The sequence below is a fragment of the Conger conger genome, chromosome 9, assembly GCF_963514075.1.
Source record: "Conger conger chromosome 9, fConCon1.1, whole genome shotgun sequence".
NCBI lineage: Eukaryota > Metazoa > Chordata > Actinopteri > Anguilliformes > Congridae > Conger > Conger conger.
Genome location: NC_083768.1, coordinates 44718736 through 44840698, shown reverse-complemented (window position 1 = coordinate 44840698; position 121963 = coordinate 44718736). Strand labels below are relative to the sequence as shown.

Here is a 121963-nt window from a genome sequence, read left to right as displayed (position 1 = left end):
GTCATGCCTCCACAAAGGGCTGCTTTATCTGCCTGTTTGCTGTCTGGAAAAATAAAGGAAGCAAAATAAAGAAAGGAACTGTATGTGAAACAACCCAATAGTCCTGTGAGCTCAGGTCACTCTTACTGCTCAATCTTATGACCGATTGACTTGTTTTCATATGTAAAACAAAATGAAAACACTGAAGAGGCTCTGTGTATTTCAGTGGACAGGAAAGTTCACATTCACAAACTTATCTTGAGGAAACTTTAAAACAGAAAAACAAGAAACATGTTTTTCTAGAAGGCAGGTGGCTGTGTGTATGCGTTCCCATACATGCATGCATGTGTGTTTGCGCATGCTTGTGTCCGTGCATGTGAGTGTGTGTACATATTGAACACTTACTCTATTTGCGGGAGAGACCCAGAGCACCGAATCCTATATGAAATATTTATTTTCTCACAAGAGGGAATATGCCAGAATTTCCTCTTCATCCCTTTCTTCATGTGATGTTGATTGTGCACAGAACTGCAAGGTCAAACTGAGGTGGTATTTAATGGAGATGGTGCTATGAAAAGTTAAATGTGGCTTTGCAACTACTTTTAAAAAGACTACACTATTTGCATGCTATAACATAGGAGGGACAACTTAGTAACACGCAGTTAATAATACTTAATAATCATCATACTGTACAATAAACGTACGTACAAGCACATACATACAACCATAGTTAAACACAGAAGTGTATATACATACATACACACAGCATGCCACATGAATGCTATTATATAAAGATACTCTGGTTAAATTTGAACTCAGATTGCCTTTTAAGTGATGTGTATGTGTGTGTATGTGTGTGTGTGTGTGTGTGTGGTGGGACAGAGAGTGTCACACACCGATTAGTAATGCTTTGTTCACGCTTTCAGTGGAACTTCCTGTTCTGCATGACTCCAGGGGCAAGGAAGTATGAAAAAGAGGGACGGAGTGTGCATGAACCATCCCTAAAACCAGACAAAAAAATGGCACTTTAAAACTGACCTCAGATCAGTGAAATCTAGCGCAGAGCTGGGCAGGGTTGGTTAGGTAGGCAGGGAAGCTTTCTTAAGCTCTTAATTAGCAAGTCTCTAAGGGGTATAAAATGCCTTTATTGCTGTGTCTTTGCTTTGCTTAAGTAGGTCATGCATGCTGAAACGCCCACAAATAAGGGTCTCTCTTTGCAGTCACAGAATGCAAACATTTCCTTACAGAAAGGCTTTTCTTCACCACTTCATGTCCTACTATTTTCCCAGAGTGCATTGTGCCTTTGCTCAGTTCATTTATATCAATTAATCAGTGACTAATCTATGACCAGTAAATTTAGGTTCCCAGGGTGTGAAAGGGGAGGACACAGGCTGTGGGTGCAAACTGAGCCCTGTTAACAGTAACAGTGGCTACCTTGGATAAGTTGTTAGCAGACAGTGACCAGACAGCCTTTTGCAGGGACACAGAAGCCTTCACTCCACCAAGGGTCTTTTGGGTTAAGCTCAGGCCGGATTCCCCTGATTACTACTGATTAAAATCCCGCTAACAGCATGCCTGGTGCTCCCAGGCTGTCAGTCCCTGCAGTAAAATCCAGCTTGAAAATTGAGCTGGTTATAAGCTGGTCAACCAGCATGGCCAAGCTGGTCATAATGTTGTTCTAGCTGGGTATGAGCGGGTGAACCAGCTAGTGCCGGTAGCTTGTCTGAGCTAACATAGCTCAAACACTTGAACTGGTCAAACCACATCAAGCTGGTCTGAACTGGTCAACCAGCTGAACAATGTCAAGCTGGGAGCTGGTCTGAACTGGTCAACCAGCTACCAGCTGTTTCAAAACCTAGCTTGAGTTGTTTGAGCAGGGGTGCTCATCAGGGAAGGAAGCAACACCTACGGCTGACAACTGCTCTCTTGTAGGACTGTGTGTCCTACAGAGAGTAGAATACTCATTTTAAAAAGCAGGCTGTTGGGCGGCTGGGTGGTTCAGTAAAAAGCCACTGCCTCAGAGGTGAGGGTTCAGGAGGACCTTACACAGTGGCAGCAGCACCTCTTGCACAGGGGACACAGGTATGGCTTAAGAAGCACTGTCGTTGACACCAAATCGTTATTCTTTTCAATAAATGGACTTTCTAAGAGCTCTTAAAATGGTGGATTATTGCCTCCATTGCTTCTCCCCCCACATGGAATGGATGTGGGCTAAGAGGAGTAAGTGCCAGATTATCTTGACACTCAATGTATTATTTATGGGAATCTGAAGTCAAAAGCAGCGCGTCGAGGTGGGATGTGATAGAGGCGGTCAGGCTGGGCTATTTTTAAACTGACCCAGTAAAATATTTAAAATTGCACACACACACACACACACACACACACACACACACAACTCACATGCACGTCCAAGACCAAAACCTGATCAGAAAATTATTTTGACTCATTCGCCTAAAAACACTCACAGTTTGGGGGAAGGGGGGTTGTAATCTGCCTGTTGTGTTTGTCTAGCCACCTTATTACTCTTTTAGTTTTTAGCGAGAATGTCTCTTGGGTCAGAGGTCAGAGAGACTGTGGGTTTTAGAGATTAGCAATGGAAAACCAAAGGACAATGGAAACCCAAAACACCACCTCAAGCCCAGTGATGAACTACAGGTAGGCTGATTCAAAGCATCTGGCAAAACATCTGGCAGAGGAGATGGTGACCCTACTAGCAAGCATCAAAGCTGAAGGGACAGCAGCCAGTGTTTATCATGGTGTGTGACATTTTCCAGCCCGATGCAGAAGCTTCACGTCCACATCAAATGTTAAGCTTTAAGGGGAGTGCCAAAATGGGGTCATCCTTTTTCCGTGGACAAGCACGGAGGAGTATTCGGCGAAACCCCCCTCTCAAACTCGTTGTGGTACAGTCTGCCCTGCAGTCTAAGGAATGACCGCCTTGGACAATAGTTCATTCCAGCAGCTGTCGGAACCTATGGGCGGTGCGCCGTGGACCGAGCTTCGAGCTGCAGGCTGCGTCTGTGGACTATCCCTCTCTGATTCCTCTGTGGTTTATGAAGTTTTGCTGACGCCACAGCACTGCAGAAACTGGAACCCCCCGGCTTACCGGCAAGAGAGGCACAATTACTAACCAAATCAAATTACCGACTTTCCGTTCATTTTATTTCAGGTGCGCTCCCAGTCCCAATTTAAAGACATCAGTTAATATCGCTTATATTTCCACTCCTATATTTTTTTAAGCCGAGGAAGATTTGGGCTTGAAGTGACTAAATTGTTTTTTTTATGGATCTGCTAAAGGAATGAATACAACTGCAGAGGGAGAACGGATAAGTGCGTGACTGGATGAAAAAAATGGAATGCAAAGATCTGGACACCGGTTTAAGGGAAAATGGCTTGCCCGCGGGCAAATGTAAGTTATTTTATGGAATTTGACGCTCGCCTGATGCGTTTTACCTGTTTATATGAGGTAGCCTTCATGGAACATCGTCGATCCCATCGCTTATGTCGAAATATCTATCCTCGCGTGCTTTCTGTCAGTGCAACGCTGTCAGTCGGTCCCAATACGAAATAACAAGCGGTGATGTTAGTAACAGTCGGCTATTATAGCGTAGGCTTCAAATATGTTTTTATTAATATTTTGATTCGTGTATAGCTTTGTGACAATTACATTTTGATGACACGGTCGTGCTTGTTGAGCAGCGAGCACTTGCATAGCGCTTGGCGCGTTAATATAAATGTAGAATTAAGGAGTATCTGAATATCACATAGGCTACGTATCCATATTTCACCTCCATGGAATGCAGCTGTGCCATATGGCAATAATTCCTACATTGCTTTGCTCGTCTGTGTCGTTACCAGAAACATTTCAAAAATATTATTTTCAACCATATGGTGTTTCATTTTTCCTCATGAGGCTTACAAGCCACGAACAGTTGTTGCATAAACCATTTTTGTCCAGAAGAATATCCTCCCACTGCGTTCTCTTGGATGTCACACACAACAATTGATGCATTGAAAAAGTCCTCCTCTTTTGTTTTTTCCGTTTTTTATTTAAATAAAAAAATGCGTTTATTTTATTTGACAAAATGATTAACCCTCAGCAAACGTCTTAATGCACATTGGTATTTCGTAGCACGCTTTTCTTGGTCAACAGGCGTGAAATATCTCGCGAGGCTGTTGATAATGCCCTTGGAACATCACTACACGGAATATTGAATTTAATGTTTTTATTTAGACTTTACGACCATCAGGACGGCTCAATGCACCTTGTTACCGTCCATATAAAAAAATAATAATAACGCGTGTCCGCTATTACCCATTTACATTTCAACACCAGCGATTATAATAATAATAACGTTGCAGTATCCACGTAAGGATTAATTTCACATGACCACCTGAATTACGTGATCGCTATAGAAGTAGTCAAGTAATCTCCTCTCTGGCCGCTACATCCCTTGTTTTAGAACCTTTCAACCTCATTCACCTTCAGTGTCAAAAAATCATAATAGATTAGGTCCTTATAACCATCCTATTCCCTGAATATAGATTTACCACCTTTTTTTCCTTTCCAACGCATTGGCATATCTAAGCCTGTACCTGATATATATCCTATCTGCAAGAAGTCCTAAAGGAAAACGCAATACATCACGTATGTGATCTTCTGTTTCAGTATTCCTTTGTTGCTGTGAAAAACAGCCTAAGTAGCCCAGTGTGATGAAGCTGTAGTATTCTTCCTATCATTGGCTAAACAAACTGCGATTATTCTCAGGTTCTTGCTGAAAAGGTAAAACTTGGTGTCACCAAATCGGAAATCCTAGAATTCAGCTCCTTCAGGACCCTCTCACATAGTACTCTAAGCTCACTCACTACAATTACTGAATAAAAGCTCAGACAGAATAAGGTAGAACTGCATGTAACTTCTGGGTAAAGTGAAGATTACCCAATCTGAGCAGTCGTCCCCACCTCCCCATTAATAATATGAATCTCTCAAAAAAAAGATATGAAAAGTGCCAAAAAGGGTGCAAAAGCTTGTCACTGTGGTGGTACCTTATCGGGACATAAAATGGGGTACACCCTTTCCATTGGATTAATAAGTAGAGAAAGAAATTTGTTCCTCCACTCTACCCTGGTTTCTGAGTGTGTGCTGATGTATCCAACCATCTCCACCGTATAAATGCTGGAGGCTTATTTTGTCATCATCGTCATCATCATCATCATCATCCTCATCGACTCAAGCTGCTGAAACACTGATTAGTATTTATCTTTCACGAATGCTGAAAGTATTGTATGATTGGCATGCCCGTACTGCAAGAGCCATGTTTCTGGGCCGTGTTTTGATGAGGCAGCTGAGGGTACAGTATGTCCTTGTGAGATCTGTTTGGTGGGCTGGCACTTGGCTTCTCCAGTAGGCTGTGGGAGTTTTCAACAAATTTCTCCTCGGAAGAGAACAGCATCAGTATCTTCAAGGTGGGCAGTAAGCCAAGATCCTCTGACACGTGAATTCTTCCAAGATAACATTTTCTCTGTGTGAAAAAGACTCCAGCTTGTTTTCCGAACTTGGTTACATTTCACAGAGTTTCGCAGTGTCTAAGTCTAAGTGTAAATGGGAATTTCATAACACAAACCTCGCAGGTTAATTACTGCTAATCATGGAGGGAAGCCGTGTGTTATCTTTCATCAGCAAAATCCTTGCTCTGAAACATCGTGCCCTCGCAAATTCACTGCAGGATGCAACACGTGTGTTTTTCATAGACGTGCAGGTCAGCGTGTGATCACTTCACTTTGCTTAACGATGTCGTCTCATCCTTAGAACCTAACTGAAAAGGATTGGAAAGTATTTAGAATGATATTCCCTTTCTTGTAAACAGTTACACTATTCAACAGGGATTTGAGAGAAGTTCTTTGTTGTTTTCTTGGGTTTTATGTCATCTTCTGAACTCATGCGTCTCCTGACAGCAGCTCAGCTTCTTTCTCTTTGTCTGAAGAGGGACGTGGGCTCTGACCTGGTGACCTCTGACCCTCTGACCTCTGAAAAAAAACCTCTCAGTTTTTTTTCTCTTTTCTCAGTATGCCTGAAGAGAAAGATGAATCTCACACTCTCTGTTTGGGCGGGGAATAGAGCTCAGAAAATTGGCACATTATTTCATTATTTTGGATTATTTATATTGCTATAATGCACTTATACCACATTCAATATTTTTATTGAATTTGTACACTCTAAGCTAGGGGACTCTATGAGGAGATACAGGGGAGATAATCGTGTCATTGCTGTAACAAGTTAAATGGATTAAACACATCCTAAATCGTATTGAATATAGATATGGATTGCAATACATTATGATTAAAAAGCTTTGGTTGTGCTATATTTAATCTTGTTTAGTCAATATACTTGCCAGCTTTGACTCTAAGAGATATAGAAGGTCACATTGCAGCTGTGAATAAAGGGTTGTGAAAAATGTGACTCCAAATGCATCCTGCTGTAGCACTAGCACACAGATTGTATATGTGTGCGTGTGTGCGTGGGGGGGGGGGGAATGCCTGGAAGCCTTATACCTTAAAGACAATCCTTGCTCCCTCTCACCCACCCACGCACACACTCACCCACTCACTCGCTCCCTCAGTCATTCACTCACTCAGTCATTGAAAACTTGGAATTGTTTGATGCAGTTTTCCAGTTATGGAAAAGTCGTGGACAATGAGTTCATTGCTTCGATTGACTGGTTTGTCAACTGCTTGGGGCTGTCATAGTAATTTACCTCTGGGTGAATAGGCCCTTCATATGGGACAAAACATTTTTGATTGAAATTCAGGATGTCATAGGGAACAGATACCAACCCTACTTTACTGTACTAAAAATGAATAGATCTACATAAATCCTCTACATACATTACCACTAAGAATTAGTATCCATCAATTCTTGGTTTGGAAGAGCAGGCTAAAAGTAAAACTTCTGCCCATTTGATAATTGCTCACTGGATCAATTTAAATTCATAGTTAATAGTTGCTATTGAGCTAAACTAAAGGGATATGGTACAGATTCCTATTTCAGTCTCAGATCAGTAGCCTTCTTTATTCTTCTTTTCCATTAATCAAGCCGCTATATCATATCCACAATCCCTGTAAATGTTAGGAGCACAGCAACATGCTGTTTTCTGGTTTCATATATTGTGTTCTTTGGGGACGCCTTGGTAGATTGTTGTGCTATCGTTACCCAAATGGGTTAATACCTGTGTGAATGTGGTCATTGGTGTATATTGAATTGGTTGGGTGCATTGGGTAACATACAGTGTTTTACATGGTATTGGGTGAATGTAGTGGTTTGGATGGTATCAGATAAATTGGGTGGTTTTGTTGCTGTTGGTTTCAAATGGCTGTTTTATATGGTATCAGATACATTTGGTAGTGCTGGGCACATTGGGTGCTTTGGATGGCACTGGGTGTTTGTGTGGTATTTGGGGAATTTGGTATTAGGGTGGTATTGGGGGAATTGGGTGTTTGAATGGTACTGGGTGAACTGGCCGTTATGATGGCATTCAGGGATATGGGTGTTAGGATGGCATTGGGGGAATTGGGTGTTAGGATAGCATTGGGGGAATTGGGTGTTTGAATGGTACTGGGTGAACTGGCCGTTATGATGGCATTGGGGGATATGGGTGTTAGGATGGCATTGGGGGAATTGGGTGGCACAGCGTGGTCACAGAGCCCCGTTTAGCAGGAAGCTGTAATAAGAGTGGGTCAGAACAGCCGGCTGTGTGGTTAGAACAGCTGCCCCCCTCCCAACACAGAGCAAATGTGGGCCGCAACACTCCCACCTTCTCTGCATTGCAGGCACAGATGTCTGAACCCCCTCACCCCCCCCCATTCCACCACCGCCCCCGTCCCATTCCCAGCCATCAATAAGACACAGTTACTAATATTAGACAATGTGCCGCATGGCTGAATACCACAGGATAGCTCTTTCAGGGACCACCTCTCCGCCTTCCCTCTCTCTTCATCTCTCTGTCCTCCTTATCCTGTCCTCTATCTGTTTCTCTCTCTCTCTCTCTCTCTCTCCCTCTCTCTTCGTGCAATGTGTGGGTGCTGTCTTTCTTCTGGACCTGGTTCTGTTCCCTGGCGTTTGTGTGGAAGGGCTGGGGGAGTCAGGTTACTGCTGCGCACTGTATAGGTGACGCGTCTCAAAGCTGAGCTGCAGGAGCGTTTGGCCAGCAGACCCAGCCTGTGCAGACCCTGCAGAGCTGCTGCTCAGAGAACCCCTGAGACTCAAAACAGCTGTGTTTCAGGGAATGGCCTCCTGCAGAATGAGCAGCAGTGTATGTGACTGCCTCTCAATACTCACACACACACACACACACACTCTCTCTCTCTCTCTCTCTAACATATACACACATATACACTCTATCTAACACACACACACACACTCTCTCTCTCTAACATACACACTCATATACACTCTAACACACACACACACACTCTCTCTAACACACACACACACATGCATACACTCTCTAACACACACACACTCTCTCTAACATACACCCACACACATACGCACTCTCTTTAACACACACACTCTCTCTAACATACACCCACACACATATGTACTCTCTCACTCACACACACACACATACGCACTCTCACTCACTCACACATATACGCACTCTCTCACACACACATACACACAAACAGGCACACACGCATGCACACAGACACACCCGCACAAATAAGCATGCACACTCACTGTTGTGAGTGTATATTTACCTAAATTAGTGTTTTCCACATTACTTTTTGGAAACCTTGGTGGACCCCAAACCTTCTAGGAGGCTGTGAATGAGCTGGGCTGGTTCTATGGGACAGACACAGGCTGTGAAGTAGGCAGTGTATTGATAAGAGTGATTCGGACGCTCTCACCCTGGCCTTGTGAGAATACTGACCTTCCTCTCTCTCAGGCAGGGCTGCTGTGGGGAACCATGACAACCTAAACCCCATGGACAGTCATATTAACAATGATCATCATGGCAATGGTTATAATGACACTGCAGATGATTATTTAACAATACTGATGATGATGATGATGATGATGGTGATGATGATAATGATGATAGTGATTGTGGGGGTGATCATGATGGTGATTGCGGGGATGATGGTGATAACAGTGATGGTGGTTATGGGGGTGATGATAATGATGATGGTGATGAAGATGACAGCAGTAATGATGTGATGATATGAACATGCATGTTTTTCTCTTCCAGAGCTTCACTCTCCTCCGTTTCCCCCTCCTCCCTCAGCACTGCCGTTCTGCTGCTTTTAGAGCTCGTCTGTGCAGCAGGAAAAACATGTCAATCATTCATGAACCTGAGAGCTTTCCTATGTAGACCTATTTATCGTTTAACCTTCATACCACAAACCCCCCTAACCTAAATAGTATATATCTCTCACTCTCTCTCTCTTCCTCACACTCACTCTCTCTTTTAACCTTCATACCACAAACCCCACTAACCTAAATACTCTCACTTTCTGTTTTGCTGTCATACTCCCACTCTCTTTCTCTCACTCACTCTCTGCTTTAAACTTCATACCACAACCTCCACTAGGCCATTCTATGCCACACAGCACCTCTTGTATTAAGCTCTAGAAAGCTTTGGTACTCAGTGGGTTTTGTTTATACACTGAGTCCAAATATCCTAACTTCATGAATCATTACGTACCTGTAACACTCCTATTATCTGAAAGGGAGTCCGATTGCAGTTATAGTGTAGTGTAGCCACTATTACACTTTTTAAATGGAGTTCAATATATGACTGCTTATATATAAAAATGTTTACCTTTGGACATATGATCCCCCAAAATTGGTCCCTGGTAAAAAAAAGTGCAGGTTTAGGGCCAAATATCTTCAAAATGAAAATAGATACATTCTGAGACCAGATATGAATCTACATACCGAATCAGCCCTACGTACAAATATACAAAGATTATGGGCTTTTCGTTATAGACCTCTGAAAATCACATTTCATGCTATGACACATTTTTCTTTGCAGCGCCTGGCGAACATGAAATGGCTTCATTGGCAAAACGAATGGTATGAAGCTCAAATATTCAGGAATTTTATATCCAAAAGGGGGTTTTGGTGGCATGCAATGGCCCCACTAACCGAAATACAATCTGTACCTCTCTCTCAAACTCTCTTTCTCTTTCTTTGTCTCTCTCTGTAACATTATACCATAAGGCCCCACATCCTCAAAGCAGTTTATCCCTTCCTTAACCTTGAGACCACAGGCCCCACAGTGTCAGTGTCAAGAAAAAAAAGACCATAATCTTACAAGAAGGCCAAATGGTTGGCTTGGCCCATTTAATCTATGACACCGAGGTCATGTGGCGTATGTGGAAGAGCATGAAATTGCTCCTGAGGGTGCTTTCCAGGTTTATTGGTGACTGTCAGCAGCCACAGGATCGCCAGGGCTTCCTCTGGAAGAAGGGAGCTCTGGTTCTGTGAATGTGGGCCTGATGGCATCAGCTTACAGGCCCTTCTCAGATCCCGCTGTGGTCCTCTCAGGAAGTACAAGGAAATAAATGTTTTACAATCGGCTCATTCCAATCACTTATTTTTACCCTTTTTTCTTTTCCTTGCACCTGACCCAGAAATTGATTGAGGTCTGTCATCTTTAAGAACATTCCCCTTAGATGTTCCTTCGACAGAAGTTAGGAACTTTTCAGAAAAGCGTGATGTATAAATGATCGGCCACCTCTCCCCATCTGCCACGTCTGTAACTGACATGGCTTTGAACTGACGTTTGAAGGAGCAAGGACAATTCATTTGCCTGTCTTCACTTCTTTTTCTCACCTCTTTTTCTTGCCTCTCCTAATGGGTGGAGCTAGGAGTAGGAAAAGGAACAAGGAAAGGAAAAAGAGGTCAAAATAAGTCAAAGAACAATGCTTATTGTTCAGTGTACATGTTCTCTTTATGTTTCCCGTTGGTCCTTCATATATTGTGTAGATTTGCAGATGAACTAGAAATCCTGGAAGGCGGAGTGCCTTGGTGCAACAGGCCTTGATAATTGAGGCATCAGTTGCACACCAGTTGCACACCAAGGCCTGCCAAAGCCGAGGTTGGCCGGCACACATGGAGCGGCATAATTGGCTCGCTGCTCCAAGGGTGGGAGGAGGGACTCGGCAGGGGCTGTAGGATCGCTGTATACAGTAGAGCCCTGATTGCACTCGCCTCAGAGTCCCGGTCACAGGAACTTGAGACGATGCGGCTTGTAGAAGTAATATCCTGATCCTCCCAGGCTGCCGAGCAACGGGACCGTTGCGGTGTATCCATAGCAACATGGGTGATGAGAATAGACACAATTGCCTACCAAATTGGGAGAAAATGTGGAAAAATCTGAAACAAAAGAAAAAAGAAAAAAAGAAATTCTGGTCGGCTTGTGGAATGTGTTAAGGCTGAGCTCTTAGCATGTAGCTTAAGAACCATGGGAAGTGGTGTGTGGAAGAAGAAGCATTGGCTATAAATGATGTCACACACCAGCATCATACCAGTGGGTGCCCTAATAAATAGTGAGAGCGAGATGAGAAAATATGGCGTTGTGTTTTACTTCTGTATGATCTCAGTTTTTTCCTATCTATTTTTCCTTCTTCCTCTCTTTCTCGTAGCTTTCCCCTCCACTCCTGAAGCCAGGCCCAGTGAAGAGAAAGATGCATACAGCATTCTGAAAACAGACTCCTCCCCCAACCAGGACTCCTCCTCCACAACAGACTCCTCCCCTACAACAGGCTCAACTATCAAAGCAGACTACTCCTTAAAGCCAGAATTATCCTCAAAACCAGACTCCACTTCCAAACCAGACGCCTCTACCAAACCAGACTCCTCTTGCAAACAAGCCTCTTCTGTGAAAACAGACTCCTCCTCCAAACCAGACTCCACATTAAAGACTGATGGTTCATTGCCCCCCACTAGCAGGAAAGCTGGTCTTCAGAACAAGAAAGGTAGTCACATTTCTTCAATCAGCATTGGGGAAAAACACTGTTTCAAAGTGGCAGTAACAGTATATGAATATAGCATATAAGTAATTACAGTGCGTGTACCTGTGTGCGTGTGTTAACAAGAAGGTTTCAGTGGAAATTCTGAGCCCTTGGTGTTGGGTAGAGTTGGTGTTTCCTTTGTACTCTTTTCCATTTCATCGAGAATTGTCAGGTGAGCCATGAATCCTAACAGTGAAAGGAAAGTCTTCCATCTCTGAGCCTCACAAAGCTGTATGCTGCTCCACTGAATGGTGATGGCAGGGGGCTGTCGTGACGTCTGACCTCTCTCTGTTTAGCAGATGGACCAAAGCTGGAGGAGAGGCTGAAGCTGGCGAAGGAGCGGCGGGAGGAGAGGGCCCGATACCTGGGTAAGCCCGTCTGTGTCTTCCTCGCTGTGCCTCACCTCAGGGTATGATTTATCTGCTCTGAGTTCATAGTAGAACGACACCTGGCCTGAGACTGTAATGTGAATTATGTGGATGACTTTCTTTGTTTTAAGCACCACTCTTCTGAGCCAACCTCTTCATCATTGGTCTTTATTTAAAAGGAATTTATTTCAAGTATTATAACTCTTTGGCTACATGTTTGTTCTGAGAGGAACCATACTTTTTTGTTCCTTGTTTCCAAGCCAACTAAATTCTAAAGCGTCTTTTGACTGCTTTTATGCAAGTCTTTTTTGGGTACATTTAAAAATCCTTTCCACTGTATGCTGTCCTTAAATGCTGTCCTGTATGTCACTCAAACCTCAACTGTAACTTGCCACCAACCTGAGATGGCCAATCAAATGTGGATTCTAGCGCATGTGAAAGTGCTTTGAGGGCACACTTAACTTGTCTTCGTACCGCACTGACACGGAGGGGAGTGGCTTGAATGATTGACAGTCGCTCTGTTTCTTCCTTGCTTCAGAGCAGCGTACCAAACAGCAAGGTAAGACACCCTGTTGGTGTAAATATTGCCCCACAGTGGTGACGATGCTTCACTTCCACAGCTCATGACTGTGCTGTACTCTTATGTTTTTTTTTCTTGCGTATGAAACAATCACCTGCATTTTTTGGGGGGATTTCCATTTTTTATTTATGCACTTCTTGGTTCAGTGAGATTTCTCCCTTCACTCCCTTCCTGCACCTCGATTCTGGTGGGAGAGAGAGCCATATGTCCAGATATTGAGGGATTTGTGATGTCATAAATGTGTAGCCTGTAGCCAGAGTTTTGAGCATGATGTCATGATTGTCAGACCGGCAGTGACATGTCTCGCATGCAGTATCTGTCGTGACACAGAGATGGTGTGGGTACAAAGCTCTCAGAATGTTAATAATTTCATTCAGGGGAACCGAGTTTCATACACTGAAAAATCTTCCACTCATTTAGCAGCTCTGTACTGTGTGCAGATAGGAGTAGTGGGCGGTTTTGTGGTCATTAGTTTACGATTTACTCAGCTGTGCATGAGTGCTGAATGTGATACTCTCTGGTGCCCTCTAGTGATATTGTGAGACATCCCACTTTTGAATCTTGATGTAGGCTGGTGGCACTACAGCAAATATCCACAGGAAAGCAAGCAATGTGGAGTTTATTTTGGGAAAATCCCCACACTGTGACATTCCAGGCAGTCATCTCTATTTGGGCAGCCGCCAGCCGACATTCGTTGTGAAGTCGTGCTACATCTAAGGTTGCAGATTAATGGAAAGGAGGAGCAATCATCTCTGTGCCAGTCCAGATAAATTAGGATCCAACTTGTGCTTTGGGTGAACTGCAGAAATATGCACTGAACGTGTTCATCCAGGTTTTAATTTGCGGTAGGTCATCTGTGTTTTCATCATGTGATCCTGACCCCCCGCCCCCCCCCCCTCCCATGGCCCCCTCCATTGCCCGACTCTGGGTGTTTCTCAGTAAGGGTGTTGGGTGGGAAGGGAGGTCAGTGCGAGGATACTCCTCCAGCCAGAAAGGTCACCACAGGAAGACAGAAATGTGAAGGAACAATGACCCCTGACCTTTGCCCCCCCTCCCCCCAGCGGCGAAGAGGGCGCAGTGGCTGGAGAAGGAGGCGCGCGCTCGGCAGCAGAGGGAGCGGCAGCTGGAGGACCGCAGGAGGAAGCTGGAGGAGCAGAGACTGCGGGCGGAGAAGAGGCGTGCCCTCCTGCAGGAGAAGGAGCGCCAGAAACTGGAGAAGAACAAGGTTGGAGGGGGAGGTGTTTGGGGACCTCAATTATGAGTGACATCCCGAGTGCACTTGTCTGGCTTATCTCTGCTGCCTATGGATATTTAGGGGTTTTTAATGAACACATTTGATTGACAAGAGCTTTGACTGATTTTATCTGAATGGATATCACTTATATGTATGATTGACAATGTGTTTGTGTGCGTGTGTGTGTGCACATCCTTTGTACTGCAGGAGCGATATGACGCAGCAGTCAGAAGATCATCCAAGAAGACATGGGCTGAGATCCGTCAGCTCAGGTGGTCTTGGGCTGGAGGCCTGAACCAGACATCCAGCAGAGAGAGTGAGCACCGCTGGCACTGGAACATCACACCATGATGACAGGACCTCACAGGTCCACACAGGACCGCACAGAACCACACAGGTCCACACAGAAACGTTCAGAACCACACAGGACATCACAGGTTCACACACAGGTGTGGACACAGGAGTTACCTCAAAATATTGAGAATATAGAACTATGCAGAGCCATACAGTATCACATAGAAACCCAGAGATTCACACAGAGCAGAACCCTTCCATCAGGACATCCCCTTATTCTGAGCCGTGACCAGGCCTGCAAAAGGTGGCGAGAGAGATCCGGTAGCGTCTCCGTCTCCGTGGCTATTCTGCCATGCGAGGGTACTGGCTGAGCCTGCAGGTGGTTGCCATGACACCCAGGACTTGGCCAAGTGTCGCACCTGTGGGGCGGAAGGCAAGCCGGACCTGTGAACAGTGTGTCTGTACGTTCTCTCCGGTGCAGGTCGGTGCTCGACCTCGACTGTTGCCTCGCCGAAACGCGTGGATTCGGTTTTTGCCAAGCGTCTGTCCAAGTCCTCAGCCTCGCTCTGGAGCACTCCCAGCGGAAGTAAGCAAGTGTCCAGGTCACATGGTCTCACACAGACCCCACCCCCCCCTGCCTGCCTCCGCCTGACATCACCTGGCCACGCCCTCCTGTGCCCTCACTCTTTTTGCATTGTGATTTTTTTATCTCTCCTCCCACCACCACCTCCACCGCCTGCATTTTGGTCAGTTCTGACATCGATATTTCACATTCTGTTCTGGATATGTCAGTGATAAGTCCTGTCACCTCACATCTCCCTCCTGCACTCTCAGTGTCCAGGGCTGGTGTAACTGTCTGAGCTGGTGGTGTCCATGAGTAACTCATCTGTGATCCACCAAAGTCACTTCCTGTTAGCGACGGAAACCCCAGGTGGATTACGGGTGATCTACAGGGTGTTACATAATGATTTCTGTTAGATTATGGAGAGTAAGAAACAGATCCTCGAAGCTTTGAGCTTAAAAAGAGGGGTACAGAGCCTTGTGACCTGACATGGACTCATGTGGACTGAGGTGGGCAGATTCCAGGTGTGAGAAGGGGGCGGAGCCCACCATCATTAAAGAGGCTCCCGACTGCCCTGTCCTTCACCCCAGAGACTTGGGGCCCGTCTGTCTGTCTGTCTGCACTGCTGATTGGTGCCCTGGTTTTGTGCATCACACTGTCATGGAAACACTGGCCTTCATGCTCCCGGTCAGCCCGCATTGAATGAGGGGAATGTGGCCTGTTTGTGGTGACACGTCTGTCGGCCGAAGCATCGTGGAAGCCCGTCTGTCTCACCAAAATCACCGGCATCGCAGCACACGCTGAGCCCTCCAGGAGCTCAGTCCTCCACTGCATGTGTGGGCGGGGCTGTCGATATACATGTCCAATGACAACTTGAGAGGGTGGGGCTTGAATTCTGGTCAGTAAGTGGTAAAGTAAACCTGCACCGTCAGCTGCACCAAACTCCTGTTACATCTATGAGTGTAAAGTACATCTATGTTTGTTTTCTGAACTGCTCTGATGTTGTGGCTCCACTACTCATGTGAATGAAACCGTGAGGAGTTGTTGTGGTGTGCGGATCTGCAGTCTCTGTGTGTGTGCTATGCCAGGGTGAGAAACATCATGAGTGGATTTTTTAATGGGGTGTTAGACACGGTGAGTGAAGGGGTGATGTTATGTGTGAATGAGTGAGTGCGTGACTAAGTTATGCCTTTGTGAGTGAGTGAGTGTGAGTATTTGTTTGGGGAGAGTAGACTTAATTGAGCTGCTGGATATTGATATGCTGAGTGAGAGGGTGCGTTTGTACTCACATGGTGGTGAGCCAGTGTGTGTGATTATCATTGTGTCGACGGGTGGATACTGTGAGACAGTAGGTGTGGTTTCATGCCGCATGGCTGGGCGGGGTGTATGGTCGACTAACAGCGCCATCCTGTGTCAGCCCGCAGTCTGCAGCTGAGTGCAAGGGAGAGTAAGATCGTGGAGCGGCTGATGACCCCCACCCTCTCCTTCCTGGCCAGGAGCCGGAGCACCATCCTACTGAGCAGCGCCAAGGACTCACGTGAGCGCCTGACCCCACCCTCCCCCTCCCCACCTCAGCTTTGCCTGCTCCAGTTTCCCAGTTCTAGAAACGGCAAACGAGTGTGTGGTATAATCTCACTGTGTGTTCGGCTGTGTGTGACTGTGCCTCCCTCTGCTCCTGACTGCCCCCTGTAGACTCATGCCTGCGCTCACAGTCCGCCAACCCCCTGTCTGCCTGCACCCACACCTGCTCCGGGCACCGGAAGGTGTCCGCCAGCACACCCGACATCACCCAGCGCCAGCGGAGGCTCGACTCCACCCCGGTAAGCCCTGCCCACTATGTTGCAGGGGAGGGGGGCCACCGCACGTACTGTTACCCTTCTTGGCCCGGCTGAATAATGTCCTGCCCTCATCCCTGTTTCTCTAAGGAGGAGAAGAAGAAGAAAAAGAAGAAGAAGGAGAAGAAAGACAAAGAGAGAGAGAATGAAAGAGAGAAGGCCATGGGGAAGGAGAAGGACCAGAAACCGCGACGGCCCCTCAAGCAGAGAGTGGAAACCAGGTACTGTCCCCCACCCTGACACAGAGGCAAACACAAGCAGCTCCTAAATGTCCAGGCAGCTAAATATTTAACATAGTCCTTTCACTGGCTGTAAAAGGATTTTAATCTTAAATTCATGTCCACTATGACTTCAATGTTCTTTCCTATTGTGCTTGTTTGGGTGTTGAGGTGGTCAGGGTGATGCTTGGGTCTTGGGGTGGTCAGGGTGATGTTTGGGTGTTGGGGTGATCATGTTGATGTGGGTTGATGTGGTTTTGGGGTGATCCGGTACATTAGGAGGTTTGAGGATGATTAAATAATGATTAAAGTGTTTCTCCCAGCAGCGCTCCAAGAACTAGAAACCAGCTCACTCCACCAACCAAGACCTCCCAGAACAAGCCCACCTCCCCCAGCCCTGCTGCCTCTTCTGTGGGCCCCAAAACACGCCCCAAGAGGTCCAAAACTCCTGCCAGGGTGCAACTTCAGGCAACCTCCCCAGTTGCTGTGGAGACAGTTGGAGAGTCAGACAAGCCAGTCGGCCCTGAGGACACAAAGAGTAAGTGTGTTCTGTACCACATGCTGTGCTGTCCAGTGTTTCTGAGGATACACTGTTGCCTGGGGCTGGTGTTCAGTCGTTGGTGCTCTGATTTACTGTGGTTACAATCCAATCTGAGTATGTACAAGCTCATCTGTTCACTATGATTGGATGCGTCAATAACAAGGTCGTTCTCTCACTCTCACCCAGTTAGTGCCAAAGTGAGGTAATCTGTTGACGCAGTCAGATTCAAATTGGCACTTGCTTTGTGTTAGTGAGTCCTTGTACAACTCCTTATAGTACATCTATAAGCGCCCTCACATTTTTTACAGTTTACTGACTCCATGTTCTTGCCCCCCTCACTCCCAAAAACAGGCTCCACCAGTGTTCCTCCAAACGTGGTGTCCTCTGCGCCAACCACAGCCCCCTCCCAGTCACCCTCCACCCCCCCTCCCTCCACCCCCTCTACCTCTGAGCCCTCTCCCTCTAGCCCCTCTCTCTGCACCCCTTCTACCTCTGCCCCCTCTACCTCCGTTGCCTCTCCCACCACTCCCGCCCCCTCGCCCTCCACTCCCACCCCCGCTCCCTCTCCGTCCACCCCCGCTCCCTCTCCCTCCACCCCAGCTCCCTCTCCCTCCACCCCAGCTCCCTCTCCCTCCACCCCCTCATCCTCGGGCCCTGCCCCGGCCTCGTCACATACTGGTGGCAAGCCCACAGCCGGCACCACCGACCAGGAACAGGCGGCGCGCAGCCTAGCAGAGAAACGGCGGCAGATTCGTGAGGAGCGGGAGAGAGAGGAGCAGGAGCGGCGTGAGCAGGAGGAGAGAGACCGGTGTGTGTGTGTGTGTGTGTGTGTGTGTGTATGTGTGTATTGCTGAATGAGTGTGTATTTGTGTATATTTGTATATTTGTTTTGTGTTGCTGATCTGAGGGCGCTTGCTCCTCAGGGTTCTGCGTGAGGAGCGGTTGGCGTGGGAGCAGGAGGAGAGGAGGTGCAGGGAAGAGGAGGCCCAGCGTGTGGCAGAGGAGCAGCAGGCCGTGGCACAGCAGCTAGAGGAGGCGGCACAGAAGGAGAGTGACCGCCTTCAGAAAATGGTGAGTGTGGTTCTCACCCAGACTGGGTATTGTAGTTTCCAAAAAGAGTTTGAACTACAATCTCGACTCCATGAGTAAAACTCAGTACTCAGTACCCTATTGCAACAGACCATAATTAATTGCTTTGGACTAACTTAGACTGACTCACAGATGAGGAGTCCCTACAAGATTCCTCACGACTTTAGGATGTAAAAATATGTTCACAAAAATCCATCTCTGCTATGCAGGCCTTGCACAGAAGAAGGCCAGTCTGATATCTGATATCAGGAATGCACACACAAGCAGCTGCACACAGATATTGAATGGCTTACTGTGGGTGCTGATTGTCACCACACAAACATACTGAACATTTTCCACTGTCCAGAGAAACACATTTCAAAAATTGCAATGAAAAATATGAATACAGTCCCAACCTTGGTTGTTATCGCCAGTATTCAGGTTTTATCCGCACACCGAGTCTGTTGTTTAGCTCCATTTACTGGTCTAACTTAAGTGCCCTAAGCTCTTAGTGAGCTGCTCATTCTGCGTGCTTACATACCAAACATGCTTATGGTGTCCAGTAAAGAGTGCGTAATGTTGGCCAATGTTTGTGGGTAATGTAGTTCCTCCTGTGTGCATCAGAAGGAGGAGGAGGCAGCCAGGGCCCGAGAGGAGGCGGAGCGACTGAGACAGGAGAGGAACAAGCACTTCCAGAAGGAGGAAGAGGAGCGCATGGAGAGGAAGAAGGTGCGGATGTGAACTCAGAAGACTGTTTGTGTCCTTCCTAATAGCCAGTCTATAGTCTGCTAATGTTTGGCTTGATGGGGACTGTGTTATTCTTACTGGTGCTACAAAAAAAAATCTAAATTAACTGGTGGTTTGTCTATGGAAGGTACATTTATGGAACACTAACTGGGTCTCCAATAGCACATTTCCTGATCTGGGTGTTGCCTGAAGTCAGGATTGGAGTCAGGAGGTGGCAAGTGACTCTGCTCTTGGTTGAATTACAGCGCCTGGAAGAAATCATGAAGAGAACACGCAAGACTGAGGGAGGGGACAAGGTCAGCACATGTTCTGTTCAGCCGTTATCCCCGGGGACATTACTTCCATCAGACCTGGGTCAAACACGGAATTGTTTTGGATTCAAATACTTTTCTGTGCTCGATTGATCTTGCCTGGTATAACTGAGCCAACCAATGCGTTTTTTTTTTTGTTGTTTTTTTTTTTTTTTTTTTAAGAGTATTTCTTGGGTTCCAATACACCAGGCAAACTCAGCAAAGTGTAGAAATGTATTGAATCCAAAACAATTGCTTAGTTGACCCAGGTCTGACTTCCATTCTCCTCTTCTACTGCAGAATGATTCCTCTCAGCAGAAGGGTTCCCCTGCACCTCAGGTTGATGGTAAAGACGTACAAAGAGACACAGAGAGCAGTGAAAGTAAGTTCAGCTTGGTATGCTCCACCCTCCTGTTCCTTGTCTCAGAGAGCAGTGTTTTATCACTGGATGGCATGTTTTTTTTTTTTTGGATAATAAAATAACGGCATGTGTTTTTATATTCTTTTTGCAGCACCCCCTGATGACAACCAGCATAACCCACATACAACACAGTCTAACAAGGTGGAAGAGACTGTCCAGCCGCAGGGTGGCATGAAAGTAAGGTAAAGAAAGGTTGTTACGTTGGTTAAAACTGCCAACTCAGACAGAAATGTGAAATATAGCCTGACAGACAGCAATATCAGGGAGGGAATTTCATAAGAATTTTGACCTTTTCGTGCCATCTTCTCCCAGCCCTGTGATAAACGGTGTCCAGGCCACCGGCCAGCACAACGGCCTGTCTGACCTGCAGATCATTCAGCTGGCTAATCACAGGGGTGGCAGCGACGAGGGGCGGGACAGGTCAGAGCCGGCCATCCCCAGTGGTCCAATCCAAGCCCTCGAGAGTGGGGAACCCTTCCTGATGACAACAGGCTCTTTGAAGGCCCAGCATGTTGCAGGTGATTTATCAGGGCCCAGCCGGGGAGGTGATGTCATATCTGCTGAGATTATGTTGGAGTTGTGCTCACACAGGGCCCCACCTGTTTATGTTCAAGTTTGTCCTACCAATCCAGACATAGTGCCTGCCTCTAGGAGGGTGGTTTTATGATATTGGTGAAGAATACCATAAGCAATGAACATGAGCAATGGCTAACATTGGTAAAAACAGTGGGTTTTACTTCTCAGCGCAACTCAGTAATCCTGCTTTGAGAAATACTGTAGGTGACCCCCCCCCCCTCCAGATTTAAGGGAGAGCAGCTCACCAGTAGCTAAATAAAACAGGGAAAGTGGTAAGTGGTTAGAAGGGATCTGTACTATGGTCAAATAAGGCAGTCCAGACACACACATACAGGCATGTTAAGGTGATGATACTGTAATGCCTGCTTCTCCATCTTGCTCTTGTATTGGTGAGTAGTTAGTTCTGACATGAATAATCAGTACTAATGTCAGTAATCAGTACATAATTACTCAATGCCGAGTTGAAAAATGTGATCCATTTGCCTCTTTTTCCCAGGAGTCCTGTGAAAGTTCAGATGTTCTGGAAGACGAGCCTTAACCAGCAAAGGAGAGAAGTGGCTCTGTTTGCCTGCACAGCTGAAATACACACCTGTGCCAAATACAGACTGCTCTTAGAAGCCTGAGAATGTGTTCTCTTGGTGAGAATATAACTCTTCAAGAGAAAACGAAAAACAAAAAGGTTCACAGTTCATGGTTTCGTGGTGCATCGCGGTTACATTGTATTTAAATATTTCATTCTGCACCTTAAATGACTGACAGCATAATCCATTGCAGAGAACATCAGACCAGAATATCTATTTGAGAAACTATATGATTTTCAATAATGTTGCATAATTGTTATTATGATTAATATATAATTGTTGTTGTCGTAATTACTGCTAGTTTTTATGAGTTGACAGAAAGCTGTCTTGATTATTTCCGTGAAAGAGAGTTAAGACTGAAATTAGAATAGCTGAATAATATTAGTGACACTTTTTGTGTTCGGCCTGAATGAAGTTGTTGAAGAGTGTGACTGTGGAATAAAACTCTCTTTAAAAGGGATTTCCGTTTGTGTGCTCTTACTGTGCTGCGACACACGAAACTAGTATCTTTCAATTAAAAATCACTACATTATGGATAAGTATTTAGAATTTGAACTTTGGTTCTCGCTCTGGTGTTTTAACGTTACTCCCCCCTTCCTAACACACAGGTCTGGGTCCGGGAATGTTAGCACTGTATTGCTCATATGATTCAGGCGAAATCGGTGAATGCATTAGACTGAGCGACATACATTGTACATTGATTGCTTTGCAAGTTTCTCTGAATAGGACCATTTGCTAAAGGAAGGTAGATGAGATGTCTCAAACGTTGAAATGGGGGGGAAGTATGTATAAAAACTGCTACAATTTCTGCATTGTGAAACCAAAATGTATACAAATACTCTTCAATTAAAGCTGAGAATCTGCACTTTGACCACATATAAATTGTTTGATGACATTAACATTAATCAGAAAAAGCAGAAAAGGGCAAGGTGTGTCCAACTTTTGACTAGTACTATAGCTATTGATTATAGTTTGCATTGAACGATACCAGTTTGGTGTGCTGCTTGTGGGTTAGCTTGGTGCTTTTATAATATTTAGCTAAGCATAAGAGAGCATAATTAAATAAAAACAGTTCAACCTGTTGATTAAGATGACGTCCGTGTACCCCTGCCCCCCCCCAAAAAAAACTAATTGTAAGAAAACAAAAAATAGTCATGAGTTGTGGGAATTACACATTTTATATTGTATTGGCTATATCCTAAGGTCTAAGCTATGGAACATGTAGCCTACAAAGATGTTCTGCATGATTAAAACTAGCTAGTCAACCAACTATAACTAGAACCGACATGTAAACTTGTAAGTTACCTGGTTAGTTTTGGCAGTGCACAGTAACCTACGTATTACTTTTATAAACCAGTGTATTTATGACATAACTACGTTGTTAGCTATCTAATGAATACAAGAAGAAAGGTTGTTAGCTAGTTAGCTAGCTATGTTACTGCACAAACATTTTGCTTTATAAGCTAGTGATGAAGGCAAGCCAAACGGTCTCTTCTGGACTAGCCATTTCATGATGGCGAAACTAAATAAATATATAATTAAACATGACTTACTGTTACATGCTAGATCAGCAACATCGAGTATTGATGGTCCCGGACTGCTAGAGTTAGAGCAGACTGAGACTGAGAAAAGTTATAATGGCACACGCAATACTACATTGTGACCAACGAACAAACGGGTCCAAAGTACAATTACATGTGGTGGGGGACAAATATGATACAGTTCTACTCAGGTCCAGTCCTTGGACAAAATTGATTCATTTCCCCTTTAAGGCAAAGGAGGCGGTAACAAGAACCCGGAAAAAATGGTTTGCTACTGACGTGACATTCCAGCAGCCCTCTTTGAGTTTATCAGATAGCTCTTAGCATGTTGGTGTCGGGTTACTGTTTGGTTAACGCAGCGACAAGAATAGCTTGCTAGCTAGTAAGGTAGCGTCTCCCTCACACGTTTTGTAATTTTTGGTCTTCGGAAATATTTAACGGATTGTACGCGCTCGTACACGTTAGCTACATATAAACCGATGGTATTTACACGCTTCCAGACTATGAAAAAATAGTTTCATTCGGCAGCTATCCTTAAGATTCAGCTAGATATCTTGCAAGATCAATCACTTGAAACAAGCGGAAGCGTGCGTGGAATAGCACTGCCTTCGCCAAACAGGTACGTATTAGCTCCTTGCCTGCTATTTGCATTTATTAATCACAATGCTAGTTAATTGTTCTTGTCCACCATATGTGCTAATCTGCCTTTGCTAAAATAATTTGACTAGCATAAATATAGCTAATCGTTTGAATGCTAATCTGAATGTTTAGCTAACTAGCTACATGGCTAGTAATGCTCATTTAATTGGAGACGCTAATGTTAGTCGTGTTAACAAGCCGTATTTATACCGTATAGCTAGTAACTAACGTTAAATGACTAAGGCCAGTGGGGAAAGGTTTGGATATGCTCGGTTTTGTTTATTTATAATTTTTTTAAATGTATCTAAGTAATATTAAAACCTAGATTTACGTTAGCTTGGCTTGCAATATCTCGTGCGTTGTTTTCAGAAAGGTCAACTGTGGTTAAGGCGGCCTAGAAAACTAGCGTTACGTTACGACACTTAGACTTCTTAAGTGGCATGGCGAGGCTAGGATTTATGTTAAAAGCGTCCCCTTATCTGGTAGCCAGGTTTCTATCTGCAAACATGTTACGCGCCAACTTGTCGAAACTATTTTGCAATGTGCGTTGGAAGGCTAGAGAACACGCAAGTGTGTTCTATTTGCATATTAACGTTGGTCAGCAGGACATGCTCGTGATATGTCGGCCAGTAGATAATATGTTAAGAAGTAGAAGGACCTTTTCATGCATTGTCAAGGCACCAGGTCCACCAATCCTTCCAGCAGCAGTTTATTTTCCCTCCTGTATTTGTACTCCTGTTCAAGTACAAACCGAACTCAACTATGTTTAGCTTCCACCCGGTTCACATAGAGGGACAGGGTTTTATGGCTGACCGACAATGGATTCCGTTGACCCATGTTTTTTGTTTGCGGTGTGCTGGTGATTCAGTAAGGTACGTAATTTCAGTTCAGATCATCATACTCAAAACATCAATGGTTGCGGGACACAAAGTGCATTTTATGTATTGCAGTGGTAATAAAACATGACCGCTTATCCAACCACTGATAACATTTATACAATGAAGTATCCACAATTGTTTGTAGTTTTCTTCAGTTAGTTGCGAATGCTTACTCTGCCTTAAATGCAAATAATTATGGGTCTTTAATCCGTTAAAGGGAAAGGAGAAGAAAATGGCATCTCCAAAATCAAGATTTAGATTACCAGGTTTACTACATGAGATTTATTTATCTTTATTTGTATACCACTTGCTCAGGATTAATCAGATACTGGAGTTTTGTAAATTATAATCTGTCTGTTGATATTTCAAATTGAAATGAGCGAATTGGACTTGGGACCTCCCTGCTGTTGACACTCATTGCAGTCAGCCATAATCTAGTTTTGTGAGCACCTGTGAGCTCTAAGTATATTTCTCACATGGTCACTGAATTCTTCAGTATTTGGTTTCAAGAGCTGTGGGGGACTGTCTCTAGCCTATAAAAAAATCAGCAACTTACAAAGCCAGCAAGTAGCATTTTTTGTAAAATGGTCGTGTAGAATCTCAACAAAAATAGAAACTCAAAAACAAACTGAAGCAAAAAATAATAATTTTATGCTGTGGCATAAATGTAGCCATTATGTTTGATCCACAATCCTTGATCGTGACAACTTGCAGAAGTTTTATAATCAGGCCGCAATAGCCAGGCAGTTTAATAATCTAATTGTGTGTGTCCTGGTTGTGCTCAATGACCATGTATGGACGGGTTGGTGACAAATAGGTGGCTATGTTTTTCCCTGGCAAATACTTGCTGATCCCCAAGGCTGTGGGGTGTGGTTCTCCCCCCCGACCTCCGTAAACATGGACACAAACGTTATTCATTGCATAGTTGAGTGGTACAGGGCAAAGTTCAATCACAGTACTCTTGCAGTCTTCCAAAATCACATTGTTTGCTTGAGATAAGCCACTGTTGGTTTCAGGATACAAAACAATTAGAGATATTTCACGTTAGTGTAACAAGTCATTTTGTGGAGCCGATCCCGTTGTATTTGCATAGCCTGAATGCTTGCAAGTCATAAATCCCCTGTCTCTGCTTGACTGTTGGTGTCATTGCTGTTCGTCCTGGTTGTCGAGACCTCACGGAATGTATTGTTTTAAACCATAAACAACTACGGAGGATGATGGATCGATACAATACAATGATTTGGAAAGTTTTGTTATTTCCACTAAGTGGAATGTATCCTTGCGCATGATCACATGGGCACATGCATTAAAATTATCAAGCTACAGCTTGCTATATTTCAATTCCGTAGCCAAACTAAGAACCGTTCCTCTATTGTTCCCTACAGATCAATATGAGAATGTTTGAAACCGAGACCATAGAAATATAGTAAGCTGTAGCTTGATCATTTTAATGCATGTACCCATGTGATCATGCGCAAGGATACATCACTTAGTTGAAATAACAAAACTTTATCTATTGATCCATCATCCTGCCCATGTGAATGTTACTATGCGCCAGGATGAACTTGCATCGGCTTTCTTTTCCTGGTTTTAGTGTCTAAAATGCCCGCAAAACATTTGCAAAGAGCAGTGGATGTAAGTTCCTAACCCTGCCCCCAGAGCACCCCAGAGCCCAATGGTCAGCTCTCTGTGTTAACATTTAGCAACTTCATCCATAATTATCCAAAAACATACATCAATCAGTTTTTTGTAACTTCCTGTATCTCTACATTCAGCAGTACCGTCTATATCAGCTGATCCACGTGGTATGAAGGTCTGTGATGAATGTTGCCTGATGTGAGAATTAAACATGGCTACTGAGAAGACCCCACTGCTATGATCATGCCAGGAAGACTTACTGGGTGAAACATAGGGTTAACCAGGACGCCTGACATTTCTGTTGTTTCTGGGTCACGTCTCTGCTAACCACATCCTGTTAAGCATCCTTCTACCTTGAAAACTCTGCTGACATTGGCCTTTCAATTCCTGTTCTGAAGTTACTCGCACCCTGCAGACTGGTCCAGTCAATGTCCGTTCATTTCTAGCCACAGGCCTGTGCATCTGTTCTTGGTTAGCGGCTCAGCACTACCTGAGGAATGCCCGATCGGTCAAAGTCAGTTCCTGTAAACCAGTGGTCCTCACTCCTGGTCCTGGAGAGCTGCAGGGTGTGCTGGCTTTTGCTGTTATTCAGCACTTAATCAATCAATTCAAGCAGTTAGAGTTAACACACCTAACCTGGTTTCTTGGGTCTGAATTGGTTGCTGATATGAAAGTGAAAACAAAACCCGCACTCTGCAGCGCTCCGGCACCAGGAGTGAGGCCCACTGCTCTAAACTGTGTGACTGAGTCGAAGCGGTTCGCTGTTGATTAGCCCAGTTCAATGTTTTTTTTCAACATAGTTTTTGTTGTGCCACTCTCTGCAATGTATTGCACTATTTAATAATTAAAGTGCAAATGAGCTTTGGGTTTACTTCACTTTAGAAAGCTGAAGTCTCACTGCATAATTCATCACTAAAGTGGGGGGGGGGGGGGGAGTGGCAGTGATGGCCGTTCTGTTCTGAGCGCTGCTGTGGCTTCAACAGTCGGCGAGCCGCAACGGTTCCCACACGCACGACGGTCAGCCGTACCCGAGAGAGCATACGAGGGAGGTGCACTCCACATCGAGGCTGCCAAGCAGGAGAGCTGTGCCACAAGGGTTTGGGGTGTTATTCCTGCTGGGGGTGTTTACATATTGACGGTGCTCCTCTGTGTGTTTTTTCGACGGGCAGGTCTTAAGTCGCCTCTCACCGCAGAGATGTCCAAGGCCCCAAAATCTCCGTCCCGCTCACGGTCCAGATCGGCTTCCAGATCCCGGTCCCACTCTCGATCGCGATCGCAAAGCCGCTCGAGATCACGCTCCAGAAAACGCCGTTACAGGTACTGCCACAGCTTCTCTCTCTCTCTCTCTAGACATCTCTTGTTCTGTATCTGTGGCTTGCATTGAAGGACCGCATTTTCCCAGTAGTGTTGACTTTCTGTCAATGTTAACTTCTATAACCAAGTCTCTGTTGATGGTCATTTCCCCCGTTGCTCTTTCTCAGCTCCAGGTCTCGCTCCAGGTCCCACAGTCGGGACAGGGACAGGGGTTACCCAAGAGAGTACCAAAACAACCGCGGTTTCCGCGGCTACAACCGAGGATTCCGACGGCCGTACTACTACCGCGGGCGAAACCGCGGCTTTTACCCGCGCGGCCGGTACCAGCGAGGGGGCGGCTACGGCGGCTACAGGCCCAACTACTGGCACCGCGGGCAGGACGACCAGTACGAGCACCACCAGTACAGCCCCAGGAGGGCCCGATCCCGCTCCCGCTCCCGCTCCAGGAGCCGGTCCCGAGGCTCGTCCTCGGCCCGGTCCCGCCGCTCCTACTCCTCCTCCTCCCGCTCGCCCTCGCCGCCCCGGCGCTCCGGCTCGGGAAAGCACGCCGGCAAGGAGGCGAAGGAGGCGAAGGAGGCGCCCAGGGGCGGGCCGAAGGACGGGGGGGACTCGGATAAGCTCTCCGGGAGCTGGCAGGGCCTGACCGACTACAGCACCAGCCCCAAGCAGACCAGTCCCCAGGTGCGCTCGGCCGTCATCGTCGGTCAGGCCACGCCCGCTGCCCCCTACACCGCCACCAAAGCCAAAAACCCCAGCCCGGCCTCTGGCCTCACCGAGGCCCCCTGGAAGAGCACCAGCGCTGCCGCCTCCGGCAGCAACCCCTCCCCCCCATCGGGCTCCGCCCCCTCCGGGTTCGGATTCTTTTCAAAGGAGGGCGTCAAAGCAGGAGACCGGAGCGCCTTGTCTTCAGCATTTCAGAAGTATGTTGGATTTCTTTTTTTAAAACTAGAATTTAGCTAAAAAAAATTCTCGTCTTTTTTTGAAAATTATTTATAATATTTGGTTATAATTATTTCTTTCAATTTGTTTAGTCTGTGCACAGCTTCAAAGGTCCTTGGAAGAATAATATTTCCAAGGGGGAACCATATCCCTCTTAATTAACAAATGCCAAAGCGGGCTCTTTGTGTCTCTGCTGTGAATTAAAGGACGTTGTTTGCTACCATAATTATTTAGGAGATGTCAGAGTGAAAGAAAAAGTAAGTATGCCTGTTTTATTTGAATTATGGTCTGTCATATCTGTTGCCTAAAAGACACTTATATTTGTATCTACTGTATGTAGTTTTCTTAATAACTTCCTTTGAACCAATTATGACATGCCTCCACATTCTGAAAACCCCTGAATGTTGGGGCGGGATCACGTCAGTGATGTGACAGGAAGGACTCTTGGGAGTTGCAGTTGTTTTCAGACAGCAGGGCAAGCTCATTGATTCAATTGGGAGATGCTGCCGTGGGGATAATTAACTCCCTAGACTCATGGGTTACTGAGCTGTCGGGGGGAAAAAAAAAGAGCTGAGCATGTGGAACAGTTCTTCAAAAGACAACCATGTTTGATTTCTCCTGACAGTGCCGTTTTCTCTAAGAGGCACAACGTTAGAGGAGTGTGCTTTGGAGTGAATTTTCCCTTGAGAGTGTATTTGATGAGTTCGTTTTGCCCTCGCGTTGGAGCAGGTTCCTGGTCGAGCAAAAGGAGAAACAACAGGCATCTCAGCTGGAGCAGGAGCTGAAAGTCTCGGGAGAGGAGAGAGGGGGGAACAGCACGACCAAGAGCCTCTTCCCCATCAAGGGCCCTTCCTTCCAGAAGGGGCTCCCGTTCGCGGTCAATGAGGAGAATGAGCAGGGGCCCGGCGCCAAGCCCCATGGGGCCAAACGCAAGAGCAAAGCCTCCCTCTCCGCCCGTGACCTCTACGGCCAGTGGGAGGAGCCAGGGTCCCAGTCCCCGGCCGAGGGGCGGGGCCACAGAGGCGCGGACAGCGAGGAAGACTTGGATGAGGGTCTGGGCCGTCCTACGCCCTCATTGGCCAGGGACAGGGACAGGGACAGGGGCAGAAAAGAGGTCTCGCCCCCTGTCAAGAGTTCCGGGAAGAGGGCGGAGGACTTTGATTTCAGCGTGAACCCAGGAAGGTAACGCTGTAATTTTATTTGTAAACGACGCTGCCTTTCTCCCCCGGTGTGTGGAATTGTTCCGGACTCTTCTCTCCTCCTCCCCGGCAGTTCCGCAGGGCTCGGGGCGAGGGAGCGGCGGACCTCCCGCGAGCGGGCCGATCCCGGCAGGAGGGACGAGGAGTTCCGCTCCATCTTCCAGCACGTCCAGAGCGCCCAGCTGTGCCGCAGCCCTTCGGAGCTGTTCGCCCAGCACATCGTCAGCATCGTGCACCAGATCAAAGGCAGGCCTCCCGTGCGCATGCGTACCCTGGGGTTTCCATGGCAACAGGCAGATTTCCAATACCTCGGGCCCATACGTCTTACCTCCCCTCCTCCTCTCCAGAACATTGTGGCGGCAGTGAAAGTGATTTAGTGCCGTGAAAAGTCAATATCGGTTTATTGCGGCAATAAGAACGAAAGATAGTTATTTTGTATGTACAAACGGCATCTAATGTTCTCTTTTAAGAATATTTGTGAGGTTTTTTCGTGGATCTTTTCCAAATGACTGAGATTTTACGAAGTTTGCTTTTATGGACCCCTTTAAACATGCATTTACATTTTTATCAACATTGAAAATGGATTATAAAGAAGGGAATCCTATTTCCTTCTGTGTGGACAACTCCATTATTCCACATCACAAGCATTTGCACATTATCCAGCATTATATTTCAGCATTATAGTCGTATGTGTTTATGTATGACTGTTTATGTATGACAGTTTACTCTCTCCCCCCTACAGCACAACACTTCCAGTGCTCAGGGCTAACATTAAACGAACGTTTCGCTATGTACCAGCGCAGAGCTGTGGAAGAGGACGTGAAGTCAAAGAAAAGCCCCGAGATTCACAGGTGACCTGCAGGTCCGACACTTAAAGAATAAGCGCTAAATCCTCGAGCTTCACCCATTCCCACCTTGGTCTGTTCTCTCTCTTTTGTCTTCCAGGCGAATCGATATTTCTCCCAGTGCTTTTAAGAAGCACTCTTACCTGTTTGAGGAGTTGGATAACTGCAGAGAAAGCGGCTACAAGGTGACCGAATGCTTTTGAAATGTTTTGGAAAAACGAGCCGAGAGCCGCCCTGTTAGGCTTCCGTCTTTGCGTCTCTCTCTTTTTGAAGGTGTTTAAACCCGAGACAGAAAAGCTACCGTCTGTCCGATCGCTCTTACTGTGCCCTCCACGTGTCGGGTATGATTTTATGTGGGTGCTGATCATCAAACCCCAAAAACAAAACTTGAGGGGGAGGTCAGACATGGAAATGACCTTTGACCCTGTGACAAAGCCTATGAAAGGAACCTAAGCATTGTCATCGTAAGTATTTCCTTCCCATAAATACAAGTCGGCAGAACTAAACTAAAACACACGCAGTAGTACTAACAACTTGGTGGAAAGAAAGATTAGAGCATGCGTTTCCTGTTTTTGTGCCGGGGTTTGGCCTACCTTTTAGTTGCAGCTTTTTTATGTTTAAGTATTGTCTGCAAACTCCACACTGGAGCTGTGGTGTAGCGGTGTCTATGTTTTTGCTTTTCATACACTTATTTTGTGCTCCTCTTGTAAATGTAAACTCATTCAACATTCAGTAGATCAATTTCTCACCTTATGCAGTCAGCATTTTCACTAATGGATGTAAAGTCTACAACATCCCATAGGAGAGGATGTTTGTGTAAAAAAAGAAATAAATTGAGGAGTAGATTTAGATTTCTCCACCAGCAGGAATGCAAGCTTGTTTTTATAGATGAGAAGCTTGAAGCTATATTGAACTGTTCATGACTACCTAAAACTCACTTCCCCAGCAATTGTCTCAACTGTGTAAATGTGTTCGAAACTAAACATTCTCTCCTTGGTGTCGGAGCAAACGAGTACCTACACCTATAATGTCATGCCATACTTTCTAAAAGATAATATTTCTGATGATTAATTGAATCCGAACGGACCTAATATCCAGCCCCGACTAATATCCCGATCCTTTCCACTCAGGATCCACTTAGGAAAACAAAAGATGACCTAGTGGATCTGCAGCTTGAGCACAAGCCGCGGAAAAAACGCTCCAGCAAGGAGCGCGATCACAAATGGGCTGTAGGACGAGAGTCTGGAGACTCCCGGGGATCCAGCCGAGAGAGATCCGCTGAGAAATCCTCCAAACGTCACAAGAAGTCTAAGTACGTGCCTGACTTTCATTAGGCCTGTGTTCCCGCACAGCCGGATACTTTCACCTTTTTTTTGCCCGTCATAAAACACTTCATGCGGGCCAAACCTATTTCCACGTTATTTATATAACAAGGAATGACTGGGATGGAATGTACCTGTGTATATAAAGTAAATGCCTTAAAATATGCATAGCTTTTATGTGTTATTCTGTCAATGGAGTAGATTTACACTGCATATACAGACAGCATATTCTTTTGCATAGCAATTGGTGTGCTCCAAGGCTCCATATTAGGACCTCTACTTTATTCTTATCCAAGTCACCCATCTAAGGGAAAGTGCTGATTGTCTGACAGGGAAACCGGGTCATTCTCCTCTTCCCTTTCAATGTTTAGGAAAAGCAAGAAGAAGCGTGAACGCTCACGGTCATCCTCTGTGGCATCCCCACGCTCCAACAGAGCGGGAGATTATCCCATCGAGGAGCCCCTGGAGGAGGGCTTCAACAAGGCCCCTCTGCGGCACCGGGATCATGGAGGCCCCATGGAGAGAGGGGGATCTCGAGGTGGCTTTGTAAGTTCGCTCGGTAGACATTATCCGTTCTGTTCCATCTCCTGTTTTACCAGCCTGTCTGGCAGAGGCGTCGTCCATTTAATTTCATACACTTTTTTCATTGTCATTGTCCTTCAGTCCAGAAATATGAAAGGACATTTCGAGGCCTTTTCTCAAGCTGTGCTCCCATTCATCTTGAACTGATAATTATGGCCAATGAACTTTAAAATAACTTTTTCAATGGCTAGACTAAAGGCCTGTAACATGGGTCCTGGAAAGCAACAGGCTCTGCTAAAATTTAAGTGGCTAATTACAGTGGTCTCGCCTCACACGGTTCCTTGGGTCTGAATTTGTTGCCGATATTTAGGTGAAGAGAACTGCAGAACCCATGGCTCTGCAGTGGCAGTGCTGCAGGCCTGTGACCTAGATGGAAAGGATTGGTCGACCGTTCATGTTTTTGTTCTGATTTCAGCCGAGAATTGCAGGCAGGGGGTGGAACAAGATCAGTTACCCGGGATACAGCGGTGGTGCAATGGCCCCTGCAGGTGCGCCACAGCGTCCTCCAGAGGAAGAGTGGGACCCAGAGTACACGCCCAAAAGCAACAAGTACTTCCTGGTGGGTGAGGCCTAATGCCACTTTGGTTTTGATGTGGTTGTTGGTTAGAGTATGGAAACGGTACTGAAATGAAGATCTGAACTGACACTCAAGTCAACCAAGTGTCATTTTTGAAATATAGCAATCTTTACTATATTTGATGTCCTAAAATGTAAAAGCACCAGACGGTGAGATTGAGGCCTGTCTGTCCGCCCCTGCAGCATGATGTCAGAGAGGGAGAGAAGTGGCTGGACAGCCGCGGGCGTGGCCGAGGGAGGGGCCCTACTCTGAGTGGCAGGGGCCGATTCGTACCCCGCAGCGGCAGCCCCAAATGGGTCCACGACAAGTTCCAGAACCGAGAGGAGGGGGAGCTGCTGGAGAGCGAGCAGGACCCTGACGAGGGAGACAGGAAGGGGGGCCCGTCCTCCAAGTAGTAGCCCCCCCCCCCCTTTTTATTTTTATTTTACTCTTATTTTCTAGTGTGAAAATGCAGCCTGTGTTCCCCACTCGTCTCTGCGAACTTCTCTTCCTGTCTGCTCAGCCTGTGCTGTTCTCTACCGCCACTTTTAGACTCAAAAGGGATTGAAATCACTGGTCTGAAATTGAGGGCCAATCTTTTTTGTTTTCTATACTTTACATTGACTGTCACGACCCTGTCCTGAGTCCCTTCGCACCTGAAAAATGCACTTGTGCCTGTGAAAATGGATTTCAACCTTTTAGATGGGGCTATATGCATTTGCATTGACGGTCTATCGAAATAATACCATGTTTAATTTTTTTTTTTTTTTGGAATAATCCTGTGGCCAAGCTGTTGAGAGGATGTTCCTCTTCAGTTTACTGAAATTCAGCTTTCTGTATCAGACCTCATCATCATAAGTGCAGTCTCCACATCTGTGTGGCAGTTTTCGCAGACTGGATTTTATGGAGGAGGTTTTGCAGATTCATAGACTGGATTTTTTTGTTTTGTATTTTTTAAAATGAAAGGAAAATTTTTAATGCGAATCAAAAGAATGCAAGAGGTTTTGATGCATTTTGTATAATGTGACGGTTGTGCCTGTTCTTTTTATGAGAATTCACTCAACATTGAAATTAATGGTAAATACAATTGAAGCCTGTAAAAAAAAAAAAAAAAGTAAAAAAAAAAAAAAAAAATCTGTTCTTGGGTAAGTTGATTTGTGTTTTTCCCGTCAATTTGAGCTTTTCTGTTTGAGCTCGAGTTCTCAAATTTGTGTTGGCAGACCCTGAAAGGATTGGCAAAGGTGTGTTCTTCTGAACCGCAGAGGAGGAGGACAGGGATATTCAAGCTTACCCAGAAGGGCCGGTGTAGGTGCAGGCTTTTATTCCAACCAAGCAGTAACACATTCAGTTCTACTAACCAACCATTAGAGTCTTTGCGAAAGGACCTTGGTTAGTAGAATCCGGTGTGTAACTGCTTGTTGTCCCTTTCTGGGTGAGATTGAGTATCCCTGGAGTAGGCGATGAAACTGCAGGTTGGGCTTTCTGCTGATGTGTTCCGTCGAGCACTCGTAGCGCGTGGGATATCCTGTATGATAAGGCAGTGTTGCAGTTGTAGATCCTTCCCCCACATTAAACTTTTCAACCAAAACTGTTGTATTGTTTGTTCTTAAAAGGACTATTCTAGCATTACTATGATTTATGAAAATGCTCAAATGAGGTGGATCAAGTGCAATCTTTCTGGAGGCTCAACAGCTGACGGCTTCTTCAATACCACTGAATTGCTGTGCACGTACAGATCTGGTGATTAGTTTGAACAGGGAGAGTGTTATGTTTCCCAGGGAGTGTTACGGAAGTGCCTCGGGTTCAAATGCAAAATATTCTGTCAAACCATAGACCTAGTCTTATCTGGTTGTCAGTGCTAATGCGGGCCTTTTGACCAAAATGTTTGCAGACAATTTTATGCACCTTGCACTTAAGACACTTTTGCATTATAATGTTGACACTTTTTCATTATAAGATTAAAACACTACCATGTTTGGAAACGTAGTGCTAGGCATAGAACCTGTTACTTTTATTCATCTTGACCACTATGAGAACAAATACTGTAGGCAACAGTGCTCCTGATGTTAAAACTAAGATTCTTACTGTTGAAAGCCTCCATGAGATTAAAGCTATAAATGCAATACAATATTTACAATTGCTCTCAATGCAATAAAAACCTTTAAACAAAAACTCTAAACTTTAAACTCTTGCACATACAGAAAAGTAGGTGTGCATATGCACGGAAATATTTGTTCAATCCATCCATTCAGAAAAAGATACAAAAATATACTCTGCCGTTTTCTCTCAGTACAGTGGAGATCACTTTTTCTTTTTGGCAAACTCCGCCCTGCCACCCTTCCTCTCCCCGCCGAAATTCCGCACGCGGCTAATCACCCTCAGCTGCTCTTGTATAGTGTCCATGATGTTCACGCTGTCCGGAATGTGGACGTATCTGACGTTCCGGCCGGTGATAAAGAGGTCGGCCAGCTTGCTGATCTGCCCTCGCCGGTCCCTGTACACAACCTCCTCCAGACGGATGTTCATAAAGGCATCGACGTTCAACACACGTCCCCGAGCGGTGCTCTCGTCGCGTAGGTCCACGGTGGTCACCTGCCCACGGAGACCCTGCAGAAGGATGACCAGGCTGTTCTCGGCAATCGTGCGCTCGCGGATCGAGTGTGTCACCTCCATAGTTCTACGGGGAATTGGCTTGGTGTAAAGCAGGCTTCAAATGATCAAGCGTTTGTGTGCAATTGGTCTGCCTCTAGACTAGCAAACTACGTTATGAAGGAAATAAGTTTCACAATGTAACGCTTGCTTAATCTCTATGTAAAACGGAAACCATTGCATCTAATATGAGATGGTCTGCTTTAAGATTCGCTTTCAGCTGACAGTTCAGGAACAACAATAGTTTTTAGACGAAGTAAGTCTTTCAATCCTCATCCGAACACATGAGTTTACTAATTTCCTGATGTCTTCGATAGTTTGTCTCACTCCAGTGGGACAACAGCTAGCCAATTAGATCAATTTTGCTTGCTGCTGCAGGAGTGTGGGTCTGCTAGCATCCACATATATAGGCTGCTAGAGATGTCACCGAATGATGACGTAGCGTCTCTTCTATTATACGTCTTTATCGTCGCTTCAGAAGAAATCGGTCAATTCACAAGACAATTATTTTGTTCGTTTCGTGTTTTATTTCTGCATAATCAAAGTAAAAATAATAATATATGAGTGAAAACATTGTGAAACGGACACCACACTGAGTTAATCACAGTGTGCTTGGCTTGCGTTTAAATCTTAGGTAAATCCCTACATCATACAAAACTGCATTACAACAGGAACTGCTAGTCTTTGTTTCACAGATTTAGAAAGCTGTTTCACTTGTAATGCAGTTCTGTGGTCCAGAGGTTGAAACCTGAGGTTTAATCTCAAGCTAAGCATGCTGCAGTAAACCAAAAATGTTTTGCACAGAAATGCACTCAGAAATAAACTTAATGGAGGTGTGCATGATTGAAAAGACATAGCTGATCATTTCCTTACTGTATGTTATTTGAACAATATGAAAACATGAAGATTAATGTAGGCTATATTGCTTCTATAAACCATCTCAGCTGATGGCTGCTAAACTGAAGTGACAAGGGCACTTATAACCTGCAGAAAGGAACTTTCTTTTATCTTTCAAATTAGTTCTGAAAGATAAAAAGAGTTCTGAAAGATAAAACACACGAACACACACACCCCTAACTTTAGATGCTGTGCCTGTCAACCTTATATACACATACATTCCCCAAATATATGCAGTGTATACATGCATTCATACACACATTCATATCATAAAAGTATAAAGTTCATTCAGTACAGTTAATACACACACACACTCATTTCCAAAACTATCTTACAAAGTTGATAAAAGACTGAAAATGGGAAAACCTGAGTAAATGGGGGTGACTTCAACCACGGTAAAGCATTTAGGCAGAGTGTCCTCTTAATCAATCACACAGTATTAGTTACTATAACTCACAAAATCCCTGTAATTTTTAAAGTCATAAATGAGGTTTTTGTCAAAAATAAGCAAATAAATAAATAACTTACTGATATAACAGTGTAGCATCTGAAATATAGTAGACAGAAGGGCATGTCTATATACATTACTGTGAAAAAGTATTTGCCGCCTTCTTGATTTCCTCTTATTGCATATTTGTCACACTGAATGGCTGCAGATCTTTAGACATAATTGAATATTAGCAAAAGGGAGCCTGAGGAAACAAAAAACATTAAAAAAATGCCCAGTGGAAAAAGTAAACTTAATCACTGGTTGCACCACCTTTTGCTGCAATAAGTGCAACCAAACCCTTCCTATAATTCCTAAACCATTCAGTGTGACAAATATACAATGATAATATATATATATAAACCGGGAGGGGGCAAATACTTTTTCACGACACTGTATATATTCACATACATGCATACATACTCATACTATATCGTATTGAATAACATATACATTTATCTATAAGTATGAGGCTGCAGCACAAAGTACAGCATAGCATACTGTGATCAGGTATGTTGCATGGAGACGAGAGACTTGTGAAGCTGTGTGCCATAGGCCTCACAGCCCGTCCATCATGGCTAGAAGCTCCTCCCCCTTACTGCTGGGGGTCCGCGATGGCTCCGCCTCTGCTTGGAACTCCCCCATGATCCGAGTCAGCTCGTTATTGGCCTGCTGGTCCTGAAAATTCAAACCCAAATGAGCAATGGAATTGGAAGATCCACCCATGTTATCTCCAGACTGCGCGAGGCTTCATTTGCCTCATATTGCTACTTGGCCAATGGATGCGAGATGCATCAAGGCATGTCCACTGTCGTCTCATTTCCTGTCGTTCCACTAAGTGGCACCTTCACAGGTGAATGAACATTTTACGAAAAAAAGCAATGCCGTGGAGAAAATCTCATCCATCCTACCTGTATTGCGCAGATATTTATAACTTCATATGATAGGTTCTCAGGTCTAGACAAGAAGGCCTCCCTGTGGAGAAAAATTAGTTAATCAGTTATGCAGCTATAGTAAAGTGCTGTCTTTACTACTAAAGCAACTAAAGTAACTACACTACTAAACCAACTAAAGCCAAAGCACATTTCTTCAGCCTGGCAATCTGAATCTGAAGCAAACCCTCCATTGTGAAGTGAGAGTAGTGTATGTCCCACAGTGAATGCATCTCATACATCCAGAACCAAACTCCTCAAAGGTTGGCAAAAACACAGCAGCTGGAGCTGCAGGCTGAGGAAGGACTCACTCCTCTTCCTCGTCTGTGGTGAAGAGGTTGACCCGGAACCTGAATCCGGGGTCGGCAGGGCTCTGAACGTCCAGTTGGCCCATCAGCCTGGACAGCAGGTTCAGCTCCTCCTTGGCGAGGGGGTTGGGTGCTGCGTTCTTCTGGGGAGGGACAGACACCAAGACCATCACACCCGCTCCTCACCAGACCTGGGTTCAAATAGTATTTCGTTTTGGATTCACATACTGCGCTCTATTGATCTTGCCTGGTGCAACCTCCAAAGAGGAGCAAGGGGTTTACACTTTTGGGATAATTTAATTTGTCCCAATACACCAGGCAAGTAAAATACAGAAAAGTATTTGAATCCAAACCAAATACTACTTGAACCCAATACTACCTGTGCTCCTCACAATAATTTCAGACAAGCTGTCTGGACAGTAGGTTCAGTTCTATTGATGGCACTAGATTTGACAACACCATCCTAGTTTGGAAATCAACTATTCATAACAAAATGTGTGTTCACGCATGAAAGAACATACTCACATATTATAAGCAATACCTCAGAGACCTACAAACCCCCTGTCCTACCTTGGCATGCTTGGCAGAGCCTTTGGACTTTGCAGAGAGGTGCGTCTCAATTGGGCGGCTCACGCTGTACCTGTGTGTGACGTGATGAATGGTGCCATGGATTAACAGATTTAGGATGGATCCTTGGGTAAACCTTAAAGGGCCAGCACACGCAAGGTTCCACCGAAAATGCACAGTTTGGCAAGTTACTGGTCAAAACAATGCGACGCTTTGCCCAAGCACTTCGCCACAGAACACTGGTGTGCTTCGGCGGAAACTGGCGAACTGTATCCAAAATATTGTCAAATCTCAAAACGATTCACATCTCAGCAAAACTAGATGGTTAAATAGTACTCTAGGTAAGTGAAAACATACTTTAATTTTTGGATGAACTGTCCTTTAAGCAGTGACCAATCAGGGGACGCTGCACGTACATGTTTGTGCCCAGCACCGTCACTCTGTCTCCAAAAACGTCAAAGGAGCCCTCGCGTACAGCACTGGAGTAGCTTCCAACGGCCGGAAACTGAATCCGCTTCACCTCCTTCCCCTTTGGGCCAAATATCCTGAGACACGGGTCAGTGGTCAGAGAGGGAAAAATGGGGCCTTTATGCTAAGACAATGCTGACATGAGATTTTCCCAAAGGACCATAATGGTAATGGATGGAAAATGGAACGAGACCTCAGAAATGTTTTCACACCCGTACAGCACATTAACTGTCAAAAAAGTCATGAATGAACCCTACTGTTGGTTGTTAGATTGATCAAATAGGCCCTAGTCCTTATCTTTGTTGTACTATACTTCCCTCTAGGGTCTTTCAGCGGACCTATCCCTGGTCATGGGTATGCACTTTGCACTTTGTTGTCCGTTGCTCTGGATAAGAGTGTCTGCCAAATGCCATTAATGTAATGTAATAGCAAAGTTGGAAAAATGTTCAAAATGGCTACTCTCTATGAAAAAGGTAAGGTAGATGCTACTAAATGTTGACACTGGCCAAATAAAACCATGCCATCAGCCCTACCACAATCAAGTCTGCTCTGACAGATCTGGGACACAGGAATGTTTTAAACCATAATAACCATCTATAAACCATGAATAGTGTAAAACTGTTCAAATCTCTGTTTATCACACTCTGCATAATCACCATATGGTTCAGTTTTCCATTTATAATATGAACAACCTTCTATGCGGAGTAACTGAAAATATCTTATTTTTATGGAGCAGGAGGAAGAGGGATTCTGCTATTTTAGAAAGATTATTTTACAGTTATTTTTATTATAGCACTCATGAAAAGCATAGGGCTGGATACTCCTCTCCATTCATGGATAGGAGCGACACGGCTCAGGCAGTAAGAGCAGTCGTCTGGCAGTTGGGAGGGTTGCCGGTTCGACCCCCCCCCCACCGGGCTGTGTCAAAGTGTTCCTGAGCAAGACACCTAACCCCCAAATGCTCCTGACGAGCTGGTCGGCGCCTTGTATGGCAGCCAATCGCCATCGGTGTGTGAGTGTGTGTACGAATGGGTGAATGAGAAGCATCAATTGTACAGTGCTTTGGATGGATTTACCATTCATCTTGTTACCATGGTGACCGAGAGTACCTGATTAACCCTGGAACCTCTGTCCCAAAGGGAACCGGCCCTGTAATTGGCAAGGCGAAGCGACCATTGGAGTTCTGAACTTTGTCCTTGAGAAAAAGGGACACCTGTGAAAGAACAATTTGAAGTAAAATACCTTCATTTTCAGTTACCGTGTTAAGCGGAAATTCTGATGGCACTTTTTCTTGAGCCAATGCTCTAAAGTGCACACCCACCCTGATGTGCAGGTCCTGAAAGAAGAGGAGCAGCGTTTGTCTGATCAGCTGAAAGTCTCCTGCCGACAGCGGCACGTACATCTGTGGATGAAGCACAAAGATGAATGAATTTAACCCTTTTCATGTTTTTAAAAATGGCAAGTCAGTGTTCTAGAACTCCACTGTGATTGCTCCATCAGCATTAGAATGTTCAGTTATGAATGTTCTAATCACATATTTGTGAGGGTTCGGTCTAATATAGAAAACACCCCCAGAACACCTCCTTGTCTCCTGCAGCTCTGCAAAGACGCTCACATTGCCCTCTATCTTCCAGAATGAACTAAATGCACAGGCTGTGTTTGATAGCCAAGCACAAGACCAGACTTTGGATTATAGGTTTGAACTTTGCACACACCTGTGGTTCCCATGAACATGTTGCTGGCTAATTCCTGAATAGTTTATTTGAAATTTTTGCTGCTGACAGAGCAAAAATGATTGACTTCGTATTTTTACCCTATTGTTACCATTGACCTAACACTGAAAGGGAGGCTGGAACACCTATACTCGAGCCAAACTGAGTGGCGCTAGTGAGCAGTGTCCCTCAACAAGACCAACTAGGCCGCTTGGCAGGAACTCATAACACACCGCACACAGGATCTCTCTGTTCCAAGCCGTGAGCCCCACCTCAATCAGCAGCCGCTGAGTCTCCTCCACCTGGTTGAAGATGCCGGGGACATCTTTCACAAAATTCTTCACCGCGTCCAGATGGTTGAAGGACACCAGCAGCAGGTCTCTAGGCCGTGGGCAGAGTAGGACTTGGTATTTGCATGCCATGATCATCAGATCGTAGAGCTACAAGGTTAAAAAAAAAAAAAAAGCCCAGTGAGGCCGTGCAATGAAACATAGAGAGCCAAGATGGCCGCCGTCCTCTCCTGCGTTCTACATGTTCTACACTCCTGTGACTCCACATAATAATAATTTATTATTTAGCTGACACTTTTATCCAAAGTGACTTACAGTTGATTAGACTAAGCAGGCTAAGCAAACCCCCCCTGTAGCAATACAGGGTTAAGGCCTTGCTCAACAGCTGTGCAGATCCTAGCTTGGCTACACTGGGGCTTGAACCACCAGCCTTCCGGGTCCCAGTCATGCACCATAGCCACAAGGCTACAGGCTGCCCCTACCTTGTCCATGCTGGCATGATTCAGCCTCATGATGGAGGAGTGGGCCAGGCGCTCAAACACTGTCCTCAGGGCCTTGTTTGAGTACACCTTCTGGGGCTTCAGCAGCTCCTCCATAAACGTCTTGTTGAACATGGTGGTGATAATGTCATTCATGACTATGGGAGAGAGGGAGTGGAAAGGAGTCGAGAAGGCGTGAGGGCATGACACAGTGGGAGAACACAGAGGAATGATAATGTTTCCAGCAATACAGAAGTACAGTAATATGAAAAAAGGGAAAGAAAGCTATTAATTTGCTCCATTGGCTACCCAGAGCATCTTCCCCCATGCACACAGGCTATGAACACAAAGCCTTCTGCCTGAAAAAAGTGGCTTACTCCTTTGAAAAATTGGTTCAGAATGTTTCTTCAAAATTCTAGAAAGTCAGTGTTCTAGAACTCCATTGCTTAAAATTTCCAGTCATGATTGTTACATCAGCATAGAATAGAATAGGGTGAGTTTCGTTTTGCTCTACGGTTGTCTAATGTCAAATTGTAAGAGCAAAAGCGGTGGGGATACACTACATCACTACATTCGCCTACATTACAACATTAATCAATTACAATACCTCTTTTCCTGTCCTCCTGAGTCCAATCAGCTACAATGATGCATTTGCAAAAACAATCCATTCATAAAAGACAGTACAAAAACCGATTGATAACAGTAATTATACTCCTAAAAATATTCTACAATGAAGACAGGTCTCAACACGTTAGTTAGCTGTCGAAAAACAGAATAATGCAACAACAACAAAAAAGCCAGCTCAAGCTAGGTTTTGAAACAGCTGTTAGCTGGTTGACCAGCTGATATCCAGCGAGACCAGCTCAATGGTATATTTTACAGCAGGAGAAATAACTTTTGATGAAAGAATAATTTGCTGACTAATGCACCTAGATAATCCACAATAATTTCACGGTTTACAAGGCGCACTTGGTAAAATGTATTAGCAAATCTTCACTGAAACCTTTATTATAAAAACACGAAGTGGGCATGTCAATCAATATCAACAATGTTCCAATAACTTGAATTGCCAATACAAATACAAATAGCTTGCATATTTATGGAGCAACTGAAATGTAACGATAAACGTTAATAACTCATTCGTTGCATTCTCATCCCTGCTGAAAAAATAGCTCAAACTATGTTTTGAAACTGACAGACAAGCTCCAGGACTAGGTTGACCAGCTCATACACAGCTAGACACACTTTATTACCAGCTTGGCCATGCTGGTTGACTAGCTCCTACCCAGCTAGCCCAGTTTATGACCAGCTGACCAGCTCAATTACGTTAGAGATTACATTGCCAGCAAAGTAGCTGCAGCTTGCTGAAGTTTATTTCATATTGTAACTAGCTAGTTAATTTGGGTATCTTGGCTTAATTCTCCGTCCGACACATGAATATAAGGGGGAGGGTGGTAAACCTGTTTCATCACCACCACACGTTGGCAAGTTTAGCAGTGGTGCAGCTACGTAACAGTTAGCTAATCTAGGTACAAATATGGTAATGACGTCACATTAGCAAACTGGTAATAGTTAGCTAGCTATCGTAGCTACCTTTTTTGGCTTTATCGATTGGTATATTCTGGGCTTGAAGGCGTTGATCCAGGATATAGAGCATTTCTCCGCCGAGATTAATAAAAAGCAGTGGTAGCGTCCTCAACGACATCTTCACGGTCTATGTTTGCAACTTAACTATTATGCAGTTATGGAAATTAACGGATTGTTGGACTAAGTCTCCTTTTTTATTTTTGAAAGTGGCTACTAACAACTACCGAGTTAGGTAGCTAGCTAGCCAGATAGATGGTTAAATTATAGTTGACGTTCAGAGCGTTTGTATTGCCTGAAAGCGTCTCGTTACTAGGTCACAACAACAACCAATCATAAAACGGATGGTTACTAGACCATAAAACCAACCAATCATAATGCTATATACTATGCACATATAAAAGCGAATCATGGCGCCTCTCACAGACCCTCCTCTCTGAAAATATTGCCATTGAAGCACAGTATCATTCTCATTATTAAAAATGAAACGTTATAGAGCACAGACGCTGGTTGCAAGATGCTACACTTTCGCAGAGCTGCGGTTAACTGCTGCAACTACATAAACAAATAGGTACCATGGGTTGAACTGACATACAATAATGCAGTCATTTTGGGAACAAAAAGCAAGAAGAAGAAAACAGTTATAATTTATAAAGCACGCTACAGTTTTTCAGTCCCATAAGTCAGTGTGATAACTTGGTTCAATTTCCTAAAAAGGACAACTCTACATTTCCCGTTTGATATTGTTGGACTGTAGAAAAAGTAGGGGGTGTGCCAATTGATATGCTCTAATTGTAGAAAACAGATGAGTTCTCAATATCCACCACGTGCTCTGTGAATTAAACAATTCATAGTTGCAGTGCCGTTGTATCTCATTGTGGTGGCATTATCTATGTTCAACCAAATCTCCCCTGAATGATGGCCTTTATCTGGTTATAACTGTCACAATTTCCATAACCATAAAAATAAGAGGATTAACAAAGAACAAGACCCACTAAAGATATGAAAAAGGCTCAACAGCAATGGGAGAATTTTTCAAAACCCATTTTTCCCATTTCATCAGCAAAATATTATAAACGCATTTTTTGTTGTTATTTTAGCATGCCCTTACAAAAAACACACTATGGTTTACTACGGTTTTACTATGCTCCTAACCATGGTACTACCATGGTTTATATATGGCATTTTATGGTAACTATGCTTATTGTACTCTTATCAATGATAATGTTACCATGGTTTGTTATGGCTAAGACAGAGGAACCATTTTTTGTTTATTTATTTACAATGGCTTACTATAATCCAAAAATAAAGCTCTTTGGTCATGGGATGTGATCTCTCTCTCTCTCTCTCTCTCTCTCTCTCTCTCTCTCTTTTGGTACAATGGATAAAAACTATAAGCATACGATAAAAAATTTGAATTTAACTGGACTCTTCTCACTTAGTTTCCTTTTCCAAGTTACTTGTTTGGAGAGGAATGAGCACACACACTCACACACATGCACACACGCACACACACACGCACACACACACACACACACACACACACACATACTATATATGTTTATATTATATGTTGGCACTCTTGATAAATATGCACAAAAATACTGTACACTAAAAAGTAGGACCGTTATTGAGATCAACTTTATTTTCCAAAATGTGTAAATTAGCGTGCTTTATAAATTATAATAGTAATAAACCAAGTCTTACATTTTTCAAATACAAAATATATTTTCCCCCAAATAACTGTTTTTGCAATTATTGATACCCCTGGTCTTTCTGCAAACACCCCTGGCAAAGATGACATTCAAGAGCCTTTTCCTACAATTAGCCATTTGGAGGGATTTTTGCCCATTCCTCCATGCCGAACATTTCAGAATAATTGATATCCTTGGGTTTGTGTTTATAGACCCCCTCTTTAGTTCAGACCACAGGTTTTAGATTGGATTTAAGTCTGGAGACTGAAATTGCCATTGCCGCACATGGATGTTATTTTCACTACACTACAAACTACAGATGCTTGGTTTTGTTTATTGCTTTCCTTCCAAAGAGTTTGTTGTTATGGAGTAGATATTTTATGGTTATCTTGAGACTGTCTGACCCCAGGATGCAATCAATGTCTGCAATAATCTCTTAAACTGTGATCCTTGGGTTATTTATGGCCTCATCATCTGTGGGGACAATGTGTATTTTGGCCTCTTCCTGGCATGTTTGCAACCATTCCATATGTAAAAAAAAAAAATTATATTATTGCTTTTACAGTGCTAAGTTGTATGGTTAACCATTTCTCTACCCATTACTAGACTTGTGATGGTCAATTACCATCTGTCTTTTATGAATTGACAGTTCTTTGGCTTTTCCCAAGCTGTTGGATGACAAAGGGATCCAGGATATGATGGAATGACACAATATAGTTCCTTTTGATTAACTAAATCAAGAAAATATTTATTACCAATCTAACTTTGTTTGATTTTATTTACAGTAATAGTGAGGGGTTGGTATATATATATATTTATTTTTATTTATTTTTATTTTTTATTTTATTACTTCATAACAAAGTTGAAACATGAGAGGAAATCTATTGAAGTAAACATATATAGTTTCCCCATATGTTTGAACATAGTATATAGAAAAAAGGCTGCATATATTCACAGTTGAAGTCAATTCGTTGACTCCACAAGAGATAAGTAATGTAAATTCTGAGCTGGATACGTGCATCTCAAACAGAGCTCTGCAAGTCTGCAACCTGAGTAAGTAGCTCACAAAACCATCACTGAAAATGTAAAAATTCCCAGCACAGAAGACCACACAAAGAGACATACAAGATACAGCATGGGAAATACTCCAGTTTCCACTCATGGAAAGAAGACCACTTTGTGAAAACTTCTGTGAGGTCACTTAATTGTTCAGATAACCTAAGGACCAGGTAAGTAAAACATTCAGAGGGCTATGAGCAGGCCACTTCACTCCAACTTTAATTCAACATCTCAGAGTTCACTCAACTACAGTGAAGAAAAAAAGATGAGTAACTTTCCGAACAGCAACTCTGCATGTTCTAAAATGAATAATCCTTTATACTGTGCCATTTACAAACCTTATACAGCATTTCACAAATGGAAATTGTTTGGACTGTAGCTTTAAGTTGTAGTTTAAGAACAATGTGACTCAAGTACTATGTACATTTGTACCATTGGGGACAGGTGCTGGAAGAAAGGTAAAAACAGTACAAAGAAACATTTGGGCTTCCTTTGTGTGAAACCATCTATGAAAAGACATCAAATCTTGCAGTTGCAGTTGTAGCAATACAGTTACAGTTGGCATCAGATAAACAAAACATTTTTTTTCCCAGTGTCCAACTATAGCCATCATAACAAACGCTTAAGAATACAATCATGCAACATAAAAACAGACTTCTAATTTATGTATTGCGAAGTGACATCACATTCAGAAACCCAATATACACAAGATATACAGATACACTATTTTTAGTGCTTTGCAGCTACATAAATCAAAGCAAAGAAACAAAAACTTGATTGGAAAAGGAACGCTTTGTGAAAACTAGCAGGCTGTCCATACAAATCATTGTAGTGCTGAGGATGTAGATTGAATAACTTTTATATTCATTATACATAAGGGACCTTTAGCATGTAATAGTTCTCCAAAAAAAACCCCAAAAAAACAAAAATAAACAAAGGTAAAAGCATGAAACACAATTAGCATTTAATATTTACCAATCATGATGTTCAAGCTTGCTCATAAATAAATAGGGGTTTGAAACGATGTGGTTCCTAAGCAAAATATAATAGGCTTCCAATTGAAGGAGCTCAAACTAATGAATTAATAGGACACCATGGTGAATTGGTCTGATCATGTGTACAACTAATGCTTTTAAACAGGGAATACTATTAAAAATCTGTTATTTCTTCCCCAGCGGTGGCATTGGTTGCATGTAACCATGGATTGTCCTTTGCATCTTCTTCTGTTCACTCTGTAAGTAGGCACTTACAGGCACAGCCCAAAAATCATTAAATTATTTATTCTGCTTGATGATATGAATTGTATTTTCTTTTATTGCTTCAGCTGTCAATAGGAAATAAAAACAATATAAAAATGTAAGATTTCCATTTGTCATACAGTACTGTGTCCAGAGCTTTATAATAAGAACAAGAATAAGAATAAAAATTTACATATGACTATGTTCCTTTCCTTTTAGGCTCTTTGCCAGTCCATGTGAGGGGGATTCATTCAATGATGACAATATGCTATCTCACTTGTTTTTAAAGGAGGACTGGATGTCAGCTATACCCAATGACAAGCCCCTCTCAGAAGTGACTATCCCAGGCACCCATGAAAGCATGACCCTCTATGGTAGCCCTGTGATACAGTGCCAAGTGTGGAGTTTGAACATCCAGTTGGACGCAGGGCTGCGGTACTTTGGCATAGACTTGCAGGAAAACTTTTTTACCACAAATCTGGAGGTTCGGGATGGGGCTATAATACACCAGCAGTTCATAGAAGTTCTCACTACGCTGAAGAGCTTCCTCATGAACCACAGGAGTGAGGTGGTGCTGTTGATGGTGACGGCACACTCTAGGGAGGTGATTAAACGCATCAAAAAGCTGATAAATGGAGACATCGATGTTTGGGTGAAACCCTCTGTACCCACGATGGCTGAAGTGAGGGGTAAGATTGTATTCATGGAGAGCAAAAGTGTAAATCTGGGGGTTTTCAACAGAGATACATATATCAAGGGAGATGAGAAGTTCAAGAACCTCGAAAAGAAGATGGGAATAATCATTAAACGTCTGAATCAAGCAACAGATATTTGTGCAAATAATCTTGCACTGACTGCATCCAATGGGATAAGATTCATGGGGTTTTTCAAAACCCCAAAAGGTGCAGCTAAACTTATCAACCCTGAACTTTTCAAATATCTTAGTAATTTGCTGAAAAGTCCACAGAAGCCAATGTGTTTGGGAATTATTGCAATGGATTTTCCAGGCCCGGACCTCATTGACGTCATTATAAAGTTCAATTGGCGATCAAATGGTGAGGGTGGAGAAGGAGGGGGTGGAGGCAAGGGTGGGGATGGAGGGGGTGGAGAGAATGGTGGTGATGAAGATAAAGGTAATGAGGTTGGAGATGAAGAAGGTGGAGATGGAGACAAAATTGGTAATGGTGTAGATGGGGACAAAAGTGCTGAGGGTGGAGGTGAAGATAAAGATAAGGGTGGAGATGGAGATGAAGGTGGTGATGGTGCAGATGAGGAAGGAAATGGAGTCAAAGGTGGGAAAGATGTAGATGGACATAAAAGTGATGAGGGTGTAGTTGGAGCTGAAGGTGGCGATGGTGCAGATGAAGACAAAGGTGATGAAAATGAAGACAAAGGTGGTGAGGGTGGAGAAGGAAGAAAAAGTGATGAGGGTGGAGATGAAGATAACGTTAATGAGGGTGTAGATGGAGACACAGGAGTCAAAGGCGGTGAGGATGGAGATGGAGATAAAAGTGATGAGGGTGTAGATGAAGAGAAAGGTGGTGATGGTATAGATGGAGAAAAGGGTAATGAGGCTGGAGATGAAGATAAAGGTGATGAGGGTGGAGGTGAAGATAAAGATGATGAGGGTGGAGATGAAGATAAAGGTGGTGTAGGTAGGGAAGAAGGTAAAGATGATGAGGGTGGAGATGGAGCTGAAGGTGGTGATGGTGCAGATGAAGACAAAGGTGGTGATGGTGCAGATGAAGACAAAGGTGATGAAAATGAAGACAAAGGTGGTGATGGGGGCGATGGAGACAAAGATCATGATGGTGGAGATGAAGACAAAGGTGGTGATGGTGAAGATGGAGGCAAAAGTGATGAGGGTGGAGATGAAGATAACGTTAATGGGGGTGGAGATGGAGACACAAGTGGCAAAGGTGGAGAAGAGGATAAAGGAGATGGTGGAGACAAAAACACAGGTGATAAGGCTGGAGATGGAGCCAAAGTTGATGAGAATGGAGATGAGGATAAAGATGCTGAGGGGGGAGATGGAGATGAAGGTGGTGATGGTGCAGATGAAAATCAAGGTGATAAAAATGAAGACAAAGGTGGTGATGGGGGCGATGGAGACAAAGATCATGATGGTGGAGATGAAGATAAAGATGGTGATGGTGAAGATGGAGGTAAAAGTGATGAGGGTGGAGATGGAGGCAAAAGTGATAATGGTGCAGATGGAGGCAAAGGTGATGACGGTGGAGATGAAGATAAAGGTGGTGATGGTGCACATGGAGGCAAAAGTGATGAGGGTGGAGATGAAGATAAAGATGATGAGGGTAGAGATGAAGACAAAGGGGGTGATGGTAAAGATGCAGGCAAAAGTGATGAGGGTGGAGATGGAGGCAAAAGTGATAATGGTGAAGATGGAGGCAAAAGTGATGAGGGTGGAGATGAAGATAAAGATGATGAGGGTGGAGATGAAGACAAAGTGGGTGATGGTGAAGATGGAGGCAAAAGTGATGAGGGTGGAGATGAAGATAAAGATGATAAGGGTGGAGATGAAGACAAAGGTGATGAGGGTGGAGATGAAGATAAAGATGATGAGGGTGGAGATGAAGACAAAGGTGGTGATGGTGAAGATGGAGGCAAAAGTGATGAGGGTGGATATGAAGATAAAGGTGGTGATGGTGCACATGGAGGCAAAAGTGATGAGGGTGGAGATGAAGACAAAGGTGGTGATGGTGAAGATGGAGGTAAAAGTGATGATGGTGAAGATGGAGGCAAAAGTGATGAGGGTGGAGATGAAGATAAAGATGATGAGGATGGAGATGGAGACAAAGTTAATGAGGGTGGAGATGAAGACACAGGTGTTGAGGGTGGAGATGGAGACAAAGTTAATGAGGGTGGAGATGAAGATAAAGGTCATGACGGTGGAAATGAAGACACAGGTGGGGAAGGTAGAGAAGAAGGTAAAGGTGATGGTGGAGACAAAGACACAGATGATGAGGGTGGAGATGGGGCTGAAGGTGGTGATGGTGCAGATGAAGACAAAGGTGATGAAAATGAAGACAAAAGGGGTGATGGGGATGAAGGAGACAAAGATGATGAGGGTGGAGATGAAGACAAAGGTGATGAGGGTGGAGATGAAGATAAAGATGATGAGGGTGGAGATGAAGACAAAGGTGGTGATTGTGAAGATGGAGGCAAAAGTGATGAGGGTGGAGATGAAGATAAAGGTGGTGATGGTGAAGATGGAGGCAAAAGTGATGAGGGTGGAGATGAAGATAAAGATGATGAGGGTGGAGATGAAGACAAAGGTGGTGATGGTGAAGATGGAGGCAAAAGTGATGAGGGTGGAGATGAAGACAAAGGTGGTGATGGTGAAGATGGAGGCAAAAGTGATGAGGGTGGAGATGAAGATAAAGATGATGAGGGTGGAGATGAAGACAAAGGTGTTGATGGTGAAGATGGAGGCAAAAGTGATGAGGGTGGAGATAAAGATAAAGATGATGAGGATGGTGATGGAGACAAAGTTAATGAGGGTGGAGATGAAGACACCGGTGTTGAGGGTGGAGATGGAGACAAAGTTAATGAGGGTGGAGATGAAGACACAGGTGGCAAAGGTGGAGAAGAGGATAAAGGTGTTGGTGGAGATGAAGACACGGGTGATAAGGGTGGAGATGGAGCCAAAGTTGATGAGGATGGAGATGAGGATAAGGGTGGTGATGGTGAAGATGGAGGGGGTGGAGCTAAAGATGATGAGGATGGAGATGAAGAAAAAGTTGGTGAGGGCGTAAATGAACATAAAGATGATGAGGGTGGAGATGAAGATAAAGGTCATGACGGTGGAAATGAAGACACAGGTGGGGAAGTTAGAGAAGAAGGTAAAGGTGATGGTGGAGACAAAGACACAGATGATGAGGGTGGAGATGGAGCTGAAGGTGGTGATGGTGCAGATGAAGACAAAGGTGATGAAAATGAAGACAAAAGGGGTGATGGGGATGAAGGAGACAAAGATGATGAGGGTGGAGATGAAGACAAAGGTGATGAGGGTGGAGATGAAGATAAAGATGATGAGGGTGGAGATGAAGACAAAGGTGGTGATGGTGAAGATGGAGGCAAAAGTGATGAGGGTGGAGATGAAGATAAAGGTGGTGATGGTGAAGATGGAGGCAAAAGTGATGAGGGTGGAGATGAAGATAAAGATGATGAGGGTGGAGATGAAGACAAAGGTGGTGATGGTGAAGATGGAGGCAAAAGTGATGAGGGTGGAGATGAAGACAAAGGTGGTGATGGTGAAGATGGAGGCAAAAGTGATGAGGGTGGAGATGAAGATAAAGATGATGAGGGTGGAGATGAAGACAAAGGTGTTGATGGTGAAGATGGAGGCAAAAGTGATGAGGGTGGAGATAAAGATAAAGATGATGAGGATGGTGATGGAGACAAAGTTAATGAGGGCGAAGATGAAGACACAGGTGGTGATGGTGAAGATGGAGGCAAAAGTGATGAGGGTGGAGATGAAGATACAGATGATGAGGGTGGAGATGGAGACAAAGTTAATGAGGGTGGAGATGAAGACACAGGTGGCAACGGTGGAGAAGAGGATAAAGGTGATGGTGGAGATGAAGACACGGGTGATAAGGGTGGAGATGGAGCCAAAGTTGATGAGGATGGAGATGAGGATAAGGGTGGTGATGGTGAAGATGGAGGGGGTGGAGCTAAAGGTGATGAGGATGGAGATGAAGAAAAAGTTGGTGAGGGCGAAAATGAACATAAAGATGATGAGGGTGGAGATGAAAATAAAGGTCATGACGGTGGAAATGAAGACACAGGTGGGGAAGGTAGAGAAGAAGGTAAAGGTGATGGTGGAGACAAAGACACAGATGATGAGGGTGGAGATGGAGCTGAAGGTGGTGATGGTGCAGATGAAGACAAAGGTGATGAAAATGAAGACAAAGGGGGTGATGGGGATGAAGGAGACAAAGCTGATGAGGGTGGAGATGAAGACAAAGGTGATGAGGGTGGAGATGAAGATAAAGATGATGAGGGTGGAGATGAAGACAAAGGTGGTGATGGTGAAGATGGAGGCAAAAGTGATGAGGGTGGAGATGAAGATAAAGGTGGTGATGGTGAAGATGGAGGCAAAAGTGATAAGGGTGGAGATGAAGATAAAGATGATGAGGGTGGAAATGAAGACAAAGGTGGTGATGGTGAAGATGGAGGCAAAAGTGATGAGGGTGGAGATGAAGACAAAGGTGGTGATGGTGAAGATGGAGGCAAAAGTGATGAGGGTGGAGATGAAGATAAAGGTGGTGATGGTGAAGATGGAGGCAAAAGTGATCAGGGTGGAGATAAAGATAAAGATGATGAGGATGGTGATGGAGACAAAGTTAATGAGGGTGGAGATGAAGACACAGGTGGTGATGGTGAAGATGGAGGCAAAAGTGATGAGGGTGGAGATGAAGACAAAGATCATGAGGGTGGAGATGGAGACAAAGTTAATGAGGGTGGAGATGAAGACACAGGTGGCAAAGGTGGAGAAGAGGATAATGGTGATGGTGGAGATGAAGACACGGGTGATAAGGGTGGAGATGGAGCCAAAGTTGATGAGGATGGAGATGAGGATAAGGGTAGTGATGGTGAAGATGGAGGGGGTGGAGCTAAAGGTGATGAGGATGGAGATGAAGAAAAAGTTGGTGAGGGCGTAAATGAACATAAAGATGATGAGGGTGGAGATGAAGATAAAGGTCATGACGGTGGAAATGAAGACACAGGTGGGGAAGGTAGAGAAGAAGGTAAAGGTGATGGTGGAGACAAAGACACAGATGATGAGGGTGGAGATGGAGCTGAAGGTGGTGATGGTGCAGATGAAGACAAAGGTGATGAAAATGAAGACAAAGGGGGTGATGGGGATGAAGGAGACAAAGATCATGATGGTGGAAATGAAGACAAAGGTGATGAAAATGAAGACAAAGGGGGTGATGGGGATGAAGGAGACAAAGATCATGAGGTTGGAGATGAAGACAAAGGTGGTGAGGGTGGAGAAGGAAGAAAAAGTGATGATGGTGGAGATCAAGATAATGTTAATGAGGGTGTAGATGGAGACACAGGTGACAAAGGTGGAGAAGAGGATAAAGATGATGGTGGAGATGAAGACACAGGTGATAAGGGTGGTCATGGAGCCACCATCAGCCAAGTTGATGAGAATGGACATGAGGATAAAGATGCTGAGGGGGGAGATGGAGATGAAGGTGGTGATGGTGCAGATGAAAATCAAGGTGATAAAAATGATGACAAAGGTGGTGATGGTGGCGATGGAGACAAAGATCATGATGGTGGAGATGGAGATAAAGGTGATGATGGTGCACATGGAGGCAAAAGTGATGAGGGAGGAGATGAAGATAAAGGTGGTGATGGTGCAGATGGAGGCAAAAGTGATGAGGGTGGAGATGAAGATAAAGATGATGAAGGTGGAGATGGAGCCAAAGTTCATGAGTATGGAGATGAAGCTAAGGGTGGTGATGGTGGAGATGGAGACAAGGATGGTGAGCATGAAGATGAAGATAACGATGATGAGGGTGGAGATGGTGACAAAGTTACTGAGGGTGGAGATGAAGACACAGGTGGCAACGGTGGAGAAGAGGATAAAGGTGATGGTGGAGACAAAGACAGAGGTGATAAGGGTGGAGATGGAGCCAAAGTTGATGAGGATGGAGATGAGGATAAGGGTGGCGATGGTGACGATGGAGGGGGTGGAGCCAAAGGTGATGAGAATGGAAATGAAGAAAAAGTTGATGAGGGTGTAGATGAACATAAAGGTGGTGAGGGGGAAGATGAAGACCAAGGTCATGAGAATGAAGACAAAGGTGGTGAAGGTAGAGAAGAAGGTAAAGGTGATGGTGGAGACAAAGACACAGATGACAAGGGGGGAGATGGAGATGAAGGTCATGATGGTGCAGATGAAGACAAAGATCATGACGGTGGAGATGAATATGAAGGTGGTGATGGTGGAGATGGAGACAAAGTCCATGAGTATGGAGATGAAGCTAAGGGTGGAAATGCTGGAGATGGAGACAAAGGTGATGAGGGTGGAGATGAAGATAAAGGTGGTGATGGTGGATATGAAGATAAAGGTGATGAGGTTAGAGATGGAGAGGGTGGAGACAAAGGTAATGAGGGTGGAGATGAAGAGACAGGTGTTAAGGATGCAAATGCAGATAAAGGTGATGAGGGTAGAGATGAAAACAAAGGTGGTCATGGTGGAGATGGAAACAATGGTAATGAGGGTGCAGATGGAGGGGAAGGAGGGAAGGGTGGAGATGGTTGGGGGGGAGGCAACGGTGGTGAGGTCGTATATATTGGAGGTGGGGGAGTAGGTGCTGAGGGTGTTGGGGGAACAGATGGAAGAAGCGGAGCAGAAGGCATTGTGGGTGAAAATGGAAAGGTTGTTGGAAAGGGTGAGGAGAGAGAGAAGGGTGAAGATAAAAGTAGAAGGATTGGAGGGAATCCTCCTCCCAAGTTAAAGAAGCGGCATAATTGTCATGGTCTTAGACACAGAATTTTACACTAAATATGCATTTATCCATGTCACCTATTACATTGGGCTATTCGGACAAACATCAGACCCACGAGGACCCACAAAACAGCAAAGAATGGAGAAGAATGGAAAAAAAGCCAAATAGAAGATATAGTGTAGCAACATGAGTAATCATTTGGATCAAACAAGGGGGTTGATCAATAGCAAGCCATGTGTAAAATCCTGAAAAACTAGTGCCCATCATGGTCTTCAAGAGGTGTAGCACAGACAGCCACAGTTGGGAGAGTAACAGGAGATCAAATGATTTTATCATTAGCCTATTCTTCTGAGATAATGTTTTGTTAAAAAAAAAAAAATCATATTTGTTTTAGAAATAATAATCTGCAATGTACTGACCAGATTTAAATGAACGACTGCTGAGGGAGTCAGACTGATACATTCCATCAGGTTTAGGCTGCTCATTGTGCACAACATAATTATGTTTGAAGCAAATTAATTCTGGCAATATTGGTGTTTACCTTTGAGGTAATTTCATCAGGTCCTCATGACCTTTGTCTGTAAAATGACAATAAAATGATTTAACAAACCACTGCTTTATAAAAGGTAGGGGAGAGCGGTGCATAGCGTCACATGTTTCACTCTTTCTTAAATTACTTGGGTACAATACACCACAATGGAATTGGGTACACACATCAATTTGATAGTCAGACTCAGCTAATAGCCTGTCTTATGTAGTCCAGGGATATGTCTGCTGCTCTAACCATTTACAATAATAGCACTATTATAAGGTGCTTTACTATAGGTGCTAATTGCACAGTATCACAATGATTTTTCAGCTCTATGTGGTTCAGTGTGTATGCATGTAAGTTGTAAGTGTTTTTAGTGGAGACAAGTTGTCACGCGCCAACTTGCCACAAAGTCATTGAGACAATTTACCCCAAACTCACATGTGTGCTAATTAGTCTCAAGGTCAGCATAACATAGGACTGGAACTAAAGTATCAGAAGATGGATGCTTCATTCTCCCCTCTACTCAGTACAAAAATATTATTTTGAACATTCATACTTACAAAAGTTTTATTGCAGAAAAATAAGAAATACTTTTGAAGGTGAAAATAAGAATACTGTCCTCACTGCATATTTGTGTGAGTTTGACCACATGAAAGCAGGAAGTTGTCCTCAGAACATTAAATCACACAAAATGGCTCTTCAATTTTTTGAGGTAATCCCGCTTGTTTTGGGGAAATAAACAGTGTGACAATTTACCCACTCTCCCCTACAGTTTTAACATCAATTGTTGCTTTTACTCTCTATTATTTGAACTTGTGTATTTGGCTGTCTATTATTTGATACTAAAATTAAATATGTATTGTGTGTGAATAGTTTTGTTTTTTTTTCACATTTTTTCCAAAATGTGTATGTGATTTTGTATTTTCTTTGTAGACTTCATTCTTTAACGTACTTTACTTAATGGTTTTCATTTACTGACTTTATGAAGTGGGTAGTAATGTTATTTACTGTGCTTTATTTGATACGTGTTAGTATTGTTGAAAAAAAATACAAATAAAACGTTTTAAATAGTAAAAGTAATTCTGACGCGCCAGATAAAACTACAGTACGCACAATCCCTGCGCATGCTCAGTTAAGCCTTTGAAGGCGAACGTCTATATGAGGTCCGTCAATTCGCCGACCGTGACATAGCTCACGTATATTCTCATGTTGTTGCAATAATGTAGATCTAAAACGAGACGAAAAAACCTCCTGACTTCCTAATGACACGTGTGTCTGCAATCCGTCCTTTTATTTGGGCTGTTTTAATACAGCCGCCTGCAAATTTGGTGTGCGGGAGCAGTGGTCTTGAGTTTGTTTTTCTATCCCGGCTAGCTGGCATTGTGGCTAGCTAGCTGCTTCGTTCCTGCTAAGGTTAATTTTGAATACTTCAATAAGTTCTCGCTTCCAACCAGCGCTCCTGCATATTGTCAAACTGTTAGACCGGCAAACGGATGAAGATCCATGGGAGTAATTTGTTAATTTAAGCAGCGTTGTTTTGCTGGGATAAAAGAAGCAACAAATATGTGGCAAAGCGTTGGACTCACGGTGTTAGTCATCGTGGCTACCCTCGTATGCGTTTTTCTCTTCATGTTGTTTGGTAAGTAACGTAGCAGTTCTGTACCTAGATTTTACAACTATATAGCTACCCATGGGCTAAGTTACATGTGGCAGCTGTTAAATATTGTATAACGTTATAAGTTAAACAAATTCAGTTTTTTCAGGGAGCTATCTACATTAGCTAAAGCTAACATTTAGCTTCCAACCATCCTAAGAGAGAAGCTATACGTTTCTAACACATCTCTCTAATCAAATATGACAATGACACTACGGTATTATTTAGCAACGGAAGTATTTTGAAATGCAGCACTATTTGTCCCCACTTTCAAAGACGGTGGTTATGGAACTACCATAGGAATCAAACCATATTACACTATGATGACAGTCATCAGACTGCTGCTTCTCTTCGCTACTACCTAACGCTGACTTCGCTGCTTTCTCCTCATGGAGTGGTTGCAGTTATTCTATACAACGCAAAGATGGTGGACTTCGTATGAGTAAAAACTAAAAGTAGTTAGTTTTTCTTCATTGTTGAACTGGAACGTCAATCACCGGAACTCTTTATTTTTCCACTAAGGACGCTCGTCAGCGACCGGAACTCTTTAGCAGAAACAGGAAGAGAATCTGAAGGCAGCAATTTAACTATTGAAGATTTTAATTGAACTTCTGAACTGAGGAAATCACTGCTGTCGTGTTGTGTCACATACCACTCGTGTTGGTAGCAGGCCTGTACGTGTCGCGATCGCCACGTTTTAGAAAGTGACGCAGTAGAAGAATACATCAAATGGCACTACTCACAGACAGGGCAGGGCAGGGCATAAGGCCTTCTTACGATCTGGCTGTAGCACTTTTCATTGGAGCAGTTAATCCGATTTCTACGGCGTGCCCGGTCTTTGTATTGTCCAGCGATTCAATGTTAACTAATCTGGTATTGTCCTTTCCTGCTGCGACATTTCCAGTGACCTGTTTCACTTTAGAGTGGATGCAGACTGACTTGTGAATTACTTGTATTGCCTTGTTTAAATATAGGAAACGGGAAGGTGCTGGTGATGAATCTCCTACGTTTTCAGTGACATGATGTTTTGCGTGTTCATTAATTGGTGGGTGCAGTTCAGAATACTTTTAGCCACAGGAACATAACTGTAGAGACATACATACATGGCTGCTTTGCAGTATTTGACAAATGGGATAAGCCTGTCACACTATTCCTTTTGAAATTCATAGCACAAAAATAGTGGAACATTCTCTCAAAAACACATTATTAACGCATACGTATGTGTTTGTGTATGTGAGTAGGTATATGCGTGTGGCCTTACGCAGCCACAACAGAGCTTTGCCAGTAGTGGCTATATACACTCAGTTTATTAGGTAGACTTGTTCACCAGCTTGTTAATGCAAATATTTAATCAGCCAGTCATGTGGCAGTAACTAAATGCATAAAATCTATGCATAAAGAGGTTCAGCTATTTCTCAGACCAAATGTCTGAATGAGGGAGAAATGTGATCTAATAAGTCAAAAAAAAATTAATAATAATAATAAATACCTAATAAAGTGCTCAATGTGTGTATGTTTGTGTTAGCGCTTACATGTTATTGAGGAAATGTTAATTGGTGTTTGTATATTATATATAAAATGTCTGTATTGTTTTGTGGCTCTCACTTCCGTGCATTCTGTGGCAGTAGTTGCCTGTAAGCCTGTTTTTAGCAGGCAGCCAATGAGCACCTGCACTGCCGTCCTGCAGTGTGACCCCCAAGCCGCTGCTTTTCGGCAGTGTTTTGAGCTTCAGTTGAGAGGCTGGGGGAGGAAGTCTCTGTCCAGGACACCTGCTGCCCGGTGAGATACGGTGATGGCAGAGGCCAGAGACGCAGAGCGAAAGGGGCAGTGGGAACCGCACACAAACGCCGCTGACATCTCTCTCCACTTGCTTCTGGAGGCCCGGAGAAGACGATAATGCCAAACTGGAGCTGGGCTTCAGTAACAGAGTCTATTAATAGATGTGGGTGCAGGGCGGAGCTGGGCTGGGCTGGAGACGGTGTAGTCGCAGCTGCCCTGTGGAACAGTCTCATTCTGCTCTGACTGCCTGGTGCGAAGGTCACGCATTCCTTATTAAGTAACACCACAGACCGCTTGGACAGATCATAGGACCGTTCACTTGAAGAATTCCTCTGATTTCTTTTTCTTTTCTTTTTTTCCCCTAGACTTTTTTTTTTCTAACAAACTAAATGTTTTTATGAGGTTTGAGTGAATGTATTTTTTATATTTTTATATTTCGCCTATGCATTTTGAATAATCATTATTTACTTTGCACATGTGTTGTTGTTATTGGACTTTTATTCATATAAAACATGACTGACTGTTTTCGCCCGGGCCATAATGCTTCCCCAGAGCTTAATGTTCTGGAAAAACGAAACTAAAGGTCTATTTCGCAGACGCAGCTGAAGCCTAGTTCGAGACTAAAATCTACTTTGAATGGAGACTCTCCATACAAACCTATACAAATGCAAATTTGGTCCAGTACTAAGTTTAATCTGTGTCTGAAACTGGCCCTTGTAGTTGCGGTTGTATCTCACACTTTCTTGTCTTTGTCTCCCTCTGCAGGCTGGTATGTGGTATGGCAGCTCTTCCTCTCCAAGTTTAAATTCCTGAGGGAGCTTGTGGGCGACAGCGGGGCCCAGCGCAGTGACTCGGAGCCAGCCCAGCCCGAGGCCGATCGCAGCTCCGCCTCTGGCCCTCGCCAGCGTCCAAAGACCCCCCGGCAGAGGCTAGTCTCACCTGAAGCGGCCACATAGACCGCCCCTCTGCACCCTCGCCGAGCTGCTGATGTTGACGTGAAAGGCCATCGAAATGCAATGTTCCTGTACCTCCCCTCCACATCCCTCCCTCTCGCAAGTAGTACTTTAGGCACACCTACCTGTGCAGCTGTGTTTCAGGGCACACCTCTCTGTCCCCCAGTTTCCCCAGCCTTCACGGTTGACCTCACAGTGTGGGCCACTCTCATTGGCTGATGAGCTTCACCCAACCTACAAGACCACTGGTGGTCCTATTACACAAGGATGTGTGAGAGCATGCGTGTGTGTAACTTAGCTTGAGTAGTTAAAAAAAATAACTCGCAACTGTGAGCTTGACCTATTTTCGCAGGGAAACTATGCGGAAGAAAGTTTTAAACTGACAGTCCTCAGTCACTCTAATTTGACACTTTTTAATTGACACTTTTTAGTTGTCACTGTGAGATACTCTCGGTTCCTCGTGGGAAGAATGTGCGATTGTTTTACTCGGGCCCCCCTCTGGTCAGTGAGAATGTGGAACAGAACGGTTTGCCGCGTAATGTCCTGAACCACCGTCCAGAGGCCCTCCTGTGACATCACCGTGACCTTCTGACCTCCAGAGACTGGCGCGTGTCGTGGCGAAGATGCCCTAAGAGCATTTTCATAAGCGCGTTGGCGCGTGTACCTGCCCCACCACACTGTCCCGCAGCGAAGCTGTGTTCTGAGCGGGCGTTTTTTCAGGTTTTCACGCCTCACCGATCCTAGCCAGCAGTACGAACGGTCGTTTTTACACGTACTGGTTTTCATTTTCCTTTTTTTTTTGTTTTTAATGCAAGAGCTGTAATCGACCATCATAATAAATATTTCTTAAAAAATATATGTAAGCAAATAGACTGTGCAGTTTTCTATGCATGGAGTTACTTCATGTGTGATTGATGGGATTAAAGTGTCTGTAACCTATACAGAGACTGTGGCCCGTCAATGGTGTTAGATGGGGGCATGTCTTATGTCCAGATACAGATGCCAGTGGCACCAGAACCATTGCAATAAACCTTGACAGATTCTACAACACTCTCAAACGCAACTGGAGGGATGGAAGATGGGATGGGGAGGACTATGGATCGGGCTCTGAAAGTACATTAATTTGTCCGTCCAGCAACTGTAGTACTGTGTCCACCACAAGCAATTTCACTGGACAATCTCTTGCTTTTACCAACAGTAGGCCTACAACTACTGCTGCCAGGAACGGTAGTACGTGTTACCATACATATGTAGGTAATTTTGTTTAGTCTTCCTGAAATGGCTGGACTATGCAGGTGAAGAGCGTCGATATGCCGCTTTGCTTCTTTTCATCGCTAGCTTATAAAGCATAAGTGACACGTAAGGAAACAGTGCTGTTCACTCTGGCTGATTAGATTTCCAAGCAGACCTATGTGAAGAATGTGCGTAGACACAAGGGGGCAGCATTTCAATGGAAGTTGATTTCAGTACGGGAGGCTGGGCAGAAAACCCACAGTCGGATAACTACGTGCAGCTGTGAGGGTTTGCAGAAAAATAGCTCCACAGTACCAACGCTGGAGCTGCACAGTCTACAGATGCCAAACAGGAAATGACTGCGGTAAGCCAAGGAAGTGACATCATCCTGCCGCCGCTCTCCCGGCTGGTAATAGACCCGGGACCCAATCTGGGCTGCCGTTCCTCCACAGGACATAATGCACGGCAGGAGGGGCGTTTCGAGCGCTGATTCAGTCCTCAGCCATGTTCGGCTGTGTTTTGACTGGCTGCCTCACTATTTCCATGGTGTTGGTTTTGCTCAAGTTAAGTACCTGTTTTGGAAAGCCAGCTGAGATGAGATCCCACTGGCCACAAGGTCTCAAGGGCAGCACATCATTGGACTCTAGTGACGAGCGTCACCGAAGACCTCACCCACACGCACAAACACCCCTAACTCAAACAGCCTTTTAGAGCAACCTTATCCAAACACTATCCTCAATACACACACTCTGTAAATATAGCAGTCTTGCTCAAACATTACTCCCTATTACACATGCACGCAAGTCAGAAAGCCTACTAAAATAGAAACTTACAAACAGTACCTCAGAAACTGCCCCCGGAACTCTTGTTCATACATCAACCTCCCTCTAGCACATACTATTCTCCCCAAGTACACACAGGAACACACACACACTCCTGACTGTCAGAGGGCCTGTTAATATAGCAACATCGCTAAACACTACTCTCCTGTACCAAATGTACACATATAGGCTACACATGTTTGTCTTAGCTGGGAACCACAGGAGAGTCTATCCCAAGTAAAAATACCCTTGGGAAAGAAAGCTCAGATTTACAGTCTTGACTGTAATTCTGCCCTTGGTTTACGTGTCCCCGTGGGCAACCCGGGAGCGGTGCGGACAAAAGCGAATCGCTCCTGTGGGCACCCGCTGCCGCTTCCACCCCACAGCCGCAGTTTTAAATCGCGTAGCTTCAACCGAAAAAGCTCCGCTCTGAGGTCGACCCGAAGGGACGAGCCGCGCAGTAAAACGGACGAGGCGGGGCCGTGGGAGACCGTCTCTGCTCTGGCCACGCTCTACTTTCCTTGGCCTCTGGTGCGCGCGACTGTTTTTCCGATCGGCGGGAATCGGATTTCCATTCCCGGGGTCTGCTGAATGACAGTGGAAGACAGAGGAGAAACAGAAGTGCACCGTGGTGTTGCTAACCCCTCCCTCGCTGGGTGATAAGAAAATGCAGAAACAGGCCAGTGGTTTCTGACACGAGGTTGCGGCATTAAGACTTATATCCCCTATATCTCTTAAGACTGCCACAAACCTTTGAGTCCATGGAATTTCTCATCAGCTCAAAAGTGAAACCACCCTGTTTGTGTGTCTGTGTGCGTCTTCCTGTGTGCTACATTGCAACATTGAGTTATTTATGTGTCTATTAGTGGTGTCAGATGTTATCTGAAAAGGGCGGGAGGGTATATCATAAAGCAGGATTATTGAGTTAGCTGGCTAGGTTCACTGTTAAACCTGGAACAGTTGCTTTTACTTCAGTCCATGTTCCAATTTTGGAAGGGTTCCGGGTTTTACTCTGTGACCTCTAAAGCACAACACCAGTTACCAGGAGAGGATTTTGAGCCCTAATAATTGGTTTAATAATCTCCTGCTGGCCAGCTGCTCTTTACTATCAAGCATCGATGAGGAATCTGCTGGCACTTCCAAAACGTTGGTTATGGTTTCGAGCTTGGTCAGTCAGCTGCGGTTCTGTGTTTCAGTATTAACCGAGCTGCATACACATGCAGAAAAATGTCACGTCAGTTTCAATACAGTGTCACTGTAGGGAATTACTCTTAACATTTGACGTTATGTTTACGTTAAAGGAGTGGTCCTGGAGCGCTACCGGGTGTGCTGGTTTTAGCTTTAATATCAGCGTTAATATCAGCAACCAATTCAGACCCAAGAAACCAGGTTAGGTGAGTTAACTGTAATTAACTGCTTAATTACTTGATCAATTAAGTGCTGAGCAACAACAGAAGCCAGCACACCCTGCGGCTCTCCAGGACCACGGTTTTAAAGGCGATGAGCATTCCGTGGCCTGCTAGTTCAGTTAAGTACATTGCTTTACTCGCAGGCTACTGAGAGAGTTGTGGCTTTCGATTCTGTTCCAGGAACACCGCTGCCAGTAACACTGAGCTCATTTTATTGCCAATGTTAACTGCGAGTTGGATATTTCAGGCATAATTGCTGGCTTCAAAAAGTACATACTGTATTTATGAATAACAGTCTGGTCCTAAGGCAACTTTTGCCGATGGGATGATGAACTGGTATAATAAACTTTATTAGTGTCCTGCACGGGCGTAGCCTACTGTCGTTGGTCCTTTTCAAGTAGCTAACTGGATTTCCTCATTCAAGTTTGTGACAAATAAGACACGAGAATGACCCATTTAGACTTTCATACGTACTGTTCTTATTATTTTGGACTCTTGCCATTAACATACAGCAACCTGTTAAAAAAAGAATTGTATTTCCCCTAGTTCCTCAAACCGAACTCCCAAATGCTGCTAAGATCGTCTGCTAGTTCACATACTGGCTTGCTTTGCATGCTGGGAAATGGTCTTTACAGATATTTCAGCCTCCGATCAGTATAATGTCACAGACTTTGTGTATACAATACAGGGTTGCAAACCACTTGAAAATACAGCATGACACTGCAGATTTATTACCAGGTAGGACACAATAGCAGCCATCTTCAGAGGAACAGACAGTGACACATTGCCACACAAAGCTGTTGATGTATGATGGCATAACTGTAGTTACGGCTGGAACTACCACTGAGGAACACTCGTCTAAAGCCTGCATTTAATTCCATTCTTTAGTGAGAGAACCAGTTGCAATTAATTTAGGATGGCAATGCATGGTTTTTTATATTTTCTATAATGTAAGCCTAATTTGGAGACATACTTACAGCACTTACACCCTACAATGCATCCTCGATTAAATTACTAAATTAATGGGGAAAAAAGTGCATCACATCACAAACGGAGGGCCCCTCCCACAGTGCGTGAGTGACAGCAACTTTCATAAAAACACGCCCATCTACACACTAGTGAAACAAGCATCCTTTACTGAGTCGCCCCCAGGGTGACGTATCACATTATTTACAAACAAGTACTCTCATTTTTAGCAACCAGTATGCCATTATTCTACGGATATGAAAAGAAAAAGGACATCTTATAAGGTGCGTAATGTGGTATTATCAACAAACAGGCATGTTCCCGAAATGAGTTTCCCTCCAAAGACAAGTCCTCACTATTTATAATACATCATTTATATAATAACAATAATAATAATTATTATAAAACAATCTACACACAAAAAATAGAGCCTAGTATTTACAAACCGAAACTTTCCGGAACAATTTACAAATGGAAAAAAAAAAACCCTTTGATATGCGACACGGACGGACGTGTTGGGTCTCAGTCTGTCTGAATACTGTCTGTACACAGGGGCCCGGGGGCGGGGCCTCAGCAGGACGCCAGCTGCAGCAGCTGCACTTTGAACTGCTGCGCCTGATGGGATAGGTCGGTGACACGGTCCACCATTTCCTGCAGGGCGGCGGTGTTGGGGTAGTGCAGAGCGGCCATCTTGGTGGCCCCCACCACGGTCTTGAGCAGCTCGCACAGGGCGTTGCTGTAGTTCATGATGTGGCCCGCCAGGTGGGGGGCGGCGGCCTGCCGCGACAGGGTGTCCCCGATGAACACCAGCTTGTGGGCGCTGAGGATGACGAACTTGCTGTGGGCGACGAAGATGCGCGGCGGCTGGCCCGCGCTGATGCAGCTGAAGAAGGCGTCCACGGCGTTGAGCAGCGTGACGAAGTGCGCCTCGCACTGCTCAGAGTAGAAGTGCAGCAGCTTCCTGTCCCACTCGCCCAGCTGCGACTCGCCGCCCTGCGAGGAAGAGGAGGAGGAGGAGTCCGAAGAAGGGGAGGGGCCTGCGGCGGAAATCCACTGGGTGATGTCATTGTCCACTGGCTTGATCACTTCCTGCTCCAGTTGCTTAAACTGATTGAGCTGTGGGGGGGGGGGGGGGGGGGGGAGGCGGCAAAGATCAGCACACAGATTCCAAACATGGTCCCCAAAACTGCCCCCAACACCAACCACCTCATTCCTTGTATGCCACAACACTTTCCCAGGTTATAATAACTCAGCCAGACCTGGGTCAAGACTCAATTTGAACTTGTTATGGAATCAAATAGTTTTCTGATTGATCTTGCCTGGTACAATTGAGCCAACCAAGAGGGTTTGCAGTTTTTGAGACTATTTCTTAGGTTTTAGTACACCAGGCAAGGAAAATAATTTGAATCCAGTACAATGACAAAATTGACCCAGGTCTGGGCTCAACTCCAATAGTCCAATAGTCCATAGTCCAATAGTAGAAAGAGAGGGAGAAGGAGGGAGAAGAGGATTACCTGGTCCTGCTCCAGTTGGACTTTGCTCTGCTTGACGATGTTCTCCTTCTCCAGAAGCTCCTTCTGCTGTCGCTCAAACTCCTCCTTCCCCTACGGACCAATCCACAAGTCAGGGGGGCAGACCAGACCAGAGGGGCAGGTTCATACAGAGCCAAATGGCATCAAACCCACACCCTGAAACTCCATTTACTTTTGGTCTGTGTGGCTTTGAGAGATTGAAAATCCAGCTGTCCCCTATTTCCGTATCTTCTAAAATGCCTTTACTATACTGCTAGAATTTCAGTATTGCTATTCATTAATGCTCTGAAAACAGATCAGTCAGCTTAATGACACTATTAATCTTCACCTTCATTCTGAAAAACCCATGATGCTACTCAGTCATTAATTTTATTTAAATACGACAGAAACACGAAAATATGGAAGTAAAAGCACAGCTATTCGGAATGTTTTTAGTTGGAGTTTGAGTTCCGTAGTTTCACGTTCTATTTTTCTGTTGTGTGGAACATTATGTTCATACCTAATTGCAGTTGTTCATAATCTGCACTGATCCAAGAGTATCACTCCAATGAAGTGAGTGGAGATTCATGGAAAAAGATGGGGATGGATGGGAAAACACACATGTAGTGCATCACAGTCAGTGGGGACGGATGGGAAAACAGACATGTGTAGCGTGTCACAAAGCCCAGCGTGAGTCCGGAGTGGGTTGTGCTCACCTGTAAGTGCACGTAGTCGTAGTCCTCCATCCAGCTCTTCACGCACTTCTCGCTGTGGTTCAGGTTGTCCTTCTCCTGCTGTAGGCTGGACGGAACAGGGAAGGGTCCGGTCTGGTCTCTCTCCAGCTGCCCGTCGTAGACCTCGTTGTCGTGGGCGACGGGGTGGCGGTTGTCCTGCGCTCCGCCCTGGGGGAGGGGCCCGCTGACGGTCGCCCTCCTGAAGAGCAGCTCGGCGCTGCCCCCGACCGTGGAGACCAGCTGCTTGACGTCGTCGGGGACGGTCCTGGAGACCATGACGAAGCGGTCCAGGTCGTCGCACCTGGCCTGGGGCTTGGCGCCGGGCTCGGGGGCGCGGCCCGTCTGCAGGAGGATCTGCTGGGAGTCCTCCAGCCGCTGCAGCTGCCGCCGGAGCTTCCCCTGCAGGCCGCGGTCGGGCAGGCCGAGGGCGCTGGCGGCCGCCCCCCTCCCGAACGCCAGCAGGTCGGCCACGGCCCCCCGGACCCGGTCCAGCGCCCCCTGCACCTCCTCCCCGCGCCTCTCCGCCAACTGCGGCGTCCTCCAGTGGGGCGAGGCGGCCAGAGCCAGCAGGGCGGCGACAGCAGCCTCCACGCCCTGCTGCAGCTGCCCCAGCCTCTGCACGGCGCTGTCCAGGTCGGGCCCCGCGGCCCGCGGCTCTGGGGTGGAGGAGGCGGACGAGGAGGTGGACATGCTGCTGCGGGCGCTGCCCGTGCTGGAGAAGGAGAGCCGGTTCACGCCATCCGTCACCTCCCCCAGGAGGCGCGGCTCCTGCGGGGGTGGCACGTCGTAGTCCCCGGCCCCGCGCGGGATGTCGTACACGTCGCTGCCCTGCGAACCAGAGGAGCAGGAGGAGGAGGGCTGGACGGGGGGAATGTCGTAAACGCCGCCGAGGGCGGAGCCGCGGAGGGCGGCGGGGTCGGAGCTGGGCGGGAAGTCGTAGTTGGACTGGGCCGAGGGCCTGGCCGTCATGACGGGGGGCACGTCGTAGATACCGCCCAGCTTGGTCTTTAGGGGCTGGGGGAAGTCGTAGTTTCCTTCCTGGAGGGCCTGGTTATTTCGGCAGGGGGGCACAGAGTAGACCTGTGGGTACAAACACTGTTATCAGGGCCGGTTCCTTTAACGTACTGAATCACTGAAGTATTAAAGCCCTAAAATAGTAACTGTAAGCAGTAGTGAATACACGTACACACTATCCCACACTCACACATTGTGCTCTCATTTTGTACATTCCCATTTTGGAAACGACTTACAGCAGCACTTTCTCCAGAGGTTTTTAGCTGTAAATCGTATCATTGCTGCTCCCGTGTGCCCCACCCCTTAAAAACCTACTCCGTAGTGAGGGCTCAGGACAGGGCGGGCCATTAAAGCTGACACCCGTCAGAAGCGCTGACGCACGTGTTGTCCGCCGCGAAAATAGCATGGAATAAAAAAGGGAGTTGGCCGCAAGTCGTTTCGGGACTTGAGGACGGACTCGGCTGGGCTGTAATTACGGCTGACGCAAATAACAGGCTCCCGCGAATCTCCCGTTAGAGCAAACGGCGTGACAGCAGCACACTGCACTGGGGGAAAGCAGGGTCGCTCATCCTTAATTATTCCGACTTTCCACCGCCGCGGAGTTCAGACCCGAGGACCGTCCTGTCAGAGCGGGGGGGACCGCCGTTACTGGGAACCGGCCCGTTCCCCTTCCCCTTCCCCTTCCCAAACACTACCGCCTGGTACCAATTAAACGCCATTATAAACGATCTCCGCACACACACACACACCAATTTAGCGTAATGGCTGGCTGGAATAGCAAAGCTGGAGTGGAAGGAGGTTCTTATTGCTAAATTATAACGCAGGCCTGCCAGGATGCCGAGATTTTAAAGTGCACTCTCCAGTAATCTCTTGTTTGGTCTCCTTCGCGAATGTAAGTCCTTATCTAGGCGGTGGATGTGTTCTCTTACCCCTTGCGTTGTCGGGGGGATGTCGTAGACGCTTTGCGTTGTCGGGGGCACATCGTAGAGGCTTTGCGTTGTCGGGGGCACATCGTAGAGGCTTTGCATTGTCGGTGGGACGTCGTAGACGCCTTGCATGCTTGGGTCTCCCAGCTTCCCCGGGAACTTGGGACCCTGCTTCGTTGGGGGTATGTCGTACACCTACAAAACACAATACAGTCAGGGTAACCATGGAAACACCACGCAGCTCTTTCTAGTGGCTTGATATTGCAACAATTACCAAAATATTGGCAAGTATTCACATTCTTCCCTGCTTCCACATACTGCAATATATCACAGTGCTGTGACATACTTATGATTTCATTTTCCAAATAGAAATGAAAATGTTTACGATATATTGCAGCACGCTCCTTTCTGTGTGTCTTTCTGTGAGGGTGTGCTGTTCCGAGCAGTAACTGACACACCCTCTATCCACTTCCTGCCACAATGTTCTCTAGAAGATTACAGGAATCACAAAGTGGGACTCAAAGGGAGGACTGTGTGTTGAACAGTAAAAACCACTGAAGTTACCAACTATGTGGGAACCAGACCCGGGTCAAATACATGATTGTGTTGGATTCAAGTACGTTTATGTGCTTGGTTGCAACCAAGAGGACCAGAAAGCAGGGTTTTCACTTTTTGATAGTATTTAGTAGGTTCCAATACACAAGCTCAGCATAGGGCAGAACAGTATTTTAATCCACAACAGTTACATATTTGACACGGGTCTGGTGGGGACACGCACTTGGTTCTGGGGAGACACCTACCCCCTGCGGCCTGATGGGTGGCACATCGTAGACGTCCTGCTGGTGTCGCTGGACTGAGTCGTAGGTGTAGGACTGCCCCACCCGCATCGGGGTCACGACCTGTCCACGCGGGAGGGAAAAGACAAGAGCGTCAGCCGCTACGTTCACCCCGGCGTGCCCTGACCCGCTAGCGTCTCCACTTGCAGAGCTTCCCACACTTTCTCAGACCGCAGCCCCACTTATGGGCTACATTCTGGAATCTTCTTTCTGAGAAAAAACCTACAGAAATTGAGCAAGAGGCAGACGTGACTCTATGAGAACGACTGTGTTTGCTAAGAGGGAGACAGGAGAGAAAAGGGGGGGGGGGGGGGAGGGGGAGAAGAGCTCCCCCTGCAGGGCCAGAGGCACATAGCAAAAACAAACATCGTGACAGGGCATGACAGGAAGTCTCATGTCCCTGCCCGCCCTTGCGGATGTCATAAATTCGCCACCGTTTCCTCTGCCATCAGCGCCAGCTGCCGGAAGCACATAGCTATGGTATATACACTAAGCACAACACCTCCAGTACAAGCTGCAGGGGGTTCCTATTACTGACATCACCCGAGCCAGCTGCTGAGCCAGGAGCACATTTCTTCCGAAATGAAACCGCCTGTGGTACAACACAGGTGTGCTGGAAAGTACTGTCAGCGTAACCCGTCAGGTAAGTGTAACAGCGCTGTGGGTCTCGTGACTGGTCTTTCTCATCAAGACTTACGGTCACTTAAAACATAGTTTTCTTTCTGTCTGGAAAGTACTCGCTCACCTCCAGCGACCGCAGACATTTGGGTGCCGTTTTAGACAGGGTGGGGGGGATACACCTCTGACATCATTATTGCCGCTATTGCGATGCTGACCCCAGTTCTCTCTACACCCATACAATTCATCTGGCAAACCGCAGGGCACTGACACCATTGGGGCCCCCCCTAAAATGGGTCCCCTGTGGTTCAGTCCCCATATGACCCCACCAGACCAAGTCCCTCCCCAGATGGAGGGGAGGGGGGACTGAGTTAAGGGCCCAGCTTTCAAACCAGGGAGTCAGAGAGAGGGGGGAAGGGGGTTGACGTAATGTCTTTTTCACATGTCATCATGAATCCCCCCCAGTTAATCCTCTACTCCTCTTCTCCTCACATTTGGAGTGTGTTGGTTTCCCAGAATTCTGTGCTTCGGCAGACAGAAAAGAATGTGAGGAATTCAGATTCTGCTCCTTCCACATGGCTGGTGAGGTAGAGGCGGGAAATGAGCCCAACACTATCACTCACTCTCTGTCTCTCTCTCTCTCTCTACCACACACAATCATTCTCACACAGACCATAAGTTGCAATATGATAACTCTCACTTTGACAAGCGCACACACATACACCAGACCTATTTATTCAGGCACACAGAATACATAGGCCTACACTATAACGACTCTTTCACACACACTATAATTATACTCCCTCTCTCTGACAGATGCACACACTCACACACACACACACACACACACCACACACACACACACACACAGGCTCTTTACTCCGGCCAAGACTTTGTTTACTCTGGTTTTAGTGTTGCCCACTTGGCGCTCTCATTGACGACACAGGGTGTTTACTCTGGAGAAGGCGGTCCTTCTACACCCTTGAGAGGGAGAGTACAGGGAGGGTGTGATATCACTGCTGCCCAGTCAGACCACCACAATCGTGGCTCCATTTTGGACAGCCACGATTTAAAAAATATAGAGCCTGTCAACCCATTCAAACATGAACAATGGGCCAGTCGATTCAAAGTGAAGGATCTGGTGTTCATGTCTGCATTACGTTACATTACAAGTAATTTGGCTAATTTTATCCAAAGCGACTTAGAGTTGATTAGACTACAAACAATCCTCCCCTGGAGCAATGCAGGGTTAAGGGCCTTGCTCAAGGGTCCAACGGTTGTGCATATCTTATTGTGGCTACACCGAGAGTCAAACCACCGACCTTGTGGGTCCCAGTCATGTACCTTCACCACAACGCAACAGGCCGCCCCTATGGTTTTTAAAATGGAGGCCAATAAGGGCAGACCCGCCCATGCCATGCTTCACCTGACTGGGGTGTGCGTGAGGCCGGTGGTTTGGCTTATGAAACATTTTGTTTTTTCTCTGTGATACTTGAACCACAGGCAAAAGTTCAGAGACAGAGCTAACAGAACTATCACCATGGGCATGAATAACCTCAATCCAGACCTCAGAAGTCCACAGACACACACCAGACCTCAGTCTAGAACTGTGAGCCTCTAAACCACATTACAGAACTGACACATGGATGCAGTGTAGAAGACTACTGACACACCACTGTCCTCAGTTCAGGATACAAGGCTCTACTGACACAATGAGCTCAGTCCAAAACACACAAAGCCAGTGACACGCATAACTGGCTTCTGTGCAGAACACAATATTCCGCTTTAAAAAATAAGTCCTGCTTGAGCCCAGAAAGATTAAAATATATTGTCTAACATTAAAAATAGACTCATTTCTACAAATCAAATGGACTGGTTTTCTAATAAAAACTCGGTAGTAGGTTATTCCAGTAACTTGAGTAAGAGTTTTGGCAGGCATCCAAGAAACACCATTCAAGCCATGCATTCATTACATCTCAAGTAAAGGGCTTACAGAACTCAGGACTAAAAGATCTAAAAACACACAGCAATCACACACAAACTCACTAGCAGACATACATACAGGCACACAACATATACATTCTCTCTCACACACACGCTTACACACACACATTCAGACAAGCACACATAAAGGCACTCAGACAGGCACGCACATATACATACACACACACACACACACACACACACACACACACACACAGAGGCACGCAGACACACACACACACACGCAGGAATGCAGACGGTCTCTCTCTTTCTGGTAAATGGGAAAGTGCAAAGGTTTTCAGTAATAGAAAACCTGAGGGGATGTATGAAAATAAAAAGCACGTCTGACATCTAAAGGAAAAATGTAAGTCACCTCTCAGGCAGGCATTTCCTGCTCGTTCCTCCTCCACTACAATGAGGCAAATACCTCTGCTGCCATTGGCTGGATTTATGACCTCACTCTTGGGTCAGATCACAGGGGCCTGTGATTGGGCAGCCCCCCGACAATAGGCCAGACAGAGCTCCCAGAGAGCTGGAAGTTTTCCCCTTCCAACAGTCTGCCTTCTTCCCCTGTCCACAGACCCTCTAAGCAGCAGCAGATAAACACAACACAACACACCACCCTGACTCACTAATGGCTTTACTCCCAACAAACAACTAACTCAACAAACAAGAAAGGGATGGCCACACGGGTTGACGACTGTCACTCCAACTAGTGGATGACAAACACCAAACCTTGCCATATACAAACAAACCCCGGGTACATCCTTATCCCTAATCTTTATAGCATCATCCAGTCACACGGGTGGCAATGAGTTGGGCCAGGTGACAGCTCACATTCTGTGGACGTGTTTTGGCTTCAGTGTGTTGTTCAGAGTAGAGCTACGATTATACACCAGAGTCACACCTTTCAGTAGTAATACAGAAAGTAAAGAGCTCACAGTGTCTGCTGAAAACAAAAACACCTCAGGTTAGGTTCAGACCGGGTCTCAGCTCAACATGGTTTGACCAATCACAATCACTTTCTGAACCACAGTGCTGAGGTGGTAACAGTGCAGGTACCACTTTCACAATGTAGGAGCAACATTGAAGAGACAATCTGAGCTCATAGAGTCCGTCAGGCGCTACAGGGAGGGACTGAGGGATGAATAGTCCATAGGACTGGTATTAAATATCCACACATTTTGCAGTTGTATAAAAGATGGATACAGGGTGAATACTCTAGAGCTGGGGTAGGCCACCTATGTCCTGGGGTGCCAGACACCCAAATCCTCTTCCCGGTCCCGGCCCTGGGAGGATGAGGACAGGAGGAAGAGCTTGGGAATCGCACTCGTCTCAAAGCTGCCCTGCCAACCGGGCGAGATTCCCACAGCGCCAGGTGTCCGCTTCCCTGTTTACACTGCTGACTCCTACAGATTATCACCGGGCTGCTTTCTTCAGAAAGGAAACTCCAAAGCTGTAATTATTATCTTCTCCTGACAGAGAGCAGAAGCCTCCGCGATCCCGCTAAGCTCTCTGGAGGGCTCCAGCGCTCGCGTGCCGTTCAGTAAACACGCCCTCGTCCGCACGCTGCCCTTCGACCCGGAGCCGTGGGACCGAGCGAGCGCCTGGAGGGAGGGCGTGTTTCTCATTTCTGCTCTCCTCTGGAGTCAGCCTGAGGCCTCCATAACCTCGCAGTCAGCTGCTGTAAGAGCCCTGCCGCTCGCTGTGATAGACTAAAGAGTGGCACGAGACTCCGCCCACACACAGACATGTCACTGGGCTCAGACTCCGCCCACACACAGACTTGTCACTGGGCTCAGACTCCGCCCACACACAGACTTGTCACTGGGCTCAGACTCCGCCCACACACAGACATGTCACTGGGCTCAGACTCCGCCCACACACAGACGTGTCACTGGGCTCAGACTCCGCCCACACACAGACATGTCACTGGGCTCAGACTCCGCCCACACACAGACATGTCACTGGGAACATACTCCGCCCACCCAGAGATTCTGCCGGGTGCAGGCTCCACCCCTATGAGGCCTGCTAGCTGGTCTCAGACCTCCCACGCAGTTCGCTGCAGGATGTGAAGTGTCTCGTAATCTGCCCACATTCTGACCTTGTACAGTCACTTCAGCTGCATGCGCTCCTATGTGTAGCAATTCTTTGACACTGTTTATTTGAATCTAACAAAGCTGAAACGGAAGAGACTGCCCGTGGCCTCCACACACAGCTCTGTCTCCACTTCTGCAGCCTTAAATTCTTCCTGCTAAAATGCTCTTCAGTGTAAACACTCCAGCCCCTTGTGCATCTAATCCCAGCACTCGTCTGTGAGCTCTTCTCCAGCAAGACTACAATCCCAACATCACTCTGTGAACTCTTCCCCAGCAAGACTACAATCCCAACATCACTCTGTGAACTCTTCTCCAGCAAGACTACAATCCCAACATCACTCTGTGAACTCTTCCCCAGCAAGACTACAATCCCAACATCACTCTGTGAACTCTTCTCCAGCAAGACTACAATCCCAACATCCCTCTGTGAACTCCTCCCCTGCAGGACTACAATCCCAACATCCCTATATGAACTCTTCTCCAGCAAGACTATAATCCCAACATCACTCTGTGAACTCTTCTCCAGCAAGACTATAATCCCAACATAACTCTGTGAACTCTTCCCCAGCAAGACTACAATCCCAACATCACTCTGTGAACTCTTCTCCAGCAAGACTATAATCCCAACATCACTCTGTGAACTCTTCCCCTGCAGGACTACAAACCCACCATCCCTCGATGAACTCTTCCCTTGCAGGATTACAATCCCAGCACTCCTCTGCAGGGCTACAATCTCAGCAGGCATTTTAATTAGCTCCCTGAAGCCCATGGGACCTGTGGCACTGGTCAGGCAGTTCCAGGTTATAAGCATCTATGCCCCTGTGTCTGCCTGCCAATGTGTATTCTTCTTCAGTCTCCCATAATTCCTCACTGCCGGGCTGGGATCAGACCGCTGAATCCCAAGCGGACGTTTGGGGAAAGAGCGAGCGCAGCGCCTCTTACCTTGCTGGTCGTTCCGTCGGCCGCCCAGGGGCTCCTCTGTGGCACCTGGTATACGCCTTGCTGCTGGGGGCTCTGCTGGGCTGAGGGGAGCACCGTGGAGCCCTGAGATGCCCCAGGCTTCTGCTGATAGGGCGAGGCCTGGGAGGCAGGGGGCTGGGCTTCGAACATGGGCCCAATGAGCAGCTTCAGGCGGTTGCCGGGGGCGATGCCCTGCCGGCCGTGCAGCGAGCAGAGCCACCAGCCCTCCAGCCCGCCGGTGTTCTGCTCGATGACCGTCAGGATGTCGCCTTTCCGGAAGGCCAGCTCTTCAGGGGACTCCGGGACATTGTCGTACAGGGCCTTGGCCATCAGGTTCTGGAACAAGCATGAAAAAATACTCCGTCAGTGTGTTACAGACAACTCCCTCAGTCAGTGTGTTACAGACAACTCCCTCAGTCAGTGTGTTATAGACCTTAGTCAATGTGCTACAGACAACTCTGTCACTGTGTTGAAGACACCTCCCTTACTCAGAGTGTTACAGACCTTATTCAACACATTACAGACAATTTCCTCTGTTTGTGTTACCAATCCCCACTCTATCAGTGAAAGTAATTATCTTTCTGTTGGTTGCAGACACTGCTTCAGAGCATTACAGAACTCAGACGCCTTGCACTGTGTATCCATTAGTGTATCAAAGACACCTGTTTGTTCCTGTGTGTGTGTGTGCATCTCCTTTTCATGGTCCTGAGAAGCATGCTCATTTCAAATATTTCTCACAAGTGCTTATTTCTGATGGCTGTGTCAGAGTGAAACTGATCTCTAATCAGTGGGCATATCTCACACAGTCTGCCAGTCAGTATCCTGAAAAACAACTCGTGGGCGGCAAGAAACATTTATCTGGATAATAGCGTCTGCCGAATGACTATAATGTAATGTAATCTTGGAGGAAATAAGAATATCCTGAGACCCATTAGGAGACACATCCATGAATGCAGGCTCCCATTGGCCACCAGTCTCTCTGTTCCATGGGAATTTCCACAATACTTTCTAGAGAACAGGGCTTGAAACCGCAGTGGCGCAGAGATAACCTTGCTGATAACCGTGAAGGCACTCAGTTTTACGGAGTTCAGCCCTGGGTCTGTGCGGGGGCGGCCTTTATCTCACATCCGCTCCTAATGCCAACGCTTTCCTGTGTTCCAAAATCTCAGCCGGCACCCATGCTCCCAGGCGGATTACTGCGTTTCCACGTCAACCGCTCTCCAAAATCTCTCCCATCGGCTGACCCCCTTTCCCCCTCAACCGCCTAACATCTGCCAATGCTTGCTCTGCCTCTGGCCTCATGTCACTCTCTGACCACACCCCCCTCAATACCCAATGCAGGCATACAGTGTACAGTAAGGGTCCCCTCCATACGCGTACAGTGTAAAATATAATTTTGTGTATCTATTAAGGATTTTTATAAAGCCAGTCATACACTGTGAATCCAATGTCCATTAATCTAAAATGCAAACATTGGGGCCATCTTTGTTATCTCAGTTATCAGAAGGTGAACCAGAAGCATGAAGTGGCTTTATTGTTTCAGACTACTGTTTTGCCGCTAGATTAGCAGTAGCCTACCCAGCAAACACAAAAACGTATAAGCTAAAGGGATATTTAGAAATATTTTTTTGGTTCCGTGCCACAAACACAAGTGTAAAAAATGAAAAACGCAAGTAAATACTGAAATTCTAGCCTTTTCCAAAAAACTTTCTTTTGTTTCAGAAAATTCGATTTTCGTTCCGGAATAGGAAATCGAACGGACAGAAGGTACACGGTTTCCTGTGTTGTAAAGGCCTCGCAGTGCTCTGCCTGTTCACCAGGCGTGCCCAGGGACACCTCCGAATCACGGCCGGGCGGCCTGGTCCCCACAGGGTGCACCCAGTGCCCCCAGAAAAGCGCAGCGAGGACGTCAGCCCTCCTGCGGTGCGGCGGTGGAAGCCGCTGATGAGTCACATTTTTAACAACAGGGTTCTGAGAATATCCCCAGCACCGAGCACGGGCGGCCGTTCAAAGACGCTGAGAGCCGCGTGGAGCGGTTCACCGCTGACCCGGGGCACTGACCGCTCCTAGGGCAGCCTGGCCTGGGACTTTCCAGAACCCAGCCACTGACCCGAGCTGGTATTGGCGGAGACGCAGCCGGTGGCAAAAAGGGGCAGAGAGCAGGGAGAAAGATTCAGGGATGGTAAAGGTCTTTCAGCGCACTTATCCCTGGTTATGGGTATGCACTTTGTTGTACGTCGCTCTGGATAAGAGCGTCTGCCAAATGCCATTAATGTAATGTAATGTAAAGGAAGAGAATAAAAACAGAAGGAATTGTTGGGCTTGGACTTGCTCCACTGATGTCCTGAAGGGGGCGCTGTGTAAACCTCTGCCATCTCCAAAACACAGCCTCACTCTGAGCTCAATCAAGCTTTGAGCCTCGACTAGGCTATTTCTGGGGCAGTTATTATAGACACTCGATACAGCAAGTCAACAGTTAACACTCTCTCAGCCACCACCACCCCCCCCCTTTCTTTCTTGCTCTCATTGGTTCCTGTGTGCTGATAAGAAGCTGTTGAGAAGCGCAACACTTGCTAACCTCTGTAAACCACAACACTCACAGCTCGCATCTCTGGCCCAATTTAGAATGCACTCGGACACACAGCAAACTTCACAAAACCAACCCACCGCAACCTCTGAACTGTAGCTGTCTCACTGTGTGAATTAACCTGAAGTGCATTTCCTGTTATACAAGTTATATAAGCATGCACAGAATATTTTGATCCACAAGCCCTCAGAAGAAACCACCTTACTGCATTAAAAGACAATACATGCACATACACACACACATGTCTGCATGCACTGAACTTCCTGCTATGCAAAGTGACATTTGGTTTGTTGGGGAAATTTAATTTCTTTAAATAGCAGCGATACAGATTTAGACACATGCCACAGTAGCCGAAACTTCACAATGAGAGAAACAAACAAACCACTTTGGCAGATGAAAAGCAGAGATGCAAAACTTTCCTTTTATGACAAAAAGCTAGGCCAACTGCACTCCTACTTATTCACACGCCAAGTTGTGCGGTTACAATTCACTTAGCAGACATCTTGAACAAGGCCAGTGAAAAATGATTACAGGGGATGTATTTGTACAAACCTTTTACACAGTCATCAGTTTACTGGTAAAAATGGACGCTCCCTGTTCAAACAGGCCACCCTTCGCACACCTGAGATCCAACAGCAGCTAGCACTTTTCATTTGCTTGACAAATTAAATGTTCTTGTCCCATTGGCAAATCTTGAAATTAGTCAAACTGTCTTACCTCAATGGCAATATTTGTGTCTTATTTCGCAAAAAGTAAAAGAGATTTTAAGTCTCAACCCAGCTGAAAATAGCTCACGCTTTGTTTTTGAAACAACTGGTTGCTGGTTGACCTGTTCAGACCAGCTCCGTACTTAACATGGTTTAACCAGCCCAAGCTATGTTTTGAAACAGCTGGTAGCTGGTCATTTCAAGCTAGATTTTACAACATGGAATATAAGTACTAAAATACTTGCTACGTCTGACTTATTTTTTGGTTTTGGCAGTGAGGTTGTCAGGGGCTCCGGACCGTCTCTATACTAAAACAGTGTTGGGCTCCGCTGGGCGCTGTCGGAGAACGCTCTCTCTGCTGGTTCGTATAATGGGCTCCTGGCAGTAATTGACCGAGGCGTACCCGACCACGAATGCCTCCGTTGGTATCCAGGGCATAAACACGAGTTAGTGCAGATTACAGATAGCTGTGACTCGCCGGTAAACACGCGCGTGTTTGCGCATCTGGGAGCGCGGCCTCGGCTAATGCTGACCTGAATGTTTCAGGAGGCAGAAAACATACCCTTGAACTGATTGCTGGACTTGAATTATTTTCAAACATTTTCCTTGATTAACAATAGACAAAAAGTCACAATGTAGCCTACTTTAAGCCTACAGTGGGGATATCTCTAAATGCTCCATGGTCCACAGTGGTGGTCTCTCTCAACACTCCATGGTCCACAGTGGTGGTCTCTCTCAACACTCCATGGTCCACAGTGGTGGTATCTCTCAACACTCCATGGTCCACAGTGGTGGTATCTCTCAATGCCCCATGCTCCACAGAAGCAGTATCTCTCAAATCTGCTCAGTGTTGTGATCTATCGCAGATCCTCTGGGTTCATATATTATCGCTGTTAGTGAGTGTCATTATCTCTCACAAGCATGATGTAATCTCTCAGAGGTGCAAAATGGTACAATCAAACAAAGTGATGACATCATACCTGGGAGAGATAATGACGCTTTAAGCAAAAAGGGTACAAAATTATATATTGCTAGCTATGGGTACAATTCTATATATAGGGTACAGCCCCAGCAACAAGCATTTGTACCCTTTTAGGCACTATTTGTACCTCTATCACAGGAAGTTAGTGTTGTGATCTCTCTCACTTTCTCTCACACACTCACACACACACACACTACATTATTGGCATTTGGCAGACGCTCTTATCCAGAGCGACGTACAGTTGATTAGACTAAGCAGGAGACAATCCTCCCCTGGAGCAATGCAGGGTTAAGGGCCTTGCTCAAGGGCCCAACAGCTGTGTGGATCTTATTGTGGCTACACCGGGATTAGAACCACCGACCTTGTGTCTCCCAGTCATTTACCTTAACCACTACGCTACAGGCTGCCCTGTACTACGACACTGTGTGTCTCTGTGCCTATGAAGGGATCTTGCACAGAGCCAAACCTGACACCTTCCCCTGCTACGCTATGACTCAGACTGGATTGTGTAAACAGCCCTTTTCTCCACCATCTCATCAAAGAGCAGACACAAAATGCTGTTGTTCAAAGTGAGCCGCACCTGGAGGCTGAAATGGATTGCGGGTGTGACAGAGGGCTCAAACAGGCTCCTCACAGGCTGCAGGTTCAGTTTGAGCAGGGAGGCCCTGCCCCAGTGACCTCATACAGCCCCATCTGCAGAACCCCCCCTGACCCAGACCAACCACGCCACCCTGCTACATTCTCTTTCTCTCACACACACACACACACACACACACACACACACATACTGAAACTCATACACAAAGACCTACACACACTCAAAAAAATAAAGTGACAATGGAGGTACATTCTTGTTCTTCAAGGATCATATTTCTCAAATGTACCCTACAAGTACCATAATGTTCTCTTCGGGTACAATGAGTGCATTTTCCAAGCAAAAAAGGTACAAATTAATTATATATTGCTGGCTAGGCGTACAATTTTACATACCTCTAGGCCACCCCAGCAACAAGTATTTGTACATTTTTAGGCACTTTCCGTACCTAGATTTCTGAGTGCACACACACACACACATACCCACACACACACACACTAAAACTCATGCACACAGACCTACACACCCAGTTTCTCATTATGAACCACAATCTCACAGACACTCAGCCCCGTTTCTGTGGGAATTACCTTGTACAAAAGCCCAGAGCAGAAGTTTTCGTTCCCTGCAGTTCTGCATTGAAATGACTGCTCTTATTGTTGCTGATTTGAGACAGGCTTTTACAGAATCCAGGCTGCACAATGCAGTCTGTCTTTCCAGGCCGCTAACGTTGCAATGGTAATGTCCTGCCCACGGTGCTATGCCAAGGCAGGAATTCACCTCTGTCTATTCACAAATGAGGTCATGAAGGACAACCACACTCTGCGCTCATGGGATAGGACCACACAGTATGGTCAGTAAAGAGATCGCACAGCTTACATCACACAGACGTAAGCTCAAGCACACAGACACCAACATTTATCCTCCATCTCTCTCTCTCTCTCTGACATTCTCTATTCTCTCTCTTTTTCTCTCATACACACACACATACACACTCAAATCCCCCTCTCAAAGAAATCATAGGAAGTATTGTACAAGTGAGACACATCACAACACTTATGTGGCCACTTTTGTGGGCTGTTCCTCTAAATGAGGTTCATGCTGTCAGGTTTATTTCTTGGGAGCGGAACTCCATTATGCTCATTAAAAGAATGCTGTTCACTGAGACTCCTGTATGGAGCACTGAGACTCTGCTGTCTGCAGCACTGAGACTCTTCTGTATGGAGCAGAGATTTAACATGTTAACATCTACAGTAATTAATACCAATTCATGTACATTATTGTGAAGTGTGACCGACCCAGCTGTCTGGAGTACTGAGACACTGTTATCTGGAGCACTGAAACTATACACTCTAAAGAACTAAGATTGACTGTAAATCTTTATGTACAGAAAGCATAGAGGGCCGTGACCTTCCCAACTGCACACGGCACAGTAGCAGAGAATGTCGGTGAGTGTAAAACAGCCGAGGGGAAGTCTCACAATCCCCCACCGCTCTCCGAACGGCCCCATTCAGAAGACAGTAAGCCCCCTCGCCTGCTACTTTATAATCCCCAAGAGCATCTACTCACATTCATTTCCATAAAGACAAACACAGGCATCCTCAATCTCAACCACCCCATTACCATAACCAACACACAAACACCGACGCTCCCCCCCCCCCCCCCCCCCCACCCTATCCTACTCACACCAACCCCCCAAGTGTTCCCCACTTCCCCCACCCATTTCCTCTTCTTTTCCCTTTCTCTCATCCCCAGCTCCTCCTCTTCTTCCTCCTCCTTCTCCCTCCCTCCCTCCCTCTCTTCATTGCTATCCCGCTTGGCCCGCTGCCTGGAAGTTGACCCCCCCATCGCCCCTTCCAGAAAAACATTACTCTGGTTCACCTAATTGTTTCTCTCTGGAATTCTCAAGCTATTTTTGTCATGGTTACATAAGTCTGAAAAGAGCAAGTGAGGAGTGGTGGTGGAACTAGGGGGTGTAGAGAAGAGGAGTGTGTGTGTGTGTGTGTGTGCGTGTGTGTACGTCTGCATGTGTGTCCATGTGTCTGTGTGTAGACAAGAGAGTTTAGTTCTAGTCTGTGTGCAAGACTGCATACATAACAGTATGCATACTATAATGAGTGAGTCTCTGTATTTAAATTTTCCTCCACAGTGCAACTCAAGATAAGCACAGGGAAAGATATAGAAAAACTGATGATGGATACATTTAAAAAGTAACATTCCCTTAGAAACAGACTAGACCTGGGTCAAATATGTAATTGTTTTGGATTCAAATACTTTTCTGCACTTTACTGGAACCTATGAAAAGTGCATACCCCACATTCTGGTCCTCGTGGTTTGCGTAATTGCACCAGGCATGATCAACCGAGCACAGTAAAGCATTTGAATCCAAAACAATTTGGTATTTGACCCAGGTCTGGTCTGGTCTGGCCTCTCCTCACATTAGCCACCTGCTGCTGGGAAACTGGCTTTCATCACCCTGCACTCTATTGACCCTGCTGACCTTTAACCCCTGAAAGAAATGTATCACTCTAATACGACAGGTACGCACTCTAATCTTAACCATTCGCTGGTTGGAAGTGTGTGTCTATGGTCCTTGACAGTGAGAGAGCTCCAGCTCCGCAGGGCTGCTGGGACACTCTGCGCCGTGAGTGGTACAGATAAGGGCCGTGTGAAAATGCCCTCTCCCACAGAGCGGTGGAAACACTGACCCAAACCTGCAGCACCGATAACAGCCACTCCGCCCTGACCTCCACCCAAAAGTACATACATGGACACACCTACAGGTTATCGCTCCTAACACATACATATGGAAACACAACATGTTGGTATTCTGAGCGTACGTAGCCAGAAACACGTGCACATGCAAACACAAACACACACACTCAGAGACACACGTGCCCACACACACACAAACACACACACGTACATGCGGGGACGCACACACTCACAGACACACTCTCTCTGAGTTTGTCCCTAATGCCATCAGAGGGGACAGGTATCACAGACCTCAATCTGCCCTGATTTAATACTAAATCCCAAGTTGCCTAAAGCCTGATTTAGTCCTAGCTGGTCTACAGATGGGCCCTGGAACAGCCTGCTCAAACAGGGAAACCGCACACTGCCAGCAGAGGGCGACCCGCAGCAAAGCGAACGGCGATTTTTCAGGGTTTGGCGTGAAAGCGCAGAGACCTCACATTCCTATTATGGTCTGATAACAACCTCAAGTCCCTCACACATGGGTCTCATAAAGCGGAGAGGGGAGGGGGCCACGACTGCGGGGAGAATGACTCGAGCAGCCAGCGGAACACAGTCTAAACAACCTGGACCAAACCTCCACCGTCATCTGGTGCCAACTGCCCCACATTCCAGAGATAGTGTGAGCCAGACAAAAGCATTCCACCGAGGAAGACCCTCTCTACCTCCTACCATAGTAGGAAGTGAATCTTCACACACACTTTTACACCTTACCCAGAATGTTAATGATGAATGAAAGGTTGTGAACACAGTTTCATTGAGCAAAGTCCAGGGCCCCAAATTTCAAACTGCACTTTCTAGAACTGTGACACATAAGCTGGTCTCTATTTACCATTAGATTATAAGTGTATATCTCTAAAACGGTACTGGTTTTTAAATAAGAAAACAAATCAATACGATAATATAGGGGGGAAACGACATGGTTCGGGGAAAGAATTTGAGATAAAACACAGCAGATTCAGGCTGAAATACGTTGAAATCCCACATTTTGTTCATTGAATCAAACCACCAACCGCTGTGTTATGTGCACAGCGTGAACGTGCCCACGTACACAAAGTGCTCCAAGTCGCTGGAGCGGAGAAAAGGAGTAAATCACATCTTTTTATTGTCTGTCCTAGTACAGAAGTCCGCGCGGTCTTGAGACTCTGACACTTTATTGCCCTTGATAAATCATTAATGTCTCTCAGACAGGGCCAAAGACCACAGACAAAGCGCTACATTCTCAAGTCTGTATGCTATTCACACTCCAACGCTCCCCCCGACAAGCATTTTACCATAGAAACTAACCGGGGGGAGGTACAATCTACACTTAATTCCTCCAGTGGTCTGCTCTGTATGCCCTGTAAGTTAGTGAAGGGCAGCAGGTCCCGCCGATGTACAGGGGTGCATTTAGGAGAGGTGTTAGTGTATGACTCCGATCTGACAGCAGAAGTACGGGGACAGGAGAGTACGGTCAGCATATTAGGCTACACTCTTTCCAAACGCTATTTCTCCCCATCCGAACGAAAGCTTTAGATATTTAGCACACAAAGCGTACGGTCCACACACGCGGGATGCAGTACTTTGTATGTGCTTCTTTGAAATGCATCCAAAAAGCATGAAACTATTAACCTAAAGTGCTTTTTCACGGCCAGTGACCCATTTTAAACGGGAAACCGCAAAATCAACTCACAGTTACAAAATACGTAGGCTAAGTTACAACACCCATTCCATGTTCTACTGACATGAAAACACGTAGGCTATTATATCCCTCTATCCGTCACGACCTGTTAAAGAGCAGGCAAACATGGTACTCACTTTATACTTCATCTTCAGCACCCGGGATTTGAGATCTCAGTGCGTCCAGGAAAGAAACATCCGCTGCGTTTGTCACTGAGAAAGCATGTGAAAGTGACGTGGTGCGAGTGATGCCTAAAGTCGCACAGCCATAAACGCAACTTTGTGTGGGGATGTTCGACCAAACGTTTCCTCCAAAATTCAAGGATAAACTCCCAATCCCAGCGCCTTTGAGACAGTTCCGAGGAATCTAGAGTGTCCTACAGGAGACCGCGCGCACCCCTCGGCGGCTCGGATAGCTCATTTACATGTCGGACTCGCTATTGGCCAGACTGCGACTCCCCCTTCCCCTTTGCCAGAAAATGACGTGTGACGTAGGCATGTGGAAGACCCTTTCAAATAGCACTTTTAAGGTATACTTAGTGCAAATTCTACCTCGTCTCTTATATATGTTAAAGCAAACACAGGCATCGTTAATTTGTGGTCAATATTTCGTCATTATTTTTATGGTAGAAAAAGAGCAGGAACATACGACTGACAGCACCACATAAACATTAAGCCAAGGTGTTAGTTAGGGTATATGACACATTAAACTTATAAGTAACTAATTAACTGAATTTATGCGTTTTCCCTGTAACTCGATGACTGAATTATGATCTAGTTAATTGTTCAGTGTATTTTATTAAAGCAATAAACAGTAATGATGTGAAATAATTTTGCTTGTGGATAATAATAGGTTACTAATATATCCGCTCCCAGTAATTGTGGAAAGATACCAGAAGTCATTGTTCACAATATTTGCCACAAGTTCTGTCTTTTGTTATGGTGGTCATGTGCAAACCTTGTGACATAATTGCCTTTTGAATCTTCTGTCCACTCTTCTATAATACAGTGATTTAAGTCAGTGTGAAACAACACATTTTATTATGACATTTGAAGTACTTCAGCCAAGGTGGGTTTACAAGATTAGGAATTGTAAGTCAGTCAGATAAAGATACAGTAAATCAGAAGAATTGGAATTATCACTAAGCTGCAGGCCTTGCGTGTCATGTCAACTATAATGGGAAAATAGCAGAGAGACCCAGGCATGTGAGAAAGGTAATTAAGGTAAATGGTGAATTTAATATCTGTAGATGAATTCAGATAATCTCACCCAAACCCATATCTGCCCTGTGGCTGGAGTCAGGACAGGTTGCAGCATCTGACATGTGCAGGATCTTAGGATAGACTTTCACAAGCAGGATGTGCAGATTATGAAACGGGGGTAAAGGTGTTGCAACTTGCTCAATATGTTAAAAACGAGTGTGTTCACTGTTTCCTGTTTCATTTTTAAAAACCCTTCCCTCAAGCACCACTTTATGCATGATATGAGTTGTCTGGATAAGCGCCAATGACCTCGCTCACTTACTATTCTCGTATGGTTTCAGCACTGGCGTACGTGCATGCGATTAACATGGCCGCTGTCGCAACCGGAGGAAGTAGTGATAGATCTATCACGGACCTCGCCCCCTCATTGACTTACATGGAAAAGGTGTGAGGTCACGGCTGGGTGCCACACCTCCTTTGTCAGCCGCTGACTCATACCGCTGCGGCCCATAAAGTAATCCTATGACATCACCCCATAATTGCTAGGCAGACACTCATATCAGAGGGCTGTTTATGCCGCTTTCAATTTCACGTACTGATAACGAATGGATCTTTGCTCCTACTGACTATTTTAAATGTTGCTTGAGGCAAAAGAAAAAGCAACGCTTGGAATTTCCCCATCAGTAATGCTGATTGGGCCAGTGTCGCGTCCACAATGTTCGCGAAGAGAACATGCAGAAATGTAAGACACCTTCCCCGAACAACGCTGTCCAGCCCTATCACCCTTATACAGTGCCCCTATAAAACTGTTGGACGTGCAGCATTCAACCAAGTTTTCCACTTCCTCTTGCAAAATGATCCACTTGACCTCAAATAATATGGTTTCGGGACCTGCCACTTCAACAGAAAATGTTTCTCTCTCTCTATTACGAATGCTGTCCGGTCGGGTAAAACAGCCTCTCTGTCCTGATTCCCAAGCCTATCTATCCAGTGCATTTAATTCTGTTGGACCATCGTGTCCATATCACGCTGCGCCAAAATGGGTGCCAACTGGATCTTGTACCTGTCTGGGCATGAAAAGCAGGTGACTCAGATGGATCGAATGTCACAAAGCTTTGTGACCCAGCAGGAGTCCCCATATGCCAGTTCTTCATCAGTAATTATACAACAGTTGGGTCTGACCTTGCATTGTGATTGGCAGAGAGAAATTCAAAGGAGTGACATTATAACAATACGTCACTCCTAACTTAGCAAAAACCAAACCACTATGCTTACATTCAGCTGATTCATTTTATCAGAGATATGGAACCTAGCAACACTTCAGAAGAGCTGCGTTCTGTCATTAAAACAGCATATGCTTGAACCTGAGTTACTGTATCGTTCTTTATGTTTAAAAAAAAGTTATAAACGTGTTGATAAAACTGTTATATAATGGTCACAGTCAGATAGGACCTTGGTTTGATGACAGAGAAGGACCCTAATCAGTGCCCTGAGGTATCAGATTACAATAGAACTGCAGAGAGCCGAACCTCAGAAAACTGAAAAATACAAACAAGGTATGGAATTAATACAAGATGACGCTTGCAAAACACAAAAATATAAAGAAATACAATTATAAAATACAATTATATCAAAATTAGACAAGGAAGTGAGCTGAACCAAGTCCTGTCCCCCTCAGCGTCATCTGTTTGGCATGTGGAGGCTATGGGGTGGTGTGGTGGTAAGCATGTCTCAATGGAATCTAAAGCTGAATATCTCACATAATGCCAAAGACCTTCACAAACTGAGCTACTCAAACTCCCGGGCTGGTACTCACCTTGGAAAGAGCTCTCCCCTCCTGTGGGTAAGCTGGGGAAGAGCAAGCTGGGTAAGAGCTGGTCAAACAGCTGGGTCCAACCAGCTAGTGTTGGTAGCTTGTCTGAGCTGAGCTACCAGCTGTTTCATAACATAACTTCAGCTGGTCAAACCATGTTGAGCTTGGAGTTGGTATGAACTGGTCAACCAGCTAAACCATGTCAAGCTGGGAGCTGATCTGAACTGGTCAACCAGCTAAGCCATGTCAAGCTGGTAGCTGATCTGAACTGGTCAACCAGCTACCAGCTGTTTCAAAACCTAGATTGAGCTGTTTTTTTCAGCAGGATCGCTAACCCACGATGATGCATAAATCTGTCTTTTAGATCACCAATAAGCTTAATGTGGCACACAAGATATCCTTCACTGAGAAAATAACTCATAGGACATATTATTGGTGACCCAGAGCCGTTGAATTTGTCTGCTACTAATATTCAAGGGATCTACACATTTCTCCCTCTTTTCCTGACCCTGTTCCTATCCCTCCTGCCTGGCCTACCACCGCAACAGAAACAACAATGTTTGAAATTACAGCCATTCAACCAGATATTTACTCCCAAAATGGTGCCCGGTATGCTGTTTTCACTGGCTAAAGTACAAGGGTTTAAGGTTTGGAAACACAGTCATGTCCTTGAATATGAAAGTTTGAGGTTTCTTTCGTGGGGATTTGGAACACTGAAATAGTATTTGGATGGGGGTGTTGGATTCCTTCTTGGTATACGTGGTGAGGAGTCGACATGGACTTACTCAATCAGTGATGGAAAAGATGACATAGTCATTATTTTATTTAAAGATTGACACCCACAATCTGATCTTTTACTTCCACAAGTATCAATTCAGCTTCAGGTTAAAATCAGTGGTTTAACATAATCATTTGTAGCATACCTACAGTACTGTGCAGAAGTCTTAGGCACCCTAGACTTTATTATACATATGTTTATTTTTTGTGTGTGTTAGTATAAAAGAACACATTTGAGATTTCCAAATATTCATTTTCCAAAAGATTTAATTTAAAGAGACATTTTTGTATGTAATTAAAAAAGCAATATTACTGTAAGCAATTATAATATAATTTCTAAATTAATATATAATTTTTACTTAAAAACTTGATCAAGATGGCCTGAGAAGCAAGGAGCCAACCAAAGTCTGCAGAAGAACTGTGGAAAGTTCTCCAACATGCTTGGAACAACCTCCCTGCTGATAGTCTTATAGAACTGCAGGACAGTGTTGGCTCTCAGAGAAGTGAGATAGCCAAAAAATATCGATTTGATTCAGTTTTGAACTATTCTGCCAAATTACTAAAATGTAATGTAAAATGTATAGTACGTTTATTTAGGACTTTTCATTGAATTCTTTTTGAAAGAATCTTATCTGCACAGAATGTTATACAGGTGCTTAAGACTTTTGCACAGTACTGTATATCTACCTATATCTTGTTACAGCTCATACCCTACTAACCTTTCCTCATTACAGACCAATACTGCAAAACCGCAGTAGTTCTCAGTTGATAATTTGATATACATTCACCGAGCACTTTATTAGGAACATTTTTACTCTATTACACCTACTTAATGTGAGTATCTAATCAGCCAATTGTGTGGCAGCAGTGCAATGCATACAATCATGTAGATAAGGGTCAGGAGCTTCAGTTAATGTTCATATCAACCATCTGAATGGGGAAAAATTTGATTTCAATGACGTTGACTGTGGAATGATTGTTGGTGGCAGACAGGGTAGCTTGAGTATCTCAGAAACGCACCCTAGTCTATAGAGTTTGCAAAAAATGGTGTAAAAAAACAAACAAAAATAAATACATCCAGCGAGCAGCAGTTCTGCTGACAGAAACGCCTCGTTAATGAGACGTCAGAGGTGAATGGCCAGACTGGTCAAAGCTGACAGGAAGGTGACAGTAACGCAAATAACCACACATTGCAACAGTGGTATGCAGAAGAACATTTCTGAGCACACATCATAACTCTAAGTGGATAGGCTACAGCAGTAGAAGTTAAAAAAATTCTAATACATGCCTAATAAAGTCCTTGGTAAGTGTATATATTTTTCATATATGTCCTGTTATTATGCATAACTAAACACCATTTAAAAATCACTCACAAATAAAGCCCATTGCATTTGATGCATGCCTATCATTCAAATGTGACATTTTTTCTGTGTCAGAGCGGCTAGCATTGCCCTCAGCAAAGGAAGGGGTGTGACCCACTTCTCTGTGTACTCTCAAACTGTCTCTTCAGTAGCTGTTTTAACATCAGTTGTGAAAACATTCAGATGTAATCTTTTCTTGATTGTGTCAGAGTTTGAGTCGAATGGTACACATTAAAAGTGTAACCTTCAGTACATCCTTGCTTTTAACTGCAGCTTGTTTTACTACTAAGACAAAAAAGTATTTTAGCATGTCGGTGGATATTTAAATTTACAGGCTGAAATAGTTTATCGTTGTATAGTCTTCCATGAACACACAAGTCCTTCTCAAGACCCAGCATGCAGAATACAATCACGCTCACACATTCTTTTTCACACACACACACACACACACACACACACACACACACACACACACACACACACACACACACACACACATGCACACACACAAACACCCACACAGATGCAATTGGGCATTTAACCCATGACCCTGTGAATAACACTCACTCTAAATGTATTTTTCTAGAATAATCTCTGTTCCCTCACAACACAACCCCTACCCACCGTCATAACACACACTCACACACACACACATAGACACAGACAGAAATATCATCCTTACCAGATAATCTCTAACAAACAGCAGATAAAAGCTCAATAGATGTGGACTCACCTTGGCCCGTGTGTGTTTCAGGCTGGGTGAGACCGATGTGGAAACGATGAGTACTGAGAAGCGAGAGGACACACCCTATACCTCATTCAGGAAACGGCCCAGGCGTGGATGCTGGGGACCCATGTGACATGACACCAGATACCACACAAACCCCCCCGCCTCACAGCACATCTGACATCTCAATCTTACACCAAACACAGCCCTCATCCACATCATGGACCCCTCACTGCGTTTTGCTAGTCTGTGTGCAGTCAGATTCACTCAAAGACAATTCTGCAAAAGCATTCACACAGAACTGGGATCATAGATGTAACTTTGTATAGCTCTGTTGTGCTGCTGTAGCAATAATTCTTTAATAACTCCCAGTACAGTATACCCATGGGGTATTGTCTCATACTGGCAAAATGCAGATGATGGAACAAACTAATGTTGTTTTTTACTGAAGAAGTTCTTAAGCATGAGTCACATAGTAGCACAATGACAGGGCCGCACAAAGTGTTCTGTGATTGTTTGTGAAATGTAATAGTGTTTATTTAGTAAAAACAAAGTTTAAACATGTTTTAACGCCCCCACAGACATTTCATAGGGACTTCCAACTGTCTACCGTGTAATATACTAGTTGTCTCGATCATGCTTTGTTTCTTTTTACAGGTTTTGCAGGCACCTCCCATCAGCAGATAATTTCCTCGAAATGAATGGCTTGCAATGCGGCTTCCTCTTGGCCGTGTGTTGAGGGTAGAAAAGACAGAGAGGATTGTGGGACTTGTTTTACTATCTCTGCCGCCGGACACAGAAGCGGCACTTTCAGAATCTCACAGTAAGAAAAACACAATTGTTTTTCTGCACCTGTTTCCTACGCTAGCAGCGCGCTCCCTCTGTTCCCCTGTTTTTAAAATAAACACAAAGGAGTGTGACTGAAACAGAGAGAAAATGACCCCCCCCCCCTTATTTTTCTTCAGCTTGCGAGGGAGTTGTCTCAGAGATCGAGCCCCGATTGCATTTTTCCCTCCATCTCCGATGTAGCAGAGGGAAGTCTTGCCCACTGCAGAAGGAAGTTTTCTTCCACAGACTTCTGGGACTAAGAAACAGAGATAAGGAGAAAGCAATATGCACCATTTCCTGCAGGCAGAAGCTGCGATGTGAGGCCCTGCGCTGAGCCGGGTTGTGTAACTTACCAAAATCCTTTATTTGAAGTGTCAGGATAGAAGCCAAGCAGCCGACGGCCAGAGACAGATTAGCGTGGGGACCGTGCTACCGCGGGTATCCATGGTGACGGTCTCCACGGACGAAACGCTCCCACCTTTACTGTACCGGCCGTCCGGGGCAACGCTTTGGAGAGCTGGGAAACATGTCGGCTGCGTCGTTAGCACGTTATTTCACACAGCCCTTATTTCATGTCCCGCTACCTCGCATACCGTTTGCCAAGCAAGATCTGTCTCTGCATTATGCTCTCAGAAAAAAAGTTATTTGGCTTGTCCCCCCCTGCTGAAAAAAACAGCTCAAGCTAAGTTTTGAAACAGCTGGTAGAGGGTTGACCAATTCAGACCAGCTCCATACTCAACATGGTTTGACCAGCTCCAGCTATTCTACAAAACAGCTGGTAGCTGGTAATATCAAGCTGGTCATAGCTGGATTTTACACCAGATTGCATAGAGGAACCCTTTTCAGTTCTTCACAGAATCATTATGAGAGTGAAGCTATAGACAAGCAAGCATTTTGCCTGACAAAGAACCGTTGAACTAGAGAGGGTTCTTCTATGGACTCTCAAGGTTCATTTTGGACCTATTTTTTCCTGAGAGTGTAGGAATGCTGCGGGCGGTTTACGCCCTACGGCCTCTCCCAGATGCTGGACTGCTAATAAAAGGCTGGGAGGATAGACCGGTCTGTATTAAAATGTGTTTACAGGGTTGCAGGGCTTGAAGGTCAGTGGGGATAATCACTACCTCCGCGTGGGAGAGGAGCAGCAAACTCAAAACTAGACTAGCGGAGGGGGGTTGAGGGGGATAGTAGGGTGGGGGGAGGATGAAGTCCGTCACAGTGGATGCTCTGTCTGTGGGAGCAGAATATACCCCCTTCCCTTCTCCCAAGGCCTCTCCCGAAACATGTACCCCACCCCCCCTGCCCTCAACAGTCTGAGGTCCAGGTTCAGCGTCTCTCAGTGTCCCCTGACCCGCTGACCTTTGACCCCGGGCCTGACGGTTTTGTTTTTGTATCTGTGGCATGTGTGTATAGTGGTGAGGGGGGTGACATGTGCGGAGACGGGTCTCACACTTTTATTTATTTATTTTTCCACCACCCCTCTTCATACTACATCCTCTCACGTTCTCCATTCCTCTAACAAAAACACAAACATTTCACCATGTCTACCGATTTAACTACAATGCTTAATCAGATAGATTGATTCATTTTTTGTTTCTTTATCTATTTGACTGTTCAGTTTTCAACCTGGATATTAGCACACACAGTATATTGAAAACCATCTTACATCTGAAAGGCTAATATAATATAATCTGTAGTCCCTGGCCAGTAGAACAATTACTAATATAAAACAGAAATGGAGAAAACATGAATGACTGTCTGGCCACAGTAATAGTGAAAATGTTGTTTTATTTTTACAAGCACACCCCCCATCCCTCCTCTCCTGAGCTACTGGGGCAGCAGTGCATGCTGGGAGAGAACCTTCCAGATGGAGTTTAACTTGAGCTTCCCCGATGGCCTGTATGAGGGATTGAGAAGAAGGCAGGAAGCCCTTCTGCTGTCTTTAAAAAAGATCTGATTCAGCGGAGGAATGTAGCTCCTGGGACCCGGCTCTCATCCCTCCTCTCCCGCTGCCGCCCGTCGAGTCGGCCGTCTCTGTCCTCGACTGACGGCTTCGGCTCCTTCCCTCTGCTGCTCTCGCGTTTGAGATCCTAACCGGCGTGAACGGGCGCCGGTGACTCAGTGTTCTAAAAATGGCCCACCGTAAGGGGATAGCGGCTTGTAGCGTTTGTTATTGTTATTGAGGAAATGTCTGTGGTATGCTCCCTGTTTATGTGTAAATGCTAAGTGCCTGTACCCAACGCAAGCAGCTCTATTGCTATTTTTCACTGCCTGTGGGAGCAACTACTCACTCAATGTTTTGTTACGATGTTTGCTGTTCTTTTCTATTACCGTTTTCAGTTTGTATTCATGCTCTGCTTCTTACACCGAACTGGATTCTGCCCTCGGACAGATCCAGGCTGAACGACTGCATTAAATTCCACTTGGTCAAGGTTGACAAATGTTATCCAATAAGGACAGACACAAGGGTGCAAATCCGTAGGAGCAGGCAGGTGCGGCAAGAGAAATCCTGGAGTAGGCGGTGCCGGCAAAAAAACTAGGCCATTATCAGTTAATTAGCTGAATCAGGTGTCTTAGTGCTTGGCTGCACCCTCAACAGCCCTTTTTGGATAAGATTGGGCACCCCATGTGCTAGGTATTTCAGTATATAACCTACAATTCACTCCACTAGCACATTGACTGCCGCACTTTGGCTGTTCTCTGTGCTAACTGGCTGGGGTGCTGCCCGCGGTTGGTAAGTGCTGCTGAGCTGGATACCAGCTGCCTGTAGAAGTGTAAACACTGCTTGTTTGGCCCTTAGGAGAGAAGTGGGTGACCAGTTGTCCCTAAATAGCCTAAGACCTGATATTCTAGCACATATTTATTGTTGCTGTTGCTGTTGTCGTTGATGTTGATGATAATGATAATGATTATTATTACTGTAAATGGGACAGCTATGCCACACCCATAATTACTGTGATAAATGAACCTGTTGTTAAAGGTCTTGGTAAATGGGTGAACTGTGGATCACGGATCCAAACCCTCACACTTCTGCAGGACCAGAACAGCAAAATTTGTGTTTGCACTTTAGGCTTTTGTGTTAGAGGACGTGAAAGAGTGTCTGAGATTTGTGTGTGTGTGTGTGTGTGTAGAACAGAGAGAGAGAGAGAGTGGAGAGAATTTTGGCGTGCTGCCAGGGTGTGATTTATGGGCAAAATCTCTCCAGTCTTTGTGTTTCCCTGGCAGGAGCTGTCCATTTGGGGGTTCCTGGAATGGGGGTCAGCTAGCTGGGGCTTCTTTTGATGTAGTGTGCTGAAGACACAGCGTTTCGTGCCTGACTCCCTTTTGTAACCTTCCCCCCACCCCCCAGGTCCTCTCCTGAGATGGCCATTTTGTATTTTGTTTGCAGACAAATGGCCGGTACCTAGCTACCTAGCTGTTTAGGCCTCCCTCTTTCCCACAACACCACTGACCTACTTCAACCGCAGAGCCCTAGAATCCCAGAAACCTCGGTCTGTTCTCCACGCTCGCGTGCGGCTCACGGCTCTTTACGACTGTCACTCATAAATACCGCCGACTTTATAGCCGCCGCGTCCCAAAACGGCTCCCCAGACAAATGAAAGCAGAAAACCTTGCTGCGTATAAATAGACACAGCAGGAGAAATGCTCCAGTTGTGTCCTAATGTGCTGAGAGGCGAGCTGGTGCTCTGAGCTGGCGAGCCCGCTGGGGGTTAGTCTGAAGGACGTGCTGGGGTCTGAGGACTGTGCGCTGGGGGTTAGTCTGAAGGACGGGCTGGGGTCTGAGGACTGTGGGCTGGGGGTTAGTCTGAAGGACGTGCTGGGGTCTGAGGACTGTGCGCTGGGGGTTAGTCTGAAAGACGTGCTGGGGTCTGAGGACTGTGGGCTGGGGGTTAGTCTGAAGGACGTGCTGGGGTCTGAGGACTGTGGGCTGGGGGTTAGTCTGAAGGACGTACTCTGGGGTCTGAGGACTGTGCGCTGGGGGTTAGTCTGAAGGACGGGCTCTGGGGTCTGAGGACTGTGGGCTGGGGGTTAGTCTGAAGGACGGGCTCTGGGGTCTGAGGCCTGTGCGCTGGGGGTTAGTCTGAAGGACATGCTCTGGGGTCTGAGGACTGTGCGCTGGGGGTTAGTCTGAAGGACGTGCTCTGGGGTCTGAGGACTGAGGACTGAGGACAGCAAGAAACACACAGGAGCGGAGTGTGAGTCTGATGGTCCTGAGGGCCGGATCCCCAGTGTCCCCCGCACCCTGATCTGTCCCCTCATCACCAGTGTTAGCCTGACCAACTGCTGCTGTCTAAAAACAGCCCAGTGACCTGATACTGACATCACCAGCATACATCACGTGCACACACACACACACACACACACACACACACAGTAAGTAGAGAGGTCCAGGAGGAATGCACACGGCTATCATCTCTGGTCCACAGTCTGACTGGCTGTAACTAATAACTATCACCTCAGCTCACCTTAATTCAGCAAGATCTTTATTTACATACACATTCATAAAAGCAACACTCACAAATTGGCATTGCAGCACAAAATAAACACTCTCTGTCCCTTCCTCATTGTCCAGCTTTCTCACTCTCTCCTCTATTCCCCCTCTCTCTTTGTAAATACAAAGTCATTTGATTCTTTGTTGCTCACTGTGGCCTCCAGAAGTAGCATACTGTGGCAGTGTATTTGCACAAGGCTGAACAGTCGCATGTAGCCTCACTCGCAGGACGTGGTAAAGTAAACCTCGCTGTTCCTGAGCGCAGCGAGACGACGGCGGAGACGCGGAGATCGGCTCGCGAAGTGGGTCACCCCGTTCCCTCGCGGAGACGCGCGGCTATCCGTGTTTATTTACTATCTCCCGCTTTGCGCTCCAGTGCTTGCGTGCTCCGTGTTTACCGGTGTCGGATTTCTGCGCCGGCGGCGAGCAGGTTCCCAGCCACCTCTCCCTACCGTCGGCGCTGAGAACTTTAGCAGCAGCGCAGCCTCCAAACAGACGACAGACGGAAAATTCATCAGCTGGAAAGGCCGTCAGCCAAGGGTCCCTGTCTGGGCCGGTCCAAACATTTGCTTTATGGATCGGATACGTTTGAGCATAAATGCAGAAACATGTTCATACCGGTAGCCTCTCCGTGAGGAATGAAATTTTTGGCATGTTTTTTTTATTTAAAGTTTTCTGTCTGCAAAATTTCTAGAAACCAGAACCAACCACACTTTATGGAAAAAACAAGCAAGTCTATACTATACATGAACATTGGTATGATGAAGGCATATTTACTTAGGAATGCATCCACACCTCTCGTTGCTGTATTTGGATTTGATGGTGTACAGTATGTTCCAAAAGTCTATATTATACACATAGACAAGTAGGACTTTGTAAAAATATATTTTGTATTATATGCCCAAAGCCACAAATTATATGACCTAAAAAGCTGCCTACCTCACATATATGTGACTTTCCATCATCATCATCATCATCATCATCTTCATTATTCAGCTTTTTTTCTTTACCATCATTATGATTATCATCACCATCTTCATCATTGTCTTCCTCCTGATGTCCTCATGACGCCATCTCAGCGGAACGTTCCGGTCTCTCTCCACGCCTCCATAGCATCTCTGAAGCTCCTCAGATCAGCACGGGTAGCCCTGGATACACCCCGGGCTATGATAACCCCACACACACACACACCACACTGTGCATTATGGCATGACGTGCTCTATGGGAACCCGATCATGGGTTCCGCTCACGGTATGGTTCACCCACTGCCAGTGTGTCTCCCCTTTGACTGAAGGCCCATTCGCCCTCCTCTCAAGGTCATGTCAGGTTCTGTACCACACTACTCTGGGTCGGCACCTATAGTGTAAACACAAAGCCACTTAGAAGGCGAACATTACCGATAGCATAAGCTAAGTGCCCCGAACAGACACCCATGATATCTCACACAGTATGACTGTGAGGCTACTGGTGTGCTAGATGTATTGTAGAAGCTAGCCAAGACAAGAATACACCACTTCTCACCCGTGTCTCAGAGTGCATACACCACTTCTCACCCGTGTCTCACAGTGCATACACCACTTCTCAGCTGGGTCTCAGAGTGCATACACCACTTCTCACCCGGGTCTCAGAGTGCACACCCCACTTCCAACATCTGTGCCAGTATCTGTGTGCGTCAGTGTCAACTTGCTGGGCTTCAATATTACATAACATACTATTACATTCACGCCTCTGTTAAAACAAGGGCATCTGTTTCACTGACCTGGTTTCCTAGCTGCTACCGTTCATCTTCACGGTATAATGGCAGCAGGTGGTGTTGTGTGTGTGTGTGCGTGCTGTTGGCACGGGCAGCCAGCCATAACATAGCAGGGATCCCAGGTCAGGTTGTCTAATGTTGGCAGCCGTCCCAAACCCACCTCGCTGCTGCACTGAACTCTTTAACGCACGGCAGGATTGCAGGATTGCTCTTTCTGACCATCTCCATTTTCAGAGGTGCTTCACTTTTTCAAAGCTTCAGATCAAAAAGAGCTACTGCAGATTATTGCGTGGCTTTGATGACACTGTCTTCCTTCTTGCCCTGACGTGACTGCCAGTTGAGATCAGACCAGGTGAAGATTTTTACATTGTTTCCGGTGGAACATATTCTTATTGTAAATTACTTATTTACTTTTATATCCACGTCAGATACAACAAACACTGCTAATTTCAGAAAACTGTCCTTAATGAAAATGTTTCATAATACAGTAATCATGGTACTGTAGGTGGATTTCTTTGGATAGATGGCCAATGGGATCAACAAGGACAAGGGAACACTGTCGGTATAGATGTGGTTCATTGGTTTTTCAAAAGCATAAAAATATGGTGGACTGTTGAAAAACTTTCTCTTATTCCTCCAAAACAGTCCACTAAAATACATTTCTGAAAACATTTGAGGTGAGATATAAGCAATGCAGTTGCTGAACCTTGATTCATATTTGATCTGCAATGACTAGTTTGAAAGTTTGATCCGAGTTTTGTGAGCCAGGTGAGTTGTACTGACATGCACTGCAAGCCTCTCCGTAGAAAATTAATGGAATGCGTTGTTTACACGATTCGTATGACAGGTTGGGCCCACTTGCAAATTATGTCCCTCCCCAAGAAAAAATTCAAAATATGAGAAAATTGATGAATGTGCCAAATCTGTTGGTAAGAGGTGGTTCTTGCGTGAGGCCCATTGACTAATCCTCAGGTGTGAGGCTGATCCACAGGTGTGGGACAGTAGCCTATCTCTGCTTCTGAAGAATCAGTCATACATGGAGCTCCATAGACTCTAATCCAAATGCATAATGCCACAATAGTGACTGCATGGCTGGTGCCACTGAAGGGTAAGAGGATTAAGCTTTGAAATGAGGTAAGAGGTAGTTTTGGACAGCCAGAGGTAGTACTGGGGGGGAGGGGTGTCACATGACCTAGTCGGTTCAGGGGTGCGTTACGAGCAGAGGTGATTTGCACCATTGACAGTGACTCAGTGAATCCTGGGGGCCTTGGAACAGGAAGTCTGCTAGCAGAACCTGCTGCACTGCCAGCACCCCCCCCCCCACACACACACACAAATGGCATCTCATTAAAGGAACAATCGCCTGGCATTCACTGTTCTCAAATATCAAAGCAGATCACCCACTCAACCTCCACACACACACACACACACACACACACACACGTGCAGCAGGACAGCGACTCCAAGTGTACGTCAAAATCCACACAGAAATGGTGAAGTAAAAACAACAGCCATAGTCTGCAATGGCCATCTCAGTCTCCAGACTTAAATCCAATGAAAAACCTGAACTTAAGTGGAGGGTGTCTGCATGGAGGAATGGTAAACAATCCCTCCAAATGTGTTCTCTAGCCTCATCACAAATAATAGGAAAAGACTATTTGCCAAAAGTATTAAACCAGGGGTGCCAATAATTGTTGAAGCAGTTTTTTTGGGAAATGCGTAGTGCACTTGATTCAATGGAGTTTATTCCATTGAATCAAGCACACAACGCATGTTGGAAAATAAAGCTTATGTCAATTTTTATTATTATATGTACAACTATTATTTTTGCACTTTTTGTGCATATTTATCAAGGGTACCAATAATTCTAGAGCCCAGTGTATGCACACACACACACACACACACACACACACACACACACTGGGAGAAAGGAATGGGGCTTCAGTAGAATAACAGTCCACTCTGCTTTCCACCACATACCTCCCCCCACCCCACTTTTTCCAGCCTGCCCCCAGTGCAGACTCCCCTCCCTGACGTACAGGGCTGAATATTTCTGCTGAACGCACACGGGGGACTGCATGTCAACATCGCTTTAATTGTATCCGTTTGGGGGAAAAAAATCCCCTCGTTTTAAAGTGACGGCAGCATATTTCTTCCTCACTGTAATTCGGATCACAGATAAAACATGTGCTTAAAGAATCCCGTTCTCCCCCCCACACGGCTCTGCTCAACTCATTTTCCCAGATCTAACGTTGCCGAGTGACCGTCTGTCGGGATCCTCGCCAGCGGCAGAACTAGGTCGTGTTTTCCCGAAAAAAACGAATTCATCCTCCCTCCCTCCCTCTCCCTGTCCCTCTCCCTGCTCCTCAGTCCGACAGAGCTCCATCCCACTGGGGAAGGGAACCTGGCTCTTTATGACAGGTCGAAATCTTTCATCTGCGACTGCAGCGCTGTCGCCCTGACCGCTACGGGGAGCGGGAAACGGGTTTGCGTGCAAGCGGAGTCTGGTTTGTTTGCATTTTGGCCGGAGAGACGTGGAAAAGAGGCTGTTCTCTGGAGCACCGTAAGGATTCTCCCCACAGCAAAGTGTGTGGAGGGAGGAGCTGGAACACAAACACAGAGATGCAGATGCACAAAAACACAGATAGACAAACGGACAAAGCAACACACACACACACAGATACTGAGACCCACAAACACTTACACACATACCCACAAACACACACACATACACACACGCATGTACGCATGCAAACACAAACACACATACAGATGCAGAGACCCGGAGACACCTGTATGCACACACACAGGCAATTGTCTCACACATGCACAGGCTTTAGGTGCACATGCAAAATATACACAAACATACACATGCAGTCAGACAAATGGACATAAACACTTGGACATGACACACTGAAACATGCGCGCACGCGCACACATACACGCACACACATACACACGCGCACACACACACACACACATACACTCACATGCACGCATGCACACACACCCACTCTCATGCACGTATGCATACGCACACACATACGCACACACACACACAGACACTCACACACACACACGCATGCACACATGCACACACACACACATACACAGACACACGCACACACACACAGGGGCTGAGCCGTGAGCTGTGCTCAGTGGAGCAGATCCAGCGGAGGATGATAGCAGCCGTGCTACAGGCTGAGGACAGCTCTCTGACCCCAGATTGATGGCTTCCTGCCCCTGCATGAGGGGTTCAGATGCAGGGTCGCCCCACACTGCGGAGCGGTCCAGCCCCGTCTCATTCCCCAGCGCCTTCCACTCCCCAAAGTGATCAAGACCTCGCCAGTCACCAGTCAGGAGCTATGCATGTACACAAACGCACACACGTGCATACATACAAACATGCAGAGACACACTCACATGCACATACACATGCCTGCACACGCACGCACACACATACACATGCACACAGACACCACAGTACAGATTACATAACAATCAGTCTGTGTCCAGATAAGAGGACCTTTAGCATACGCTCAAACTCTCGCTAGGCTAACAGCATGCCCCAACAGGAAACCATTGTCAGGAGATACTTCAGCCTGGACTGCTGCAGCCTTCCACCGCGAACAGAGCCAGAACAAAATAAGCTCAGGTGGCTGTGCGAGTCCCATTCACCCTCCCGCCCCCACGTCTCTGCTTAATACCGGTATACTTTTTCTTTCCACAGACAAAGTGCCATTCAATCTCCCAGGGCACCTGTAGGGCCTATTGCGTAACGAGGGCTTAAGAACAGTCCCCGGCCGGTTTTTGTTTTCGCTTTCTTTTGTCGCCGCTGACAACGGGCCATAGAAACGCGGCTCCGAGCTGAATTAACGAGGCCCGTTCCCACGTACTCCTCTTTCTTCCTCCCCGTCCCATTAGCGCGAGCGACGGAGCGCTAGGAAAAGCGCGCCCGGACGTTCCCCCCCCCGCACTCTCTTCCCTCTCCCTCCTCATTCCCGATTTCCCCAGCCTCTCCCAGTGTGGAGGCGAGGGTGAAGTGGGGCAGCTACGTCCGCTCGCTCCTGCAGGAGGAATTAAGGGAGAACACATCCAGTGCGGCGCCAACGCGGACCCGGAGAGTCGGGGAGGACCTCCAGGCGAAACGCTCGAGTGGGCCCAGACCTCCCTTCCCACAGGTGAGGGAGTCTCCTCTATTGTGAGTTCAGGCCAGGATGTTCTTAGCCTGAGACACACACCGTACCACGGCCAGGTGAGCACAATGCCCATTCAAGCATCGGCGTGTTGTAGTACGCACGCTCGTTAAACAAGTGGTGTGTACTGATACTCTGTATGAAATTCAAAATGCAAACAAGATATCCTGTTACTTCAGGTAAATTTGCATTACGTAATGTGTTGACACTCTCCTTTTATACTGTGTATCCCATTCATTGTGTTTGGCATGCAATAAAAGTATATTAAAAGGAACAATATATTAATAATGTTCAGGAACATGCGATAATTCTCTGCCAGGCTTATTTCAGAATGCTCTGACATTGACTCAGACACGTTATTGCACTGTGCATATGATGAAACTAAATAAACTGCTTAAAATTAAATGCAAAAAAATAGCAATAATTAGTCGCTAATTAGCAATATTTTGTCACATTAGTCACTGACTGAATGACTGCAGTACACAGATAACTGCAGTATGCTGAGATGACTGCAGTACGCTGAGATAACTGCAGTACACTGAGATAACTGCAGTACACTGAGATGACTCCAGTATGCTGAGATGACTGCAGTACGCTGAGATAACTCCAGTACACTGAGATGACTGCGGTACACTGATATAACTGCAGTATACTGAGATAACTGCAGTACACTGAGATGACTGCAGTACACTGATATAACTGCAGTATACTGAGATAACTGCAGTACACTGAGATAACTGCAGTATACTGAGATAACTGCAGTACACTGAGATAACTACAGTATACTGAGATAACTGCAGTACACTGAGATAACTGCAGTGTGCAATGTCTGTGGAACTGCTTTATGGTCGCCCCAGAGACAGGGGCTGAGGAGGGAATTCCATCTGTGGCGTTTCTGCTTTCAGATCAAAGCATTCTAAATTATAAACAGGAAGCGGAGTGTGGTTCCGCGGAGGGGAGAGCTTCCACATACCAGGGGAAGAGAGGAGAAGGAGGAAGACGAAGAATGTTTGAGTCCCACAGGCCCAGGTCCTCGCTCGCCTCGAGCTCTTGACACTGACCTCCAAGCCCGGGGCTCTGGCACACTTCTTTATTTTGTGGTCGCTGCGTGGTCACACGTGCGTCGCGCCTCACCAGGTGAAGGCAGAGAGAACCTTCCGGTCACACGCGAAAGATCTGCACACTGCAGACCGCAAACATTACTCAGAGTGATATTTTCAAACACCTACATTTAGTTCAGCACTCCTGCCCTCCACCCCCCAGGCCCCAGTGTCCTCCTTAGGTATAAAATACAGCTATGACAAGCTTGAAATGACCAGCTACCAGCTGTTTCAAAGCATACAGTGGCTTGGGCTGGTCAAACCATGTTGAGTAAGGAGCTGGTGGGAACCGATCAACCAGCTACCAGATGTTTCAAAACCTGGCTTGAGCTGTTTTTGTCAGCAGGGCAGTGTCTCAGAATACCAGGAAGTCCCTAAAGTGGTGAATGACCGCTCACCTCAGGCCCACACGGGTCCCCATTGTGAAGGACCCTCAGCTTCCTGTACCCACAATGCAGTCAGGCCAGGTGCTCGTTTATAGCATTGTTAGCATTTTTAACTGGTATATCCGGCCGTGGATATATACAGTTTCACTTGGTTAGACACATGTGTGCATGTGTGCACCTTACTGTTGTTCGAACATGGAGCAGGCGCCTAGCCTCTACGTGACATCTCCATAGCACTGCAGAATGTTGTGTTATACGCTAGCTTGGTAGGCTATCCAGGAAGTAGGACACTGGACTTAACAAAAACATTTTTGCTTTTTTATTAGTTCAAAACTTTCCTGACACGGATATCTCATGAAGAAGGAGTCACAGCAAAGGTACTCAGCGGATCTGTGAGAGTCTTTGGACACTGGAAAGAGTCTCATATTTCCGCCATTTTGTAAGAGACGGGGACGTCGCAGGCCTGAGGCCTTGGCGCGGGAAGAGCTTGTTACCTCCACCGGAGCCTGAAATCGGAGATGACAACACTTAGAGAAGCTCGGAGGAGCGTGTGAGCTTCTGAATGAGGAGTTCATTCATGGGTCCCCAGGGAGGAGAGGAGAGGAGAGGAGAGGGGAACACACACACACCTGCGTCTGTGTTTAAAAACATGACCCTGAGTCATGGTCTTTGCGTGCAAAACGTCGATTAACGCTCTCTCAATGCAGCGGGATAGCGTGTCACGCAAAGTGCAGGTTACTGCTGAAGGGGCCAGAGCAGGATGCTCACACAAATAATCTCAGGATCATTTACGGCTGTGTGCCTGCCTGTGTGTGTCTGTGTATGGTGTGTGTGTGTATGTGTGTGTGTATGTGCATGTATGTGCGTGCATGTGTGTGTGAATGCGTGTGTGTGTGTGCACATGTGTATGTATGTATGTATGTGTGTGTGGTGTGTGCGTGCTTGTGAGTGTATGCGTTGCGTGTTTGTGTTTGTCTGTGTGCGTGTACATGGTGTGTGTGTGTGTGTGTGCGTGAGTGTATTTGCTGCGTGTTTGTGTTTGTCTGTGTGCGTGTACATGGTGTGTGTGTGTGTGCGTGAGTGTATTTGCTGTGTGTTTGTGTTTGTGTTTGTTTGTGTGGGGCTGTGTGTACGTCAGAGCTCGTTGCTGAGAAGCTGCTGTGAGATTCACACCTCCTACCCCTCCTACCCTTACCGTCACTGCACCCCCCCCCCCACCCCCGGGCTCTTACCATCAATGCTCCTGCCCCCCCCCCCACCCACGGCTCTTACCGTCACTGCCCTCTCCCCCTCTGCAGATTCTGGGTCTATCGTCACAGACACACAGTGCCCCTGTTGTGGGGACTGCGGCAGAAGCCATGTGTGTTGGCCTGGAAGAGCGAACTCACACTGCGCTTTGCCCTCTGTGAAGTTTCACTGGCCGATGTCGCTGTCGTCGCGGCAACAAAGAGCAGTCGGCTGGTTGGACAAGAGCCCAGCTATGGAGCATGACTTGACCGAAGCCCCTCCCCCTCTGTCTGGGGAGAGACACTTACTCTGTGTGTGTTTATTTATTCATATTTACTTTTTATGCACTTTATTTATGTACCAGTATTGTTCTTTAAAATCAGTCAATGCCAGCTACAGCAGAACGACCAACAACCAATTATATTATTATAATTACATTTCATTTATATTTATTATACTGCATGACACATCATGATAAACATGAGTGTAAAGCATAAGAAGAGAACATAGCAACTGAAAGTCCAATTCATATTTACATTTTGTATGAGTGTGTGTGCATGTGTGCATGTGAGAGTGTGTGGATGTGTGTGTTTGTGTGCATGTGAGAGTGACTGGATGTGTGTGTATGTGTTCATAAGTGTGTGTGCATGAGTGTGTGTGTGTGTATGTGAGTGTGTATGTTTGTGTGTGTCTGAAGCAGTGGAAGAGATACTGCCCTGTAGTTTCCTGACTACTAGTGTGGTAAAGATGAGGGGATGTGTGGTTGGAATAAACTCTCTCTCATTCTCTCTCTTTCTCTCTCTCTGCAGAGGTGGATGGCCAGGATTCAGACAGGCCTGAGGTCGAACTGCAGTAAACAAACGGACACACCCCCCTGTCGCAGCCCACCAATCGCCAAGGGAGGCGGAGCCACGCACTGCCCGCTAACCGCTGAGAACTGAGCAGCTTGTCTGAGAGAATTTACTGGCGCTGTTTGTCCAGCATGTTACCGTCTTGAGCCAAATGTGTCTCACAGAGCAAACCCAGAAAAACAGCCTTCGCCCGAATGCCAGCTCTGTCCCCACGGAGACGGCCAACCGGGGGGAGGGGCCCCATTCAGCCGAAACACTCTCCACACAAGAGGATAAGCCGGGGAGACACACCAACGTGCCGAGACGTTCTCATGCTCAGACAGTCTTTCCAGAACACGCACACACGCATACGTGCATGCAGGCACTCGCAGACGCATGAATATACACAGGTACACAGGAGAAACTGCACTCTTGTCCCTTCCTCAGTGATTGGCTGGTGAGGGGGTTGGGGGTGTGTCAGTAAAAACAGGCCAATGAGCAGTAGCGGATGAGAGTACACTTTCACACCCGTATGTCTGTCAGGTCACGCCCAAGTGTCAGCATGCCCCCCCCCCACCCCACACCTCATCATATCTGTCAGTCACTCTTCTTAAATCGCCATTGTCCTTAACTCCACAGTGTGAATTCTCAATCCTACTTTCAAGCCCTTCTCAATTCGATTCAGATTGATTCGATTCGATTCGATTAAATTCAATTTTTCAAAAGGGATTCAGCAGCTAGGTAAAGAAACAATGACATCCACAGAGAGCTGTTCTCCCTGCTGTAAAATCCAGCTATGCCAGCTTGAACAGCTTGAAAATCAAGCTGGTCAAGCTGGTCATAAAGTGTTCTAGCTGTGTATGAGCTGGTCAACCAGCTTGTGCTGGGAGCTTGTCTGAGCCGGTAGCTGGTCTGCTGTTCAGCTGGGAGCTGGTCTGAACTGGTCAACCAGCTAAACCATGTTGAACTGGGAGCTGGTCTGAACTGGTCAACCAGCTACCAGCTGTTTCAAAACCTAGCTTGAGCTGTTTTATATCTCAGCAGGGATATAATCACATCCACAGTCGGACATGTGCTGTAATAGTTGTAGAAAATATACAACACATCCACAAAAGGCAGACGGGTACATGACATACGTAATCACCCTCACGGTTACAGAGAGGTCAGGTGTACTGCAGTGCGTCTGTGTCTGAAAGACGTGAGGTCAGGCAGCAGGCAGTCGGGCAGACTGTGACAACATGCAGGCCCCTGTTCTGGCACCGCAGAATGATCTGATATAATGTTATCAAGCACACCTGCCTCCACCCTGCTCCTATGGCAGCGTCAGCAAACCAGGCCAGGGCAAATCTGATTAATGCTAATCCACATATCCGGAGGTAAGGAGGGAGTGGGGGGGAGGGAGAGGGAGAGAGAGTGAGAGAGAGGGGGAGAAGGAGAGAGAGAGAGGGGGAGAGCGAACGAAAGAGAGAGAGTAGGGGGGAGAGAGAGATGGGGTAAGGAGAGAGACAGAGAGTGGGGGAGTGGGAGATAGAGTGAGAGAGAGGCAGGGAGAAGGAGAGAGAGAGGGGGAGAGCCAAAGAGGGAGAGAGAGTAGGAGAGAGAGAGAGAGATTTCCTCTTCTCTATGCTGGAGACCGGAAAGTATTGAGGGTAAACACATTCATATAATACATAACATATTTATCACATAATGTTTTCATGTTTTCAGTTGTTTTTGCGTGCGTATTCTCAGAAGCCCTACTGCGTGGCAGCACCCCTGAAGCCCAGTGTGTGGGTTCTGACTGGAGGTTCAGGGGCTGTTCCCTCTGAGGTGTCATAATGAGGTCATACAGGGGCTGCTGGGAGCTGCACCAGCATGCATTATGCCGGGCCTGGGCGGGGCCGGATCCTCATTCGCTCTTAACATTGACTTAAAAATAAAAGCTCATTGTGCAGCTCATTTTGACTGCCACTGGAAAAGCCACACTGGCTAAGGACAATCTTTATTGAATCCATGCCTGTGTTTGTGATGCAGCAGAGGGCTGTGGCTTCGATCTGGCTTCAGTTAAGGTTTGTCCTCAACTCTGACTTGAAAATAAACACATAGCTCGGTCGCAGAGCTGTGTGAGTCCATCTACCACACATTCAAGATACAGACGTTCATAAGGGGTACAGACAGTAACACAGCACCAGTGTGCACACACATGAGATCATGGTTACTGTACGTCAAGCAGACCTGGGTTAAAAACATAACTGTTTTGGATTCAATTCAAATACTTTTCTGCGCTCGATGCTGGTGCAACTGAGCCAGCCAAGAGGACCAGAAGGGCAGGGTTTGCAGTTTTGGAGAGTATTTTTACATTACATTACATTACATTAATGGCATTTGGCAGACGCTCTTATCCAGAGCAACATACAGTTGATTAGACTAAGCAGGAGACAATCCTCCCCTGGAGCAATGCAGGGTTCAGGGCCTTGCCCTACTTGGAATTCATCTTCCTTTGTTGTTTTAATCTGTTGGAATCAGGACATAGAAAATCTGTTGTGGAAAAGGACATTCACAGTCTGCAAATTCCACAGGTCTACAACACTAAACACCCAATAAGCCATATCCCCCCCCAACCCCCACCGTCAAGCCCTAGCTCAAACACGCAGCATAATAATGTCACTAATTTGCATTTTAATTCCAGGCCAACACGTATGAAATGGAAATATTTTTTTCAAGCAGCCATAGCTCACTCCACCAGAGCCGAATCCCAATCAGCGCTCATTATGCTCTCGCATACCTAATGACATGCAAATGAGAGCCATGCTCAAAGACCAGGGCTCATCAAACTCTCGCAGGAGAGCTAAGAACATGCAAATGAACATCACGTTCAACCAACCAGGGCTCATCACGCTCTCGCATACCTAACGACATGCAAATGAGCACCACGTTCAACCAACCAGGGCTCATCACACTATCGCATAGCTAAGGAAATGCAAATGAGCACCATGCTCAATGACCGGGGCTCATCTAACTCTCGCATAGTTAACGACATGCAAATGAGCACCGCATTCAACCAACCAGGGCTCATTCCGCTCTCTCATAGCTGACAACATGCAAATGAGCGCCACGCTCAACCAACCAGGAGGGAGAGAGGGGAAAACACCGTGTAAACAAACAGGCAGTGAATAAAACAATGAGGAAAACCTCAGCTGCGACGGAGACAGATGGCTTTCTGAGAGGGGCTGATGAGTTTACTTAACTTTGCCATGCAGGCAAACAGAGCCAGAGCTTTTAGAAAGAGCACTTCAAAGGAACCAGGATCCACTTCAAAGTCAGAGCAACAACGGAGAGAACTGAGAGGCCTCGTCTTGCATGTTGTTTACAGACCAATTGCTCTCTGGTTCAGCTGGTCCCAGGACCTGGGTGGGGTGTCTCCTGCTAGGCTAGATGCTCTCCCTGCTCAAAAACACAGCTCAAGCTATGTTTTGGAACAGCCGGTAGCTGGTTGACCAGTTCAGACCAGCTCACAGCCAGACATGGTTTAGCTGGTTGATCAGATGAGACCAGCTCACAACTGGACATGGTTTATCTGGTTGATCAGTTCAGACCAGCTCATAGCTGGATGTGCTGCCATGGTTGCATGGTTGTTCTCAGTAATAAAATTATTTTCATTTTCTCCACGGAACTGGTGGAACTGCTCCGCCCACTCCCGTCACGGGCAATGTGATTGGCCAGAGAAATCGAGGTTTCGTAGAAAAATTAGTCTCGGTACAGTACCTGCAAGGGAATTTTACATGACAACACTCACTTCTGCAAACATGGTGGCATTCTGTATTTCATGTCATTGGTTTTGCATACAGCATACAACTGAAGCAACTGGATATTCATTGATGCACTTGAGCTAAGATAGCTTCCTGAAGAGTGTGACAGTAGTGCCTTCCCAGAATAGGAACCCCCTACATTCTGGTAATAAACTCAAATTCCCAAAATGGTACATATGATCTACAACAACACAGCCACTAGTCAACCAACTGGCACTCCGCCACATCACATATCAAATATACAGTAATATGATTATCATTATGATTTTGCACAAACTTTGACACTGTCACCCCACCCCCAATAGACACCCAGGCTACCTCCCAGCTACAGTCAATGACTCAGAGACAAATCTTCAAAAGAATGACTCTTTTACTACGAGGAGTCATCACCCAAATGACAACTTCTGAATAAAAATGGAAGATTGAATAAATTCCTTCAGAGTTATTCATCCTTGATTCTTCTGTGGGTCCCTGGCTCGCACTTAAAAGAAGCTTTAATGTAGAAAGATAATATCACACAAGGAGACGCTCTGTCTTCCGTCAGGAGAGGGACACCTGACACAGCTTGGATGAATGAAAAGGGAACATGACTCAGATGCCAAGACTCAGGACCGAAGAGGTTAAAAAAGGTGTGTGTTGTGGCACCTGTCTCTCCCATTGAGGGTAAACAGCTTTGAAACCCGATAAGGTTCAGTGGCAGGGGGGCTGTAGAAGGCTTCATCTGCCTCAACCTCACAGAGAAACCCCTCTTTTGATTGGGGAATTAGTCGCTGTGTGATGCGGGTTCAGCTGCTCGTCCACATCTAAACAGAGTGGTGACAGTGTGGGGTCTCAGGGTGCACTCCAAACACACAACCTTCAGTATCCCAGCATGCAAAGCTTTCCAAATCTGGTTGCCCTTCAAAAGGAAGGCACAGAAGGACACATAAACAATGAGACACAAACACACACATGCGCACACACACACACACACACACACACACACACACAAAAAGTGTGTGTGAGAGAGAGAATTGAATAATAGAAGGGAATTTCCACCGTTGTGAGTAGTGCCCAATACACATAAGGGAGAGGAGACTGAGAGCAGCTCTTTGCCATGATAAGACCCAGGCAGATTTGATCAGTGAGTCAATGAGGCAGTGAATGCTAAGTTTCAGCCGGAGATAAGACTGCGCGGTGATGGGGCCCATGCTAAACGGGCCGTGAAATGACACGGGACACCCCCTGCTCAGCTGTCTGCCTGCCGGGGGCACGGGAGGCAGCAGGCCTGGGCAGCCACACAGCGCAGAGCACTGGCACCAAGACCCTGCATCCACTCAGGGGCACAGACACAGATTAGTGAACACGGATTAGACTGATTATTACATAGACCTGTGAACCCTGCTGAGACTGATTATTACATAGATCTGATACCTGTGAAGTTGGCTGAGGATGATTGTTATATAGACCTCCAAACTCATCTGAGGCTGATTATTACATAGACCTGTGAACTCATCTGAGGCTGATTATTACATAGACATGTGAACCCTGCTGAGGCTGATTATTACATAGACCTGTGAACCCTGCTGAGGCTGATTATTACACAGACCTGTGAACCCTGGTGAGGCTGATTATTACATAGACCTGTGAACCCTGCTGAAGCTGATTACTAATTACATAGACCTGTGAACTCATCTGAGGCTGATTATTACATAGACCAGAGAACTCATCTGAGGCTGATTATCACATAGACCTGAGAACTCATCTGATGCTACTTATTACAGAGAGCTATGAACCCATCTGATGCTATTTATTACAGAGAGCTGTGAACCCATCTGATGCTGATTATTACGGAGACATGCCGACCCTGCTGATGCTGTTTATTACATAGACCTGTAAAGCTGGCTAAGATGATTATTACATGGATCTGTGAAGCTAGCTGTGCCTGATTATTACACAGACACTGAGGCTAAGTGCCTGAAATCGGTGAACACTAAACAAGGTGAGGAATCAGGCCTCTGACATGAGCAGACAGTAACTTCAGCTGTAAATCTGTGAAACGCAACTGGACCTGCACTTTCCGCAGGGGAGAACAGCCTGTGCCCTCATGAATGTTGGCTGGATTTTTACGGTCTGGAAAGTTGAGTGCCGTGTGTTGCACTATGTGTGTGTACGGGTGTGGGTGTATGTGTGTGTCTGTGTGCATGTGTTTTGTGTAAATGCGCACATGTGAGTATGTATTTGTGTGTGCTATGTATACATGCAGCCCTGCGTGTGTACACGAGCATGCTTGTGCGTTCGCATGTCCACATGCGTGTGTGCGTGCATGTCCCTGCTTACAAACGGTACAGTTCATCCATCTTTAGCCCTCCGCATTAATAGGATTTATGGTGCCGCAGAAATAACAGTCCTTCCGGAATATGGTGCTCTGGTAGACTGTTCCTCCAGTGTTAGTGCCCTCTGGGAACGCATGCCCGAGAAGACGAATGCTCTCTGCCGTGCGTTTGAGCCAGAGCTCTCCCCACTCCCATCCATATTCTCCACATCTCTGCCTGAAGAGACGCCTGAGAGCGAGCTGGCACATTACCCATCACCCCCCTCAGAATCTCAACCCAAAGCAACAGATAGGACAAAGCTGCCCGTATCTCAGAAAGTGGTCAGAATGTACTCTGAACACCACTGTACTCTCTAAGTAAGAAATGCTGCCACAGTATGTAGAACAGCTCTGTAGAAAACACAGCCCTACTCATATCTATGAATATTTCAGAGTGGGGACTACATAATCACTAAATTAAAAGCGATTTGAAAACTACAAACTACCAAGGCTACAGTATAAAACCTGGCTCTGGCACCAGGCACTCCACAGTCACCTATGAGGTATATATATAAGTACTGATCGTCCCCTTCCTCTTTCAAGAAAAAAACAAATAAAAATTTTGTGTTCATTTTTTACTTCTCCTTCCTTCTTCTTGTTATCTGCAGAGGCACTCGTATCTCTGTGGTCAATTTGCTTCCATTATTCACAGCCTCTCACTCGTACATGTGTGTGTGTGCGTGAGGGCAAGTGTGTGTGCATGAGTGTCTGTGCGTATGTGTGTGCATGAGTGTGTGTGCGTGTGTGTGTGTGCATGAGTGTGTACACGCGCGTGTGTGTGTGCATCAGTGTCTGCGCGTGTGTGTGTGTGTGTGTGCGCGTAAGGGCATGTGTGAGCATGAGTGTCTGTGCGTGTCTGTATGTGTGTGTGTGCATGAGTGTCTGTGCGTGTGTGTGTGTGCATGAGGCATGAGTGTGTGTGCGTATGTGTGCGTGAGGGCATATGTGTGCATGAGTGTGTGTGCGAATGCATGAGTGTGTGGGCGTGTGTGTATGTGTGTGCATGAGTGTGTGTGCATGTGTGTGTGTGTGCATGTGTGCATGTGTGTGTGTATGTGTGTGAAGACAGGAGGGAGTCACTTTAGAGCAGAGACTCTGTAAATGGCAGCCCAGCCCAGGTGGGAGCAGGGTGTTTGGAGAGAGGTGCTGAGACACTGCCTGCATGAACTCGGCTAGCTGAGAGCAGCAGGCCCCGCCCCCTCTTCCTGTCACTATCAGGGCTGTCATCAGACTTGTGGTTCCAGCCAAAATGAGGCCTTAGGTTTATCTGTGCATGCATAGTCATGCATTTCAATGTGTGTGTGTATGTGTGTGTGTGTGTGTGTGTGTGTGCATGTGTTTGTGTGTGTGTGTGTGTGTGTGTGTGTGTGTTCGTGTGTGTGTGTGTGGGGGGGGTTCAATGAGTGCAGGTTGCTTGTCAGAAAGAGAGAGTGGGTGGATCTCACTGACTCCACCCACCCTGCATGAACACGGCTCAGTGTAGTACAGACAGGCAGCTGTCACTACAGAGGAGAGCAAACACTGACATCCCCCGGTACAGACAGACACCTGTCAGTACAGAGGAGAGCAGACACTGACATCCCCCGGTACAGACAGACAGCTGTCAGTACAGAGGAGAGCAAACACTGACATCCCCCGGTACAGACAGACACCTGTCAGTACAGAGGAGAGCAGACACTGGCATCCCCCGGTACAGACAGACAGCCGTCAGTACAGAGGAGAGCAGACACTGACATACCCCGGTACAGACAGACAGCTGTCAGTACAGAGGAGAGCAAACACTGGCATCCCCCGGTACAGACAGACAGCCGTCAGTACAGAGGAGAGCACAGACAACACCAGCGACCCCTCACACCCACAGACAGATGTTACTGCCATGACACATCAGCTGGATTATAAAGCATGCTATGTCATGTACCTGGAAAATATGACCTAAAAAGCTATTTTTATTTTACGGCGGCATTAAATACATATTTTAACAGTCTGCTTCCATTATTAAGTATCATTAACACCATCGCTTCAGGGAACACTGGAAAAGATAATGGCTATAATGACGAAGATGAACATGACTCACCTGTGGTGCAGTCGTCTTGGGTTGAACACCGGAGCTCAAGTTCAGGTCTGTACGAGCGTCCTGACCCGTCACCTGGCCCGGCCCAATCCATCACGCCGAAAAACAAAGATCTTTCAATATCTCACATCAAACGGATCCAGACAAGAGATCCCCTAAACCACACACATGCCCCTGGCTGGCTCTGAACGGGGGCTCAGAGTGACTCACAATCCCCTTGTGTGCTCAAAGGCTCAGATTACCGCTACAGTTCCCGACAAAGGTGGGGCGGACAAAACTAAAAAAAGTATTTGTGTAGGAGGTATGACCGCTTTCTGTCCACTTCATGGGCTTTTCTGTGCGCGATGATGGCGTGACACCTTCAAACAATGCCCCGGGTCTACCTTTACATGTTTGCAATATAAATCAAACTAATAAATACAGTTGTACAGTTGAAAAATGTGATTACTAAAACAGACATCAATATATCAGTTACTACTTTAAAATATGTAACTGCGTGCAAAGGTGATGCCTTAGTATACACTTTACAAATGATGTATAATCAGCCAAATATATTCTACAATAAACAAAGAGCAATTTAAATACCTTTAGGCCAGGGCTGCCCAACCCTGTTCCTAGAAATCAACTGTCAAGTACGTTTTCACTACAACCCTAAGAAAGCACACCGCAGTCAACAGCTAGAGATCTCATTGAGCTGCTAATTAGTAGAATCAGGTGTGCCAAATTACGGTTGAAACGAAAACGCACCGGATGCTAGACTTCCAGGCACAGGGTTAGGCAGCCCTGCTTTGGGCATTTACTGCAGAAGCCCTTCTCCAGAGTGAGCCAATTTTATACAGACAGGTTTAGGCAACGCTAATGCTAAATCATCATGGGCACAACCATTAACAATAGTTCATACATGTCAATACATGTCAGTTATGTTGTATTGATGATGTACGTGCAAAATAGTCCTTTGATTAAGTGCTATTAATGCAATGTAATGTCATATATTATGTAACAATTCATGTGCAGTAGACATATGTTCGCATTCCCGTAATCTACAATATGTAAAGAAATTAATTGATCCCTTCATCAAATCTCTTAATTTCTCCATCCTCTTTGACACCAGTGGCTGGGGTAGGGGTGGTGGGGGAGGGTCTCTCTCTCTCTTTTTCTGTCCTTGGTTCCTCTTTCTTTATCCCGCAGGTGTTATCGGTGTTGAGACACGATGCGCACGCATTATCGTGGAAATCGCAGGCTTGCGGGCTCCATCCAAACTGCAGTTCCGCCACTAAGGCATAGAAGGGTGGACAACGACTCCACCTGCTGGTAGGGAAAAAGAACGCAGATTACAAATTCAAGCTTTTCACAACCAACGTCACCGGTCAGAATGGAAACTGTGATACGCGATACCATTCATACAAATGGGAGGAGCTTTCATCTGGCACAGTTGCGTGGGGCATCCAATCCCAGGCAACCTCAATGAGCTTTATTTAAACCAACAGATTATCATGAGCGCATTGAAGTTGTATCATCCAGTTATGCCATTACAATTCACAGGCAAGAAATAAGGGCTGGATGGTTGAATTAGACCATGTTTGGAGTGCTGAGGTAAAGGTAGATAACAGAGGAATATGACTAAAGTTAATGTTTCTTGATGAGTTCAAAGGGAAAAACACAGGCAACCTTTGAGCCTTAAGGGTAGGACTTAAAGTCCATAGTTACAGTTTAGGTAACACAATAACAAGTAACATAAGCGTTTTACCCAACTCTGGAATTACAAGTACAGTTTAGTCATTGTATTATCCAGAGGAGTCTTCCTGTTAATGACATAATCTCTAGTCAGGACCTTTGTTAATTTTGCATCTCTGAGATAAGATAATATAATAACTTTTGGCTATAGTGACAAGACCTATCTTGAAGTCCTTGATCTGTACATGCACAATTACAGTTTACAGTTCTTTACGGTTTAATCTTTTAACTGACTCATAATATAAATAATATACATATAAATAATATAAATATCATATAAATTAATAAAATGAATAATATTATGCAAATCCAGTCTTTCCTTCCACAAGATGATTTAATTAACTTAAATATTTTGTTCCCGTGAAGGATTTGAAATATAACCAAATGTACCGAGGAATAATGAATATAACACAAGTTATCCTTACTGCGCAAAAAAACATCTCCTGTTTTTGTATTTACAGAAGATGAGAAAAGCTTTGCCTTGGGACACATCTGGGTTTTTTTTATAATGGTCTCTTGCCCTGTTGATTGCTCTTCCATCTGGCTCACAGACACTGCTGCAACAGACATGGCTCTGTTACTCCATCCATTTTGGACATCCACGCATCTGTAACGGATAATGGTCTCTTTGAATGTTACTGCCATTGGTCATCTGGTCCTCGTGTTGACAAACACTAATAACAGACTCCAAAGGCAACCAAAAGCTTAGAATCAAGACTAGATACTGAAAGCTTTCTTATACCTACACAAAGGGAGCTGTTGAATACCTGACAAATCAGAAACAACTGACAAGCCAAATGTCCAAATACTTTTGGTCCCCTAGAATGGGGGGACTGTGGATAAAAAGGGATGTGATTCCTACACACATCTATAACAGATTCATCTCTGTTTTCAGCGTTTGTCTAAAAACATATTGGATGCTTACCTATTAAGCTCATAAACATACAGTTTCGGTTTGAATTCAAATCAATGCAGCGCTGTTTAATGTCTTGGCCAATTCATAAACTCATTGTATCAGTGTCAGTTTTTATTTTAAGCCAATCAGTTTCATCATTATTGAATCACTGATGGCTGTTTGCACATACTGTTGTTTTTACTGTGCCACAAGCTGGCATGCTGGACACCTATTAAGCAAGTCCAGGCTTTTCACAAATTTCAAAATGTTTCATAATAATCTCAAATGTTACCATTTTAGTTCAAAAAATAAACTTCAAATGAGAAATTTGAAAAACATTCAATGTCTGTGTGGCCTTAATAGGCCCAGTTACCCTAAATTGTGTACAGAAATATAATCAATGTTTTCACATTTTTGCTTTACAGTGCAGGGGAAAGGGGAACAAGCCACGACCCTTACCTAACCTTTGTGTGATATCATGGGGGTGGAAGGACATCAAAGGTTCCAGGAATTATGGGAAACAGGAGGTCTTTCACATCCTTGTGCTAGCCCGTGGGCACTGGGGGCACGATGGGGGGTGAGGGGGCGAAGGGGTCCCCATTCCCACACACATTTTTCAACAAAGCACGCCTGTGTCTGTGTCAGGCCTGTTGGACAGCACACAGACAGAGCAACAGTACTGCAGCCAACCTCAACCAGCGCCCCCCCCAGTCACCCAAACACACCCCCCCTCACCCCCAATCACCCAAACACCCCCCACCCCCCATGCGGCTGTGGGTGTAGCAGCCATTTCTTTGAAGGACCTCCTATGCGAGTCAGTCCTGCTTCATGTACATATCACATTACAACCAACACAAAGAGATGAGCTCTATTGTGTGCCATTGTCACTGGCTTCATTATACGACACGGCATTCCATCATAGTCTGACTGAACGCAGATCACATGACCTTGCGGGAAGAAGAGTCGGCAATGAGATGGGGCCATCGAGTCCAGAGAAAGACAACCAACTTCAAAGCACGCCCCCTGACCGCTTTGAAGTGCCTTTGGCTTCAACAGCCAGCGGTTGCGATATCAGACTTCTAATGCAGGTTCTCTAGAGCTTTCTATCGCTGCCATGGTGACCTGGGAGTGCACACCGAACAGAAGCCTTGTCATGTTCTGTGATGTTTTGGGGTATTCTGTGAGTGTTTTGTTACACTTCTCTCTGCAGTTGCAGCTCTAAATACAAAGTGCAATATTCTATGTGTGTATGTATGTACAGTACGTTTGTAGGGGAGACCAGAGATGGTTGAAACATTGGGTTAGTTGTATTAGTCAATTTGACCAATAAGGAATGCATTGTGGTAATGTGATCACTATTCTCATGTTGCCCTTTGATTGCAGTTTGAGTAAAATGGTTACCACCATCCAAAACCAGGGCAGCCATTACATAGCCAGCTATTTTGGCATGTATGTTTGAAGCGAGCATGAATTTGAAGCGTCACAATCAAATAGAGAAACTGCTTATTGCTGCCATGGAAGTTAAACCATGTTCCCTACAATATAGTGACTGCTAAACAAGAAATAGATGAGATGAGAATTATTACTTTTGTACCTCAAAATCAACATTTCACGTAGAGTTATTGAAGGAACCATAAATTCTGTTCTGTACCGTCCTAAGGAGAATGGCTGGGTATCTGTATGTGAGCTGAAGCGTAATTAGGTTATGCAGTAAGACAGCGATCCAAAACACAAAAGTCAACATCTGATTGATAGAAAAGATACAAAATAAAGCTTTAGAGAGGCCAATAATGGTCCTGACTTGAACCCAATAGAGATGCTATGGCAGGACCTGAAATTAGCAGTTTATGTTTGAAAACACTTCCGTCTGAATTTAGACAGTCCTGCGAAGATGAGTAGGCAAAAATTCCTCCATGGCAATATGAAAAACATTAAAAATTAAATTATAGAAAACGTTGCAGTTATTGCTGCTCATGGTGGTGCAGCCAGTTACTAAGTTGAAGGCAATTACTAATATGGGCGATATGCCATCCATCCATCCATCCATTATCCTAACCTGCTTATCCTGAAAAGGGTCGCAGGGGGCTGGAGCCTATCCCAGCATACATTGGGTGAAAGGCAGGAATACACCCTGGACAGGTCCCCAGTCCATCGCAGGGCACACACACCATTCACTCAGACACTCATACCTACGGGCAATTTGGACTCTCCAATCAGCCTATCCTGCATGTCTTTGGACTGTGGGAGGAAACCGGAGTACCCGGAGGAAACCCATGTAGACACGGGGAGAACATGCAAACTCCGCACAGAGAGGCCCCGGCCGATGGGGATTCCCTCGAAGACCCCCCCTGCGACTTGGGCCTCCTCGGCGTCGGAACCCCTCAAACCTCAGCTATCCCCCGCTGGCCCCCTGTGAGGACTTTGCTGTCACAGGGGGACTATGGAACTGCCAGTCTGCCACTCGGAAGGCTGACTTCATCCCTGCGTATGCCTCCCTCCAGTCCCTACAATTCCTTGCCCTAACTGAGACCTGGATCACACCTGACAACACCGCCACTCCCGCTGCCCTCTCATCCTCCTTCTCCTTCTCGCACACTCCCCGGCCTTCCGGCCGTGGCGGTGGTACTGGTCTTTTAATTTCCCCCTCGTGGAAATTCTCTGTTCTCCCCCTCTCTGACCTGTCTATATCCACTTTTGAATTCCATTCTGTTGCAGTATCCTACCCTACTAACCTTTTCATTGCAGTTATCTACCGTCCTCCAGGGCTCCTGGGAAACTTCCTTGATGAGCTAGACACCCTTCTCAGCTCCTTCCCTGAGGATGGCACCCCACTGATTCTCCTTGGAGACTTCAACATCCACCTAGAAGCCTCCCAGTCTGCTGCCTTCCTACCGCTAATCCACTCCTTCGGCCTCTCCCTGCAACACTCTCCTCCAACCCACAAGGCGGGCAATGTCCTAGACCTTGTCTTTGTAAGGAACTGCTCATGCTCCGATTTCACGGTTACCCCTCTGCATACATCCGATCACCACTTCATCTCATTCTCCCTCCCTCTTCCTCCCCATCCTCCTCCCCCTCCTCCCACCCACACTTCCTCAGCCCGCCGTAACCTCCTCTCCCTCTCACCCTCTTCCTTTGCCAGCACCGTCACCGCCTCACTCCCCCCTCTCGAATCATTCTCCAAACTCCCCGCTGACTCTGCATCTGCCACCCTCCTTTCATCTCTCTCCTCCGCCTTTGACTCTCTCAGTCCCCCTGTCTCAAAGCCACCTCGCACATCCCCTCCCAGTCCTTGGATATCTGACACCCTCCGTACCTCCAGGGCCAGCCTCCGCGCAGCGGAGAGGAAGTGGGGGAAATCCAGAGACGCTTCCGACCTCATGACTTACCAGTCTCTCCTGGCGGCATTCTCTTCCGATGTCACTGCCGCCAAAGCAAAATACTATCAAACACAAATTCAGAACTCTGCTTCTAACCCCCGGAAACTTTTCTCCATTTTCTCCTCTCTCGTCAACGCACCGCCTCCTCCTCCTCAGTCCTCCTTCGCTGCTGATGACTTTGCTGATTTCTTCGATGAGAAGGTCACAGTCATCCGCAGATCCTTTACAACCACCGCCCCCCTCACTGTGCCCTTCCCCCCCTCTAGGCCCATCCCTTCCTTTTCCACTTTCTCCCCCCTTACAGACTCTGAGGTTTCTCAACTCCTGCTCTGCCACCGCCCTACAACCTGTGCCCTTGACCCTATCCCCTCTTCTCTTCTCCAAACTATCACACCTGACATTCTCCCATTTGTCACCTCCCTTGTCAACTCCTCCCTGTCTTCCGGCTGTTTTCCGGCATCCTCCAAGAGGGCCCACATCACTCCGCTGCTAAAAAAGCCTACCCTGGATCCCTCCATCATCCAGAACTACCGCCCGGTATCTCTTCTTCCTTTCCTTTCTAAAACTATAGAACGAGCCGCTTCTACTCAACTTTCTTCCTTCTTTTCTAACAACAACCTGCTAGACCCCCATCAATCTGGCTTCAGATCGGGCCACTCGACAGAGACTGCGCTCCTCTCCGTCAGTGAGTCACTTCATGCCGCACGAGCAGCCTCCCTCTCCTCTGTCCTCATTCTTCTAGATCTCTCTGCTGCCTTCGACACTGTGGATCACTCCATCCTCCTGTCTGCCCTGTCAGCAACGGGCATCTGTGGCACAGCCCTGGACTGGATTGAGTCCTACCTCTCTGGTCGCTCCTTCCAGGTTGCCTGGGCTGGTTCGGTATCGACACCTCGGCCCCTCGCCACAGGAGTTCCCCAGGGCTCAGTCCTTGGCCCACTTCTTTTTTCTCTCTACACTCGCTCCCTTGGCCCTGTGATCACTGCACATGGGCTATCCTACCACTGCTATGCGGACGATACCCAACTCTTCGTCTCGTTCCCGCCGTCTGATACGCAGGTTTCAGCCCGTATCTCTGCTTGCCTGAGGGACATCCAGAGCTGGATGGACAACCACCATCTAAAGCTCAACCCAGGTAAAACTGAAATGATATTCATCCCTGCTAATACCTCTCCCCATCTGGATCTCTCCATTTCCCTCGGGGATACCACACTCACGCAGTCACCCAGTGCAAGGAACCTCGGCGTGGTGATGGACAGCAGACTGTCCCTTTCCAAGAACATTGCAGCGGTGACCCGGTCTTGCAGGTTCTTCCTATACAATATACGGAGAATCCGCCCCTTTCTCACCCCCTACTCGACCCAGCTCCTGGTCCAAACGATGGTTCTGTCCCGCCTGGACTACTGCAATTCCCTCTTGGCTGGCCTCCCAGCGTCCGCCATCAGACCCCTCCAACTCATCCAGAATGCAGCAGCTCGTCTGGTCTTCAACCTTCCCAAATACTCACATGTCACCCCCCTGCTTATTTCCCTCCACTGGCTGCCTGTCATGGCTCGCATCAAATTCAAAACATTGGTGCTAGCCTTCCAAGAAGTTAAAGGGTCTTCCCCAGCTTATCTGCAAAAAATCATCAGACCCTACACCCCTGCCAGACCTCTTCGTTCAGCCTCCACAGGCCGCTTGGCACCTCCCCCTCTCAGAACCTCCACCTCACGCTCACGACTATTGTCTGTTCTGGCTCCACGGTGGTGGAACGAACTCCCCGTTGAGGTCAGAACTATAGAATCTCTCCCCACCTTCAAGTGCAAGCTGAAGACACACCTCTTCAAGCAGCACCTCTCCCCATCCCTCCCTACCTCCCTGTGAACCTTAATTGTTGTCTCTGTGACTTGCTTTGTGTATCGGTATTTTTAGTTGGCTAGGTAAGCAGTGTTTGGATAGTTAACTTTGGTGACTTTTGCTCTGTTTGTTTGTTTGTTCAAAAAAAAATAAAAAATAAAAATAAAAATGAAATATGGCCCTTGTCCTTATCTTTGTTGTACAGGTAGCAGTTCAAATTGTACTTACCTCTAGGGTCTTTCAGCGAACTTATCCCTGGTTATGGGTATGCACTTTGTTGTACGTCGCTCTGGATAAGAGCGTCTGCCAAATGCCAATAATGTAATGTAATGTAATGGATTCAAACCCAGGACCTCCTGGCTGTGAGGCGGCAATGGTACCCACTGCACCATCCGTGCCGCCATGGGCGATATGGGTGTTCAATATGTTTTCTGAAACAGACTCTTTCCTTTGTCTAATATAACATTTTATCTATACATCTGAAGGCAATCAGTGTGAGAAATATGCAATAATAGAGGGAAAAAATAAGAGGGCAAATATAGGACATTTTCATAACACTGTATGGCATGTATGTGCAAACATACAATGGGAGAAGTCCAAAGAACATTTCTGCTTCCAGTTTGACAATATTAAAAATAAATGTATATTCTACTTCTTTCCCTAGGAAACTAGACCAGACCATGAAATTGGTGCTTTAACACAGTTAACAAATCAGCCTTCCATTCTGTGCTTCTCTCACAAAACAAATGAAGTGCTATAAAATAAATGAAACGCATAAAATAAAAAATTGAAACTGGAATAATCTGACATCCAATAATTCATTGTGTCAGTGTAAATCAGTAGGAGATGGGCACAAGGTCACATTAGGCGGTAGAAGTTGCCACATAGGTACTGGCACGGACACACCATTCATATTCTCTAAAAATGGACACAAACTCTTCAGAAAGTTGTATAAACTGACATATGTCCTTGTTGTGTTTACTGGGCTTCAAGTGCGTCCAGTTTTCAAACAACGCTGTGGCCACAAGCGACACCCAATTAATGGAAAGTACCCAATGTGTTTTGTGAAAAAAATGTCCTTTTAAATCTTGATCATCTGGCAAATTCATTCATGTATAAATACTGTTATTTAATGCATGTGAATACTTTACATCATACATCTCTCTCTCTCTCTCTCTCCCTCTCTCTCTCTCTCTCTCTCTCTCTCTCTCGCTCTCATTCCGTGTATAGAATTGATGTAACGACAGTACCTGTCTGAAATGTACACTTTCCATGTCACTAA

At 45.9% G+C, this 121963-nt stretch overlaps 7 protein-coding genes and 2 long non-coding RNA genes across 19 annotated transcripts; 5 read left to right on the top strand and 4 right to left on the bottom strand.

Annotated features, from left to right (window-relative positions):
• The first annotated feature begins 2922 nt into the window (after positions 1–2922).
• Positions 2923–21772, top strand: LOC133138021 (MAP7 domain-containing protein 1-like). 7 transcript variants are annotated; one of them, XM_061256489.1, is made up of 20 exons: positions 2923–3148; positions 3277–3388; positions 11629–11961; positions 12294–12365; positions 12904–12924; positions 14007–14170; positions 14387–14495; positions 14955–15059; positions 16453–16572; positions 16728–16855; positions 16961–17091; positions 17412–17626; positions 17981–18437; positions 18553–18700; positions 19322–19426; positions 19690–19740; positions 20035–20116; positions 20247–20337; positions 20468–20673; positions 21228–21772. In XM_061256489.1, the coding sequence occupies exons 2-20, from the start codon at positions 3322–3324 to the stop codon at positions 21236–21238; spliced, it is 2616 nt and encodes an 871-aa protein (XP_061112473.1). In that variant the 5' UTR covers positions 2923–3148; positions 3277–3321; the 3' UTR covers positions 21239–21772. The 7 variants fall into 7 exon arrangements, with proteins under 7 accessions (XP_061112473.1, XP_061112475.1, XP_061112474.1 ...); XM_061256491.1 differs by having other exon boundaries at positions 2923–3388; positions 12297–12365; XM_061256490.1 differs by having other exon boundaries at positions 2923–3388; positions 17415–17626.
• A 1387-nt stretch (positions 21773–23159) lies between these two features.
• LOC133136952 (thyroid hormone receptor-associated protein 3-like) lies at positions 23160–34353 on the top strand. Of its 2 annotated transcripts, none has more exons than XM_061254850.1 (11): positions 23160–23472; positions 27178–27325; positions 27490–28242; positions 28991–29443; positions 29534–29706; positions 30203–30311; positions 30406–30490; positions 31436–31617; positions 31999–32173; positions 32625–32768; positions 32969–34353. In XM_061254850.1, the coding sequence occupies exons 2-11, from the start codon at positions 27204–27206 to the stop codon at positions 33179–33181; spliced, it is 2409 nt and encodes an 802-aa protein (XP_061110834.1). In that variant the 5' UTR covers positions 23160–23472; positions 27178–27203; the 3' UTR covers positions 33182–34353. The 2 variants fall into 2 exon arrangements, with proteins under 2 accessions (XP_061110834.1, XP_061110833.1); XM_061254849.1 differs by having other exon boundaries at positions 28988–29443.
• On the bottom strand, positions 34000–35833 carry lsm10 (LSM10, U7 small nuclear RNA associated). The gene has a single exon (XM_061254851.1). It carries the CDS (start codon positions 35436–35438, stop codon positions 35067–35069), a length of 372 nt encoding a protein of 123 aa, XP_061110835.1. The 5' UTR covers positions 35439–35833; the 3' UTR covers positions 34000–35066.
• Positions 35834–35984: 151 nt separating this feature from the next.
• On the bottom strand, positions 35985–43339 carry oscp1a (organic solute carrier partner 1a). Its single transcript, XM_061255540.1, has 10 exons — positions 43148–43339; positions 41558–41712; positions 41058–41225; positions 40395–40475; positions 40183–40286; positions 39022–39150; positions 38609–38678; positions 38042–38181; positions 37710–37773; positions 35985–37476 (listed from the first exon to the last, which is right to left on the bottom strand). Exons 1-10 carry the CDS (start codon positions 43257–43259, stop codon positions 37357–37359), a joined length of 1143 nt encoding a protein of 380 aa, XP_061111524.1. The 5' UTR covers positions 43260–43339; the 3' UTR covers positions 35985–37356.
• Positions 43340–47427: 4088 nt separating this feature from the next.
• LOC133137679 (1-phosphatidylinositol phosphodiesterase-like) lies at positions 47428–48168 on the top strand (the record flags this gene model as incomplete). Its single annotated transcript, XM_061256017.1, has 1 exon — positions 47428–48168. A coding segment is annotated over exon 1 (741 nt), but the record flags the coding sequence as incomplete, so codon positions are not given.
• An 8128-nt stretch (positions 48169–56296) lies between these two features.
• On the top strand, positions 56297–60408 carry smim13 (small integral membrane protein 13). The gene is made up of 2 exons (XM_061255541.1): positions 56297–56793; positions 59353–60408. The coding sequence occupies exons 1-2, from the start codon at positions 56718–56720 to the stop codon at positions 59541–59543; spliced, it is 267 nt and encodes an 88-aa protein (XP_061111525.1). The 5' UTR covers positions 56297–56717; the 3' UTR covers positions 59544–60408.
• Positions 60409–63688: 3280 nt separating this feature from the next.
• Positions 63689–89850, bottom strand: nedd9 (neural precursor cell expressed, developmentally down-regulated 9). Of its 2 annotated transcripts, none has more exons than XM_061256376.1 (7): positions 89819–89850; positions 74633–74986; positions 68955–69053; positions 68158–68349; positions 66197–67294; positions 65484–65573; positions 63689–65085 (listed from the first exon to the last, which is right to left on the bottom strand). In XM_061256376.1, the coding sequence occupies exons 2-7, from the start codon at positions 74978–74980 to the stop codon at positions 64540–64542; spliced, it is 2373 nt and encodes a 790-aa protein (XP_061112360.1). In that variant the 5' UTR covers positions 74981–74986; positions 89819–89850; the 3' UTR covers positions 63689–64539. The 2 variants fall into 2 exon arrangements, with proteins under 2 accessions (XP_061112360.1, XP_061112359.1); XM_061256375.1 differs by lacking the exon at positions 89819–89850 and adding an exon at positions 84070–84348.
• Positions 89851–95203: 5353 nt separating this feature from the next.
• On the bottom strand, positions 95204–113529 carry LOC133137879 (uncharacterized). Of its 3 annotated transcripts, none has more exons than XR_009709635.1 (4): positions 113419–113529; positions 112837–112908; positions 96140–96277; positions 95204–95677 (listed from the first exon to the last, which is right to left on the bottom strand). It is a non-coding gene; the product is annotated as an uncharacterized LOC133137879 (long non-coding RNA). The 3 variants fall into 3 exon arrangements; XR_009709637.1 differs by having other exon boundaries at positions 95204–95614; XR_009709636.1 differs by lacking the exons at positions 95204–95677; positions 96140–96277 and adding an exon at positions 102911–103070.
• LOC133137880 (uncharacterized) lies at positions 100918–105124 on the top strand. Its single transcript, XR_009709638.1, has 3 exons — positions 100918–101063; positions 103863–104102; positions 104601–105124. It is a non-coding gene; the product is annotated as an uncharacterized LOC133137880 (long non-coding RNA).
• Positions 113530–121963: the final 8434 nt, after the last annotated feature.

Bases quoted from the DNA above. Each gene is read 5' to 3' on its own strand.
- LOC133138021 (XM_061256489.1), top strand. From the start codon at position 3,322: ATGAAAAAAATGGAATGCAAAGATCTGGACACCGGTTTAAGGGAAAAT. The intron at 16,856-16,960 runs GTAAGCCCTGCC...TGTTTCTCTAAG, and splicing joins GGAGGCTCGACTCCACCCCG to GAGGAGAAGAAGAAGAAAAA. The intron at 20,117-20,246 runs GTAAGTTCAGCT...TTCTTTTTGCAG, and splicing joins AGACACAGAGAGCAGTGAAA to CACCCCCTGATGACAACCAG.
- LOC133136952 (XM_061254849.1), top strand. From the start codon at position 27,204: ATGTCCAAGGCCCCAAAATCTCCGTCCCGCTCACGGTCCAGATCGGCT. The intron at 30,491-31,435 runs GTGACCGAATGC...CTTTCCACTCAG, and splicing joins GCAGAGAAAGCGGCTACAAG to GATCCACTTAGGAAAACAAA. The intron at 32,769-32,968 runs GTGGGTGAGGCC...CCGCCCCTGCAG, and splicing joins AAAGCAACAAGTACTTCCTG to CATGATGTCAGAGAGGGAGA.
- lsm10 (XM_061254851.1), bottom strand. From the start codon at position 35,438: ATGGAGGTGACACACTCGATCCGCGAGCGCACGATTGCCGAGAACAGC.
- oscp1a (XM_061255540.1), bottom strand. From the start codon at position 43,259: ATGTCGTTGAGGACGCTACCACTGCTTTTTATTAATCTCGGCGGAGAA. The intron at 41,713-43,147 runs GTAGCTACGATA...TCTCTCCCATAG, and splicing joins AATCGATAAAGCCAAAAAAG to TCATGAATGACATTATCACC. The intron at 37,477-37,709 runs GTAGGATGGATG...TTGAATTTTCAG, and splicing joins TAAATATCTGCGCAATACAG to GACCAGCAGGCCAATAACGA.
- smim13 (XM_061255541.1), top strand. From the start codon at position 56,718: ATGTGGCAAAGCGTTGGACTCACGGTGTTAGTCATCGTGGCTACCCTC. The intron at 56,794-59,352 runs GTAAGTAACGTA...CTCCCTCTGCAG, and splicing joins TTTTCTCTTCATGTTGTTTG to GCTGGTATGTGGTATGGCAG.
- nedd9 (XM_061256375.1), bottom strand. The intron at 67,295-68,157 runs GTAAGAGAACAC...TTGTACCCACAG, and splicing joins TCCCCCCGACAACGCAAGGG to GTCTACTCTGTGCCCCCCTG. The intron at 65,086-65,483 runs GTAATCCTCTTC...CCCCCCCCACAG, and splicing joins TCCAACTGGAGCAGGACCAG to CTCAATCAGTTTAAGCAACT.